This window comes from Gadus chalcogrammus, chromosome 21 (genome assembly GCF_026213295.1).
Source record: "Gadus chalcogrammus isolate NIFS_2021 chromosome 21, NIFS_Gcha_1.0, whole genome shotgun sequence".
Lineage (NCBI taxonomy): Eukaryota > Metazoa > Chordata > Actinopteri > Gadiformes > Gadidae > Gadus > Gadus chalcogrammus.
The window spans coordinates 9096392-9233891 of NC_079432.1; the positions used below are offsets into that span (position 1 = coordinate 9096392).

At 45.6% G+C, this 137500-nt stretch overlaps 1 protein-coding gene and 1 long non-coding RNA gene across 3 annotated transcripts; one reads left to right on the forward strand and one right to left on the reverse strand.

The window, feature by feature from the left end:
• The first annotated feature begins 14045 nt into the window (after positions 1-14045).
• Positions 14046-87169, forward strand: LOC130374617 (uncharacterized). The gene is made up of 4 exons (XR_008893634.1): positions 14046-14136; positions 17634-17770; positions 86411-86488; positions 87093-87169. It is a non-coding gene; the product is annotated as an uncharacterized LOC130374617 (long non-coding RNA).
• Positions 87170-127145: 39976 nt separating this feature from the next.
• Positions 127146-135215, reverse strand: flrt2 (fibronectin leucine rich transmembrane protein 2). Of its 2 annotated transcripts, XM_056581563.1 has the most exons (3): positions 135154-135215; positions 134627-134772; positions 127146-130775 (listed from the first exon to the last, which is right to left on the reverse strand). In XM_056581563.1, exon 3 carries the CDS (start codon positions 130239-130241, stop codon positions 128196-128198), a length of 2046 nt encoding a protein of 681 aa, XP_056437538.1. In that variant the 5' UTR covers positions 130242-130775; positions 134627-134772; positions 135154-135215; the 3' UTR covers positions 127146-128195. The 2 variants fall into 2 exon arrangements, with proteins under 2 accessions (XP_056437538.1, XP_056437539.1); XM_056581564.1 differs by lacking the exon at positions 134627-134772 and having other exon boundaries at positions 135154-135200.
• Positions 135216-137500: the final 2285 nt, after the last annotated feature.

Sequence of the window (137500 nt, forward strand, 5' to 3'; positions counted from 1 at the left end):
ACAAATTCTCAGACAAAGTAACATTGTGTTGTGCTCCAGCTATATATATAATTGCCAGTTCATGTTTCAGGAGATGCACCTTTGAGCTATTCCAGTACTGGTTGATCGTTGGTTGATCTAACACTTCACACATTTCCCTTCTTTAGGGAAAGTCAAGATTCACCTGGTAGCAATTGACCAATTCAGGACAGATTTAGAAAAAATAACAAAAAAAAGTCTAATGCCAGTGTATAGAAATGTATAGAAATATGCTTGACAAATTATGACAACTTGTTCAACCATTTTGCATGTAAAGACTTATGCAATGAACTTATACATAAATGTTGTGGGGGTGAGACTATTCCATAGAGACCATTACAATACGTTTTGATCAACATGACATAAGCAGTTGATAATGTAGGAAAGAGCAGAGAATTGTACATAATCATGTGCTTGGATGTACCAAAGCATTCGCAACGTGTTCAAATAAATGAGAAACTGTTTTTTTCATGTGCAAAAGGGACACACTGATGTGAAGATTGAACAGGTCGTTTTGAGAATTTCAATTCTGATCAGAGAAATGAACCAAAGCGACTGAGAAAAACTGTAATGGGAATAAAAAATAAAAAAAGTTTCGTTTGCCACCACTATGGAGCATGATGTCACTCTTTACTGATGGCGGGGCGAGGCCGTCGTACCCTGACATTACTTCTCCATCCGTCGCCCCCTCCCTCGCTATCTTAGCAGAGGAAATTAGGTTGCACCAAGTGGGGGAGGAAGACAAGGAGAGGGAGATCAAAAGATGAAGGGGGGGAGACAGCAAGAGAGCACTAGAGAGAGAGAGAGAGAGAGAGAGAGAGAGAGAGAGAGAGAGAGAGAGAGAGAGAGAGAGAGAGAGAGAGAGGGGGAGAGAGAGAGATCAAAAGATGGGGGGAAAAGAGAGAGCGAAACCCTTTGAGATAAAGCGGTGGGGAAGAAAGACAATTAGAGAGACAGAGAGAGAGAGAGGAAGAGACAATTAGACGGACAAGAGACAGTGAGATAAAGCGAGAGAGAGGAGGAGTCTATCAGACAGACAGGAGTCAGACAGGGAGAGGCCCCGAAAGGACTCACACACAGACACACAAACACACTTACACACACACTAACACACACACACACACCACACACACACACACACACACACACACACACACACACACACACACACACACACACACACACAGAGACACACACGCACATCCACACGCACGTACACACACACACACGAGCAAACACACACACACACACACACACACACACACACACACACACACACACACACACACGCACATCCACACGCACGTACACACACACACACGAGCAAACACACACACACACACACACACACACACACACACACACACACACACACACACACACACACACACACACACACACACACACACACACACACACACACACACACACACACACACACACACTTACACACACAGCAAGAAAATATATAAACAGTTTCCGAAATAATAACATTTAGTCATGGCTTGGGAAGTGTATGTGGAGTGCACATGCATGTGTGTGTGTTTGTATAAATGTGTGTCTGTATATGTGTATACGTGTGTGTGAGAGAGTGTGAGGATGTAAGGGTCGGTGTGAATATTACTGTAATGGGAGAAATAGAGAGAAAGAAACAAAGCGCAACAGAGAGCCAGAGCAAGTGAGTGAGAGAGAGGTTAGGATCAGGGGGTGTCATAAATATATGGCCTGTTGCCCCTTTTGATTTAGGGCTATACAAATACAATTGAATTGAGAGCGAGAGAGAGAGAGAGAGAGAGAGAGAGAGAGAGAGAGAGAGAGAGAGAGAGAGAGAGAGAGAGAGATGATTGTTTTCCTAGTGTATTGTCATATTACTGTTGTATCATCACTGAATTATTTTCTTTGGACTTTTGTACCACTACCTCTATTATTGTACTATTTATGTCCTGTGCTGTTTTGCTTTGGGAATTTTAAGGAATGTCTTTTTCATGCCAATAAAGCCCTTTCGACAATTTAATTGAGAGCGAGGGGAAAAAAAAATGTTTCCTCTCCAAATTAATTATGATGGTGAAAATATTGAGTAGAAGCAGAATACATCACAACTACTACCATTAAACATTTATTGACATGCAACTGTACAGTACATTGCAACAGCTCTCTAGAGAATAACTGTTACATGTATTCATGTTAACATTGGTTTATTGGAATATTACATTTTCTTTAACACGCACACTCACAGGCACACACAAACACACACACAAACACACACACACACACAAACACACACAAACACACACACAGTGTAGTGCAATGACATACCCTGCATCATTTCTCTCTCTCTCTCTCTCTCTCTCTCTCTCTCTCTCTCTCTCTCTCTCTCTCTCTCTCTCTCTCTCTCTCTCTCTCTCTCTCTCTCTCTCTCTCTCTCTCCTGCTGCTAAGGGGCACAAAACGTCCCTGCCTTTTTTTATCAACAATATCATATAGTCTTCGAGGGCTTGAATGCACGACATGACAGATGAATAGAACCTCTCCACTGTCTCCAGATCCATAGCCTCCATCGTTTGTCTTGTTTCTTTGGCTTTTGTTACTTAATCACTTGTTAAACACTTGTTTTTCCCTCTTTCTCACATCAGTTTGTTTCCATTTTGTATTGACGGGTGTCCGAGTGCTGGCGGTATATATCATCGATCGCCAGCGAGCCGCTAAAACATATTTTATTCGGCGATAATCCACTCGAGGTCGGGCCACTGTATGGCTAAGTGCTTGAGTTGTGGTGGTTGTCTTGGACGTATTGAAGGAGCAACTCTCTGTTTCATCTCTTTTCTTCTATCGAATGGAGCGTCCCCTCCTCCTTGGTAATAAAGCGTTCACCTTGAACTGTTTATATTGGTTATGGATTCACGAGGTTATCACCAGATTTATTTCACAACCTTACACGTAGCGAAGGACTGGAAGGTCTTCCAGTGGATTAATGTTTACAGGCGCTTACGCTGGCGCTCATCCGAGTACAATTAATAGAAAAATGTGTAAATTCAACTGATTAATCATAAACGGATGAGGATTAATGATAATATAATGCAGCGATACAAGGCTAAAATAAATAAGGCTCAAAGAAGTGCGTGCACACACAGGCAAATACACACACACACACATACACACAGACGCACATACACAAGGGCACAAAGACAGATGTATGCATGCACATTCACACACACATGGATGCACACGCACACACACACGTGCACACACAGACTCACATGGACACATATGGGCACATACACAGAGATATATCCATGCACACACACAAACACACACACGCACACACATTGTGCATGCTTATCACCACGTTTTGAAGGATTTTAGCGTGACTGTTGTGATCCATTCCAAGGGAAAATACAATATCTGTATAATGTGGACACACAACCACATTCACAGACGCAACCACAAGCGCACACACAACCACAGACGCACACACAAACACACGCAAAGGCTTGAGACCCACATCAAACACACACACACACACACACACACACACACACACACACACACACACACACACACACACACACACACACACACACACCCACACCGCCCCCCCCCCCCCCCCCCCCCCCCCCCACACACACACACACACACACACACACACACACACACACACACACACACACACACACACACACACACACACACACACACACACACACACACACACACACACACACACACACACGCACTAATCAGAAAGAGAGGGCCAGGAAGAAGAGGAAACAAAGATTGAATTTTCCCATTTGCTCCACACAAGGAAATCTGTGATCTGGGGGCCAAAGGGCTCCGGGGGCCCTTGTCTGATAAATCAGGAGAAAAAAATCCTTTAAAGGGTTTAAGTTTTCACGCTGCTTTAGTCAATACTGATTCTTACTGGTGCCGGAGCCTGTCTTTTTTTTTCTCTCTTCCTCTCTCATGTCCTATCAATCCCTATTTCGCTCACACTCTAGTCGCTTTTATCTCTGTCAATGTCCCCCTCTCTCTCTCTCTCTCTCTCTCTCTCTCTCTCTCTCTCTCTCTCTCTCTCTCTCTCTCTCGCTCTCTCTCTCTCTATCGCTATCTTACCCTCTCTCTCTTTCTATCCCTCTCTCTCTCTCTGGTTGGGTTTATCTCTCTCTCTCTCTCTCTCTCTCTCTCTCTCTCTCTCTCTCTCTCTCTCTCTCTCTCTCTCTCTCTCTCTCTCTCTCTCTCTCTCTCTCTCTCTCTCTTCCTGTATATTTATCTCTCTCTCCCTTGTGTTCACTCAAAGGAATTCTGTCCCTCTCTTTTCTTCTCTCACTTTCTCCGTCTGTTTATTGTTATGTCACTTCTTAGTTGTTTCCCCTTACTCCCCCCTTACTCCCCCCTTACTCCCCCCCCCCCCCCCCGGTCCGTTCACTGGCCTTTTCTAAAGGCCACCAACTCCGGTCAGAATTGAACAATTCCATCCAGATGGTGCTTGAGTGATTGTCTGTGTGTGCGTATGTGACTGTTGGTGTCTGTGTGTCTGTGTGAGCGTCTATGTCTGTGTGCGTGTCCATATGTCTGGGATTGGGTGTTTGTGTGTGTGTGTGTTTATGACTGTGTACGCGTGTGCACCTTTTGTGTGTGTGTGTGTGTTTGCGTGTGTATGCGTGTGTGTTTGTGTGTGTGTGTGTGTGTGTGTGTGTGTGTGTGTGTGTGTGTGTGTGTGTGTGTGTGTGTGTGTGTGTGTGTGTGTGTGTGTGTGTGTGTGTCTATGACCTTTGTGTGTGTGTACTGTGTGTGTGTACTATGTGTGTTTTAGAGTGAGTCTTAGAGTGAGTCTTAGACCATATGTGCGTGTGTGCACTGCGTGTGAGTGTGTGTGCTGTTTGTGTACGTGTGTAGGTGCGAAGGGTGCGGCCCTTAATCAATTGACTGTGAGATTGCCTCAGGGATCACAATTGATCTACCTTCTGCTGTTTTTCCTTTTTTTTATCTGCTGTTTACAGGTGCACGGGTGCGTGCACGGGTGCGTGCGCGCGGCGTAGAGGATGGCAGAACACCTGTACACCGCAGAGACTCTGCCCGGCTGCAGGGACGATGCCCGGCTGGCCTGCAAGTCTCTGCCAACACCTATTGTCTCTCTCCCTCTCTCCATGTCCCTCTCCCTCTCTCCATGTCCCTCTGCCTCTCTCTCGGGCTCAATTTTTTTGGGGGTGTTTATGAGTAGAAAAAGGTATTGTGACAAGCATGATGAGTTAAGTTTAAAAGCTTGAAAACTCTCTCTCTCTTTGTGTCTTTCACTCTCTCTCTCTCAATCTCTCTCTCTCTCTCTCTCTCTCTCTCTCTCTCTCTCTCTCTCTCTCTCTCTCTCTCTCTCTCTCTCTTTCACTCTCTCTCTCTCTATATATCTCCCTCTCTCACTATCTCCCTTCCCCTCTCTAGTCTATATCTCTCTGTCTCTCAATTTCTCACTGTCAATCCAGGTCATAGCTCTCTCTCTCCTTGTCTCTCTCTCTCTCTCTCTCTCTCTCTCACTCTCTCACTCTCACTCTCTCCCCCTGCCACTCCCTCCCAGCCTCTATCTCTCTCTGCCACATCCCCCCTTAAGAGTTATGTTCTACTCCTGTAACCCCTCCAAGCCATCCCAAGACGGATACCCCCCCCTCCCCGCAACTCATGGTTACCTGCTTTCACCTTCTTCTTTTGTGTGTGGGGGGGGGGGTCTACCTCATCTGTGTTCTCCCATGGTGAGGGGCTGTGTGCTGCCAAGCCTTCCACGTCTCCCTCCCTCGGGGGCCGCTAGCTGTTTATCATCATGTAGTAATTCAACAGAGGCTTTCATCCGAAGCGACTCCCAGTGACTTCAGAGGCAGGTCATTAAGGAGCAGATGGGGGCTTGGGGGCCTCTTAGAGTAAGGAAGCCTAGAGGTCAGTCTACGGACACAGGGGAACGAACCCGGTACCGTTCTAGGTTCTTTGGGCCGGGGTCAACTCTTATCTCAGCTTTAGAGACTTTAGGGGGGAAAGGGGGGGGGGGGGGGGGGGGGGATCCGGGTCGGCTTCATGGCTCAGCCCGCCATGGGGAATCCATTTCGTAGCGCCCGGGGTTTGATTCAGACCCGGTTCTGAGCCTCATATCCTCCCCCTCCCTCTCTCTTTCAACCCACTATCCTGTCTCTCTTCGTCTACCTGTCCATAAAGGCCGTAAAATGCCCATAAAGGTTTATTTTATAAACATATTCTACAGTCATATAAAAGAAAAATCACTTGAGGCTTATGAAAGACCCTGTCAAGCCGTCTGTCTCCTACGCCGTTTTCTGGGGGAGGTAAATTACCATGGCGACCAACAGAAGTGCGTCAAGAAGCCTTCACGAGTTTCCCAACGGTTCACCTCTCACTCAATACCTCATCGTGGGATGCGGCGAGAGGGGACGACGCCATACACACAGGAACGTGGGAACAAATCCACCGTCTAACTCTACAAATCCTTTAAGACCGCTTCACCTTGCGATGCGGGGAAGATGAATTTGAACGTCTTCAGGGAAAAGAGCCTGAGACCCCCCCTCTCTGAATATTTGTTCTTTTGCTGCCGTTGTCCTTTCCAGTAACATACTGAGGGCTCTCATTATGGAGAAGGAAAAAATGCTTTTAGAGAAGGCACAATGGAGAGCACTGAATGTTCCTCAGTTCCGTGCTAGATTTTTTCTTTATGTCATAGCCCTGTGACCTTTCAAATTACTCTCAAAGGCATTTGTAGCTCTGGGTCTGAGCCATTTCCCGCTCATTATCATTATGACACTTTGCATTGCCTTTTTTAAATCACGCACAAGCTATAGTCTAGGATATGACCCTCAACTTGACTATATTTCGGTCGGTTCAGGGCTAAACAATTGATCCAACAATACTTTCAGCATCTCTTTTAAATGTACGATTTAGGATCCTGGATATTGTGTGTTTGTTTGAATGCACAACACGTTAATCACCCACAGGAATATTACCTTACTTCCTTCCTAAGGAACAAAAATGACACCAAAACAAAACACACAACACGACACATGAAACACCTTCCAGTGAACCCCAGTCTGGAGGAAGGAGTGTGGAGAGTGACTGTTCCTCAAGCTCTGGCCCTGGCCTTGCCCTTCACAGCTCCCTCCAGCCACTTAAAGCCCTAATGGCTTCCCTTTCCCTTTAATGCAACACAATTTGGGGGTCTTGAGCAACAAAGTGCTCTGGTCCTCCAGGCATGGGGAGGGGGGGGGGGGGGGGGATAACAGATTGTTTCCAAAGTGGAGGAAGAGGGGTGGTGGTGGGGGTGGTGGTGATTGGGCGGATGGTGCGGTTCGCTCTTTGTGAAGATGTCTCATCAATCATCATTTAACAGCCTTTAAATTGTTGTCTGCTTCACCAAGGGCTCTGGGGATTGAACTGCCAAAAGATTATAGTTTTTTTTTTCGAAAGTTGTAACTGCAACAACTTTCTGAACTCCTTGTTTCATAGCGACGTCTGCTGAAGATATACATTTATATCCCACAGAGAGTGCGCCCCGCCAAATGAAAATGCAGAACAGGTTTTATGGCATTGTGGCGCTTGTTTGTAAATCCCTCCTTAATCCACGTTTTATTTTTGCATCGAGTGCGACGTCTTGGCTCTTGGATGGCTCTTGGAAGGAGCAGCACCTGTCTTAATGACTTCAGATAATAAATATGCCGCTAATAAAGAACTTATACAATAAATAACTTCTTCCTAAAAAATCAAGATGCATGCCAAGACGTGTTTAGAGATGTGGTGAAAACTTCAAACCCACTCAGCCAAGATAGTTTGGATGGCACTTCAAATTCATGTGAATATCAAAGTTTGGCCCATTTACGGTTCACAGCCCCTGACGAAGTACTGGATATCTTTACCAATATTTAATGATCAGTTTTTAAAACTAAATCTGATCATTTAATCAGCTGAGAGATGCTTTATTGATGTGTCCATACGTTTACTAACAAGTTCAAAATGATAACTCGTGTAACACTATGTTTCTGAGCGGTTATAGCTGCTGTTATAAGTTCTACATTTGTATCCACATCGGGGCCTGCCATGAATCCCTAAACGGGAAAGATTTACCTTTGTTTGTTTGACGTTTAGTCAGACTCCTCATTACTCACAGGGACAGAAGTCGTGAGATCTGAATGAGTTTTCTGCTTTGGGTTTGAGTATCCATAGGATCATCTCGAGGGCCTTAGGTTTGGATTAGTCTTCAATTTCTGTGTCGTACCCTGGACCAGAGGTGTCTTACAAAGATGTATTAAAGAAACAATACTCAAACCAAGCTAATGCTTGTTTTTGTACTCCGGTCTTGAAGTTCATCATGGCATGGTATTTAGTCGCTCTTTACCAAAGAAGCCTTTTCAGAATCACTCACCACGGCTTGTTTTTTGGCAACAATAAAAGCTTTTGTGTGAATTTCTGTTCTCCGTTTGATTCGCGTTGGCACCCGTGATTTTATGCTAGAACGACCACTTTTAAGTAGCTCAGAAGCAATCATTCACTCTCACATTTTCCAAATTCCTGTCCCTCCCCCCCCTTCACCACACTCACACCCACACACACACACTTACACACACACACACACACACACACACACACACACACACACACACACACACACACACACACACACACACACACACACACACACACACACACACACACACACACACACACACCTCCTTCGTAAGCGGAAATTGTAATTGCGATCTGGAACCGTGATCAAGCCATGTTTATTTCAAACATAGAGCTCCGATTGGTAATTTACAAGGAAATTAAAAACTGTTTAAAAACAGAAAATAGGCACATCTGGGGTGTGAAATATCTAATGTTTATTCACCACAGGAGATGGTTTGTGCCTCTGTCAGTCAGGCTTGAGCCTTGGGTCAGCAAATACTCCACCACAGGGGAATGGGTATTCAAATCCCTTGGAAGATATTATAATGCAGAGTTGGTAATAAAAATGGTAATATTTTAGTTTTGTATTATTTATTTCTTAATTGATACCGTGAATATATTCAATGCTTTTAATACAAGCGGCCTTAAGACCTCAGGAGCATGATGTGAGGAATCACACACCCCATACATTTAAATCTGTCATAAATATTTAATCGATATTTGTATATTTTATCGCACAGATAAAGTCAGTTAGGATGGTAGTTGCTCAGTCAAACCATAAGGCAAAAAGAGCACCTTTGGTCTTGTTCTTAAGAGTTAACTGATATGTTTGGTGTTGGTTTGTGCATGCCATAGTCTGGAAAATATGCATACAAACACAAACACAAACACACACACACACACACACACACACACACACACACACATACACATACACACACACACACACACACACACACACACACACACACACACACACACACACACACACACACACATACACACACACACACACACACACACACACACACACACATACCAGTTCGGCACAAGCCCCGCCGTGGTGTTCAGCAACCAGCTACGTGGAGGCTATAAACGTTGAAGGCGTGCCAACACTGTTATTTGCCTCATCGTGGAGCCTGCCCTGACACAAATAATGGAATGCGCCCTGGCAGCCGATACGAGATGAAGCAGGGGTTTCTGGGAAAGTGGGCCAGATCCCAACCCCGGGCGATGCAAATCCATCTGCAAGCGACTGACTTTATAAATCCAATGATCAGATTCCAAACGTAAGTGCCTTCAACCTCCTCATCCACCAGCCCCCCCTCCTAGCATCACTCCCCGGCTCCCTACTCGTCCTCTCACCTTCCTCCTCGTCCTCCTCGTCCTCCTCACCTCCCTCAACCACACACTCACCTCCCTCAACCTCCTGCTCAACCCGCTCCTCCTCCACATCAACAAATTCCTGGCATTTCCCCTCTTCTGTTTTTGCTCCTCTCCTCCCCCTCTTCTCATGGCGTGTTTTATGTCTATCTGTCTCCCTCACCCCCTCTCTCTCTCCCTCTCTCCCCCTCTCTCTCCCTCTCTCTCCCTCTCTCTCCTTCTGTCTTCCTCTCTGTTCCCGGGGCCCCGTGGCTGACAGAGCCAGCTGGTGCCGTGGATCGAGAGATGGACCGGGCTTGTGTTTAGCCGACGGTGGGAGGCTGGGGAGGGAGGGTGGTGGTGGTGGTGGTGGGGGTGGTGGTGGTGATGGTGGTGGTGGTGGGGGTGGTGGTGGTGGTGGTGGTGGGGGTGGTGGTGGGGGTGGTGGTGGTGGTGGGGGTGGGGGTGGTGGTGGTGGTGGTGGAGGTGGTGGGGGTGGTGTTGGTGGCGGCGGCGGGGACGGACGATAAGGGAGTTGGGTAAGCATGGAGGGCTGACATGATGGCTGCTGATTCCAGAACAATCTATTCTGCACCAGCGCCGCGGCCCCACCAATCTAACATGTGTTCGCAATCAAGCGGACATGAATAAATACGCCATTTGCGAGGACAGCACAACACCTAGGGGCCCAAGCTGCCTCGGAACAGACAGTCGCCCAGGGCCACAGAGACAGGTGGGTGTTAATGGCGCACCCCCCTGGAGAACTGTCCATCTACGGACCAATACGGGCCCTTTTTTCTTACCAATGCTTTTTCTTAGCAATGCTATGAAAAGTTGTGTCGCCAAAATGTTGGCTACTTATGTTGAAGAGCTCAAACTCAAATCAACATATCGATTGATGTTCCTGCATCGATGTGTCCCACGCCTTATTCGCTTTTTGAACTATAGATACTATTTAAATGCTAATTAAAAAAGCTGTTAAAGAAATGTGCTTGAAAAATTTAAATTATGTGCTAAATGCTTTTAAAAAACGGTTCAAAACGGTTCAAACAGTTGGTTTAAACACTTCCCTCGTTGGCTGTGATGTTCTGGGTGTGATCAGATGTTTGACTTCTCCCCTACTTTACTCTAATTCACCAGAGCATCATGTGTCAGCGTGGTAGGTGGTCTCATCGGAGGGACAGGTCTTTGTTTGTGTTCATCACCCCCTACCTGGCAATCCAGAGACACGGCCTCCGTCGGGTGTAGAGCTGTATCGGGTGTGGTAATGCCTTGGAGGGAGAGAGCACAGAACCATGTACTGATGTGTGCAGTGAAGAGGACGCTGCGACGCAGAGAGTTGTCTGCCTTTCTTTTTAGATTTATCTCTTCTTACATAGGATCTGACATTTAAGGACTGCTTCCGTTTTTTCTTTACCATGCTCACACATATAAAGCCGTCAGACACACCTGGTGTCGTGGTAAGAGGCGCATTCACAAACACAAAAGTGAGGTGAACACCTGAATAAACAGGACGCCTTAGAAGGCCCAATGAGAGGATAAACCCAGACGTTTCCGGGGATTTTGTGCTCTGTGTGCAAGGTGTCTAGTCGTGTCCCTGAAACAGGTTCAAAACACTATGTAGTCTTGAGACTATTTAGAATGAATAACAAATAACTGAATTCATATTCCTCGTCCACTAAAACGAGACCAGTTGTTTCTGTGGATTGAAGCCCGCTTGTCTGTCCCTCTGTCTGCTCTGGTCTGTGTGCATGGCATTAACCTGTGTGAAAGCCAGTTGTTCCCAAAACAGGTGCGCTATACAGTCCTAAACTGGCTTTTATTCCACAGTTTTGAATGCATCTATTTTAACTTCATTAATAATCCTCATTAATCATTCAAATCAGATTTAACCCAAGCGCACGCCCCATCCCCCCCCCGGGCAAAACATTTGGAAACAAAAGTAAAAAAAACAGTTTGTTGCCCTTATACCCAGGCTAAGTTAGCGTCAGCCACCATTACTGTGTGAAGTCCCTGGGCTCATTGTGGACGAGGGCTTTGGTCTCCTCCTCCACCGCGCAGAGAGACGGTTCAGAGGGCAGGAGATGTCCAGTGTTCTGGGCACCAGGACAACTTTATAATGAGCTTTTCAACAGTCCCTGCAGCAAACAGAGGTGTGTGTAGAGTGTAGTGTGTGAAGTTTGTGTGTTTGTGTGTGTGTGTGTGTCTGTTTGTGTGTGTGTGTGGGTGTGTGTGTGTGTAAGGTGTTTGTGTGTGCATGAGTGTGTACAGTGATTGTGTGTAAAGAGTGTGGGTGTGTGTGTCTCTAAGTTGTTTGTGTGTATAGAGTGTTTGTTTTTTCGTGTGTGTTTAAAGAGTTTGTGTGTGTACGCTTGTGTTTCTCTTTGTGTGTGGCCTAGCCTAACTATCATGTGTTTTCTCTACAGATAAATACAGATAAATTAATGCATCATGTGTGGGTACATTTTGTGATTGGAAAATATATCCTTTTCGTGGTGTATTTATAAATACAACTCATTTCTTGAGAATAATAGGGTTGGCTTCACATTACAACGTGCTATAGGTATGTTGTTGAAAAGAAACACAAATTTGATAAACAATTCGGGATGTTTATGTGTTTGTATGTGTGTGTGTGTGTGTGTGTGTGTGTGTGTGTGTGTGTGTGTGTGTGTGTGTGTGTGTGTGTTCCTGCGTGTTAGTCTAGGTGAGTGTGAGGCATTAAAACCACAGAGCACTTTCCATCGCAGTAGCGGATAGAAAATCCATGAACACATAAATGCGGTCCATTTACCAGGTACCATTTACTGGTGCATCAGACAACCCGACCTGGTCCGATGCTCGCCTGAGGAGACACTGAAACACATCACATCCCCACTGTGTTACCGTGGCTTTTTTTTTTTTTACACGTTATATATATATATATATATATATATATATGTTAGTCCCTTGAGATTAAAATCTATTTTCCATGCAAGACCTAGCCAAGAAGGGAAGGACACATAAAAAACATACAACACAGCAAAAATAGATAGAACAGGTATTAAATTACATAGAACCAGAGCACTAAAACTATTATTAAACTTCTGCCATGTTTTAACTTACATCCCCTGCATTTCATCATAAAACATCTACAATGTTTTGCCTAATACCGGCTTCCTTTCGTTGTACATTTCTCTTTCAATTGATTTTCCTTTATTGATCGTCTTCTAGATGTAATGTGTGTTTCATGCCTATGACGGCACTCTGAATGGCCTGCTGTGTTTGATTGCTATGGGTCCAGTTTCCCTCGTACCGTCTCAGTTATATGATACATACTCAGTGGTCCAATACCTGCATCTCATAATGCAGAACCCTGGTAATATCCAAACAGCAGGCCCCACTCTTTTAATATACCGGGGGAAAAAACACACGCTGCTCGCCCCAGGGTTTATTTTGTGTCTGCTCAGACTCAACCATATGCTCTTCAGATCCCTGGTAGGCCTACCTCTTTTGAAAATCCTCCCATGGGGGAAGTATTTTTGGAACTGTTTTCGTTGACTGTAAAGGAGGAGGATGTCTCTTGATATGGTGTGCGTGTGTTACCTGAACAGTCTTCAGCTCATTGCGTCTGAATGTACGACATTTTAACTCGTATGATTTTGGATTATTTTCTTTATTGCAAATTTGTAATTACTAATTCCTATTAATTCCTATTCACTTTCTGGCTGATCGGACACGTGATGCTGTTTCCATGTATAAGGCTTTCTTTCGTATACTGGCAACTCTTCATGAACATGCCCTTATCAATGTTGTTGACTGGTAAAGTTTTGCGATTACGTGAACCTTGAAGGTCATATTTTTCAAACATTCGTTTTTTTACCTGTCCAGACAGGCTCAGTCGTTCTCAGTCGAATCCTCTTGAAAACAATGCCGTTCTCTCAAAACAATCCTCCTATTAATTCATTCACCTTTGTCACATTCAGCCGGCATGGTGCGGATATGACCGAGAGACAACTCTGCAGTTTGAAAAGCATTTGTTGGTCGTTAATCAAGACAACATTTGCTGCAGTCCCACTCTACAACCGGGCGTGCATGTCTCAGGCACTTCCCGTATGTGTGCCCTCTGTCCCCCCCCCGCACTTTTTACAGCCATTACAACCGTTCAACTCGTGGAAACACGTTTTTCCGAGCCGCCTTTGAACGCACCATGAGCAGGCGGAGCCAGGTGGCAAACACCAGTGTCGTGTTGTAATTTCAATCACAGAGACGTTGATTTAGATCTGTTTCAAGCATGTTGAGCAAACCAGCAGCCAAGAGGCAAAAAACTTTACCTTGTTTTTTCCAAACAAACCCTGTAAGTTGAGTAATGTTGTTGCATGGTGTTTAACTAAATGATGACTGACTAATAGATGTCAATATATCAAGTTAAGCTAGTTAACAATTGTTAACTGTTAGCCTACCTATGTTAAGTCGCTTGCTAGGTGCAGAGGTGGAAGTAACTAGTGACAATTACCCTGTTACATTTTCCTTGAGTAACTTTTTGGATAAATTGTACTTTTAAGAGTTGTTTTACTGCAAAATACTTTTTTACTTGTATTATTCCAAAGTAAGCACAACAACCGTGAGAACTTGTGCTCACGGTTGTTTTGCACATATTTGTGACTAGACCATGGCTGACATGTGATAACACCATGTCTGGGGGCACCCAGTATTGCTTTCATGGAAAAACTTAATGCACCTTGCAGTCCATGCTAAGTTCGAAAAATACATATAGTCTAATAAATGAATAACAAATGTGGCCAGACGTCACCCAAGGTCCAAAGAAGGGCCACAAATGTTAACATCACAGTTATTTAACTAGAGGATAATCAACATCGAAACTTTATTACTTTTTAGTTAATATAACCATTATTTCATTTTTATTATATTATTGTTTCTACTTGGGTCTAAAAGAAATCTAGAACTGAAAATATTATTTTGTAATAAAGTTAATCAGGAGAGCCTGTAGTCTTTGATTCCCTTAGTTCAAAAGGTAAATACTGACATGGATGTTTAAATATGTAGTTTATATTTAATTTCAAAGAGACTTTCTGTTTATTATTTATTTGCAGATATTATTTGACTACTGCATTATTTGTGTTTGAAAGAAAGCAGTTATAGGTCATACCATTTGTCTTAGTCAGTGGAGCAAGTAAGTTACATATTTATTTAGTCTTTCAGCCTGTAGCATATAAACAAAATGAAGCAACTGTCCCATATTTCTAACTGCATTTGAAGTAGACATTGAGACTCACAAAGAATGGGACTATAGGACAGTGATCATGATTCGTCTCAATATCAGAATAACAACAATGGGTAAAATAGCAATGGCTGGTCGAATGGCCATAAAGTAGGTCTGTATATGCAGTGTAAGCTTGTCCAGGCCCTGCAAGTCAGGATGTAGGCTATGAATCTGAATGAATAGTAGGTAAATAGGTAGTGGCCATCCCCAAAATGCATCAGAATACAGGAAATCAAATCTATTTAATTCAAAAAAATTTAAGGGGGGGGGGGGGAACCCCAGACCCCCTGTCTATTACTGTGCCCCACCAACATTTTTGATCACCAGCCGCCACTGGTCTTAGTGTTCCCACACATGATGCTTAGTGGCAAATGTAAAATGGTGCTGTGCTGTTTGTGGTTATGTAGCCACTAAGTAGAGGTGCAACTGAATGCGAGAGGATGATGAATCACTCAATAGACCTCTGAACAATTTGTACCCCTCACTTCTGAAATGATGCTTGATGCCTTCTTTGTAGCATAAACACCTTGATCTTACAGAACTCTGGGTCATCACGTCTCGATGTAGAGTTGTATCATCCTGTGGCTCAGGCTTTCATAACAGCCAATCCACGTCTCGGCATATCAGAAATAAAGTTTGCCTTTCTAAACACTTTGCTTCCCCCTACGTCAATCAATACACCGCCGTCGCCATTGAAACACCTCAAAATGGCTCCTCGAATAATTAAATTACTCACGGTCGGACGACTCTTCTTGACACAAACCCTGCGGTCGTGTGATACGTTTTTTTAACGCAACTAGCGCTGTTGAGTGTGCGACCGGGAATGCATCGAGCTAAGTAAAAACATATTTAGAATGCAGGGGGGTTGCGGTGAAAGCGACCGACACGGCACAGACAATTACGCTGACAATCAGAGCTCAGAGTCTCGCAAATTGACACGTCGCTCTCCCCGCAACGCCGCTCTGATGAACGGCGAAGATCTAAGTGTCGGGGAAAAAACTGAATCTAAAAGCTGAACAAGGCGGGAAAGGCTCTGCTCTGCGTTCGGATTATTAGGACGCGTTTGAACAGATTTATGACTGTAATTTTGCCAGGGCATGCTTGTGTTTTCCATTTACATACGGTTTACACACCGGTGAGTTATTTAGCATAATGGCAGCGGCAAGGCGATATGCTGACGGAAGTGGAACAAGTTTTTGTTTGCAGGTGGTAGGAGAGTGTGTGTGTGTGTGTGTGTGTGTGTGTGTGTGTGTGTGTGTGTGTGTGTGTGTGTGTGTGTGTGTGTGTGTGTGTGTGTGTGTGTGTGTGTGTGTGTGTGTGTGTGTGTGTGTGTGTGTGTGTGCAATCCATCCTCTCAAACACACATAATAAATACACATGCGCATACGTAACAAACGCACATGTTCACCCATAAACAAACACATATGTATCCAAACAAACTCCCAGACATATACAAGCACACATGTACAGGTAAAAACAAGAACAGACACACACAATCAAACACTCAAACAAATACAAATGCAAACACACGCACACGCACTAATGGAAAATGAGAACTCGGAACACTTCTTTGATATGCTTCAGAAGTGTAATACTATAATAGTCTAAGGTTGATTACTCCGAAGCAATGCTTAGATATGTCATGATTTCCAGAGTCAACGTGAAACTTCATTAATGAGCAGGGACGTTAAGCCTTCGGCACAAAAAAGTTTAGAATAGCCCTGTTAAGCAAACACGCAGATTAATTCCCTTCCATTCCATTTCAGTTGAACATTTTTATTTAACACGTGCGACATAGAACCATGGGTGACCTGAACATTCAGATTAACGAAACGAAAACGAAAATGTAAATGGTCCAACAAACCATTTACAAACTTTTCAAGTTTCACAAATGTCCCTTTTGTCGTGTCTGTCCGTCAATTATGCTGCTTTAGTCTTTCGATGTGCATTGTTGGATTTAGATTTTTTGAACAATGTTGAGTGACTGCTTTGCTCTACAATGCTGTTGTGGGGATACTCAAAACGTTTGCTGGGAGCCAGGATTTGTTAATGGCATGGTTTGTAAATGAAGCCTACCAATCTGAACCGTGATTTTCTTTAAATAATTCTTGGCTTTGCCTTTTAACTTCGTTGGCAGCTCTTTTCAAATTTGTAAGTGGACTCCTGCAGTCACCCGTTTAACCCAAAATAGTCTTGCGTTAGGCAGTTTTGTCTCACACAATGTTATGTTGCAATATGTCGCCGCTGGCTCCAGCATCTGCTGTTGCCATGGTCACAGCAAGACGATGCTGTCCCCATTGAGTCCGCTGGAGTCAATGACCTTTACCCTGATCGACTAGGTCTTACTAGGTGATATGGAGGCTGAAAGGCCTGACATCCTATATTTCCTCTGTAGCGCATGAGACCTGAGTCCGTGATCTGGACCAGACCACTCTCAACCTCTACTGCACCAGTGACCTCTTCTTGACCAGTAACCTTTACTGTACCAGTGATGCCAGCCTCTACTGCACCACCAGTGACCTCTGATGCACCAGTGACCACTCCTTGACCACTAACCTTTACTTTACCAGTGATACCAGCCCCTCCTGCACCAGTGACCACTTCTGGACAATGGACCTCAACTGCACCAGTGATGCCAGCCTCTAATGCACCAGTGAACGCTCCTTGACCAGTAACCTCTACTGCAACAGTGACCTCTTCTGGACCGGTGAGCTCTAATACACCAGTGATGCAAGCCTTTACTGCACCAGTGACCTCTACTGCACCAGTGTTTTCGCCTGTGTCTAGGTGATATTTTGTAGAGTTTATATCTGTAAAGGGATAAAATTGAATAAATGGAGGCACTTTAACAGCTGAAGGTTTCTCCATTTAGTTGTTAGACTCCAGTTTTCATTTGAAGAAAGTAGGATTATTCAGGTTTTCAGCTGTTCAGATTGTCCCCGACATGAAGGTTAAGTCACTTTAACTTTGCAATTTGAACACAGGAGGATGACATCCTTCGTCAGATAAATCCCTCAACCCCAAAACTCAACATTTTCTCCAGCCTTCTTGTCATCGTTTTATTGTTGCATTGAATTATTAATAATTTTGATCGCTTTGCTAATCCCAATCTATTGCGAGCATAATATTGCAACCCGGTATCACGAGATTTCGTGCTCATGCGCATGAACGTTAATCTATTGAATCGTGTCCCAGAGCACGATTGTCCGACTTTTTTCATGCTACACAGAACGAAATGTAAACCAATGCATTTTTAATGGGAGCGTTTTTCAGACGAGAGAGAGTGTGCGCCGACAGTACAGTGCAGACTCTATTTATTTGTCAATATTTCCGATTTTTTAAGCAGACAACCCAGACAATTAAAGTGCTCCACGGAGAGAGAGAGAGAGAGAGAGAGAGAGAGAGAGAGAGAGAGAGAGAGAGAGAGAGAGAGAGAGAGAGAGAGAGAGAGAGAGAGAGAGAGAGAGAGAGAGAGAGAGAGAGAGAGAGAGAGAGAGAGAGAGAGAGAGAGAGAGAGAGAGAGAGAGAGAGAGAGACGCTCCCATTCAGAATGCATTAGTTTACATTTCGTTCTGTGTAGTGCGAAAAAAGTCGGACAATCGTGTTCTGGGCCACGATTCAATGGATTAACGTTCATGCGCATTAGCACGAAATCACGTGACACCGGGTTAAATATTGATGAGTGCGACTGGGCATTTAAATGTATTTCTGCATGCGTTTTGACATGTCCGTTGCAAACACTCCAAGCACTACCTGAATGGCCAAATTCAGTCAGCCCTTTCTTATCTTTTGAATAGGCTTTTGAAAGGTCAAAATGCTTAGCCTGGGAACAAGACGAATCTCGCAAGCTCATATTTCATCTGCTTTGCAGATAAGGTCTGGCTCCCCTCCCATACAAAAATAATTCTGCTCAGTTCGAGATAGACCAACCGATTATCTAATATGAGGCAGAGGTGTGCGGTAGAGGCATTTTCAACAACCACAAAGATGGCTGCCACTGATGTACAACAGTCTGTTGATTCCGCTGACGAGAAAGTATTAAAAAAAATGGATGGTCTATTTTCACTAAAAGAAGAACAAACGACTTAAAGCTTCGGTTGAGGAGAAAGATTAATTTTTTTCATCGCTCAGTGCTGTTTGGGTTTCGTTGCTTTCCAATGCATTGGTTTCATATTGCGCCCAGAGGCAATTTGGTCCATGCCAGTTGGTGATGCCACTTGGTGATGCCTCTTGGAAATCCAAAATGAACGCAGACGATCCAGACTAAATGCACTTTGCCATTCATCTGGGGATTCCAGGCTAGAAATTGCTGAATGTAACTCTAATTAAAAAGGTTTTCTCCATACCTTGGTTAGACCTTATTGCTACTGATCTGTGCTAAACAAAGAACTTGAAGGAAAAATAAGCATATGCTATAACCATCAGCGACTTTTACCTTTTACCTCAAGCACGTTTGCTATTGACCTTCTTTATTAATGCAACTTTGAAGCAACGTGCCAAAATTAAATGACAACCTACCTTAACTAACATCTTGACTTTATTCAATTACATATTGTGGTTTCATTTTAAATGCATGTGCTACACAACGATCTAGTCCCTGGAGCACATTTTGAGACCTGATCGATGTTGAATCCAAGCCCAGCAGGTTGCCCTCCATTTTGAATGCCGTAGCTTTAGTGGTATGCCGAGTCGAAATGCATTTTTAATAGAGCTGGACTGTTTTAATCGTCACCATCACTTAAAAGTTGGCAGCAAAGAGAAGACTCAAGTGCCTAGTTTGAGGTCCTGGCACAACACTATCCAAGTTTAAGGCTATATTTACTTTTTGGGTCATCCATTTACTGCACCAAGCAGTCAGTTATATTACAATGTACTCACTTTGACTCCCTTTTCATCGTCTCCCTCGTCTGACAAAACATTCAGATTTGTACTTTCGTAGGAAGCAATATAATTCTGAATGATCAAACTCCCCGAATGTAATTGTGACTGGGTGTCACGATTTAATTATCATTGCACTGAATTATGGTAGCAAGAAGTGCACAAGTCTATAAAAAACGTGAACATGAAGTGGCATAAGGGACTGCCATTGCTCAATTAAAAGGGCTTGCTGTCCGCCGGTAAAGTGAAGCATGCAGTCATTCAATTCTGCTAGTCATTCATGGGATTGATGAATTACCTTTCTGCTTACAGGGTAAAACATTAAACACATCCCACAATCCCTGCTTTGATAGAATCCCTATTAGTCTCTTTAGTGATGCTTCTCTCGGGTTGGAAAGAAATAAAGTATCCAGCAATTGCCTTTAGACTGAAGATCAGAAGAACAGCGCAAGCTTGATCCCTTGCATCTTTGCTCATTGATCCATTTCATTCATCTGAGCTAATGCCGTCTGGCTATTCGCAAACATCAATTTAGTTTCATTTCCGTGACCCATTTTTACTTGCCGTTGCACCACTGCCAACAAAAAAAACAGCGAGCCTAGCGTTGTGTTCGTCTGCGGCTCAGCTCCAGTGTTTTATTCAAACACTGGTGTCTAATTACGATGTCTAATCATCGTTTGGATCTTAAGGAAGCAAGAACATCTAGTGGAACACGAGGCCTCCCGAACATCAACCGCGGCCTGTTTCACGTCAGCTCTGACAGCCGCACAGCGAGATGTTCCTCTGAAGGCAGTGCTGTGGAGAACACACCACCCATCGAGTGGTTATATCCTGTCTTCGCCTCTGCCTCTCCTCCACTGTATGCCTTTCTCATCTCTCCCCTCTTCGGTCCTCTGTTCTCCTATCCTTTCATCTTTTCTCTCATGTTCCTTCTCCTCCGTCCTCTCCTCTATTCCTTATACCCTCCGTTCCTCTCATCTCCCTTCTTTTCGGCTTTCGATTCATCCCTTTCGATTTTCTCCCCGTCTCCTCTCTTTCTATCCTTTCCATTCTAATATCCTCTCCTTTTCATCGCCCCTTTTCTATCGTCTGATCTGATTTAATCCATTCCTGTCATCTCATATATTCCCCTTTCGACTTCTCTCCTCATCTCATTTCTACTTTCCTCTTCTCTCCTCATCTTCCCTACTCCCTCCCCCTCTCCTCTTCCTCCTTTCCTTTCCCCCTCCTCTCTTCTCCGTCATCCCCGTCCCCTCCTCCACCTCCTCCTAAACTCTCCTCTCCCACTCCCTTCCCCTCCCCTCTACTTGTCCTCCTCCCTCCTCCACCCTTCATTGCCTGTCCGTGATCACCCGCCTGCACCAGTGATCAGATGTGTTTCAGAGAGCGGTGGCTTGACAGCAGAGCAGGTGTGGCGACTTCAAAAGGTGCCACCGCTCGATGTAACGCCGAGGACGGGGAACCGGGTACAGGAGGGCTGGGGGCAGGCAACTGCTGGTGTGGGGGTACGCGCTCGTGTTGTGGAGGGTATTGCCACCCCCCCCCCCCCCAAACCCCTAAGAGTTTGGCCCCCAAACTGTCTGTGGTCTCTCGAGCATGCTGGGGTGGGTTAGCTCCTCGCGGCTCCGTAAGGTCGTAAAGTTTGACCCCCCCGGGGAAGGAGTGATCAGATATGACAGGCTACGAGAAAGCAATTTTTTCCTTTTAAATATAGAAACGTGTGGCTTGGGTGTTCCACCCCCAGCAGAGCAGTTCTGGGTTCAATACCAAACCACAATCTACATTTGGGAAACCTTGAGGTGGATTCCCTAAGCCCTGTTGGTAATTACCTTTGGATAAATGCATGTATTCATGATCAGTGTGACGATGCACATGCATAAATTAGGAAGCCAGACCAGCAGTTTGATATGAACATTCTCATGCATAATTGACACTGTTTGACATGTCTCTGATCTCTAGCTAATTTCATTATCAGAAAAGCAGACATGGTACACCATTTTTTGTTATATTTTCCACTTCAGTGTTTTCATTTACGTGTGTACACGTTGATACAGTTCTGCTGGTTCTGCTAATTAAACATCTGGCACAGGAAGCTTCATTTATCAACACTTGTCGTGTTTTGGAAAGTAAATAAACAGCAAGAGGTACAATTTAAAGGGATCGTCCCTGATCATGTTTCCTTACAACACACACTATACAACAATAATATCTTAATCATCAGTGCCTGCTACAATCTCCATCATTAACCTCCCCATCACTGCACCCTTGGGAGCAGCTTAACCTATTGTGGGGTTGTTGGACTCCGTGCTGTACGGTTAGAATCTTTTAACCCATACGCTCATAAATGACCCCATGTCTAAATTTGCTGTAAATTACTTCAGATGAAAGCATCTAACAAAATTACTGAAAAAGTTACCTTCTAAAGGCCGCCTCTTCTTCTTTCTAATTATTTCATCAAATAAGGCTAATCTGTCGTAGTCTATAATAAAATAAAGATGAGGCACATTGTTACTTGTATAGTAAGCAAAAGATGTAGCAAGAGAAGGAGGCTGATCTCTTAGTTAGCATCGTAGCTTCTATAGTAAACCAAACATGTAGTAGGAGAGGTAGGCTAATCTCAAGAGCATCATAGCTTCTATAGTAAACTACAGTTGTTGCCTCGTGAAGGAGGCGGTGCAGGCTAATCTGAAGAGGGAACAGTGAGGGTTGACAGTAACAATACTACGACAGGGCTATCACACCCGAGATGGCACACCCCCATGGAAGTGCTTCACAAGGGGCAATTCTCCATGTCCTCCCCCTGCTGGGATTCCTTCAGGCCCAGCGGTCAGTGTGTTTTGTTCTGGTTGTTTCTGTACAGCTCGTCAGCAGGACCCACAGAGGGAGGGTGGGAGGGGAGAGGATGGGAGTGCTCTTTGAAAAGCAGCTGTGTTGTTTCACACACATGGTTACACCGAGACATACGTACACACCCAGGAAAGTACGAACACACACAAGTACACGCAAGCACACATGTAAATACACGCAAGCCCACGCATGCAAGCCAACTATACACACATACACGCATCACACACACACACACATACGCCGGCACATGGGCATTTACACATACAAACACACACATGAAGGCACACATGCAAACACATGAAAACTTGCATAGTTAAATACACACACATTAAGTGCACATAAACATATACAATGTATACAAACACACACTCCATTTTTATCCCAGCATGATGCACAGCGTGTCGTGTGGATGTTTTGTTCCCCAATCTTAGGTCCTGAAAGGTCGCAGCTGAGAGTTGACATGAGGGCCCGGCCTCGACTCTCCATCACTTCTAGATTCTCTTTCGAGACCTCATTCGAGGTAATTTACCGTTGAACCTGGGTGCACGCAAAACGCTTAGCTTTGTCCTTCGGGAAGGTTGTGCAGACTCTGTCTGTGTCCTCAGAAACCACCAAACCATTTCTCCTCTTCATGAACCGCAAGACCCCTTAAGCTCCATCACAAACCTGACAGACCTTCAGTTGGGAGGCCTTGAATAGTTTTGAGCCATTTGTGTTGAAAACGTCTGTCTCGGTCTAAGAAGGGCTATACAGGTATAGTGCTCTTGGTGTGTGTGTGTGTGTGTTTGTGTGTGTGTGTGTTTCTGCATGTGCTTCTGTCTCTGTGTCTGTGCGAATGAGATACTTATATTCAAGGATACAAACACACTCACTCCTCAATGCCAAACAGACACGAGCAAGACAGAAAAAAACCTTACGCCTTCGTATTCTCCCAGCGTCCAAACCAATATTTGTACAGACTCGACCAGAGATCACAGCATGGCTGCCTTGTATTTTTTTGCCGTCTTGTTTAACACGACCTGTTGAACGGCGATACACAGCATACATAACATCCAAGACGGATTTTCTGAGGGGTAGCGGGTCAGCATAAAGCCTGTTCTTGGCAGGCCATCCCAGTTCTCCCCTCCAGTCTTCGTGCGTCGCTGCCGGTGAACCCAGGGCCTGGGGCAAAATGTCTGCTGCTGTGTGTTGGACCCCCTTCCTCTCTGCTCCTGTCCTTGAGTGTGTCTCTGTGAAGGATTTGTATTGGACGTCGTATATATCATTTCAGTGTGTGTTGTGTGTGTGGTTGTGGTGCCCGGTGGGAAGTGTGTGTTTGTTTGTGTGTGTGTGCGTTTGTGTGTGTGTGTGTGGGTGTTTGGTTGTTTCTGCATGTGCATGTGCTGGTTCTGTAAATGTGAGTGCTGGTTCTATAAATGTGTGTGTGGTTCTGCATGTGTGTGTGTGGTTCTGTCTGTGCTATATGGTGCTTTGTGTGTGGTTTCTGCGTGTGTGGTTCTGCACCCATGTCTTTGGGTTGTGTGTGTGTGTGTGTTCGTGTGTGTGTGTGTGTGTGTGTGTGTGTGTGTGTGTCCATCCGACCACCACTCCTTCCCTTTATTGACTTAACTCCGGATCGATTTCAATAAAAGTTGTATTGATTTGCTCTGAATGAATTTAAATAAAAGCCCTGTGGTTTAACTGAAATGTCGGACAGGATGGAGTCTAAGCGAAATATCTATGTTTAACCAGCCATCCGTCTATGAAGTTCTTTATTTATCCCGTCTGCCCAGCCATTTAATAATGTATTCATGTTTTTATTTATATCATAATTGGTTTTGTCTGTGTGTGTTCCTTACACAGCAGTCATGTCATCCTGTGTGTCCTTCCTCATCTTTATTCATAGCTACTGTTAGCATCGCCTTGCTTGCCTGCATTCAATCCATTAGCTCCTGTCTAATCTCTAATCCAGCAGTCCTACTATGTTATAGTACAATGTCTGGGCCGAGACGGAATCGAGTCCGGGTAAGGAGAACAACAACGGCATGGGGGGAGGTTGAGCCTGGTTTCCTGTTTCGTATCTACGGAAGAGAACTCATTTGTGCCAGTGGATGAAGCTTTCTGTAGGGGATCTAAAAAAAGATATTTCTTTACAGTTGGCACCATCTACACTCACTGTTCACTTGAGACCTTTACATACAGTTTTTTTTTTACCGTTTACAACTGCTGGCTGAGTTTGTATTCACAAATAACGTGACTACAGATCCCTGCCTGCGGCAGCAGGAATTGGTCTAATTAATATTAAGAGAAAGAAAGTTAAACGCCCCGTTCACCAAGGAACTGAGCTTGTCTCCCTTCAGAATTTAACTATTAATCTAAAATCTGATTTGTGCGATTAGCTCCCGCCTAGCCCTGGGCACTGCTGGCCCTAATAGCCACTGGCTAACACAGCTGTATGGATTTCATTATACATTCTTCTCCTCAATCTTGGAGAGTGACAAAAAAGGAATTTCTCTTAAACCATTCTTTTATTTGGCCGGTGAGTCTTGGCGAGGTGTGAGCATGGCTATCAGACAGCGTGAGAGAGAGGGAGCCAAAGAAAAACAGAGAAGTAAAGGGTATAGCTGTTTGTGTGTAGGTGCATGTCTCAAGGTGCATATGTATGTGTGTCGAGGCGCGTGTGTTAGTGCGTGTGTGAAGGTGCACGTGCGTGTCTGCATACAAATGTGTGAACAATGTGTGTGTGTGTGTGTGTTAGTGTATGAGTTTTATTGTGTGAGTGTTTGTGCGTGCACGTGTATGTGCATGAATGCACAAGTGTGCATGCATTAGTAGATTTGCTAAAAACATGTGTGCGCGGGTGCCTATGCATCAGTGTACTAAGTGTGTGCGTGCGTGTTGGATGCCGACGTCTCAATTACATGTCTATCTGTTTGGAGGAAATTGTTCCCCGCGACAGCGAGCGTTTCCAGGTGTCATCATCCATCAGCGAGGTCTCCCCCCAAGGTCTCGGAAGGGAGATGTTTGGCACACATCGCGCTATCGTTGATCGATATTGATTGATCGCCCTCCGCATTAACGGAATATCCGTCCCTTCTTCACACCGGCGTGTATCTTGTTAATATGGAAGACGAGCGTCGCACCGTATCCATAACTGCTTTAACCTTGCCCAAAGCCACGATCAATCCGGAACACTGCGGAGGCCGCGATGCTGTCCACCATCTTGATTTACACAAACGAGCGGGAGAAGTCGAAGGATTGTGCTGCAGGATCACGGAATGTATTTGTTCTCACCCTGGAGAACCGTATTACTCTTTCTTCTACGACAAGGTCAGACCTTTACATTGTGTTCCATGCAACAATATTCTTTGTCAGTCTTCAGAGAAAAAAACGACAGAAAATTGGCTAGGAAATTTCCCCAAAATGAAAGGGTTTCAGTGTTTTGAGGATGAGGGAAATCTGGCGGGATCTGAGTGAAGTGCTACTCTCTCTGTGGGTCTCTGCAGTAATTAGTTTGTGGAGGCAGAAGAAGGCTTTAGATCTTTTTTTAATGTATAAATAGCCTCCCGATCCAAAGCCTGGCGCTGAATGAGGTGCAGGTGGCACAAGAACATATTCCAGCACTCACAGCCGAACCAGTACTAGAAGTTCCCCGGGAAATAAGATGAAACGAAAGGTTTTGTCAAAACACATTTGGTGCATTTCATGTATGGTTTGGCATTTTGGATAAGAAACAGGATGGAAATAAGGAGCAAAGTTGATATTCAAATCGAGGAATAATAATATTCTTAAAACAAGATCCGTGATTTATTTTACATTAGGTCTGCAACTTACAATTTATTCATCTATTATTTTATTCTTATTTTAAATGATAATTATTAAATTTAAATAAAATACATAAATGTATGTTTTTCTGAAGTTACGTCCATTATTAACAAATCCTCATATTACCGATACATTTCTGTTGACCAACTAACGATGAATGGACTAAACGTTGCAGCCCTATTGCATCCGCCGTTCATTTTGTCATTGCATTTAGTTTTATGCAGCAGTTTATGGCTTATACACACTTCCAGAACGAATGTAGTGTACATACAGTAAGATCTGTTGCTGCTGCTAATACAAAAAAACAAATTAAATAATCAGCGCAAGCGAGCGAGTTTGAAAGGGAATTTAGCAAGCAGCGTTCAGAACCACGATTCAAATGTACCCGTCATTGTTATTGAGGTTGTTGAGCTGTGGATCTTCCACTTACGAATCGCTATCGCTACGCAAAAAACTGCTAACGAGGACTTGTTCATTCAAATGTGCAAAAAAGGTCTCCATGGCAACGTAATGTTGTTTTTTTATAATCGTTATGGTAATTTTCAACAGTGCAGGAGATCTATCACCGAGCAAATCCCAGTGACAAATTAAGCCCTAAAACACACACACACACACACACACACACACACACACACACACACACACACACACACACACACACACACACACACACACACACACACACACACACACACACACACACACGGGGGGGGGGGGCAATCAATGCTAAACCGATTCAAGCATTCACGGACCGTTGAGCTTGTTGTTGTTGTGGTTTATTATGAAGTTTGCTTCATCATAGCCAGTGAAACGCGTCACAATCATTTGCATTTATAGATTCAGTTTTCCTCCTCCCAGTATCGTGTGTGTGTGTGTGTGTGTGTGTGTGTGTGTGTGTGTGTGTGTGTGTGTGTCTGTGTGTTGGCAATTCTTTTGAGATAAAAAAACAGCATCTGAAATTCAGACGGCATCATGGCTGTGTAGATCCAGAGACAGAGGTCAGCGGGATGAAGAGGAGCGGCAGAGGGAGACACATTCCTCAGTGTCCAGCCCTGACGAGCCCACGGCATAGTAGGCCTACATACATGATGAACACCTGATGAATGACGCAGCCGCTGATAAGGTCGACGCGTGGAGTCCGCTGGAAAATAGACTGGGGAGAGGAGAGTTAAATGGCATAGGGCTGTTCACTACCAGCCAAAAGGGTTCCAGGTTCAGTCCCGAAATGTCCACAGCCTACCTGTTTGCACCTTTGAGCAAGGCATGGTGTTGCTCCGAGCTGTTTCCTTATGATTTGTGTCTGTATTCACTGTAAGTCGGTTTGAATAAAAGCGTTGTCTTTTTGAGTTTGAATTGTATTTAATTGATTGATTGAAGAATAGACTGGCTATATGAAAGGAGGTGATCCCAGTGGACGGGATAGTCGATTATGGGCAGGAAAGAAATCTAGGAACCTGGGAACCAGACAAATCTGCAAGCTCCTGTTTTATTTGCTCTGGCATGTGCCTCTGGCCCCCCTCTCGTTCAGACAGATTTCCAGCAGGCCTGGCCCGGGTCTGACCAATCACAAACCTTTATCTAATGGTTGGCGGGTTGATACGCTGACTTGACCGCCCTATGGGATCACTATTGGTTTGTCACACATAGGGCTGAACGATTTTAAGAAAAAATTGAAATTGCGATTTTTCTGGTAGAGATTGCGGTTTCGATTTCAACCACGATTTATTTTCTTTAAATCAAGTTTCAGTATAAATTAATATAACCAATGAATTCCATTAAGGTAATGCAATAATGAAAACTGCTGGCAACAGATTTCAAATGCAAGACTGTTTATTCAAGTACCTAAGAAACAACAACCAAAAAAGTCAAATAAAAAGGGAGCCCTCTTTCTTAAGTAAACTTGCTTCAATGGCTCATCAGCATCAAAATAATTGCACTTTTGTAAAATAAATTTAAAAAAAAAACTAAAAAAACGCAGCTTTGACAATCCCAAAAATCGTAATGCTTGAGATCGCGATTTTCGGTCAAACGATAGATCGTTCAGCCCTAGTCACACATATCGTTGCTCTGATTGGTTGTAGGTCTAGAGGTTTCCAACTAATATATATTTGTGAATTAGTGTGGGGATGTCAGGCTACAAAACTAGGCTAGGAGGAGTGGACAGAAAGAGCCTTCGGGAGATTGAATGGCACCTGCATTATACTGAATAGTAAATAGACTGATAATATGGAAGTGACAGGTATCATGAGTAATGGATCCATGAATATGTTTCATTCCACATCCTTTGTTGCTACACCGATGTCCTGTGATCCTATTTGACACTCTTATCTTCTCATACCACATCACAGATCAAGTTGCGTCATATCAAATCTTGTCATCTCGGATCTTTCCATTCATCGCAGCATCCAAACATTGCTTTTGTTCTTCAAAGGCGCATTTCAATCTTGTCAGTTCCTTCCTTCCTTCCTTCCCTCCTCCTCTTAGTCTAGTCTTCCTCCCTGTCTCCTAATCTACTCCCTAACACTCGGGTTCACCTTCATTCATTCAGCCAGTCCTTCGATCTGATCATCAGCGGAATACAAATTCAAAATCAAAAGTGGAAGGAACATCTTTTTTAAAACCGGGAACTTTTCCATTGATCAGACTTGACTAACAAGAAGGTCTCCCACATCTGCAGAGGAGGAGCTTGCGGTCGCATCCCGCAGCTTCCCAGGTGCAGATGCCACGTCTCAATGCATCGCAGTTCGGTGTAAAATGCGTAATTTCATGGCTTCCCGCATTTCCCAGCACACGTCAGCAGCAGCTGAGTGTGTCAATGAGCATCAGGATATGATGCAGTGGATGAAGAGAAAGAAAGCATCAATGCGACGCAGCCACACGCGCCCCGGTTAAAAACACTCGCTTGAAACCATTTGAAACATGTTTGACCGTGCTCTGAATGGCACGGTACTCTCTGCAATCTCACACCACTTTACAGGTAAAGGACTTGAGTGGAGGGTCTTGTGTTTTAAGGGTAAGGGTGTCTTGGAGAGCGGTGTGTTTGTGTGTGGGTGTGCATCTGAGCGTTTCGGGTACCACGTGCACACTTGTATGGCTGTGTATGTTTACCTTCTGAATATTAATGATGTTTACCTGTCTTTGTACCTGCATGTACGTGATACGTGGGGAAAAGGAGAAGCTGCCTACTCAGACGGCCCGTTCGGATCACCGTGGTGACGGCAGCGCGGTTGAACTGTTTTCTGTGTGTCGGGTCGGACAGGAGGGTCGATGCCTGTTTTTTTTTTTAAAGCGACGGTAACTGTGGCCTATATGCACGTCACTGTCGTTTAGCTCTGAAAGTCAGCACTTCTAATCCTGCCCATCCATCACGCGGCCCGCCTGCTGCCACGCTGTTTAGCGGATCCTTTTAAACCTCGCAGCGCCCGCGTTGTTCCTGGGAGTCACTTTCAGTTATGATGGAGTGCCCGTCGCTCAGGGGAGAGATGGATGAATTCGGAGGAGGCGGAGTCGATCGCTGGTGCGGAGAACTGATCAACGGATTCCAATATCGGACGCAAACGAAAATTCAATTCAAATTTCAAACGGCTTCTCGCGCATGTAACATGCCCAAGACGAGTTGTGATCCATAACTTATTTGGGGGGGGGGGGGGGGGTGTCACAAGCGTTTCAAAAACGTTTGAGTTTGACGTGCTTTATCAGTGTGGTGCCTCCCTCCTTAACAGAGGAGACGCGGTTGGTAGGGGGGGGTGGGGGGGGGCATCTTGTGAGGTGAAGGAGGGAGAGCTTGCTGTACCGTACCGAGAAGCTCTGCAACATTTAACACCTTAACATGAGAATCGCATTTGACTTGAAGAGGGGGTGTTATGTAACAGCTGTTTGCAGAAGAACACAAAGTTCCTAAATGGATGTAGGATGCTTCCGCACAAGCACCAGTTTCGGAACCTTATTTGAGTTAGTTGGCTACTCCAGGCTGCTATGTTTAACTGGGAATTCATGTTTTTCTTTTTTTTTTTTTTTCGTATTTTCTCTTAGCCAAAGGAAACCCTTTGAGAGACGCTGTCTATTGTTCAGTTGTTTACTTTGTTGTTTTTTTACTCCTTTGCCTTCCTGAGTGAGAGCACGGCATCAATGCCAAACCTCTGTGCTGGAAATAGTGTGATGCACTTCACGCAGTAGACAGCCAGGTTAGAATAAATATAGAACTACGATATCAGCCCTCAGCCTTGGTGCAACCCCATGACTTAAAGATTCGGATGCAGTTGTCATTAATGAGCGGGTAGGGGTTGGGCGTCTCGCTCAAGGAGCCTATTGATCTACATCTTGCTAACACCCACAGGTGTCAGTAAAATGTGGATCGATGTACAAGTGTGCGCTCACATCTCGTGTAGTGGTGTTCGGCTCCTTAACGCTGCTTGGGTCCATCTCCAATATATGCGGCCCACCTGTAGATAGCTTTGATACCTCGGCCCTCACCCCGCTTCCCAGTGGACCTGCTTCTTGGAGTGTCTAGCTTGGTAAATAGTATCTGGTGATGTTGCATTATGATCGGAATTTAGGCTGTTTATGGTGGCAGAGAGACGAAAGAGAATTGGAGAACACAGAAACAAGACCACATAGTGAAGCTTAGCAGAAGCTGTTCATACTGGACACCTGCTTTGAATGCACACATACTTGTAGTAGTACTTCAGTCAGTTATATAAAATAAAATATTTTGAACATGTTTCAATGAATCCTCTATTGCTCCTACACCTGGCGTACTTTCTAGTCCGAGTTTATCATTGACTTTGAAGCAATTTTCCAAATCCCTGGTGAAGCATCGCTTTAATTTTGGCAGAGTGGTAAAGGTGTTTGGTTCGGAAAATCAAACATCACGAAGGCTTCTTTGTTCGGCCTGACGTCTCTGCACAGAAAGAAAGCGCTTGACAGGCCGAAGCGGCGCCGTCGCGGTTAATGAAATACCCTTCCATCTTGTTAATTTGCTTTTCCTTTTTCCCGCCGCTCCGTGACCCGCTATGAGTCAGCGGCGGAGGCCGGGGCCGGTCGGAGGCGGTTCTCTCAGAACATGCGTGGTCGCTCTCCTTTGAGGTCGCTTCATGTCTGTGATCAGCCGGAATTAGCTTTGGTCTCTGCAGGTTTTTCCTTTTCATAGGTCGGATCAATGGGTCGGCGTGGGACTGCAGTCGGGGAGGAGGAAGGGTGGGCCGGCGCCTTCTCCTCCGCTTTCATCCTTTTTAGTTTCAGGGCGAGAGGACGGAGGTGGACCGCGGTGGGCCTACAGGACCGGGGCCCGCACGCTGATTTATGGGGTGGTATTAACAAGGCTGTCGGGTTTCATTCACACCGAGAGAGAGAGAGAGAGAGAGAGAGAGAGAGAGAGAGAGAGAGAGAGAGAGAGAGAGAGAGAGAGAGAGAGAGAGAGAGAGAGAGAGAGAGAGAGAGAGAGAGAGAGAGAGAGAGAGAGAGAGAGAGAGAGAGAGAGAGAGAGAGAGAGAGAGAGAGACGCGGGAGGAAAAAGGACTCGCTGGGCAGTTTGAGTTTCGTCTGAAACACAGGGCTGTGTATGTGTGGGCTAGTATCTATGTAGTGTGTGCGTGTGTCTGTGTGGCCATCGAGGTGTGTAAATATGTGTGTGTCTCGTTGGTGTGTGTGTGTTTATAAAGAGTGTGAGTCAGATGTGTGTTTGTAGAGTCTGTGCATGTGTCTGTAGAGTGTGTCTGCGGCCACCCAGACGCATTTATATATATATGTGTGACCCTTCATGTGTGTGTACAAGTAAGTGTGTGTGTGCGTCGTGTGTGTGTGTGTGGCAGTTTGTGTTACAAGTCACTCTCATTTACATATAGAGCACTCTGTCCTCAGCAGGTTAGTGGACTTTAGCAGTGAGATAGCGCCACTATTTATTGCTTTTCATGCTGCAGTGAATACCTGAGAGGCAAAACTCCTCAAACGTGCCTCTGGAATCCATAGACAAATGACTGCCGGCCCTAGCTATTCTCAATAACGTCTCCACACCCAGAAATAGACCAAGGCCTGGAGGGATTTTTAAGCCGTGTGGTGCTACACAAAACAGCCATATCCTGGTAGCACAACGGCCTGAGTAATGCAAAAAATAAAAATAAACTATGAGGGTAATAACAAGAAAATGACAAAAGTGTCAAGTCCCGTCCACTAAAATGTTTTTGTGTTTTTTTCGCAATTCCTTTCTTTGTCGGCAAAACTTTTTAAACCGACTTCCTCTGCTTGACAATCTATTAAAGCTCACTCCTCCCCCCACAGAGCTCGGACCAGACAGACCACCCACACAATAAGCCATGTCAATTTGTCAGCCTGTCAGGCTGTAAAAAAGTCACTTTGCATTTTTTTTTGGAGGGCGGTGATGCAATCCATCAATGTCAGTTTAATCAGAATTTGAGTTTTTTCCTGTTATTTTATGTATAAAAAAAGTAAGCGTTCCCTGTTGTCTTGCGTTGCGTAGTGCCATCGACGTTTTCATAAACCACAGTGTTATTCTAAACATAATCTTAAAGTCTGATGGTGATTTATTGTCATTTTATTTACTTGTACACCGTGGCAGGAAATGGCAGCGAAGGACAGACTAATAAGCTAACGGCTACAGTAGCGCTGATAAGGAAGCACAGCCGATGTGGGGGGGGGGGGGAGGGGGTGTTGAGGTAAACGGAGATGGCATCGTCGTTTGTGCAGATGCAGCCCTTTGAGTGACATCTTTGTTAAGACCCTGTCCGTGTTTTCTCCACTCCCACTTTCCTATGTATCACCGCACACACACACACACATATGTTGGGTTTGAATTTCCTCCTGTGCAATCTTTCTGTTGTAAAAAATAATGATATCATTAAAACACACACTTTTATCGTCAAATTTGTCTCCATTTACATTGCATTTTACCTTCATTTTTTTTTACTACTTTATTAATAACCCTCATTATCCCTTCCGCTCTAATTATTAAAATGCCCTTTCAAATAGGTAGCCCCTTTTTTTAATGATTTCCTAATTCCTTGTTAAATTCTTCCATGACGGCGGAAAATCTGCATATTTATTGAAGGTTAATACCAATTTCATAACTTCACGCCGCCCCCCCAAAAAACCTTGATAGATTACTGAAAATAATCGGCCAATAAGGACCCCTGATTGGTGGAAACGACCTGCTGCACCCTGGCTCTGTACCTTGACATGGTGAGGAGTCCCCTGGCCTATTAAAGCCCATCCTCCTGGAGAGCGGTTGGTGGTCATCGACTAAGGGGGGGTGAAGTCACTCGCCCGGATTAGCCTTTAGCCTTGGAACAGAGCGCCTTCTGAACCTTCGGGCTACTTATTGCTTCCCGCAGAACAGATCATACATCTCGGCCATCGATCGGCCTTGCCTGCTCCACGCCTCTAATTGTGGTGCAGGCCTCGCATTTCTCGGACAGTAATAGGTTACAGCGAAGAATAAAGATGCAGTCATTGCGGTATCGACCCGGGCAGGAATCCACACCTCCAGCTAAATTAACGAGACAATGCATATGGATCAATATGTTTTTCCCTCAGTTTGGCAAGTCTTTTTTCTTAGTTTCTTTTCCTCTTCTTCTCTCCTCACTCCGTCCCGCTGCCTTTAAACCCTGAATAGAAGCCATCGCTTTTCCCCTCGTTTCTTGGAAAGAGGCGTCTTGAGTGTTCATCACGTAGACGAAGCAATCACACCAGCCAGTTGGCGTAAAACCCACCAACAACAAGAATAAATAAAATAGAAAAGCTCATTATGGATTTTGGGAGCCGAAGGTAAACGCACAGCTGTGTGAGGTGTAATTGAGATGGGATCATTTCTCTCGGGTGGGCTGGAGGGGGGGTGTGTGTGTGTGGATGGGGGTGTGGGAGTTGGTGCCGGGGGGGGGGGTGTATTGCAGTGAAAATTAAGAGGTGGTGATTGGTGCGCATTTCAGCTGATCTGATCATCCGATCGCCACCGTGGACAGAGCCCCACATCCACTTCCTGTCCCGGGGCGGAGAAAAGCAGGATATAGAAATGTAATCATAGACATGACAAGGTGGCCGCCTCTCTGCTCCACCACACACCAGGGATGCATCATCCACAACAGCACAACAAAGCAGAGATTAATACATAATGATGTTTCCAGGCTCACACACGCACTGCCCCGACATTAGTGCAACAGAGAAGAATGCAGTCACGCAAGAACGACACCGACACATACAAAGATCAGGGTTACCGCAGTGATCAGAAACTCCATAATTACTGTAATCCAAAACACTGATTGGTGATGTGTGAGGGTAGCTAAGGGTCCGGTCTGCTTTGTTCCACACGGGGAGAGTGTGTGTGTGTCGGGGGAGGGGGGCTGGGGAGTCTCTTATGGTGGAAGACAACAGTAAAACAAGGCACTCGTGTAATTACTCACCCCCCACACCACTGTCTCCCCCCCCACCTCCCCCCTCCTGGGGCCGGGGCTCTTGGTTCGTGGGAGGTTCTAGAATCCAGCGTTTCGTGTTCTATTCTCTGGGTTTAGTTACACACACACATGTACATATACATATACACAGACACACATACAGGGACATACAAACACACACATGTTAACACGTGTTCATATATATAGACTAAGATATCGCCACGCACATACACGTTAACACATGTACATATACATAGACACAGAGACATGGACACACACACATGTTAACATATACATAGGCGCATAGACATGGACACATACACACGTTAACACGTATAACATATACATAGACACATAGATATGGTCACACATGTTAATACATTAACGTATACATAGACGCATAGATGTGGACACACACACATACATGTCAACACATGTACATAGACACGTAGGCATGGATACACACACATACGTTAACGCGTGTACATATCCATAGACTCCTGCAGACACAGGGCACGCAAAAACATTAAAATATACACACACAGACACAGACAGGGAGGCAAGGAAACAAACATACACACCCCATACAAAACGTGCATGCACACACATATAGTCGAAAACACACACACACACACAAACACGTACCAACACAGACCCACGCAAACCCCCCCTCTCCCCCCCCGAGTCTCTCATCTCTCTCCGTGTTGTGAGCGCTACAGTATCTCCTGGGGGGCTCCAGGCACCGAGCCAGCTCTGCTGCCGCTCCTTGCCAGCTAATTAAGGAGACCTCCAACATATTACACTTTTTATCCCGCCCTGCTTTTTCTGCGTACCAAAAGCTGCTGGCCTATCGGTTTTTGTTTAGCACGAGCCCAAACTCATTTTCATTTAGTCTTGAGGTTCTTTTCCATTCTTCCCTTTGCGTTATTTCTACGCATGGTTCCTGGCGCTACGTCACCTGCTTCTCTTGGGTTTATCCAGAGGGCCAGATGTCAGTGCTCATCACGTTCCTGTCTCCAAGTCAACTAGCGACAGCCTGCACACGAGTCACGACTGCATCCCGCCGCGATTTTAGAAGATAAAGTAGCTTGCATTCCCCCCCCCCCCCCCCCCCTGTTGTGAAGTAAATAAAGTTAGATAAAGTTTCCGAGCACCGGGGGGGTTCTTTTTTTGAGGTTGTTTTTCGAGTGGATTCTTCCTGATTTTCCTCAAGCTTGTTTTCTGTTCTAGTCTATAAAACATATGAATCCCTTTTGCTGGTAAACGCCGAAGTCCTGCTGTCTGTGCTCACTGTGCTGTATACACGCACAACAAGAACATGTACACAGGGGTAATGCTGGGGAACTCAATTGAAACATTTCATGTTGTTCAAGCAAAGCATTTCTTGGTTGCTCTCATGGAAATGGGAACAACGGCATTGTTTTGTGTCTGTCATTCACACAATGCGTAGCACTCAAACGCTATAAATACTGACAAGCATACTTGTCCCTGGATCCCAGTAGTCATTCTCTCTCTCTCTCTCTCTCTCTTGCTCTAGCTCTTTCTCTCTCTCTCTCTCTCTCTCTCTCTCTCTCTCTCTCTCTCTCTCTCTCTCTCTCTCTCTCTCTCTCTCTCTCTCTCTCTCTCTCTCTCTCTCTCTCTCTCCTCTCTCTCTCTCTCTCTCTCTCTCTCTCTCTCTCTCTCTCTCTCTCTCTCTCTCTTCCCCCCCCCCCCCCCCTCTCTTCGCCCTCTTCATGATGTGGTTGTTTTGATGTATATCTAGGTAGGGCGGAGACAGAGAAAGGGGGCCCCTAGCATCCGTTAATTAGGAGCTGGCATCGCTAAAGGGGCCCCGTAGGGAGGGCAGCGCGGGAAACTCTCTCTATTGCTACCTGCTCCCTCTGTACTTTCTCTCTCTCTCTCTCTCTCTCTCTCTCTCTCTCTCTCTCTCTCTCTCTCTCTCTCTCTCTCTCTCTCTCTCTCTCTCTCTCTATACCCCCCCCCCCCCCCCCCCTACCTGCGCTCTATCTCATCCTCCCACTGCGCCGGTGATTAATGACACTTGCCATTATCAGCGGTGTGGGGCTTGGGGGGACGGCTCTTATCAGACATGGCCGCTCCCGCCCAAACAAAGCGAAGGTGAAGGAGCTCGTGAGCTTGACTGTTGATGAAGTGGCATGGTTAGGGGGGAGGGGGGGCATGGAGACAGCCGCTATAGGGCTCAGTGTTATGTGGATGGCTCCGCTTGCGTGTATCATTCAGAGCTAGCATGTACCGTACGGCGCTATTTTGCTGGTGTGTAGAGTATGACACTTACAGGTAGCATATAGGCATAGCGTGTATTGTATAGCGCTAGCTTATGGCGTATACTGCTATCATGTAGCATATAGCGCTGTAATAACATGTAGCGTATAGGGCTAGCATGTACTGTAGAGTGCTAGTTTGTTTTGGATAGTGCTGGGATCTAGTGTATAACAAAAGGTACAACAGGTAGTATATAGAGCTAAAGCAGGGGTCAGCAACCTTTTCAACATGCAGTGCCAGTTTGACATTTTCTCGTTAATGAGTGTGCCTTAAGCAACAATATATAAAAAATTAAGCTGAATTATGACATGATATGATATGATATGAACTTTATTCGTCAGCAGTGCTGAAATTTGTCTTGCGACCCAGCAGCCGTTGCATGTATAACACACATTAACGACAGCGACCAAAAACATTTCCAGAAGACCTGGAATTGTACTATTTCCATATAGTCCACAATCATGCATCAACATTTTAAGGTTGTTATATTTGCAACATGGGCTTAAAAATTATCTTACATGTGTCCCATCTTAAAACATCATTTTCAGAAACTCATTCAAAACTCATTTTGCACTGTGAGAAAGGTAAAAAAAGAGAATTTATGAGAATGTTGGAACCATCCACATCAATATCTTTAAGACATGTACAGCTTTGAAAAACCATGTGAAGGCGATGCATACAGGCCACTTGCAACAATATTTTAAATATATCCTTCTCTATTGCTCACAACACAGGTTTAAAAACTATTAATTGGTCCCATTTCAGAACACTGCTTTCTGTAACTAATCTAAAAAATTCTGCACTGGGAGGAAATGCCCTGAACAGAATAAAGTGAAAAAAACCCTTATTTTTTTTTTTTTTAAGTGTGCCAATGATGATGCTGCCCCATGCCAGTGGTGGCACACGTGCCTAGGGTTGCTGACCCCTGAGCTAGAGTATATCGTATAGTGCCAACATATAGCCTACTGATAGCATGTAGTGTATAGCACTAGCACAAAGCGTATATTGCTAGCCTGTATCATGCAGCACAAGCATGTAGCCTATAGCGGTAGCACGCTCAAGGGATTGTCTTCGATGCCTCTCAGACTAATAATTCATTGGACAGGATGGGATCTGATGGGAATTAGATATTCACTAGAGGAAAATGATTCCCTTTAGGGGTTTGGTTTTTTCTATTTCCCTCTCCTTCGAGCCAAGCCAAGATTGTGGTACATTGGATAGGTACTGAGTTTGAAGAGTTTGCGGAGGAGAGGAGATATAAAAAAAGGTGAGGAAGAAAGAGCGGAAGAGAGAGGGGTGAGAGAATAGAGAGAGAGAGAGAGAGAGAGAGAGAGAGGAGAGATCGTATCAGGTTTTTTTTCTTTGACAATCTGCCACGAGAGACGGTATCTCGGTTTCGTCCTCAGATCGCTATCTCTGATTGGACGGCAATAGGACAGCACGTTACAGTACACTCTCTCCCACATTATCAAGATGGGGAAAGAGAAGCCTAATTTCTTACCATGCATTTAAATGGAGCATTACAAGAAACCAAGCTCTTTCTTAAGGTGGATAAGCAGCTAATATGATTCATCGGACTCTTCTATCATCCATTTCAAAGGTGCCTTTAGCAGAGGGGCCTGTAAATTCAGGGATATTTTCCCTATTTTAAGAAATTATCTTTGATGATGAACTAGCCCCACTGGTTTCCACATTAGGCCCGTGAGATTAATATAATCTCTGAACGGTTGTTAAGTAGAACAACGAAGCACATTCCCTAAAAAGCGCACAATAATCCATGGTTAAACGGCGTGGTGGATGAAATCCGTAGAGTTTACCGCATTAACACAAAAAAACGCTCTTCAAGGAGGAAACAACGTCGACACAATACGCACATTAACACGTGAACACGGTACAGGGAGACCTAAACAGCCGCGATTGGTTACGGTTGCCGCTCCTACATGCTCCAGGCAAATGTCTTGGAAAATCCTAATGCGAGTAATTAATTTCCCCAATACCGTAGCGTCTATTAACGTTTCCGTGAGCGCTGCCGGCCTCGAGTTTGTTGAGTAACTGAAAGGGTTGTTCCAGGCAAATAGAAGGCACAAATCACAAAGCAATTTTGGCCGCCGTTTATAAGAAACAGTGGCATTAATCAACGTCAGTGTGAGCGTATATTGTTGTGTGTGGTGCACATGAAATGATACATTAATAATACATAGAATTTCCTCCTTTTCTTTATTGTTCCCAGACTAAGGCTGTAAAAAGACTCGTTCTGATGTTGTACGTTGATTAACTTTCCAACAGTGAATCAATATCGTCTGGGAGCAGATTTTTCAGGGTGAACTGCGCAAGGATTACTGCCCCCGTGGAATTACAGCTAGTCTGAGAAGACTGACATCCCAAAAAACAATTGCTGCCCCCTTTCTTCTACACCCACCTTCTCCCCTCCATGTCCTCCTCTCGGAAGTTCTGCGACTCTCATTATGTGTGCGTCTGTCGCCATTTGTGCCGTAATCCCTAAAGACGCCGCTACCTCGCCACCGTGAGCCTGAGCCGTGTGCTGACGTGCTTAAAAACAAACGGGTCCGTGCAGAGCGATGTCGTCCAGGCTCCTTTTCTTTCATTAGCATTTCTCAAACATCCATATATTCCCCCACAGCCCTCCGACAGACCAGACCCTCTCCCGCATTAATTATTGACGCCCGTACTAACTGCGGCCCTCTCTCCTGCTCTCGCTCCGCAGCGTCTACTTCCTTGCTGAAAGCGGCCCTCGTGCTTTTCTTGCTCACCCACCGTCTCTTGCGCACGTCCGCGTGCACGTGCGGTCCTAGGAGTTCCCCCCCATAAAGGTTGGCTTTAATCACACACAGGCACAAGCACACATACACACGTGCACACACACAAGACACGCACTCGTGCCGAATTACGGTGAGGCCCAGGTCCACGCATACACACCCACACACACTGAGATAGATACCTATGAACACACACACACATGCACGCATGCACACACGTGCACACACTCGCATAGTCTGAGACAAGCACACATGCCGATACCCACTGTGACACAGATCCACCTACACACACACACACACACACACTGAGATAGACACATTGAGACACAGACTGAGACATACACTGAGACCCACACACACACACACACTTCACTATGAGACACACACACACACACACACATACACACTGAAACGTAATTGTGTTTGCATCCCTGTCCTCCCTATTAAAATATTGTGATGTGTCAAAGGCGCTTCTTAACCCCCCTAAACAGTGCCTGTATTCGTTCTTATCTTATTTTTTTTATTTTACGTTGAAAATTATGCAACTGCAGAATCGACTGCTAAAAATAGCACTCTGAATAATCCCCCCCCCCGGCACCAAACTCATTTAGTTGCTGATTCTCGGGGCTCAGAAACCTAAAAGCTGTGTAATCTGCTGGGGCTGAAGTGTCGTTCCATCTGTCATATAGATGCACATATATAGGTTTTACTGAGCAAAAGCCCTCTCGGCTTAACACAGTAGGTGACTAGGATGCTTAACGAGGTTTTCACCTCCAGATTGATGTCGGCGTGTTCTACGTTTTCGTGTTCGTAACCTGAATGGTTTATCGAAGGACCTTTCACATTGCGCTGTGGTGCCTCAACGCATTCTATCAGCTAAACGTCGATCCATACAATTCGTTTTGCAATTTTTTTGGGTTCGTTTTCATTTCTTTATCATTAGGTAGACATTTTCATATTTTTTAGTTTTCTTTGGGTCAATGGCTTCTTGTTGGCAGATTCCTACAATTCAACTTTGAGGTTTTGAATCTTTGGAGTAACAGCCAGACCACTGGACTCTGCTGTCATGTTTGTGTGTGTGTGTGTGTGTGTGTGTGTTTGTGTGTGTGTGCGCGTGTGTGTGCATGAGTTTTAAAGAGACACTTTAAGTGAGTGTCTTTGTGTGTGTGAGTGTATGTGAGTGTGTGTTTGTTTGTGTGCCTGTCTCTGTGTATGTGTGTGTGTGTGTGTGTGTGAGTGTACCCCCCTTCCCACCCCATCCCGTGTGTGTGTGTGTACCCCCCTTCCCACCCCATCCCGTGTGTGTGTGTGTTCCCCCCTTCCCACCCCATCCCGTGTGTGTGTGTGTGTTCCCCCCTTCCCACCCCATCCCGTGTGTGTGTGTGTGTGTGTGTGTGTGTGTGTGTGTGTGTGTGTGTGTGTGTGTGTGTGTGTGTGTGTGTGTGTGTGTGTGTGTGTGTGTGTGTGTGTGTGTGTGTGTGTGTGTGTGTGTGTGTGTTTTCTTAAAGAGACACTTTGATTAGAAAGTGACCTGTTTCATTGCAAGGGATGCTTTTCATTAGAAAGGAGGCTAAAAAAGCTTGTTCAGTTGCGAGGGCCATTTTAATGTTAGCGTTAAATTAATGCGTCTACAGGGGTTGGTAAGGGGATCATGCCATTTCTATCTACAAATGTCTGTTTTGAAGACTTTCAATATCAGCGTATGTAATCAACAGATGCTGTTATGCTGTTGTTTTGCAGCCATCAGATTTGAGAGTGAACGCATTAAATTCTGTCTCCAACAACAAAGTAATTCAAGCTCATTTAGGTCCTATTACGCAAGTAGAGTTGTGACCAAATCAATATCAATAAAAACATTTAAAAAAATTGGCGGTGTTTTCGAGCAACAGTAGTACTGGTACTACCAGTACTACTACTAATGGCAGTAGCCGGTATAATATTCTAACAACAATAACAGATTTCAATAATCAACCTGTTAATAAACCTGTTAGGTTGGGGAAATATGAACTGGAGCAAGGCTGTGCTGAGGATGACCAAGTAATGCAGCTCTCCATCTGTCCTTGAGGTCTTGTAGGTCACTCCCCCCCTCCCCCCCAGCACCTCCAGCCCCAGGGACCCCCCCCAAGATAATCCCTGGAACCATCTCTCCCCCCTCACCTCGCCACCAAGGTAATGAGCCTGGGGAATTCATCTCCATCAACTGTGTCTCGTTCAAATAAACCGGAAAAAATAAAGAAAAAGAAGAAACGAACAGAGAAACACTGGGATAAAAAAGTGGCGGTTGGCAGCATGGGGTAACGGTGTTAAAGGGTGGGGAGGGGGGTTAAATGGGGTGCTGAGGGAGGGGTCTAGCAATCTCTGTGATGTCGCTTTTCAAACGTGCGGGCGGTTTGACGGACGCCCGCCGATACGATCTCTTGACACGCTGCCGATGCGTTGTTCTCTGATGTTTACTTTGGCGTTGCACTGCTTTAGAAGGAGCATTCTATTAACTGCAACGCAAGCAGGGAACTGTGTGTGTGTGTGTGTGTGTGTGTGTGTGTGTGTGTGTGTGTGTGTGTGTGTGTGTGTGTGTGTGTGTGTGTGTGTGTGTGTGTGTGTGTGTGTGTGTGTGTGTGTGTGTGTTTCAAACTGTCAGACTGACTGCTATGGAAGCAGAAACCTACCTGATAAGAGTGTCCTATGTCAATCGTTAATATAAAAAGCGTTGATCAAGGTAAAAATATGGAGTAGTAAAGGAGTCCCAGTTCTTACACTGGAAATGAATAGATTTAGTCTCCAAAGGGAACCCTGATGTTCAATGATATGGGTCGTATCAGTCGCATTTGAATACTTTGAAGCTTCCCTCGCACACAACCAAACGCACAACATATGATATGATATGATATATTCTTTCATGTAGCATTAGTTGTAAAGCAGGTTTTCATTTTACCTGCGACAATATTGTTGCAGGTAAAATATTTTCCATCCTTTAGTTACTTATTCTGACTGTAGTAACACTGCATTCCTTTGCACTCCTTCAAAACAAAGGCGTTTAAGCCACCGATATACCGACGCATTCCTTGTGTAATATCTATCTTTAAATTATATTTTACAGCGAGGGAACATGATTGCTAGTGAATGAAGTCGTAGACGGAGCTAAATGTTTCTCATCAGCCTGAGCTTAATCTCTTTGCATCTCCGACTGCGTTGGCGTCACATATCAGACTAATGGTGTTGCAGCTGATAACGGCTCTCTTCATAAACAGCAACATCCTTTGATATGTTAATGCCTCCATTTGAGCAGAATTGATAATGAAGCGCTCATGACATTCTCGCACCCTCTTCCGTTTATTTAAATACATCCTCCTCCCATTATGTGTACACAGACTGACACAAAAACAAGCGGCTTGTGTGCACACACACAAGCATGCACGCACACATGCACACACACGCACTCGCCCGCACGAACACACAAATAAACAACACACACACACACACCACACACGCAAACACACATGTGCGCATATAAATGCATATACATACACCAATCTCACAGGCGATGACAATAAATCCAGACACACACACACACACACACACACACACACACACACACACACACACACACACACACACACACACACACACACACACACACACACACACACACACACACACACACACACAAAATCCCAACTAATCCCACCCACAGCCATATACATGAACACAGAGATGCAAACCTACACACACACCAAATACCCCCCAAAAAATGCACACACAGGCACACTGATGAATAAATGTATTCACTGTGCACTGTCAAACAGATGCAGTCGACTCACTGGCCCACATACATATGCAAAAACGGCTTCAAAATAAATGCGCCTTCATTTATCTTAAATGATAATGTTTTATCTGAAGCTGTTGGGGCTCTTTGAAGTACAAAGTTGTGGGCTAATTGGTTTTACACTCCAGCGTGTCTTGGAGGGAACGGAGTCAGTCGGCCCCTGCAACTCACAGCTAAGCCTTCAGGAGGTGTAGCCCGTGAATTCAGCCCACAAAATCGGTGCAAATCGCCAAACTATCAAACACATATCCTCTCTGCAAGTTTGCTTCCTCCACATCACGGTTGCTGCTCAGTAACCTTGTGATGCTCCATGTTTTGTTAATTGCTTCACATGGTTTCAGTCAAATAATTGCTTCATGCATTGATTGCATATATGAAACGCGGTCAAGGTACCCAAAGTGCTTTACTGTGTGTGTGTGTGTGTGTGTGTGTGTGTGTGTGTGTGTGTGTGTGTGTGTGTGTGTGTGTGTGTGTGTGTGTGTGTGTGTGTGTGTGTGTGTGTGTGTGTGTGTGTGTGTGTGTGTGTGTGTGTGTGTGTTGGGGGGGGGGGGGGGGGGGGGTGGTCTCTTGGGGTGCACTCACACTAGGCCATCTGGCCGTGGCCGTTTTCACACCTAACCGTGCTCAAATCTGCCAGTGTGAGTGTGGCCCGTTGAGAACACGTGTGAAAGTGTGAAAACGGCCAACGGCCAGGGCCAGATGGCTTAGTGTGAGTGCACCCTTGATGTCAAATGATTGTTGAATCACTAAGCAGATGCTCCTCTCCGAAAAGACTCTGAATTCAGATACAGGTCATTAAGAGGCGGGTATCTTGCTCAAGGATGCCTACAGGTGCAGTGCAGACATTGGGAATCGAACCCAAACCCTTTTCAGGTGTGCCAGTTGACACCGCAGCCACAAAATGATCCAGTAGCCTGTCTTTATGGGATTCATTTAAATTCCACATTTTCTCTCCCTGGCTGGAGTTGAGTCAAGAGTTTCTGTCATTTCACTCTCAAGTCCAACAAAACAGTCAAATTTGCAAACTAAATGTGTCAATTCTTCATATATCCTTTTCCTCCCAATGGGATCTGAATGAATTTACAGAAGAAAGGGATGGGAGATGGAAGGGTGTTGTCCCCCTCAGACACCTTTTTAAAAGGACCTGATTGGTGTCATTCAAATCGTTTGATACTGCCACAAAAAAGGAGATAAGGGAGGGGTAATTCAATTTTTTTAGAGAGGGCCAGGCTGGGCCTTAACTTCAACACGTTGACTAGGGGGACGATTTTACAGAGATGACTTTGAAAAACCGCAAAGACCCGCTTCAATACGTTTTTGTGTGAAACGACCACAGAGAGCATTGTACTTTGGATTACCAACACGTGGCGGCGATTTCCCTTGGTGAGAAAGGTGAAAATTGCTATCGTTTCTGAGACTTCTGCAGCAGAATCGGAAGAAATAGGTCACTGGCACATCTCGAAACCCATTGAAATGTTAATAAAACTCCAAATAAGATACTGTATTAGCTCTGTGACCTACTTTCATCCCGCCGTGAAACACATTCACCGAATACAAACCGCGGCTGTCCTTCAAACTCGGGCTGCCGCCAGAATACAGCCTGCAAAAACCATAATCTGACAGTTGAAGTTAAAGCGAAGCGGCCCGCCGTGTTCTGAAGCTTTGTGAGCTTTCCGCTGGTTTGCCTGGCCCCCTTTCTCCATGGATCCCTCCATCAGCGTCGACTCCATCGTCACGACGTACCTCCGACCATGTGTAACATCCCCATGCCTCTGTGAACCCTGATCCCTCACCCCCCACGCCCAGCAGGTGAGTCCGCCCTCCCTGCCAGTCCTTCTTGACATTTAGCTTGGATCTGGGAGCCATCTGTTGATGCGATGAGCTGTTTGCTTATGGCTTCTCACATGAAATACCCCCCACACCCACCCACCCACCCCCCATCCACATGCAGGGCAGTCCGCGCTCCTGAGTTGTTTACAATGCAGCTGTTCATCATTTCTCCCTTCCTGCCTGCCTGACTGCCTGGCTCTCCGTTTGGATTGGATGGACTGTTTGCTGTGATAGGAGCGTTTCCAAGCACCTTGGCTGGGGAGGACTAGGGTGTAAATCAATAGGGTCATACCGATCCAAGAACGCAATGGCTCGGGGGCAAGGCTGGCGGGGACGGGGGGAATGGGGGAGGGATAAGGGCAAGGTAGCCCTGGCAATAGACCCGACGCCCATGTGAGGGTTAGCCTGAAAAGACGCCAGAGTTTTAGATTTGATCGCTGCGTGAATGTGATTTAAAGGTCCCATCGGTCGCTCGTGACTGCAGTGGATTGTTTAGCGTTCATCGTTTTTTACTCATGTTTACCTTGAGAGTGAGCAGTCAGAGGTCAGGGTTTTCTGTCATTCGAACTGAGGATTTGAAACGGCTTTGTGTATGTCCAACCGAGAGTGAAAACTGACATACCAAGTGAGAGACAGAATAGCTTGAAAATGTATATAACATAGCATGGTTTTTTTCTTTGATAGAGTTATTGGTTTAAAACGGTATTGTGTCTTTAGGTTTCAGGTTAGAGTTGGTGTATCAATTGGGATTGCTTGCATAGAGCAAAGAATCAAGGCTTGTTGATAAGGTACTTCTGAGGTCATCTCACTTCGGTTTCAACCAACTCTATTCTACTCTGTTTTGTGTCTTTGGCCATGGAGCTCTCTTTATATAAAGCAGAGATCCCAGTCAGGAATGTTTCTCTTTAGGTTTCTAATAGAGCATATAATTGCGGTTAATATGTTGTCCTAATTTCCGGGGGCCGTATCGTTTTCAAATCTGATTAATATCCTGCCTCAGTGAAGCCATGGCACTATTTGGGCGGATTTTACAGACATTTCAGTGACCAGCTGAATACACAAAACTATTTTGAGTGGGGACACGTTTTTGCACACCGTTTAACATTACTAGTTGATTAAGGTAACTGGTTTATCCGTCATCACCTTCAAAACGACAGCTGTAGTTTTGTTCATGTAAACAGAACAATTTGAGTATTATTGTAATTACGTTGGTGTTTATAAAGCAGAACAAGCGTACGCGCGATTAGCCGTTTTGTATCCCTGCGTGTTAATGGCGAGGACAGTAGCGCAAGGTCACAGGCTGAGAAAACAGCTCTCTCGCAGCTGGCAAAACAAGACAACTAGAACCCAGACATGAACGAGAATCATTATGCAATTTGTGGGAGAATACATTGTCGGCATTGGCTAACAGGCGTAGCCAACTGTTGGAAACATCTATAATGGGGAATGTCAAGATAACTATCCAATTTAATAACTGTAATAAAAGGAATGATTAGACAGTGGAAGGCAATTCTCATGCGTTAGGATCGAGTGTTGGTTATATTTACTTTGGAATATATTGAGGTCAGGCCATAGATCCACTGTGTGTCTGTGTGTGTGTGTTGATCTCCGGTTACATCATTATTGTGTGTTGTCCAGACAGCCGGTTTGAACTATTGGAAAGGCCACTGATCAATCGGATCATATAGCATGGTGCAACAGAAACATTCGGTATGATGATTCAGTTATCTTATGAAGAAATCTTCTAAAACACCCATTAGCGAGCACTCCATCCGACGAAATAAAAGCGGAAATAAGCTTGTAAAAAAAAATACAAACAAATGATTAGGTATGAAAAATAAATGAAAACAACACCTTGAGGCTGTAGAGTATTTCATCCCATCTCAGGCATTTGATTAAATCTGCTAGGTTTACAGTATCAAACACCGGTCTCAAAGGTCTTAAAAAATGAAAATTGCACTTCCCCCCTGCTGTCAGTTGTTAAAACCATGTCATTATTTACTCTGCGGAAACCTGTCTCCTGTGCTCTGCATGGCTATGAAACCAGGCTTTTTTTTTTTTTTTTTTAAAGACATGAGTTAAAACCCTCTATGGATATGGTCTTTCTCTCTGAAACCCTCTAAATGTAGGGGCTTAGCCACGGGCCTATAGCTTTGGCCTCTACATCCAGAAGGTCAGCTCGGAGGGGATCGGGCCTTGTCTTCCTCTGAGATAGGGCAGGGATCATGGGCTGTAGGGGTCTTTGTTCGAGCTACGGGGAGCGCACCATAATGGATAAAACATCCCCGACTCACCTCTTCCAAAACTTCTCTGTAAAGAGCTGAATGGGGAGAGGATGTCATGAGAGCATGTGTTGGATTCCACGCAGGCTTTCGTTTCAGATAACCCCGACAGCCGAGACAGGTCGTAAACCCTGAAAACAAATAGATACCTCTCTCTGTTTATGGATATAATGTGGACCTGGGGGAGGGTTAAATAAAATCGGGGGTTATGCAGGTTCCAAGCAATAAAAGCCTGGAGAGAGAAGCATGGCCCTTTTAACGGCCTGCCGATATTTAAACATGGCCGCTCTCCAGCTCCAATAAAACTAGTTTTTCGTCAGTTTTCTCTTTCTTTCTTTCAATGTGGCTCCTTTTTCTCTTAAAGGTCTCGGTGGATGGCTATGAGTCAGAAAGAAAAGTCGAATGGTAGAATAGAAATGGATTAAAAACTATTAGGGCTGTCACTTTTTCCAAAAATGAAATTCGAATGAATTTCGAATGTCCATAATTAATTCGAATACATTCGAATACATTCGACCGCCCCCCCCCCCCCCCCCCCCGCCCCCCCCATAGAACACGACAACAGTCTTGATTTTTGACGTATACCTACTGAATTCATAACAGCACAGGATAAAAACACATCTTTGATAACACATTTGTAAACACAACAAGAGGAAGCTCCGACACACAAGTGCGGCTGTCTTTTACACATTAACAATAACTGCTCGGAGCGCGATATGCGGAGCGCATGTCGTCCATGCGGACACAGCCTATATAAACGAACAATCTGTGAGGCCGACCTCCAACACGGCATGCTGCTCTTTTTATTCCTTACGGAAAGAAAATTACAAGTAGTCTCGCAGCTCTCCGTTACCGTTGCCGCTGCTTCTGTCAGCCGTGCTGTATAAGTCCCCAAACAGGCTGCCCATCGCGCTCAGCGCAGCAGCGGACTTTTCTCCCTGTCGTTTGCGATCAGTGTCGGTCTCCGTTTCAGTGAGCTTGTGTGAGAGGCTTTCAGTCACGAGATGTTTCTGTGCAGGGGAAAGGTGGACTAACCGGGAGAAGCGGGGATCCATGAGGGCCGCTTTATTGAGGAGAAGCCACTCGCCGCTGTCTTCTTCATTGCGCATTTTTACAGTTCGAATGGAGAATTACACTTCGAATTCGAACTTTTCACCCCACCTTCGAACGAATATTCGAACTTCGAATAAAAAGTGACAGCCCTAAAAACTATTGATGGCAATGCTGTTTGTGAACAACAAACAGTGTCCCTTCCATCTCTGGCTATTTCTCTGATGTGAAACTTCTCGATGCGAAAATGTCAAACCTTTACCAAGGTGGCCCAATCACTTCAATGGGAGGGAGAGGGAGAGGGAGGGAGAGGGAGGGAGAGAGAGGGAGAGATGGAATTAGGAAGGGTCCCTTTACTTTTATCGGCCAATTTTATCCGTCACTCTTTGACCTAAAAAATAAGGAGCATTCTTGCGCACACACATACACTCACACACATACATTCACACACACATGCCCCTTCAAAGTTAAAGCGGGTGGCATTTCTCAATTTGGAAGATAACACTTTGGGCCATTTCAAGTAAACCGGTCCAATTTGCTGAGGTCAATATTGAGTCTTTTTATCTGATACAGCATAATGGATATGTTAGTGGGACTGGAAGGTATAGGTGGTGGATCGCCGTTTTTTGATGAAGAAATTGAAACAAACTTAAACGCGCAAAGACAAGGTGAAACGCAAAGTATTGTTTTAATGACATCGAGTCGATGTCAATACCTCAAACTCCCAGATTGTTCTGTAAAGTAAAGACAAAGTCAAAGTAAGATATATCGTTCTTTTTGGTGGAAGATGCTTTTATCTGAAGTGACTTCAATTGATTTCAGCTATTTTTTTTAAACTCTTTGTTCTTTTAAAAACACTTTTATTTGTTTGACAGTTCTTTAGCTTCCCTTTACTGCTGTTAGACCTGAATTTACATCAGAGGATGATTAAGTGATATTTCATCAAGTATGGCATCTAGCTCAAGGATGCCATACTTGAGCAGGGCAGTCTTCCGACATTTGGGTTCAAACCCACAACCTTTTAAGCTGAGATCCAAAAAACAGCCTAACCACTGAAGGACTTTCCTGGGGTAGCCTTAAAACAGGAGCTACAGTGCTAGCATGGAGCGCTAGCATTGGACTCAGCCTGTCTCAACACACTTTATGCTTGACTCGGGTAATTAATAGTTTGTCGGTTGGTGTAAAACAGCACGTCCCCATAGGAAACGCACAGGGAATGTGTCTGGATGTATTTAAAGTCAGTTCTAATTCTTCAGAGAATTTGTAACACAGTGGAAACGATGAAGCATTAAAAGGCCTTTTAATCACAGTCCAGACTTACGGCGGCGCTCGAAATGAAACAGGAAATAAAATGGATGCAAAAAAAGGAAAACTGCTCATACTGCACGACTTTAATCGCTCACTTCATTTGATGTGACACACACCCTCGCTGGGCCCTCGTCAAGGAGCAGAGACGATTATTTGTATCGGTCGCCGGCTGCGATTGATGCCCACCAAAGACCGGAGCGGGGATTCTCTTAATTAATCCACCACAGCGAGTAATAAAAAGGTGAAATAGTTTAAGAGGCCGGAAAGACTGGCCCCGCAGTTTGCTTAATTAAGCAGAGTAGACGACGTCTCCACTGGTCCAACAGATAGAGTTTCAGGTGATGTCATGATGCCGGTTAAAGCTTTCCTTAATTAGATTGTAATTAATGTGTGTGTGGGGTGGGGTGGGGGGGAGGTTTTGGGTTTGGTTTTTAATTAAGGTCTTTGCCAGACTAGTGGATTCAACAGAATTATAAATTATATCCAAAAGATTTATTCTTATTGCAGGAGTGTTATGTGTAGCATTTGGTCTTGATTTGGTAAAGGTCTCTATTCTGGCCCTAGCAATGGTGTAATAGAAACAAAGGCCTTTTGAGGTACAATCTGTCTGACACCATATTTATGTTGAATATTTACTGTATTTCACTCCTAATATTTCTGCTTTTGGTAATGTAAAAAAAGAAGAAGAAAAAAAGAATGCCATGACAGTGCAAAAGAGAAAACTCTTAACAATTTCCAAAACTCTCTTCCTCACTGTCTTCCTCAGCCCCCACTCTTTCCATCCCCCCCCCCCCCCCCCCCCCCCCCCCCCCCCCCCCCCCCCCCCTCTATTCTCTCATCCTGCAGACGTGGGAGCGAGCCAGTTCAGTTCAGGGAGGTGGAGATCAAAGTGTTGGCCAGACAGAACAGCATAGTTACAGTGGCTCAGGATTTGTGTCCATCAACCTAAACCCCCCTTCTCTCACACTCCTTTGTTCTCCCCCTTAAACCCCCCCACCTCACCCACCCCCCGCACGCACAAGACTTTCCCTCTGAAAAAAAAGATAACATGATATTTTAAAAAGTACATTTTCATTCTTCTCCATGGGAACTAAAAAGAAAATGGGGGCTACAAATACGCACCAATTGTTAAGGAAATAAAACTTGATCAAACAGGTAGAGGAACAAGCTGTACTTTTTGTCCAATTTGGTTGAGCCAAAGTGGTTTCGGTTGCTAATTGACAACACTGTGTACAATTGTTTTGTGTGCTCTCTCTTCTCTCTTCTTTAGAAGTAGGACTCCCACTGTTTGTTCTTCACTGTTATTGAGTGGAGCAGGCAAAGCCAGTGGGAGTCCGTACATCAGAGTACAGCCTTATATGATCTTGGCACACACGACAACACAACACACATGCCAAAGTGCATACACACACACCCACGTACACATAAGCTTTCTGTCCGGCCCCATTTGTGTGCATCTCATTCTTTGCCTGTAATGCACAGCATCTCCCCTGCCCTGGCCTGCATGCTGCGAGACAACAGACAGGATGACACCATCCTAAAATAAAAGTAACATGCTGCATCTTTAAGAGCCCCATCTGTGAAGTACCTTTAAAGCACAGGGTGTGAAACCCGTTCACCTGGCATGCTCTGCACTCTTGCTGATGGCGTTCATTGACCTGTTTTATTTTAAATATACAAGCTCTGTCATTGTGTGTCTGTGTGTCCCTGTGTGATGTGGGGAAAGGCTAAGCCATTTACAAGAGTGGGCATTTTCTCAAGGGGTTGAAAAAAAACAACACATACAAATAATTGGGTCTGAGTGCACATGGACGTATAGATTTACTGCGCCTTGCTTTTCTGAGATAAATTACAATATCATGGCCGTCGCTGCGGGCCGCTGCCTGGTACCAACCCCCGGGATCGTCGTCAAACTATGAACCCAGACCGGAGTACTATGCCTGGGGTGTGGGACCATGGTTCGAGGGGGTACTTGTGACAATTTTTTTTCTGCCTTGTAAGAAGAGGTAGGGATGAGCAATCTCATCTAAGGCTGTGGATATGGGGGATTGAATCCAGAGAGTGTGTGTGTGTGTGTGTGTGTGTGTGTGTGTGTGTGTGTGTGTGTGTCAGGGCCGTTTCATGCATTGCTTATACACCTGTAGGGGATGGCAGTTATTTATGTTATTTGACATATCATGCAATGGAAAAGAGCTACTCAAACAAATTACTCAAAGGCATTCAACTGACCTGAGCTCATTTGTGTCCCTTTGTCACTACCTTCCTCAGTGGCTTTATGTTTGTGTGTGTGAACACTACATTTGTTAAAGATTCTGACTGAGTTGCTCTCCGCTTCAAAGCACCCCCGCCTCTCCCTCCCCCCTCTTGGGGGGGCGGGGGGGGGGGAGAGGAAAGGGAGGTGGGCGGTATGCAGCTCATTAAAGACACACCAGGAAACACTTGAACAATCGAGCACATTTCAATCACACGCATGGAGACTCTTAAAAGAAAGCATAAACGGGATCAATCGATAACAGCCTCTGAAAGTTAACACTTAAAGTTTAACTTCAAACAAAGCTTTGTCGGCAATCTCTTGACGACGCTGAGAGTACCGTTCTGGTAGTAGAGGGTAAACCGAACGGAGCCAAGGTCTGTCTTTCTGTGGCATTAAAACGAGAGCAACAAACAACCTAATTCAATAAAGTGAACTCCAAAAATACCATGCAGCCATGGCTGAAGCAGGCTATGAGGTCAGTGAGGTCCAGACCTTGTTAACTCTTTTATAGGCAAAAAATAAGATAAGGAAACAAAAAACAACTGAATAAACAATCTGTGGTTGAGAACTTCTCCAAGATGAGTGCCTGCTTGATTCAGTTTAGACTGGTTCCTTTATATCGGGTGGTGCGAGTGCCCCCCCGCCTCCACTCAACAAAACCGACCCTCCCACCCGCAACTGAAGCCACATCGCCGCACCCCCCGAACCCCACTACTTCTCAAACCCTGGCTACGGCCCTGCATACTTAATGTAGAGCAAGTGCTTCTGTCATCCGTATAGGGTAATATATTGTGCTATTACAATGTGTTAATGTTAATGGCGCTACACAAATAAAGTTTATTAGAAAGATTTACTCATAGATGAGGACTTCCTTTTTCCCCTTTCTTCCCACTCTTAATATACCCGGGATAAGAGGAAGTTCAGGTAAAACATCTTAAACGGCCGACAGCTCCCGGCAGCAGCCTCTATATCACTGTAAATAATTCACAGATAGCGTAGCTCGCTAACACCAAGGCCAGCCCCTAGCCTCTGCCAGCATGTACTTCATCTTGCTCACCGCAAAAGTCCCTGTAGCACTACTATTGACCCAGGGCAGCCATCTTGAGGCAGCGGCAGCAGAGAACATTACTTTGGAATGTTCCAAGTTGCACTTTCTTCATTAGGTGCCAAAATTTACAAGCCGAATTCGATTTTGTGCCTTTTATCTTTATTTGCTGTAAATTTCAAACTGATGGGCGCTGTTGAAAAAATGTCTCTGTCTCTGTCTCTGTCTCTCTCTATCTCTCTCTGATCTGTGTCGAGGAAACTTGAACTTGACAAACTTTTGGCCATGACTGCTCAGACTAGTGTAGACAAATTACACTTTTATAGATTTATTGCTGGACCAGCTTTAGGAAACACATTGAAGTTGAAATGAATGATTTATATCATTTGAATCTGTGTGCTTTTCAAAAGAGCTAAATATATCCAATGATTGCCATCCATGTCCACTCTGACATAATGACATTTGTACCCTGTGGGCTGTATGCAAATCTATGTGCAAGCTCTTAAGTGACTTAATACATTTACCAAAACACAAATTTAATCAAACAGAATGCTATTGGCACATAGAACAGCAAAGGAGGCAGGAAATGAGGGAAGAGAGAACTCATACAATTCATCTGCGATGGTAACGCCACCATTTTAGCAAATCTTAATTATCAAGATGGAGGGACCTTTAAGCGCACGTTTCCCGTCATTGACGGAAATTTCCTCGCATCGTTTTAAATCAGACACTCTCTCTCTCATTTTATTAGCTTTGAGACCTGTGCTGAGTAAACACTTTTAAAATTGAAGGTGAGAAACCCCCCCCTCTTCTTTGGAGCATAAAAAATGCATCAAGCAAGCACCGTAAGTGTACACCCAGTATATCATTCTGTGGGAAACACAGGAGCTTTTATTCCAGAGCTCAGCCCTGGCCACCTCTTGGCTTCAACGCCGTTAAACAGTTCCTCTTTTGATCGTTCATCAAATTTATGGATATCTTATTTTCACATGGGCAGCAGGTTGAAGTGCCATATATGTAAATGTGGATAAGTACACACCTACATACTGTGGGTTTGCTGTGTTTTTATGGTATCACTTTACACTCACAGTTTGACAGGTGAATTGGCGTCCCTTTGCTTTATATTGGCTATTGACACCGTTACATTGCAGGTAGGAAGCATTAAGGCCCGGTCTAAACCTGGCTCTGACCCTGTTATAGAAACAGCCCCCTGCATCACAGCCATACAGCAAAGCCTACCAAACGAATAATGTCATACTGTCATCAACCTACCATTACCCTCATGCAGTGCTGTGGAGATTATTCCAAATATGCCATTGTACATCCCCAATAAAGCAAAGTCAGACGGTTGCAATTGGCCCAGATGAACAGTAAACCTCTTCTTTAATGACGTTGAAACAGCGTACTTATTTAGCTTCTATTAAACACTGCTCCTATCTCCTCTTGCTCGATCGCTGCCTGCTTCCGCTCCTCTCCGAGAAGTTATAGCGAGCAAGTAATAAGAAGGACGATGTCTGAAAGGGACTGGAACTCAGCCTTTGCTGCGCTCAGGTGAAGCGACTCTGTTCTGTCAATTTCAAGTGACGCTTTCGCTATCGACAGTGGACCTGCTCATCCGTGTAATGGCTGCCTTTCTTTAAGCGGCTGACCCAAAAACGTGACAGACCTATGGAACGCATAGGCTATCATATATTGTATAACCCCATTGGGAAAAGCAAAGTCACAATTTCACTATTTTTTCTCCCAGGGTTGGTTAAGCACTGTGCGAGTGAACGACTTCGGACTGATGGACAGCTCGCTGTCAGCTGACCCGGTCACTGCTGTCGTTACAGACCGTCTGTCACAGAGTGAAACCTCTCGGCGATGCTATAACACTTTGAATTGATGATTTTCAAAAGATTTTCCCATCAAGAAGTTACACCCAGTAAAACTGACAGGTTCAATGTGACCCGGGGCATTCCTTTTCTCTGTTAGAGACACTCGACTTTCATCACACTGAATCAAATTTAATGACGTGATATTATAATCAATACTTTTTATATGTTTCAAAGAAGCCTCAGAGGCTGGCGCTACAACTTTGAAGCAATCCATCCATCCAGGTGTTGGGACGTACAGAAAACACACCCTTCCTCTATAGTCAACAGTGTATACATCTTCTGGCCTGTCACACACCCTAATCAACCGAGACAAGGTCCGGCTCATGCTACACAGTTCCAGAGGGTTCAACAGGCCGGTGCCAAGGCTTTAGGCTCTGTATTTTTAGTCGGGCCCCCCAGGGCTCTTATTCAACCCGACATCCTCTGAGCACCTCCGGCTGATGCATGGTCCTGATAGCTGTTGGCTGTTTTGACGTGAGGGAGCGAGATTGTTTTGTGCGCGAGGGTGTGAGTGTGTGAGCGTGGGGCCCGGGCTGAGACACTGGAGATGGCAGGATTTATGGCAGCGCACGGCCCTTATTGATTTATACGAAAAACGCCGGTCAGCTTCCGCCCCAATCTCCCCGGTTCCAGTGACCTCTGTGGGCTGGGTTCCTGTGTGGTGTTAAGGTCCACGGAGGGCTTTCAATCCTTCCAACTGACATCTAGAACCCCCCCTCCCCCATACACCCACCTCCCTACCTATACCCTCTCAACCTCCCCCCCCCCCTCCCTCCCTACCACAGTTGAAAAAAACGCACAGTGAAGTTTTAACGTGAACAATCTTCCGCTCGTAAACCTTTTACGATGACACCCGTTTAATGTGTCGCCCCGCCGATAACGCGTCAGTTTTTTTTTTTTTCGACCATTGCTCATCGGCCATGTAATTGTCGTGTAATTACCGCCACCTGGGGTTTCATTACGCGCACCTGTCGTTCAGCCCGCAGATGATAGCTCGGAGGGCAACCAAAATGGATTCGCTTGGAACGTGATGTCGCTTTTATGGTCACACGCGTGTTTGTCACTGCAATTTACTTTGACTGACAATTTCTGGGACCTGAACGTGTCAATGTGTTTAACTGCTGCTTGGTTTGTCATTCAAATCCACCTCAGCGTTAACTGTAGGATGCGGTAATTGCATAAAAAGCGGGGGAACATTATGTACTGTTAAAAAATGTTAAACATTAAATACATTATAAACATAATATATTTGAAAACACTTAAGGTTAATGGTAGTGTAAGGCCAATGTTAGGATAATGTTTCCTCAATAGTTTTCCCAACGATAACCCAAAGGTTAAGGACTATCTTGCCTGGGGACCACCTTGATCAGATGACCTCTGTTTGTGTTGTTCCAACCAACAACACACCTTGATGGCATCACATATCTCGCCACACTGATTGCCTGAAGGAGTCTGTCCGTCAAAGCATGTACTCCCGACCACTGATGAACGGATCTGGGCCGCAAGAGGTCCAGACTGATCCGTGTTGCGAAACACAACGTGAGGACACGTGATGAACATGGCCTCCAGGCTAATGATGAGTTACATGTTTCAGTTTAACCGAGGTGGCGGTATAACCAGCTATGGGTGAAGCCAGCGGAACCCTCGACTCTCTGCCTAAATATAACCACAATTAGCTATAGAAACCTATAGAAACCGAATGGACAGGAAAAAACTTATCCCCCCCCCCCCGCGCATTCTCTCTGCCCCCCCGGACCTTGGACTGAGCCGAGGTTCTGACAGTTCTAGCGTACAGCCCTACCAGCCCCCCGTCTCACACCCTCCCTCCCCTCGTCTGGCAGACGTGGAGCACGGCTTCGTTAAATCACCTGTCAAAAATAATTACTCCGCTTTCCGGGGGCCGGCAGCGGGGGGTCCGCAACGGCACACAATGTCTTCTGGAAGAATTGCGAGCAGGATGGTGGTGGGGGGGGAGGAGGAGGGGTATTGCGTCTCACGAAGACACTTGCTAGGGGTCCCTACAGCGCTCGCGACGGCATCATGGCTGTAGTCCAGAAGGAAAGTTTAAAGAACATTCAGCAGCTTCATTAGCGTTAGCCCACAGGGCCACGTAGGCTCCGGTTGAGGTGGCGAGGTGAGGCTGTTTGAGGTAACAGAGAGAGAGAGAGAGAGAGAGAGAGAGACCCCTTTAATCAACTCCTCGAAGGTAGTGTGGTTGTCAAGGATACGACGGCAGAAAAAGCCAACTAAAAGACTAATGGTGTCAGTGTTTTTTTTCTTTCTTTAAGGTACTTTTCACAACATTTTATATATAATGTAAATGACAGAGTATAATTCTTATCAGTATATGCTACACATGGACCTCCTAAGATGGCACAATTTGATTGGTTCGCTATCTCTGGATATTGGGCAATATCCCATGATTGAGATCTCAAACTCGGAATATTGCGTGACGGTTGTCTCACCAGGCTCTGTGACTAATTATTCCCATTATTCCCGAATAATTGTTAAATATTGCCCTTTTACTGATTCGTTATATTATATACATGATTTACAAAAAAAAATTGAACTATATTTTTTACTAAACAGTGAAACCAATTAATTGCATGATCAACACCCATGTGAAAAGGAAATACCGAAATTAAGCTTAGAAAATACAGCTATAGGCTCAAAATAGTCAGGGCTGAAATTGGGTGAAGTAATTGTGACAGAAAGTCCTGTAAAGTGACAGAAATGCTCAGGAAGGCAAATGACAGAGGGAATGGATGCTTCACTTGATCAACAGTAGTACTACCTCATATCTAGCATGGCTTCGTGCCTGTAGGAATGTGTCTGTCTATGAAGTCATGTCTACAATTTCATCACTCCCTCCTGTGGCTTTTACTTTGAATAAAAAACACCAGAATTGAGAATCACGTGTCTGGAGATGATGTGCATTTATTTCAGACTGCCAGCTTGCCGATGAGTCATGGGGGTGACATCAGCAGATTGCGGGGTCAGGCTTTAGTCACTCTCGCTAGCCGGCATTTCAAGTTGCTCTGTTGGGCAGCATAGGACCAGACAGCGCCTACAGCACAAGCTCGGTCAGTATTGTGGTATCGTATTGTGTTATAGTATATATCTCAATACAGATACATGCACAAAAGAAAAGTTCACACACATTCACACAAATGTGGGCTGTGTTAGATTAATTTAATCATCCCACATTTAATGAGTGTGGGTATGCGTGCCTGCACCCATTTGTGTGTGTGTATGTGTGTGTGCGCCGTGAAGTTTCGGGAATTGCAATATCCGCTTAATGGCTTTCGCCTTCAAGTGCATTTAAACACACACACACACACACACACACACACACACACACACACACACACACACACACACACACACACACACACACACACACACACACAGGAAACACACAAGAAACACACAGGAAACACACCTAAAGCACTGTAGTGAAAAAACAAAATGAGTAAAATAGCAATTCTGAGTTATGAGGAAGAGCCATTTTCTGCCAAGGTTGTCTCTTAGAGGTGTATCAACATTCATTACGTTTGGTTTAATAGCCTTTGAAGAGATCTGCCCCACGTCCATTTGGTCAAGTCCTGTTAAAGTCCATATAATAATGGATGGAAATGAAACCATAAATTCAGTTGGTTCAAATGAATGTGAAATGGTTCCCATTTGCACGCTTAAAACACAGACGCACGCACTGACACACATACGCATACACACACCCACACACAGACACAAACACACGCTGGAAATACAAACAACAAACAGTGTGTGTTAAATGGTCTGACCAGCCCAAATAAATGTTTTTCTTCAGTTATTGAGTGATACAATCCGTTTTAAATTGAATTCTCTCTGGCTTTTTATTAGTTTATTGCACAGTATTTACAGAGCCACATCTACAGTATGTGAGCAGAACCCATTTCTGTTGTGATAAAGCTCGTAATTTGGCTTCCTTCGGGACCAGTTGGCTCCCATTCATCTGCTATCTTTTTTGAAGCATTTTGGAAGGGAAACGCTTGTGGGAGGAGGAAGGGCTAAAGGATGAGATGAGAGATGTAAATAATGATAATAATTGTAATAATCCCTATCCAATCCTCCCTCAGACGGGAATCTGCAGTAGCTCGGGTAGATAAAAGTGTAGCTGGGCGCCTAGACCCTTGTTTCCATGGTAATAGACATACAGGTGATTGAGTTATATTGAGGGCAAGGCCACAGCACAGGGTCTTATCGCTGTCTGTTCACTCAGTGACTGTTTACCTTGTCTGTCTTGGATCGAGGACAACGCATGAAAACGGTCGGAACCGGATAAAAGAAGAAGAAATCCGATGAAGGGATATGTGCAGTTCACACTGCTCAGATAATACATCTTTGTGTAACGTCTAGCATCGGATAAAACTCGATCAGGTTTTGGAAGCAGCTTAGAATGAGAATGAGATGCGTGGATCTTGATCAGTGTTTCACTATCCAGACCTGCCTTCTGAAATGCACCGGGCTCTTTCTCCCCGTATTCAAAAACGATTTATACTGACTAGTCCCTCACCTTTCACTGCCTCCTCTACATCTTTTTTAAGGGGTCTTGTCTGCCTCCACTTGAAGAGTAAGGCATTACTGCAACAGCAACAGGGATACAAGTTTAATTCCCGCAGGGGCAGCCCGTGGTACGCGTGGATACAAACGGTATTGTAAGTTGCTTTGTATAAAAAAATCGGTATTGGAGCCCACATATACATGCTTACATACGGATATACGCACACGCACACACACTCAGACTATGAAAGGCGAGCAGATACGTAAAATACCTCATTGTCTCAGTTACAACCAATGTGGTTTCTCCGGCAATCATGGGAGACACAAAAACTGGTCAGTCTGTCCAGGCACGTTAATCTACCTGCGCAAACACACACACACGCACACGCGTCAGCCGTCAACTGTGTTTGTGTGTCAGAGATGAGGACACACTAGCGTCTTAAGTAGGCAAACAAAAACTCTCCGTCAATGTCTTTTTCTCTTTGCATGTCTACCTAATTCTCTCTCTGTCTAAGACTCTGTCTCTCCCCGCGTCTCTCTCTCTCTCTCTCTCTCGGTCTGTCTGTCCGTCTCCATTTCTCTGAATCTGTCTCACTCTCTTCTACACCGATACACACGCCAAAACACACACACACCGACACGCACAGCGACAGCGACACACACACAAGCACGCAAAGGGGCGCAGCTGTAACAAGCAAGGACATCATCTCGGCGGATAAAAAGCTAACCTAAAAACCAATGTCAGATTGTAATTGTTCACGCCGCCTCGATCGGATCAGTTCTCCAGTGGGAAGGGTATTTGTTTGCTTCTTTGTTTAGAACTCCTTTCATGATGTCTGTAAGCCACAGGTGGCCAGAGATAGAGGGGTTTATATAAAAAAACGATAGTCTTTTATTTTGCCACTGCCTCCCGTCCCTTCCTGTCAAAAGTAATGCAATAACAACAATGTGTGAGCGAAGAAGAGCTAATTCCCAACAACTGGATGCAGAGGGAATTGTATTGTACCTTGTGTGTGTAATGGAAAGCCAATGCCCATTGATGTGCAATTGCTGAAGGCCATTTTATATGTTTAAATTATACCGTATTTTGTACAGGTCATCAATCCTCTACTGGTCCAATTGAATAAAACAACCAATACTGTTTGTACTCCGTTCCTATGAAGCTAGGTCTGAAGAATCAAATATTCTGTCGTGTTAGTTTTTTTTATTGTTGTTAAGCAGTGAAACAAAATGGAAGGATATCTAATTATTAGTAATTATTAATTATCTAGTTATTGTATTGCAGAGTGGGAGAAAAATACGTCTTGATTAAGTTGCATTATAAAACTTTTAAATTGTCTGGTAGAAAGTCATAAAGTTGCCATATAGTTACTTTTATATAATATACTTATTTACTTGCGTTTATTATGCTAGCACAGGACAGATTACGATCGAATGCAGAGCAAAGGGATTTGGTCAATTGGAACCCAATTAAGTTGCAGCTATATTTAGAGCTCACAAGGAACACACACCTAGAAATATTCTAGACACTGGTCTGGGTGATTCCAATTTTGCAAACAGAACTGTCATTGAAAATAAAATAAATCAGTTAAGTATTGTTCTTCAAGAGGTCTGCCTTTCATCCTTGTCCACGGCAGGTCTGCCAATAGTGGGCGTTGATCGTATTATATTCACACAGCGTCCTGGCTAGCCTCTCGTGTCTAGCGTTGTCTGTAGCTCTATCCAGCCGGTGCGTATGATGCTATGAGCCATGCTTCATGTGATGTCTGATTGCTGTCATCTGTCTATGTGTTTGTGTGCGTGTGCATGTTTGTGTGTGTGTGTATGCTTGCGCTTGTGTGCATGTGTGTGTGCAGGTGTCCGTGTGTGTCTGTGTCTGTGTGTGTGTGTGTAGGTGTCTGTGTGTGTGTGTGTGTGTGCGCGTGTGCACCGTTGCCGGTTGCTACAGACTATACTTGATATATTGCCTGATGTAATGTCTCTTCATCCAGCCAGTGTGCGTGTTAGTGTGGGTGTCTACGGTGCTGTCGTTGACGTTGTGCTAGTCGATGCTGGTTGATCATCTCCTATTGCCAAGGAATCAGTCATGATTTCATTAGGCAGACTCGGGCTAGCCAGAGTTTCAAGGTGCTTTGTTGGGCAGCATGAGACCGGAGAGCGGGCTGTAGCCTACTGGTGTGTTCACAAGCTTGTCGGCTGTCTTAGATCAATTGAATAATCCTATAATGATTAAGTGTGGGTACGCGTGCATGCCACCATGCGCACAGACGCACAGACACGCACAGACACACACACACTGTTAATACCAACCACTAATGTCTGTTAAATAGTCTGACCGGTGAGTGAGTGATGGTGTCTGTGGTGCTGTCGTTAACGTTATCCTAGTCGACGCCGCTTGATCGTCGTCCTATTGCGAATACATCAGTCATGAGAGGAGTCCATTTAGAGGACTTTGTGACAAGTCCTCGTGACAAGTAAACAAATGCCGGAGCACGTGGTGAGGAATACAAACCAGGTACAGGTCGAGCACCGGGGGGGGGGGGGGGTGATGTGTGTGTGATGTGTGTGTGCGTGTGTGTGTGTGTGTGTGTGTCTGTGGTGGGGGGGGGGGGGGCTTGTTGGGGGAGTAATCAGTGCAGCAGGTGCGCATCACCCCGGCTCCGTCTGCATCCTGAAATAGAAGACAGCTGCCTGCTGTGCCTCCAGCCCCAGGAGGAGCAGAGTGTCGAGCGAGTTCACGGGAGTTGAAACCTGCAACCTCCGTCGGCTTACAGAGTTATAACTCATAGACGTGTAGAGTCACTGCAGTCCGAGGTTTGTCTTCCTGTCTGTCTCACTCTCTCTTGGGAAAGAGAGCACGGATTGTGATGGGTTTAACGCTCTCTGTTCATCTGCATGTCTGTTTATCTCATTATCTGTCCGTTTATTTCACCGTCTGTATATGTGTCTGTGAGTCTGAATTATCTATTGTCTATCCCGTTATGTCTGAAAAGTGTTTTTATAGGGGAAGTCATCAGAATTATGGATGGAAACGAACCATTTAGCTTATTAAGTTTGCATGGTGTAGGTAGCAAGCGTTTTTGCAGAGGCGTAGAGGCCGAATGTGCTTCTACATTTCTGGGTGAAGGACTCAGGGGCCCTGGAGGGGATGCTGAACTTACTTCAGGTGTGACATATCAGGAGAGATGATGTAGAGCTAAACAAGTTAGGGAGAACCGTCTGGTGTTAACAACAGTAGGGGTTGTCTGGTAAACGGAAGGTTGATGGTTCGATCCCTGGCTCGACCATGCCGTCAGTGTGTGTATGTGTGTATGAACGGGTGGACGTGAGGAGCTAAGAGTGAAATGCTTGCAGTGGCCACAAGTCAGAAAAGCATGTTATAAATGCAGTCCATTGACAAGAGACATGTTCCATCAGTGATCATGTGACTATCAGACCATAGGTACTGGTCTGCATCCACAATGTTTAAAGCCTACCTGTCTGTCAAACATCCTGGTGCCTCTAGAGCACGGGTCTTCAACGTTTTCCAGGCCAAGGACCCCCAAACTGATGGAGAGATGGAGCGGGGACCCCCTACTTATATATTGTATAAAGTTGTGTTTTATATTAAACTGGTCCTATAGTGCCATGTATAAATGTACCTTGTTATTTTGCATTCAATACTAAGATATTCAAATAATACACAGGTTCATATATTCATGTTTTTATTTTAAACATGTGCAAGGTATAGTGAGTAGGGTGGCAATGCCACTGCCATTCATAAAGATAACATACCATAATAAACCGATACCTGCCAAGATCAACAATGTCTGTAAATTGCATGGAATCATGCATAAAAGCTATTCAAATGGACAATTTTAAAACATAAATGTGGAAACGAAAACTAGTGAAGTTTGTTGGTGTCTTCTTACCACTCCGCCAGTAGTCCGGTAACTTATCAACCCCAGCGTGTCCGGTTGCTAAGCGACGTCAACGCCCTATTGTGTGGACTATTTCTCTACTGATTGCTTATTTTCCCGATAATGGCCAGCCTTCTGTACATAACAGCACTCTCTCTCTCCCAACAGTCTTGGCTGCGCACACTCATCCAAACACGTATTGTCTGCGGCGGGAAGAGGGGGTAGATATAAAGACCGGACGAGAAACTGACGTCGCTGTGCTGTCCTTCTTCTTTATTGAAGGAGCAGGCAGAGAAAAGCTCTCTCCTGCTGGGCTTTCATTAAAATCAAATGCATAAAAATGTCGCAGCCAGTCCAGATGTGTCAGGTGTGCGCGAGAGTCATATGAACGTACGCTTATCACTTTTGTAAATGCCATATATATAGTAGTACTACATTTGGATCAGATGATAGGAATAGATCTATTCCCATAGAAATCGGATCAAAAGTGTTAATGTAAACGCGGCTAGTGTGTTAGATTCATGTTAATGTGTATTTAAAGACATTTCAATTTGTGGAAAAAATCGCGGGGGGAATATAAAAAAATTGTCTAATCAACCAAAGCTTTCGCGACCCCCCCTGCAGTACCTCCGCGGACCCCCTAGGGGTCGCGGAACCCCTGTTGAAGACCTCTGCTCTAGAGAGAACCCCCCTATACCTTAATGACCTGTGTCTGAACTCCCTGCCAGTCTCCGTGGATCAAATGCTCCAGATCTTCTAAGTCAATAAAAAGCAGACCTCAGCTTTCCAGTGTGGTGGCACGCATAGCATAGGCCTTCCTAAGGGTTACTTCTTTTGTGACTGCAGGAAACCGAAGCAACTTTGAACCCCAAAAAGAAGCACAGAGTTAATTACAAGTTATTCTTGCTCAACGTGCGCCCGCTCGCGATAGAGTGAGTCTGCTAGGCTCCACTTAACGTCCCGGTGATGGTCCGGGAGGCCATTGGGAGTCATCCGTCGCATCCGAGGAACGAAGCGTCGGCGCAAAATACAGCTAATTAAAAAAAGAAAAACAGCCATCTCTTGTCGTCCATCACACCTTCGCTCGCTTCCCTAATCATCCCTGAGAAGGTGCTAATGGGACGTGCGTGTGTGTGTGTTTGTATGTGAGTGAGTGTGTGTGCGACAGAGAGAGTGGTGCATGTGTATATGACGAAAGTACACGGTGCGGATGTTTGACTAGTGTTTGAGCGAAAAAACCTTTTAAGAATGAATTTGAAGTGCAAAGCAAAGCAGAGTGGCGACCGACCGCTCTCACTCGCATGCATGCTTGTTATAGCTCGCCCATTTGTCGACGCATGTGTCCGCAGCAAATCTTTCAAAGAGGGAGACGATTCATTTCTATTTCGCCCTGGAGATGAAAGGTCCCGATCTTTTCATCTTTAGACGTCCGAGCCCAGGCATCAAACGGTTGATGGCTGGAAGTCCATCTCTCACGTTCGGTTTCACCCTTAAAAACACCTCCTCTAGCCACTAGATACACATCATCACATCCGCCTCTGGCTACCTGCCTCGTTTTACATTTTTGGGTTGTTTTTTCAAAGCCATACGTAACCTGAGGACAGCTGTCAGAATGCATATCGAGCAATTCCTCGGGAGAACGGTCTCCATTGGCTCAACAAAACTGACATTTTATACTCGCCAGCATTACCAGGCGAGGCATAAGGTTAGCCAAGGACAACCCTGAATGGGAATGAAAATATATATAATATTTAAAACATATAAACAAAATGACCCAAAAAATGGGGGAGCAGATCAAGTCCTTCTTTATACTGCTCCACCACGTGCAGAGACCATGGCTAGGCTTCAACTCTTCTCGAGTGCAGTGAAAGTTTTATATTGCAACTTAATATGAAGTGGAACTGAAGTGGAATTTTGAAAGGGATACTGAATAAGGGGTGGACCAGTGTTAGCATTGGCAACCAGTGACATTCATCCACAGTGTGTGTGTGTGTGTGAAAGACCGGGACACAGAGGCCTTACTTGAACTCTCACATATATTATGCGGCTCCAACGTCACTTAGCTGGATTTTGGTTCCTGCGAGTTTACTGCGCCCGTTGATGTCTTGTGACAGCTGTTACGTTCGCAGGTAATCGCCGTGGCATTGTGAGGCTGCGATGTGCACCGTTGTGGTTCAATCTGTCTGTCTACATGGCAGAAACCGACAGTCCTTCCAGGTACACACCATTCTTCTCTATTGCCCAGAGAAAACATTATTTTCCATCATTTTCATGTAGTCGCCTTGGCTCAGAATGATCCTTCAGCGTCCAATTTGACCTCTACTGCAGCCAAGCGAAGTCCCAACTGCTCCTTTTCTTCTTAAAGTCCCCACCCCCTGGCTCGGAGAAGTCTTGAGCCCTTGTGGCCAGACGGCATCAATAAGTGTCTGACAGGGGGCCCAGAGTGGCCCCGTCCGTCCCCAGACACCAGGGGGCCGATAAAAGACAAATGAAGAATAATTGACTCTTTGCTTTCGACCGAGGGGATTAGGACGACAGGACTCTAGTGGGGATCTCTCTCGCTAACTCAAACTCTCTTCTTCTCTCTCCTCCCGTTCTCTTTCAATCCATGTCCCTCTCTCTCCCTCTTTTGCTCTCTCTCTTCTTCAATCTACGTCCATCTCTCCCTCTCTCTCTCTTTCTCTTTCAATCACTGCCTCTCGCTGTCCCCCCTCTCTCTCTGTTTCAATCTCTCTCTCTCTTGCTCACTCTTTCCCATCAGCCTCTCTCTCTCTTTCTCTCTCTCTCTCTCTCTCTCTAACTCTCCCTCTGCTTTCTTTCTAGTTCTCTCGCAGACGCCACCACCATCACTCCCCACAGAAAAAATAACACTGTCCGAAGAGAGGGAAAACGTATTAAAGCCATCAATAAATGTCATTAAAATCCAAGAGGAAACAATTGACCTAATTTTCTCGCCATCACCCTCAGAGACCACAACAAGGCAGTGCACTTGACTGACTGCAGCAGTGACTTCTTGGGTGAAAGACAACCCTGGGCATCAAAGAAGGACCAACATTCAGACAACCAAACTATAAAAGTCTCCCAAAGTAGTCGAAACAAACGAAACACCACAAATGTGCCCATAATGTAATACAATAATTTCCAAACCTTCTACAAAGTGTAGAAAGTTTGGTTGCATAACAGGAAAAGTAGACTGACAGTAAACCGCTAGTGTTTGGTTGCCAGTGTATGAATAAGGGGTAAGTGGCCAGAGTACAAAGAACATTATGGACTTGGTTAACTACAATTTGTGTAAATACAGACAACAGAGAGCGAAGATGAGACCAATATGCGGTGTTATTTGCATTTGTATTTTCGTAATATGAGCACTGCTGTTTTTTTTATGGATAACCTCGCCTCTAATGGATAGACGGCAGGAAATGGTACCTTTTGTAAACAGAAAACAGGCTGGCGAAGTATTGTTCCTTATATAGGCGGTTGCTCTTAATGTTCTTTTATCTCCGCTAACATGCCATGCTGGCAGGGCTTTGTAGAAGGCTATTAATCGGAAAAAGCTTTTACCAATCCATCCATTAATCCATCCATCCATTTACTTATCAACCGTGCATCGTTCATCCGTCACTTCATCCAAACATGAATCCATCTGTCATCCATCCATCCATCCAACATGCCATCCAGTCATCATCCATCCATCCATCTATCCCTCCATCCATCCATCCATCCAACATTCCATCCAGTCATCATCAATCCATCCATCTATCCCTCCATCCATCCATCCATCCATCCATCCAACATTCCATCCAGTCATCATCAATCCATCCATCTATCCCTCCATCCATCAATCCGCCCGTTCCTCCCTACATCCATCATCCATCATCCCTCTCCCTCCATCCATGCTCTCTACCTCGCTCCCCCCCTCCGTCCGCTCTACTGGTCTTTCTCCTGATCCCTGTTCATCCATTCTAGCGCAAACCCCTCCCGTTGTTTCCTCAGCTCCCTCACTAAGTGCTGTATGTGACCTTTCTGCTGTCCGGGAACACCCACCACCACCTCCAGCGGCCCATCGAGCTTGCCCCATCTCCCCCTAGGCCTGGGGCCCGCCGTGGGCTCTCCGCGGAGCTCCAGGGGCCCCGTAGCCGGGGCAGGGCACCAGAGCAGGGCGGCGGCATCAGGTTGCTGCCTCACATACAGGATGTTGGGGCGCAGCCCTGGCAGATCGAAGGATGGCTGGGGGTGTGTGTGTGTGTGTGTGTGTGTGTGTGTGTGTGTGTGTGTGTGTGTGTGTGTGTGTGTGTGTGTGTGTGTGTGTGTGTGTGTGTGTGTGTGTGTGTGTGTGTGTGTGTGTGTGTGTGTCTGAGTGTGTGTGTTTGTGTGTGTGTGCAAATGCGGGGGGGTGTAAAGTGAGAAGTCATTACCAGGAGTCAGCGGGCTGACAAGGTGGGAAGACCCCTTATCGCTCTTTCTCTCTCTCTCTCTCTCTCTCTTGCTCTTGCTCTTGCTCTCGCTCTCGCTCTCTCTCTCTCTCTCTCTCTCTCTCTCTCTATGGGTGTGTGTAATTGTGTATCTCAGATTAACTCTCTCTCTCTTTTTCTCTCTCTCTCTCTCTCTCTCTCTCCGTCTCTCTGTCTGTCTGTCTCTCTGTCTCTCTGTCTGTCTGTCTCTCTCCTGGGGGAGAGGCATAGGGGCGATCACTAGGGGTGGAGGATCACTAGTCGGCTAAGTGTCCGGTCGGGCTATGAGTGCAGGTCTGCCTCTGTGTGCGTGTCCAAGCCGCTATTTACCTTTGTCTCCTATTTAGTCAGGGACTCTACACTTCAGAGAGGTGTCCTGTTAGGACCAGGGAGGAGTTAGGTATCCCGAGGTACCGAGGACACTGGGGATCACACCAAGTACCTTTGGCTAGGATCCAAACCCCCTCTCCCCGACGGAGCCAGCCCATGCCTCTACAAACTGCTTGAATCAATAATAACAGTGAATCAATCGATGGCTATGAGAAACGACTGTGACTGTAATTTAAATTCCTACGTTGTGCACATTATTACACAGTTTGAGGAAAGGAATCATTGTCAATCGTATTTCGTTAGTTACGGCGCTTTCTCTGGTTGTATCATTTTTATAGACATGAAGGATAGATTTAAAATAAGTTAAAACAGGCAAGGAAAATCAGGTCCAATTACAATTCAAATAAATAGAAAATCTGAGTTTGTGTTTAGAAGAGACAAAATTAAAAACTAAGACGGACCAAAACCACAGTAAGACAAAATTGATCTCTCAATTACAAGAGATGATCGAAACAAGGTCCAATGTGCTAAGGTTTAGTTTTGCATTGTCATCTTTATGCAATGAAATCGTTAGGACTGCAGGATTAGCTTTCGAATGTGTCTGTTCTTCATTTGTTTGGTTTTATTTAGCCGCAAGGGAATCATTCTAGGATTTTATTGTTGATGAGAGATAACTTGTTCTTGTTCAGTCAATTAAATCTGAGTTTGTCTGATGAACACCATATTTGGTCTTTAACCGTAAAACCTCAGAGTATTAGAGAACTAACATCATGTCCATACTGGGACTGCTGTGGCAAACCGCAAAGCCCAGACGAACATTCGCAACCATTCAATCACTGCATTACATATTAAGAGAAATATGACTGTCATATCCTATAAGGCTGTCAAAATGTGATTTGTGTTGAAATAATTGACCATTCAAGGACATTTGCACCGTGAATATTGATTTTGTTCTGGTTATAAAATGTTACCGCCTGCATTTTGTAAGGTGTCAGAAGTTACACCAAAGAGGTGATGACAGGCGTGATGAATGAATATGAATATTATATGTGTATTATTATAATAATAGAGGATAAGTAGGAAGCAGCAGTAGTGATGTTTTTCCATGGCATTAAGAGTTTTGATGGACAATGTTATACATTTTTCCTTCCAAACCAAGAATAAGAACAACATTACATTAAAGTGATGAATGCAAGCAAAATAAATCGACATGAAATCAACATAGCTATAGAAATGTTGGGAATATAGCATAATTACATATAAACTTCTATCCATCCCAAATCCCCAAGGTCTACCAGCCTGCCTCCACGTGCACACCATCCATATTCATTCTAGTACAAAACCTCTATATTACACATCCATTAGGAACAAACAGGGAAAAAGAGATTGCATTACATGCACTGCCTTCAGGAGAGATGCACAAAAACATCTAAAAACGTGTTTGTATACAAAAACAACACTCACGCACGCACACACACACAGGGCTGTATTGATGGTTTCTAACCCATCATTAGCTGTTAGGAGTTAGAGAGGAGGTGTGGGGAGAGAGGTGTCAGAGGAAGGAGGTGAATGATACAGGGAACCATCTCGTCACTGAGTCACAGATGACCAGAAAGAGAATGTTAGCTTTTCCCAGTCCGTTCTTTGAAGCATGGGACGTCATAGGAGTCACATGCTGCTCCGTTCCTTTCTGTCAGCTGAAGCTCACGGTATGCAGGTGCCACCCCTTTGGAAGAAACCGGCAGATTCTAAAGATTTATGCTTAAGTTGAGCGACATCTGCATAATTACCCCCCCCCCCTCCCCCTGTCGGCGGAGTCGATTTTGACGAAGTGTCTCCGATGTGTTACATCTCAGCGTTTCCTACGAGCGCGTGGGAACGCGCGAGCCGTTGCATTTGAAAGTATTGGAACCCAGCCTTGTTAAAATATGAGACCGTTTTATCCTGGCTCTTTGGAAGCTTCAGAGTTATTTCCCGCTTGTTCTCTTTTTTTTTTCTATACGCTTTTTTATTACTCCGATTCGTCACGGCGCACACGGACCGGGCCGTCGTGAAACACTGTGGAGCCCTCAGCCGCCAAGCCACATGAATACTTTATAAAGGTAATCAAACACGCCTTTACGATGGCGGCAATTATGGCGAAGCACAACCTCACCCTCCACCGCAACCCCACCTCGGTATCCATCTCCGGTGCTGCAAATGAGACATTATAGGATACCATGGCAACGTGACTTTATCATCTTCCCTCGTCATCTCCTTGAAAAGGTGAAATGAATCATTCAAAGCTAGCACACATTCATGTCATATACAGTATATGCCAGATGCCCATATATGGTTTTCAATGGATTTGTAATTCTATGTAAATGTACAGAGAGAGAGTGAGTGAGACAGCAGGGGCGAGAAATGACTATAAGTAAGGGGTAAGGGGTGGAGAAGGTGAGACAGGCAGGGCTGGAGAGAGTGAGACAGGAAATTATGGAGGTAAAAGCAGCGCTTGAGAAACAAGACCGGTCAAAGTATTGAAGCAGGGTTGTGTTCCTCACTGCAGAGCATGTAATGATACCGATGCCATCATGTACACACACACACACACACACACACACACACACACACACACACACACACACACACACACACACACACACACACACACACACACACACACACACACACACACACACACACACACACACACACACACACTGCAGTACACACATTGGGAGGGGGAGCATTATGACTGTAAGGTACGGCCCATTGCTTTTTAATAACCGCCCCTAATCTCATGGCAGCCACCCTCGAGGCTGTCCACTCTGGAAACACTGCAACTTTTCACCTTCGATAAAGTGCCTCCACCGCCCCACCACCCACCTCCACCCACCTCCACCAGCACCTCCTACTCACAGCACCTCCTGTCTCGCTCCCTTATCAGCCAGAAGAATAAGAAGAAGAGGAGGTGCTGGTATGTGTGTGTGTGTGTGTGTGTGTGTGTGCCCCCCCCCCCCCCCCCCCTCTATCAAGACGATTGCACAGGGGTCGCCCCTTCTGGTCTGGCTCCGGCTGAGAAACCCATTTTTATCCTCCACCCTGTCAGCTTGAATTAAGTATACAGCGGCAACCTTTCAGCCACCGCCCGTTATTATCCTCCCCATACCGCTGGCGTCGCTTCCATTTCCCAACACGCTGCCCTGTCTCGTTCCTTCTGTCTCTCCTTCTTTCTCTCGTCTCTCCCATTCCTTCCTTCTGTCTCTCCTCCTCTCTCTCGGCACTCGCTTCGCTTCCTTCTCTCCCTCGGCACTCCCTTCCTTTCCTTCTGTCTCTCCTTTTGTCTCTCTCTCAGCTCTCGCTTCTCTTCTTTCTGTCTCTCCTTCTCTCTCTCGTCTCTCCCTTCCTTTCCTTCTGTCTCTCCTTTTGTCTCTCTCTCAGCTCTCGCTTCTCTTCTTTCTGTCTCTCCTTCTCTCTCTCGTCTCTCCCTTCCTTTCCTTCTGTCTCTCCTTTTGTCTCTCTCTCAGCTCTCGCTTCTCTTCTTTCTGTCTCTCCTTCTCTCTCTCGTCTCTCCCTTCCTTTCCTTCTGTCTCTCTTTCTCTCTCTCCTTCTGTCTCGGCTCTCCCTTCCCTTCCTTCTGTCTTTCCTTCTGGCTCTCTTTCTCTCTCTCGTCTCTCCCTTCCTTTCCTTCTGTCTCTCTTTCTCTCTCTCCTTCTGTCTCGGCTCTCCCTTCCCTTCCTTCTGTCTTAACTGCTGGCTCTCTTTCTCTCTCTAGTCTCTCCCTTCCCTTCCTTCTGTCTTTCCTTCTGGCTCTCTTTCTCTCTCTAGTCTCTCCCTTCCTTTCCTTCTGTCTCACCTTCTCCATCTCAGCTCTCCCTTTCCTTCTTTCTCCCTCTCCTTCTCTCGGCTCTCCCTTCCTTTCCTTCTGTCTCTCCTTCTCTCTCTATGCACTCCCTTCCCTTCCTTCGGTCTCTCCTTCTCTCCCGGCCTCCCATTCGTCAGTACATTACACTATCCCCAACGCTGTTTCGTTTCCATCAAAGAATCTGGCGGAGAGACGGGTCGAATCCGGGAAATGTTTGAACCCGGACAATACCCCAGTACCGCCTTCCATCTCTCCTGGGAACTTGCATTTGAATTGTGTGTGGGGGGCATTCCAATAATTTCAGCCCTTGCCAATATTTGATTGCACGCTAATGGTTTACCTGGAAGCACCCCAGCGGTGTGATATCACACCACACAGCGCCTGTCAGACCTGTCCGCTTCGTACATTTAGCCTATATGGAACCCTTTATCCCAAATCAGTGGCGAGCAGTCCGTCCGGGGCTCTGCACTTTTCATACGGCGCCGTCATCACTTCTAGTCTCATTCAAAGTAACCTGACTCTTCCCTTTCTCTCTTCCTCTTCCTGTGATACCTTGGCAGAAAAGCGTTGTATGCGTTTCCATAGAGATCCTCATGGGTTCCTTTATCACCCCCCCGTCCCCCTCCTGGAGTCAGAGGCCATTTAGGCCTTCCAACCCCCTTGATATTCTCTCTCTCTCTCTCTCTCTCTCTGTCTCTGTCTCTGTCTCTGTCTCTGTCTCTCTGTCTCTGTCTCTGTCTCTGTCTCTGTCTCTCCATCTCACCCTCTCTTTCTCTCTCTCTCTTTCTGTCTCTCCATCTCTTTCTCTCTGTCTCTCCCTGTCATTCTGTCTCTCCGTCACTTTATGTCTCCCTCTTTCTCCTCCCCTCTCTATCTCTCCCTTTCCTCTTTTTTAAAGGTTTAGTGCTGCTTTATGGAGCATATTATGAAATAAACTCCAATCCGTCTCTCCTCACTGAATAGAAATGGGGGGGGCACTCCTTTGTTTTCGGGGGTGTGGGTGGGACCGGTTATGTAATGCGGTTCTTTACAGGTTATATACTTGCCAGCCGATTCGTTGGGTATGATCTCCCAATCTATATCTTGGGTCACATGGGACTTTTATCGTTACATTATTTGTATTAATACAGAAATAGACAAAGTTGTTGTTGGATAAACATCTAAAAGTATATTTATTAGCATGTTAAAAGCAAACATTCATCTAAAACCCATTAAATTCCCTGAACCTGTGATGTGTAAAACATAAGTGCCCACTTTCCAAAAACATTGTTGAATGCATCTGTTTTTCTGTGTGAGCACCTTTTATAGTATAATCATCAAGAAGCCATTGTGGCGGTATTGAGGCATTGATGCCATCTTGGATCAGCAGTGTGTAATGCATATATCAGCTTCCATTTCATGGCCAACGAGGGACCTTTCACTGCATGCACCATATCTATGGTTTAGTGGTCATAAAGAGGCGAAAAGGTAAATAAATAAATCAATCGATAAATAACAGAACTAATAAACCTCTCGGAGCCCCCTGTGGGGAGGAAAACGTTCAAAATGCAAATTGTAAGTCGGCCACTAGCCCCTGTTGGATTAGCGAACTTATTTACATCTTAGCCACGACAACACCACATGCATACACACACACACGCACTCAGAGACACACACAAAAGAAAACACGCACAGGTATGCAGGCACACACACACACACACGCATACACAGACTCACATTAAGAAATGTGCACACACACTCAAACTAACACACAATCACTCAATAGCACACACCCCCACACACACAAATACGCACAAACACAAACACAAACACACACGCTCACCTGCTCGGCTCAAATCTTACAATCAGTAGGAAATACTGTTACTTGATGAGATCGGGGAAACCAATCTTCAAGAATCAATTTCGTTTGATTCAACTCATTACAGATAAAATAAGGCCGGCTTGTTGTTCGGGTATTCATGAATTGTTTTTCCGACAGGGCTAACCATAGTACGTTAATTAACAGCGCTTCCGTTTGGGTGTCAGCACATTGCCCATGGTGTATTTATGTGCATTTTGACAGCTCATTATACCAATTGGATACCAGTGATCACAGTTTTATGTAAATACAGACTGACAGAATGTGTGTAAATGGTACAGATTTAATGGTTTAGCCCCGGAGAGGTCCTTAAATGCAAGGATGATCTCAAAAGCGAGATAAAGATTTTGTTTTAAGAAATCTTTTTTTTATTTAAATATTAATTTGTACTTAAATATAATGTATAATTCCTATACCATCTGCAAACTAAAAGCGAATGAAGATCGGCTGCATCCAATAAATACTTTGACCCCAAGACGACCAAGCCTACACGTCCATTCCTAGCGATCAATAAAATAATTTGAAGGGATCCTCCTCTACTGTACCAAGCATAGCCTCTGACAGCGTATGAATCATTTAGCACCGGCGTTAAATCAATGTCCACAACAATCCAGCCGAGCTAGCATCTCTTAGCAGTCACTTAGCAACACCCCCCCCCATCCCCTTACTGACCTTGGCCGCCGCGTTAGCATGCATGAGCGAGCCACCGCGCGCCGCGCAACGCTTTGATGTGCCTCCGTCTCTCTCTCTCTGCCACGCTCTCTCTCTATCTCTCTGCCTCTCCTGTTCTCGAGTCTCCATCCATCCATCCATGCATGAGAGCGGTAAAGATTTCCTGCCCGGGTCAATCATATTGAACTGGGAACTGATCAACAGTGACAGGCAGCCCCTGCCTCTCCTCCCCTCCCTTCGAGTAGAGAGACAGGTTTCTCTTCCTCTCTCAGGTGCGGTCACCTTGGCCCCTGACAACAATCAACCCCCCCCCCCCCCCCCCCTCCCCCCCAGGGTGGAGTCCACTGCCTCTCCACCGTCGTCCCTCAACGCTGACAGGGACCACGAGGCGAGATCTGCATGTCGGATGATTGAACGCTGCGGGCATGCCTCCGGCGTCTCAACCCCTGCCCCCTCCACCCCTACCTCCACCCTCACCTTGCCCCCTCCTACACCCCACCAGCAGTTTGATGTCACACCATGGGACCACGGAGACACGGACCTAGGGAGACAGGGGGGGACAGTAAACTGTCAGAGCTTGAGGTGCATCAATGATCTCTCTCTCTCTCTCTCTCTCTCTCTCTCTCTCTCTCTCTCTCTCTCTCTCTCTCTCTCTCTCTCTCTCTCTCTCTCTCTCTCTCTCTCTCTCTCTCTCTCTCTCTCTCTCTCTCTCTCTCTCTCTCTCTCTCTCTTCCCCCCCCCCCCCCCCCGTAGAGGGGAGTGAGCGAGTAAAGCCAAGCCGCAAGACAGTCATTACGGAACCACCTGCTCTGTGACTCCCCCGGCTCACCCTCCCCACACACTACCTTCAAGCCGCCATCCATGAGCCGAACCCATGCATATATACACACTTACACAAACACATACACACACACACACACACAAAAAACACACACACACACACACTGTATTATAAACATATGCCTGGGGTCAGGTAATGATACACAACATATGGCTCTCAAACATCTCCTGGATGCCCGGTGGATGCGGGTTGGGATCCGTGGCAGAAGCCCTGGAGGTGTGGGGTATATATTGGCATGGGCTCTTGGTTTAGTCCCTGGCTGCTGGGCACGTGTTCAGAGCAGCTCATGCTCTCCTTCCAAAGTTTGGTTCGTTTTCGGCTCACTTTTCCAAGGGAGAACTGTGCCGCGATACAAAGTGTTGGACCAAGATTTGCCTTGCATTATTAATAAAGCGCTGGCGATAATTTTGTCTTTTCTCCTCATTATTTGCGTACCAGCTACTTGCAGAGTCTCCGACAGTTCTCAGAGTTTGAAGGACGCACGCTTTTGTGTTAAATCAAAGCAACGAAGAACTACAAGAAAATCATCTTGAAGGTCACATTGTTTCCAGAAAGCCCTTTTTTCGGTTGGGAGGCCGAACTCTTTTTTATGGACTTAAAGGCCTCATCTCTTTATCCTTATACTCATCATTCATTTATTAATTCACACTACATTACTTATATATAAGTATCGCATTCAAAAATGTGAGTTCTTCCTGAGGCATGAGGCTTCTGCTTAGAAAACACAATTCCTGTGTTGCGATGGCCAAAATCTATGGCCAAATCGATGGCCATCGATTTGGGTTAGGATTGAGATTTGACCTTTCCAAGTAAACATAAAACTGAAACATTCCTCCGAGGGATCAACGTTATCATAGTCACCAATCTTTAAAATACACTAAAACAGGCCGTGCACGTTGCCTATATTGAAGATTCTTCCTGTCTTCAACATTGGTTGATATTTGTTAATAACATTTTCCGCATTGGCCGAAAATACCATTGACCTTTTCAAAACATAGCACAAAAACTTGTGTTAATATCAGCCGTTAATATTGGTTGCCATCTACTGATATGACACATATTGGCCAAGGGTAGCAGATATATCGGTAAAGCCCTAGTCCTTAGTTTTCATTAAAATACAATGAAATAAGCCCCAGCCACTACCCTGTTGTGCCTCTACTTTTACTCCACCTTTGTAGGGAATTGAACGAGCCTCTTTTCCATCAGTTTGTGCATTCCATAAAGCAATGCAACACTCGGGGATGTAGATGGCTAAATGCAATCCACTGGAAGGAATTTACGTTGAAAGATTACGCAGATGACACCCTGGTCAACAAATATAAGCATGCATTTTAAGATATCTATTCTAATCCATAACCAACCCATGTGTATCAACGCGACTACAAACCCGTGACTCACATGCACGACCCGACCCGCCCCGCCCCGTCCATCTGCCTTTCAATGACAATGCGACCATGTGACTGTGTCTCCCGCCCTCCGACGATCAAGGGTCGCATCTGGCTCTGTCTGGAAGTGATCCCAGCGAGCTGACGGTGGCAGCAGCCAGGCTGGCCCCGCCGTCCCTGTTCAGGCTCAGCTCTCCGTGAAGAGAAAGTGAAAGTGGAAAGGAGAGAAATGGAGGGGGGCTGGGGGGGGGGGGCGTGTTGCAGAACCACGGATGCAAATCGGTGCAGATGGTTGATTGGCACTACAACATTAGTTCTCCTTTTGTGTGGGAGGGGGGGAGACTTGCTTCATTCTTATTGTTAATTTCCCAGGTTTTTCTGTTGGTTGAGAAACACCATCCTGCAGCTCCTACCTGTAGGTCAGTCTGGGGGAGAATGGGGAGTTGTGTTTGGGGATGGGTGGGTTGGTGGTGGCCCCTCATAAAATATATCTGGGGGTTTCCAGAGTCTTGTCATGAGTGAGCTGCAGCCACCCCACAGTGTACTGCAGCCCCACACTTCACTACTTAGATACCCTGTTTGACTAGAGCCCATTTTGGGCTGCCTGGTGTACACTGGGCGTGTATTTGACACCTTGACAGTTTGCCAAGAAGGGGAATGTGAACACGCCTCAGAAATACCTGCTGCCTCAGGTTTACTGGTTAGAGAAAATGTCTGCGCTGGAGCTGAAGCTGGAGCTGAGGCTGAAGGGGTGTGCATTCTGGCTGAGGCGTTCACTCTGGATGTTGTTATGAGAGGAATACAGCCCTGAGTCTCAGTCATGTAGATTCAGATGAATCTACGAGAGTGTGCATATATTGTGTAGAGAGGACACTCAAAGAAATCCTACAATGCACCAGCCTGCGCGATTCTTCATGCATTAGGGTTTACATTGTGTTTTCTACATCGGGCATGGCCCTGCGATCCTGTTATTTCTTACCACTTCATGGTAGTTCTTAAATGACAGAATAACCATTTTTAATGTGGAGTTCGAAGCGCTCAGCAGCTTCCAAATATCCCATGCATACCTGATTTTTTTGTGTGGACTTAATCACCTATACAGATGCTCGCTGATGCTCGCTGTGCGCAACCAAGCACGTAACCTCAAGGTGATTATCAGGCTTATTCTGTGGGAAAATCCATTTACAGTGCCCTTTGCAGCAGATTAGATGGTATGATTACTCTTTAGTCCATACCCCTTTAGAGAACGCACAGCATTTTCATCGCCATATCGGCAATCGATACGTCTATCAAATTCTGCTTTTTTCCTATTCTGTAGCAAACACATTCACACATATCAGACTCATTCACATTCACCCCTTCCCATGCACCCACACAATAGAAAGAAAGAAATACCAACATTCAGTTTGTTTACTGTTATGTTTTCTTTCTTTGTGGACAACATTGTTGCATTCTATCAGAAAGAAAGTTTCTGTAAGGTTCAGACATCAAGTCTATGTGTTCGGAAAATCTTTAGATAAGAGTGCCTATACCTAGTGCAGCTCTTCCATACCTAGCTGCACTAGATATAGAATTGGGAAAAGTAAATTGTGGTAAACATCTTCTAAAGGCCAGGAAAAGGATTTTTCATCCAGACATTGTATGGACCAATCAGTCTGCGTGTCATGATTCCCTTAGCCTATACCTGTATGCTTCCCAGTGCAAGACGTCTTCACTTTCTAGCTGCTTCCTCGTGGCATCTGAACCAATCCAGGTCCCTTTGGATAAAAGCGTCTGCTGAAGTTGACCAAATGAAAAAGGGGCTTTTGAAATTTTGGTCGACTCCGTCCGTCGCCATAACTGGCCTACTATACTTCAATTATTCAGTTCCAGCCCATGGGCTACAAGAGTATGAAATGGGTTCCAGCAGTAGCATTTTTACTCCACTGCACAGTGGAGAGAATGTCCTGGGTTTAAAGAGGAGGTCCACTCAGCTGTACAGACAGCCTGGAACATTGTGTTGTATGACCAGTTTGTAGGAGCAGTGTTAGTGGCAGCTGCTAGTAACACAATCACACTCGATCACCATCCACCATGTTTACCTGACCCAAGTGTTCGACCAGGTAAACATGATAATAATGTTTACGTTATATGTTCAAAGCATATTCAAGTTAGGTTCAAGTTTGTGTTTTACTGTGTTTATTAATGTTATCTATGAAACCCTTTTTATTTATACGCAAACTATTATAGTACTATTTTGTAATTTAGCAGAAACTCTGTCACAGGGACTCATCTTGATTTTGGAGCAGGTAAAGGCAAGGGCATCTCAGGCTCTTCAGTTTAGGTTAGGGACATTGGGGATCGAACCCAGTACCTTTCAGACGAGGGGCACTATGCTGGTATTCAGACCCCCATTAGGCATACAAAGATATCTGGGAATAATAAACATATCTCAATTCAACCAATGATCAGTTTGTACATACACTCATCGAACTCCCTTCAACTATAGCCCTACTATTCCCCCCCTGTGTGTGTCTAACAATGAAGTTATTATACCTGCTGACTCTGGTTTTGGCTCAGACAGGCGTGAGGGTGATGACTATTAAACCCCAAATAAAGACGGCATCCCCCCCACTTCCTCAACCCCCTGTTCCCTTGTTGCCACGGCAGCCGGCTGGCAACCCTCCAGACACCAAGCCGCTGATGAAGCTGAAACTCAAACCCACCCACCTCCCAGACCTACCTGGGGTTCACGCAACTAAATGAAATACCTCCCTCCTTCTCCGTCTGCTGCCAGTGGCCCAGAAGTCATCCCGCCTCCCTCGCTGGTACAGAAGCGCCAACACAACGCCCACGCACTGTAGCCTCCACTGATGAATATCATTCACCACGGGCCCGCGACTCCTCCCTCAGAGCCACAATGAGAGGATCCCTCATCAGCCTCTTCCTCTGATTGCCTTTCCTCTGACTCACTCAAGTTCTCTCTCTCTCTCTAGCTCCCTTTCGTCTAGCATTCTCTCCATCTCTTTCCCCCTCTCATGTTATCTCTTTATCTCTTTCTGTCACTCACTCACTCTCACACACACCTCAAACTCTCTCTCACTGTTGCACGCTCACTTTCTCACACTGTCACCTTTTGACAGTAGAAGATGCTGTGTGTGTGTGTGTGTGTGTGTGTGTGGATGTGTGTGTGTTCCCCCTCTTTGACTTTCATTCACCAGTCACTGAGCTACTGAAACCTGGTGAGGACGTGCCGATCATCAATTGCTGTCTCCGCAACCATGGCGTAAACGTCATGCGCTGTATTCATCACATTGAATGAACAGATGTCCTGGTGTTGCATTTAGGAGACGGACAAGATGAAAGAGGGTCCATTATAGGAACAGGGACATTTATTTCATTCCGTTTGTCACTAATTATCTTGGGAATTCTACTCTAGTTTTGGAGAACATTGGAAACTGTCTTTCAGAAATGGCCGCAGGTTTCTCCAAATTGTTTTGGGGCGATGCCTGCTCGGATAAATTGCTCTCCCAGTACTGCCGGCTGAAGGGTGTTTTGAGGTAAACAAGTGTACTCTTGTTTATTCAGAGACGGAACGAGTGAGGACGCAGTACAGAATGTTCCCTGTGCTTTAGCAGAATCTGTGAGGGGCTGACGTGGTGAAAGTATAGAAAGTTGAAACTGTGTGAAATATTTTTCAGGGCCTGACTTGTTATGATGCAAACAAAAGACAGAGGAGAAAAACTTAATTCACCACATGCAAGAAAAGTGCTGTCACTCCGGTATTGACTCCCTGCTGAAGGGTGCTGGGTTTGAATCCCATAGTCTGACGTCTAGCCTAATAGGCCTCCTATAGATCCAACCGAACCATTGGTGTCCCGACTAATGAGTCAACTTTTTTATTCGGCTTGAAGAAGCCGCCGAAATTATTCAGAATTAATGGAAAGTCAAACGATGTCTGGCTCCATGTAAAGGAAAAATAACTCCCAGCCTCCATCCCCGTGTTTGACTCCTAAAAGATGACATCATTCTTCGTACAGCGACAGTTTTCAATGTCCAACGTTTCGTGACGCTCCCCGAGAGTGCATGTATAGCGTTGAGGTGAGGCGGCACCGTTCAGTGGAAACCCGGCCAGAGCCTCCTCCTCAGCTCCTTAAAGCGATGCGTCAGAAATCACACGGTCGCTCTGGTTCAAAGCATCTGCTAATTGACAAAAAAAGCAGAAAATAGCAGTCCTTGTCCTCTATCTTTCTGCTAAATGTTTTGATTATTTATGAAGCAGCTTTCCCACCTTTGGCCCCTCACACTTCATGCATGATGAAGAGAGGGCCACAAATATCCCCGGGGGGGGGGGGGGAGGAAGTGAAATGTGAGGGGGTGGTGTTCTTGTAAATTTTTCATAGGTCAAATCATTCCTCATCAATTAGTCATGGAGTCACGAAAGGCGGCAAACATCTATGATTGCGCTGTCCTAATTACGCTGCAATCAAAGGGAATGCTTGATCCAGCTGTTGCGCCGTCTCACTCTGTCTCAGTGTGTTCCACTGATGTTCACGCTGGAGCTCATTATTTGTAATTAAGAGTTTCTTTAAGGCATAAACAACAACAACATTCATGAAATCAGATTTAATGTTATATATATTAGGCGTCGGCATGTTCACTGGAGTCATCATCTTTTTTGAAGTTTGAGATGTGCACCGTGAGTTCAGAGGCTGTGGAGAATGGACCGATTCAATCAAGCTTTGGGGTGACTTTGGTTATATTTTTCTACAGCAGCTAAATGTAAATATATGCAAAAAAACAAATGCAAAATATAAATAGAGAATTTCCCAGAATTCTTTGAGGCAATTACACACATCCTTGTCAAATCAATTCATTGATTGTGCGTAGAAAGTGGCTATTGTGAATCCTCTTTGATGGTATTCGATTTTTTTGTATTCCATTGTTTATTTGTCCTATTGCTTTTTTATTTACCTCTAATCAGGGTTAACATGGCACCCGTCAAAAAGGCCATGGAGGATGACGACCCACTGGGCTCTCTAGTCAAACACAATCTCTAATCTCATAATCATCAATCAGACGCTGCCAGAGACGGTTCCGACCAATAGAGATAAAGTGAACCTTTGGGGGGTGCTGGGAGAAGTGTGCGCCTTGATGTACTCGATTGCATGCTGTCGCCACTGAACGTAAAACGTCAGTAAACTCAGCACACTAGGAAATCATGACGGCTACTCCAAACCAAAAAGCTTTACACAAACCAAAGTTCCAGGGAATGCTGGCATGGCAGCACCAGCAAGATTCATTTGCCGTTCTTGTTCAACAGTCTGTGACTGCTTCAAAGCATGTATAGAGGGTTTGTCTCCCCTGCCGCTTCCATGATTACATGTGTTCCTCCCAGGAGGGATTGTCTGGTACATGGTTTAAACAGTTTAGTGTAAACCATGCTTAGTAACCCACCCTATCCCATACCCACACATCTTGGCTCCAAATGTTGACGCTGTAAATGCTGGGGAATCTTTTCAGAAATGTTTTTTAATAATTATATATTTATATATATATATATGTAATAGTATTAGTATTCTTTTTATATGCCCAGCTTGAGAGCTGTCAAGGCTTAATGGTATGGAAGACTTTAGAGGTTCTCCATGACTTCACAGCCAGGACATAGTCATATACACACACATGTATGTGCATTCATTTATACATACATTCATAAATAAATATATCTGTGTGTGGCCCGACATATACACACACAATCTCTCTCTCTCTCTCTCTCTCTCTCTCTCTCTCTCTCTCTCACACACAAACACAAAGACCGCTGTTCGTTATGCATAGCAGCAGCTCCTGCAGAGTCGAGGAGGGGTCTGAGGGTTACCAGAGTGATCTCAGCCTGGGCCAGGGGGGACGCTCAAGGTCAACAGGGTCTTCTGAGAGGGGAGCGCCACTCGGGGAGGCAGTGGGATTGGGAAAAGAGGAAGGTTACGATTAGAGCGGGAGACAGCGATAGAGAAAGGCAGCCAGACAAAGAGAGAGAGGGATTGTGGTGGAATGGTGAGAGATAAAGTTATAAAGAAAGACAGACAGAAAGACAGACAGGCAGAGAGAGAGAGAGAGAGTAGTAGCATGTAGAGAGAGAAAGTTATAAAGAAAGAGACAGACAGACGGACAGGCAGAGAGAGAGAGCGACATAAGTGGAACGACGAGACAGAGTCCGACGGAGAGACAGAGAGGGAGACGAACAGTGAGAGAGAGAAAGAGGGGAAGAGAGAGAGGGGTAGGGAGGGGAACCCAAGGAGAAGTGCTCAGAGCCCACACGTTCCCATCCATCTGGTGACAACATGTTGCGAGCCATTGTCTGTCGTTCTCAGCATGCTCTGCCAGCGCCCGGCCCACGCCGGCCAGATGAACCCTCTGGGCCAGAGGTTTTTAAAACAAGACACAACGACAATCCAGCCATTGCCGTCGCGTCTTTTATTCATTATTTACCAACGGCCGGCCCTTCGCTCGCCAAGTTTCAAACAAGCATTGTTTTCAGTTGACTCGTCGCACCGTGACTTTTTAACAATCTCTCTCCCCCCAATTGCGTTGTTTGTTTACTTGGAGTCGGGCAAGGTCAATCTACGTGTTCCGGTGTTCCAGACGCCACTATGCCAATTCGATTTGGCCGATGTTTTTTTCTTTTTTTCTTTTTTTTTCCCGAGGCCAGATGTCATGAGGACGGTTGAGGCGGGAAACGCTGGTTGTTCTTTTGTTTCTCGTTTGTTCCTGAGGCTTGAGACGCAGGCGTTATACCAAGGATAACGGATACCAAGACGTACAGGGGGGGGGGGGGGCAGATGAAAGATACTGGGTCTGATCCCCCCATGGCTGGTATATAAGTGGGGCGACATCCTTTAGCAAGAGGTCATAACCCTTAAACTAATAAAGTACAAAGTCCTATTTATTTCGAATCAATTGGGATCAAATGACTCGTACAGAAAACTTAATTTAAAACCGTAATGCCAGAGGATGTTTAGGGATGTTTTATTTTTATATCTAAATCTATACCGTGCCTCCTCCTGTGGAAGAAAACTATATAAACAAATGATAAAATGCAGAGATTGAAATGTGATGAGTTATACAGTATAAACCAGCGGTTTTCCGCTGCTACACCCGAGTGCGTTATGTAAATACCCCTGCATAAAACATCCAGTCGCTGTGTCATCTTGCCTGCATTCCTGTGGGCGGATATGGCTGATGCATACAATTAGCTCCACAACATTAATGCATAAATAATGACCCCACAGGAAGAAAACTGACAAGGCAGGTTCGTCACAAAAAATGTAAAATACATTATGTGCATCGTACTAAATCAACAGTTTTATCTCTCTCTCTCTCTCTCTCTCTCTCTCTCTCGCCCTCGCCCTCGCCCTCGCCCTCGCCCTCGCTCTCGCTCTCGCTCTCTCTAGCTCTCTCTCGCTCTCTCAGCTGTATTGCTTGATTTTGTTTATTAAAAAAAAATATGTTGGAAATATAGAAATATAACAAAGTGAGTCACAGTCACTGAGAATCACTGAATGTAACTGAATCTCAGTGTGTTTGTGTGAGGGTTTGTGTCTGATAAATATACTGTAACCGTGCAATTATAATGAAAAACACTTGGGAACTGGATGTTCTGTGTACAAAGCGTCTTGAGCAGTGGGGCAGTAATGTTGTGAAGTAGGCTGCATGTGAGTGTGTGTTCGTTTGAAAACTTTGTGTGTATTGTGAATGTGTGTGTGTGTGTGCGCGTTTGGGGTAAATCCAAACACTTAGATTCCCTTATTGATTATTTATTGTTTACGTTGCTTTTCCGATCTTCGCATGAGCAACCAGTCCCTACGATACTTAGTTTGAAGAAATCGCCTGTGAATAATGGACTGAGGAATCAAAATGAATCACACACACCTTGAATGCTTTATGATGGTGTTGTGCGTCATTGCCTACATTGCAGTAATCCATATTCCCCAATTTATTTGCCCTTGATTGATTACCCTTATGCGGCTTATATGGTTGTGTTATGTGGTTGAAAAATCCTCTTTTCTCTATTCTGTTGAATAAAATCAACTCAAATGATAGTATGACTAGCAGTTCTAATCCTGTTAGGCGTTATTCAGTTAGTTGTTAATAGTCCGACTATATAATAGAACATAACCTATAAATCTCTGTAAATAATCAGGAATCACACCAAAGATTTGAATAAACGGTCATAAATCCACCAAATCATGTTTAACACGGTGAATCAATGGGGAATCGAACAAGCAACTTAAATGGTATCCAATCAGAGGCCAGGAAGTCCATGATGGACACGAGACCCTTTCGGATTTATGACACGCTCCTTAGCAACCTCGGCTTGTTTCCTGGCAACAACCGTACTGGCCAATCTTCAATTTCCCTGTGAAAACATGCTTTTAAGGGGTGGGTCTGCTGGACCCCGACAGATGTGTCAGGGAATACCTCATCCTTACGAGTCATCCCAGCACCTGCGCCGTTTAACGACACATTCGCCTGTTCACATTCTACATCCCGTTAAACTTGCAGGTGCATCTAAAGTCTACAGAGCCGTCTGAAAGATAAAACCCTTTTTCATCAGTCCTCCTGAAAGGTTTCCTGTGATCCTGATAGCCGGTCGTTATCGTTAGGGCTTGGGCTGAGCGGACCCAAAGCGCATCTAGCTTTTAAATATCCAAGCAGTTGGATGCAGTCGAAGGGTTTTATTATTATGATTGTTATGATTATGATTATGATAATGAGCATGATTATCAGTATGATCATGATGATGATTATTTTTATACTCTTGCATCCTTTCAAATAACTTTGAAAAAGGCTCAGTGAAGTGGGGGTCATTGTACAAAGTTCACAGTTACTGTAGTTATAATGTGAGAGCTATGATTGAGGTTCATTTTTTAGAAACGCAATAGCCATCCATTATGATTGGTGAGTCAAACGGGCTATTAGAATATAATGGAGTGTATGAACCAACATAGATTTTTGACCATTTATGACTGTTCAGGGCATCTCTTCCTTGATCTGTTTGGGTTAACCATCTTTTTCTTTCACAATAGCAACAGCGGCAGCGACCCGCCCACAAAGCTACTTCCGTTTTGGGCACTTCACACAAGGACCTCGGGGACAAAGACATGGTAAGGAGGTCCTTGCAGTGCTCGGGCCCTGTCTTCATATGACCATTTTGCTGATTATATACTGTAGAGAAAATGACAATGGGGAATTTGTTGTTTGGTATGTGTAGAGTGTTTGCAGACATATCAACTAAACTGCACACACTTCAGATGAATGCAAACCCGCACACACGCAAACACACACATAAAGACAGTGTTACGGTTATATATAACATGTTTTATGTTCTCGAATGTTTGCAGGCGCAGGCATACACCTACACACACACCTACACACATAAACACACACACTAAACACATAACCGTCTACACACCTACAAACATCACACATAACCACATACACTTACACACATAAACACACACATTAAACGCATAACCACCCACACACCTACAAACAACACACATAACCACATACATCTACACACACACACACACACACACACACACACACACACACACACACACACACACACACACACACACACACACACACACACACACACACACACACACACACACACACACACACACACACACACACACACCCATGCTGTTCTCTGACCCGACATTTCCCGTTCCACCTTTCCTCTCCCTGAACTCTACGAAGCAGGGTTCTTGAAGCAGCCACAGAAGACCATCTTGCCTTCAAGCGGTTTTCAGAAGCCATCGAGATGGAAACAGTGGAGGTGAGAAAAGGCTCAATGAAATAACCACATCAATAATTAAAAGATGTGATCCATTGTCGAATCAAATGCGCCTTCCTCATCGGGTGTTAGCCTACATAGGAAACGACTTGGGCAGCTCAGAAAGGTCATTCACCTGGTGGGAAATGTCACTGCCTGGCACTACAGAGCCAGGTAATTGGTTGAATTATCTGGGATCTTCATGGTGGTAACGGGCCTTACATTACAGCCAGCTATGGCCTTGCTCCTAATTAGCATGCGAACACCTCATCTCTTTGAAGCTGCTCTGATCTATAAAGTCTCTGCATTTACCATCAGTTTTACCAACGATTTAAGGCTTTAAAGATACCGTGCGTTTTGCTGGAAGTTTCAGGAAAAATATGTTTCCGGGCAAAAGTGGGTTCTGCCCATTTCCCGGAATAACTACATTTCCCATGAGCGCCGGTAACGTACAGTTTGTTGTGATCTTGCTGATGCCTGCGTTTGCTCTAAGTAGTGAACAGCTGTCGGCAGGGTAAATTTAGCAGTGAAACGTCAAATGGTCATAACAGTCTGACGCATTAAAATATGATTTGACACTGATAGCTAAAGAGCTAGGAAAACGTGTGATAATGGACCACTTGATTAACACTTAAATTGTATCTTAATTGTGAATTTACATTTAATGCATTTCAATCTTTCAGTAGTCAATGGACGTGAACACTTTACATTTACTGATAACAATTTAGCGCTGCTCAATTAAAGGTTATAATATTTGACTTTAAAAACGTAACGCCTGTGAATTAAACACATGTTAACTGTGTGACTACATTCAATGTCTAAAATTAGAATTAACAATCTGTTCTAGTCTTCTTCCACTATGAAATGAGGTCAGTCCACGCAGAAATAACTTCCATCCTCTGCGTTTAGATTCAGGTAAAGAAAGGTATGTTTAGGTTGAACTCACTACAAAATGTAAAGAAAATAATATATTGAGCATGCTGCTGTACTGTGTGCCACTAAGTCCCTAATGAACTTGGCCGAAACACATTGCGAATAGGCTGGTGCTGGAACAATCTTACAGTTTTTATTGCCAATATTACCATTTATTCCCTCACCGTCTGCTTGTTAAAAAGTTCAACGTCAAGGGACATTTAATAATTCATTTGGAAATTAGCTTCAGCTGTTGCAACCAAACATAAAGCCTCAATATGGTTTCTTGTCTGGAATTAGGTCCCTTTTAGCACAAGATCACCTTCGTAAAACAGCAGGAGGTTAAGCTGTACATTCTGAGGCCGTATAAATTAATTTCTCAGAGGGCGTAATTCCCATTAGTTAAGAATTAAGACCTTAGCTTTGGAAAACCAATGTCTTACCTTTTACATAAAAAATAAATGTTGAAACAAAAGTTTGATGTTTAAAATTATAATTAATGTTGTTGTTTTATGCAAATGATAAGTGGTTTTATCTGTTACTTGTGTTGTTTGTCTGTTTGTTGGAAGAGGGCTCTCTAATACATTAATTGCAGGTTGGATCTGCCTGTGATATAAAATGGCTGCTACTCTTGCAGTGATTCAAGTGGTGTTCTTTTCAGGACACATTTATGAGCGTATGAAAGAAGATATTGTTCAGGGGGTAGAGTGTGTTAGCTATCAGGCGTGTAGGAATGGGATGTTGAAGACAGGTTAACATCCTACATTGTGAGGAACTGTCTTTATCTCACACTTTATGTGTTTGTGTTATATTGGGAGGAAATGTGTTTATTTAACATTTTGGGAACACATATTTCACATTGTTCTTGACATTCATAAATTTTGAGGACATATGTTTTGTATTACATAGTGGACATTTCCATATCACATTCAATTGTGGGGACCTATGTGTATATGAGCTTACATCGTGAGGTCCTAAACATTGTACAATGTGAAGGACACAAACATTGCACATTGTGGGGACACATTGGGGACCAATTCTCATTACATAGCGGGGAACCTTGTTCATTGTCTACTTTGATGACCCTTTGGCCATTCCTTGACCCTTGTCGCCGTCTCGTTGACTTGTAACATGCTTTGACGGAACGCTGCTGTCTGGAGGAAGCCTTGTGAGAGCGAAGTCTCTCGTTTGATGTATTGCTGAAGTCAATCGATACTCACTTTCTTTTTGTATTACTCTGTTATTTTCCCCGTCTTTCATTTGTCGACTTCAAAGCCTCACCTTGGCCTCTTTTATGATGTGTTTCTTTCTAGTTTCGTGTTTTGATTATCTCAGAATAATGTTTTCGCACTATTTGTCAAGCAAGAAAATAATGTGGGGTTAAATTCACAGTTTTAGCTTTGTGCTTCTAATTCGTGAGCGTGAAGATAATTAATTGCTCATCTCTCAAGGATTCTTCTCATGTTCTATTTATTTACATTCTATTATGATGTTATGTTAACTTTTATTTAACACTTTTAACAAAACAAAGATCTCCGCTTGTTCAATGCCAGCACATCGCCCTCGCACATGAGTGGAGGAATTATGGTGAATGTTTGACCAAGATGTGGGTTTCTACCCCACAAGAGGTGCATTGAGAGATCTGCCAGGTGATGTTGGTATTTTCTATGCTAAATGGAACATTAGATTCATGGCAGTACATTAAGGTTGACGCTGCCCTATTATTATGCGTCGTACACCCATCAAATGTGTGAGGAAAAATAAACAGCCTTTGTGTGTGTCATAAACAAATACAAACGAAAAAACACAAAGGAACCTATCTACGGGAGAGGAATGAAACCAATGCATGCACATACACGCACACATACAACAAGCACACAAATTGGCCAGTATTCTGCCATGTACACGCACACACGTGCACACCCACACACACATAAATTGGGACAGGATACAGACTCCCAAACACACAACCAACACACTCATCAACACACACACACACACACACACACACACACACACACACACACACACTCATCAACACACACACACACACACACACACACACACACACACACACACACACACACACACACACACACACACACACACACACACACACACACACACACACACAGAGACACACAGACAGTAGGTTAGCAGATCCAAATGGAATCTCTAATTGACTTTTAGGGTCCTTGGTGCGGGAGGTGATATGATCAGCAGGAGGTGTTATGACACCGCAGGGCCCTCGGGGGCCCGGCCCCAGGAATTGGACTGGACTGATCTGCTGCCCACAGGACGGCTGCTATCGGCTCATCTCTGCTGAGAATGAGATCCCTCAACCGACCTTCACCAGATCCCTATCTCTGTGCTCCAGAGGACTGCACCCAGGTGTGTGTGTGTGTGTGTGTGTGTGTGTGTGTGTGTGTGTGTGTGTGTGTGTGTGTGTGTGTGTGTGTGTGTGTGTGTGTGTGTGTGTGTGTGATGGGGGGGGGGATTGTGTGTTCTGTGTAGTGATTGTGTGCGTGTGTGTGTGGTTTATTTCTGAGTGTAATGCTTGCACTGTATAATGTGTTTGTGTATTTTCTATGTGTTTGTGTGTGCGTGTGTGTAGTTTAGTGTGTTTGTCTGAAAAGACGGTGTGTGTTCATGCGTGTGTGTGAGTGTGTGTATCTGCGGTGTGTGTGAGTGTGTGTATCTGCGGTGTGTGTCGTTGAGTTTGTTTGTCTGCAGTGTGTGTGTATCTGCAATGTCAGTGTGTGTGCGTGTTTTTGCCTGCAGTGTGTGTTTGCATCCACAGCGTGTGCGTGCGTTCGTGTGTTTGTCTGTGTGTGTTCCCCTGCAGTGTGTGTGTATCTGCGTGCGTCTATCTGTGCGCGTTCCCCTGCAGTGTGTGTGTGTATCCGCAATGTCTGCGTGTGTGTGTGCGCGTGCGTTTGTCTCTGTGTGTTCCCCTGCAGTGTGTGTGTGTATCCCCAATGTGTGCCTGTCTGCGTGAGTGCGTCTGTGTGTGTTTGCCTGCAGTGTGTGTAGTTAAGTGTGTCTGCGGGAGGAGAGTAAAGCCTGATCTCTGCCGGGCTCTGCAGGCATCAGACCGTACGCGGGTCTATCTCCAGTGGACATCACTCCTCCCCGGGGACCCCTTCTGATGGGAAGATCTGGTTCCACACCAGCACTAAACCCCGGCCCCCAGGAAGCTTCTGGCTCCCTCTTGATTGAAAACCGCCCGGAGAGGTATCGGCATATGCAAACACATCGTCTCATCTGTTTCAATTGTGGAATGATTCATCACATCCTTGTGTGGCAAGAGTCCCACACTGTGGCGAATAACACATTCCATTGCTCATCCCTCTTTTCGGTTGTGTTAAGTTTTACAGCATCGTAACGTGGAAAACATACTACAATGGGGTTGATAATACGTTGTCTTGCTCATCCCTTCCCTGCTGCGTTTGTTTTACAACATCATAATGTGGAAATAATACATTGGGCAAATAATATGTTGTTTTGCACGGTCTTGTCACAATGTGGCAATAATCCGAAAATGGGCTGGAAAGACATTCCTCCGCTAATCTGTTTCAATCATGGTCTTTGTTGTGACAACACAAGGTCTGTGTGTTTCCTCTGAATGTATCGGGTTCCTTTTTTAGTGTAGAGCCATTCTTTATGACATCACAGGGAGAAACGCGGCACATTTCATCATACAACTCTGCAGTCGTTTTCAGTGCATCTTGAACCACAACATCACTGAATCATATAAAATCGAAAGAAATGTGGGTCTGCATTGGTATGTGTGTGTGTGTGTGTGTGTATGCGTGTGTCTCTGTGGTCATATGTTTGTCTGTATGTCTGTTTGTGGGTTCACCTGTGTTTTTGAGTGTGTGTGGGTGGGTGTGTGTTAGGGCTGTCAACGAATATTCGAAGTTCGAATATTCGTTCGAAATGTATCCAAAAACGCGAATTCGAACGTGAAAATTAATATTCGAATGTGAAAAAACACTCCCGCGGTACAAGCGCCTCTATCTGCTATGTGAATGAGCCTCTGTCTGTTCGCGATGTCCCTCATAATATTAAAATGTGAAAAAACACTCCTGCGGTACAAGTGTAACAGACTAGTATTGTGAAGAGCGAATGTATTTTATCCCCTCGGGGTTTCCGTACTTGGATATAGGTATTCCAGCTCGGCTATGCCATTCAATAAGCATCCGAAGTAGAGCTCAGGGAGCTAGTAGTCTGGCTGGTGAAAGCTGCTATAACGCAATGTTCTCGGCAAAGTCCGAGACAGCTTTTTTTTCATGAATCCGAACGGTGCGTAGTGCTGGCCCTTTCGCTGGCATGGTGGAAGACGTAGGCGACATGCATTTTTTTCTTTATCGATTTTAATAGGCCTTCTCTATAAATGGTAAGCAAAGCAAGGAACATTACCACTACCATACTTTGTAACATTCAGAAGCGGGCGTCTTCTTCAGATTACTATAGTTTGCGTGCTTGCAGGTGTGGTGGTGAAATGCAAGCGATGCAAAGTTGTGGCTTTTCATGATTAGGCCTCCACGTTACTGGGCTGTTTATAGGATATATATATATCCCACTAATTTGAACCATGGTTTTGTCGCATTATTGACATATTGACGGCAACTGCCTAAAAATAGGCAACCAGATATTCGAATAGTTCGAATTCGTGATTTTTTTCCAAACGAACATTCGAATGTCATTTTTGAGCAATTTTGACCGCCCTAGTGTGTGTGTGCACACAGACTTGTGTGCTTGCATATGTGCATGTGCACATGTGCGCCGGCGTGTGAGCTGTGTGTACGCGTTTGTGTGTGTGTGCACAAGTGCGTGCACGTGCCCGTGTCTTTCCCTGCATATGTACATGTACACGTGTGTGTGCCTGCGTGCGTGTGGGAGTGTGATCGCCCCGTCGGTTGCATTGAATAACCCGGCCCGGTGGACAGTCCAGGCGCCGCCACGAGCCATCTGACTCCATGAAATAGTAATGAGGAGCTGTCAGAGAGCCCCAATCAGAGCCACTTTACCACGCGGCCCGTGAAGGATTCACTCCACCGCTGCCAAAATGCCAGACCCAGAACCCTAAGACCCGCCACCGCGTCCAACACCAATTATGACCTCTTCGCCCCCGTGGTCTTCAAGCTGTCCTTGTTACCAGCTCGTGGCCGTTTCCATATTGGGAGACGAAGCAGTGCTTCTCTCATGACACACAAGGCAGTGATCCGTTTTCTGTTGACTTGTAATGAGCACAACGCTCACAACACAATGTTAACGGGGGTTCACATGTCGGGATGACACAATACTTATGTCATGACGTCACAACGCTAACGCATCCTCATGTTGCGCCCGCGGGGTCATAACCATTACGCTCGCCGCGATCGAGTCCCCAACATCCCGATGATTATTCCTTCGGGTGCCAAGACAGCTCAATGTTCCTCATCAGCGTCATACCCTTTTGCTTTTCTCATGTCGTGACATGTGATGACGCGATGAGAGGGGGCCGTAATGGAGAAATAACGCACCGCATCACTCGGGGAATGCAGTCTAGCTGAGTGACACAGGAATGTATGGCTGGACGCGCAGTGCCACGGGGACTGCTGTCACAGTAGCGAAGCTTGTGGATTTGGTAACAATCGAAGCAGCAGATGGGTTTATGGAAATGACCGCGGAACAGAGATGGGCACAGGTGGGGAGCTTTGTTTTGCAGCCGAATTTACATGAGTTTGATGAGAGCTCAGCGTATATTGAAACGATCTGTGTGTGTGTGTGTGTGTGTGTGTGTGTGTGTGTGTGTGTGTGTGTGTGTGTGTGTGTGTGTGTGTGTGTGTGTGTGTGTGTGTGTGTGTGTGTGTGTGTGTGTTTCTGTTTGTGTGTTTGTATGTATGTGTGACTGTGTGACTGTGTGACTGTGTGTTTGTATCTGTGTGTGTGTGGGTGGGGGGATTTCACTGTGTGCCTCAGTCAGCGTGCACATGTGTGCGTGTGTTTGTCAGCGTGTAGATTTGTGTGTGTCGTTGTGTGGATATTTGTTAGTAGCAGCTTGAGCTTCTGTCAGTGTGTGTGTGTGTAGTTGTGTTTGTTTCAGTGTGTGCTTGTGTCACTGTGAGAATGTGTGTGTGTGTGTGTGTTTGTGTGTATGCGTAGGTATGTGTTTGTGTGTTTGTGTACGTGTGTGTGTGGCTATGTGTATGTGTCAGCCTGTCTGTGTGTGTTGGTGGGGAGATTTCAGTGTGTGCCTCAGTCAGCGTGTGTGTGTGTGTGTCTGTTTTTCAGCGTGTAGTGTGTGTCTGTGTATATGTGTTTCTATCGGTGTGGATTTGAGTGGGGGTATGTCAGTTTGTGAATGTGCTTGTGTTTGTGTGCATGTGTGTCAATGTGTTTCTGTGTGTGTGTGAGTCTGTGTGCGTGCACAGGTAGTAGCTGCAGCCGGGGACTTAGGAGATTGAAGTGTTAATCAGCTGCTCAACTGTTTAATTGTAAAGGCGGGCGATAAAGCCAATTTACGGGCCTTTCCCCCATCTCTTCCCCTGTGTCTGCTGAGGCTCAGTCAACAATTTTTTTGTGCCTGCAACCGCCACTCCTTTTGTGCTTTGAATCCGAAACAACAAACGGCACAGATCAGACACCTCCGCTGGTGAGAGTAGGAACAATTTGCAACCCTCGGAGACCGCTGATTGCGTTTGCTATATCGTCACAGTGCGGATTACCGGCAACTCGCCGGGCAAATTTCTCTTTGTTTTAGCATGACCTTTTAATGTCTTCTATTCACAAAAGGAATAAATTGCAATTCGACTGTAATGTGCCGGGGAAGACAATATGTGAAATAAATGGGGTGATTTAGTTGCGGCCTAGCGGGTGGGGAGAGAAAAAGTTGACCCAGTGTTTCAAATCATTGCTTAGTATCCTCTTTTGTATTTGTGGATCTGCAAATGGGAATCCATCCTCAATCGATAAAAAGACAAAGGAGCTCTAGAACGTGGTATTTGTTTGGTCTGTGAGGTAAACATAACACAACAGCTGTTCCCTGTGATACACACTTTTATTTTGTCCCAGTGAGTGCTTAGGTAATCCGTGGTCCAGCTTCCTTTCAGAGAGGGAAGTCTCCTATCTCTGCAGTGTCAGATTGCTGCTGTACGTCTAATAATTGTTCACATGGCATGTCGAGAGCCAATCCCAGTTTAATTACAGACCGTGTATAACATAGAGTTCGTAACTCTACGAGTGGAGTGGTTTGTGGTCTCAAGTGTGTGTTTTTTGCCAACTGTTAGGAAAGTGTCGGTTGTCAGAAGGCGAAAAAATAGCGATGGGATTGTTTTATCTGACAGGTTTGACCTGCCTAGAAAGAAATATGTTGTTTAAAAGTCATCCATTCAGAACAATAATATGCTACTAGCTACACCCACTTTAACGTGACACTACAGACTTTGAGGACAGACAAATAAAAGCAAAACTGCCCCGTCTTCGATTTACAGCGATCGTTGCCCAGAACTGTACGTTTCCACCTACCTCCTCCTACCAGGGTCGCCTGGAAGAAGTCTGGCGACCGGAAGGGTCTCTAGTTCCAATACCCTGGTCGTCTTGGGATTAAAGATGTAATAAATGCTCCACTGCTGACTTCTGTGTCAATTGTTGTGGTGATGGTGGGGCGTAAACGCTAAAGACCGACAACGCTGTTTCCTTTAGATTTACTGTTACAGAGACCCCAGATCCTTTCTTCCTAACCCTGATTGGACAGGAATAACCATGAAAGAGAATGATTCAAACCTTACAGGACAAAGGCTAGATGTTGTCAGTGTGTCTGATGCGTACCGTCTGTCTCCGCTGTGCCCCCCCCCCAACCCCACCCCATCGCCAAAGATAACGTACGTACGTGCTATCCCACAATTCGACTAACTAATTGATTTACCTCATTGACGCAGCAACAGATGTTGATATCTACGACTTAACTGCATTGATTAGCCATGCTCTCTTACCGTTATCCCACAATAGAGGAGGATGACAGTTCAAAGAAACCATCCAAAAGGCCTACGGAGTTGTTTATAATTCATTTTGGTTGCGCTCTCTGTGAAAGCTCCGGACTTGTTGACACTTTTTCGGCGGGATTCTTTTGAGTCGTTCGCCGAAACCCTTTAGGCGTGTCATTCACCTGCGAACGCTTTGTCTCTTTCCCCGGGGCGGAGGAAATCGGCAGCGAGATGTCGTTGAACGGATCCCAACAGGGTCTCAACCTGCGCACGTTTACAGCCTAATTATGCTTATCACCACCGGAACGGCATTTCAAATGTCGGTTTCCTCGCTACGGCTGGAAGCTTTGCATAAATATGCAAACCCTGCGCTCTTGTAGTTTGTATATCGTACACTACTGAAACACACACACACACACACACACACACACACAGACACAGACGCACACTCTAACACGAACATGAAATAAAATCACACACGCAGACACGCACAGCCCAAAGCGAGAGGTGTGTGATGCTCTCGTTCCTCGTCAGATAAACAATGCGAGTCAGCATGCTAATCTCGGCGTATCACCACGGCGTCTCTCTCTCTTCCTTTCGCCCGAGTATAAATAGCGTAATTAGGAACAGGGGGGCGGGGGGAGAGGGGAGGGAGGGTGGGTAGTGTGTAGAGCACAAACACAAGCACTTATCACACCGAGAGACTTACGTACACTCTGTTCTGTTTCACAACCCACTCCTCCGCCCTCCTTCCTCTCTCTGCGCACATCATTTCCTCTCTCCCATCAGGCCCCTACCAGAGACACGCTATAACCTTCAGCACACGTTCCTTATCCACCACCACCCCCACCACCACCGCCCAGCGGAGGGAATACAGTGACGGATGAGGAGATGCGGGGAGAAATCCCAATTTACATGGAGTTAATATTCCCTTTCATCCCCCTCTGAGCTTCTAAGGGGCAGTGGGGTTCAGGGGGGCGAGATGGGGTGGGGGGGGGGGGGGGGGAAGAGAGAGAGAGAGAGAGAGAGAGAGAGAGAGAGAGAGAGAGAGAGAGAGAGAGAGAGAGAGAGAGAGAGAGAGAGAGAGAGAGAGAGAGAGAGAGAGAGAGAGAGAGAGAGAGAGAGAGAGAGAGAGAGAGAGAGAGAGATGGGTTAAGGAGAACAGAGAGGGTGGGAGACGGGTTAAGGAGAACAGAGAGGGTGGGAGACGGGTTGAGAGCTGCAAGGGAGAGCTTGTGAGAGAAAGACATACGAAAGAGAGGGAGAGACGGCGAGAGGATGATAGGAGGAGAAGACAGGGAGGGGAGAGGATGGAAGGGAAGGAGAGAGGGAGAGGATGAAAGGAGGGTGATTAATGGTGATAACACAGAGAGGGAGGATGAGGAAGATAGAGGAAAGAAAAGGAGGATGACAGAGAGAGAGCTTGAATCCCTGGTGAGACACACACACACACACACACACACACACACACACACACACACACACACACACACACACACACACACACACACACACACACACACACACGGATACACAAAGTAATGAAATCAGACACATGTCCCACCCACACAAAAAATAAACGAAGACGAAGTCATAGGGCACAACCAGGCATATGCAGAGACAAACACACACACACACACACACACACACACATACACACACAGACGCACACCTCACAAATGTTCTCAAACGAACATGAAGTGAGTCTCTGATCTTCAGCAAAAGTTGTGTAGCACACAGATTAACATTCATAACATTCATAATAAGGCACCACAATAGCAGCGATAAAGGTCATATTCATAAATACAACCAGGTGCATGATAAGTCACCCCCCAACGAAGTAGTTATTACACCCCAGATTTATAGCAATCATAATTTTGATGTATATGCTCAATGTGTGAACATTAAAATGTCTTCCATAAAGGATCTATAAAACGCATGAAAAACAGAGCCTATAAAACTACCACTTTACTAAGTATGACTGCTACTGCTACAACTATTGATACCACTTCAACTACCACTACTACTACCAATATGATATGAATAATAACTATTAAATATAATTATTTTTCTTATCGTGAATACAAGTGGGCCTTATTTCGGGTGCTCATTTGTATTAATAAAACAAAACAGCCACACACACACACACACGCGTGCATGCTTTCTTTCGAGCGGTTTCCGCCCAGTATTCGGTGGATCCATATTTAATTTTGTGTCCGGGCTGGTGAGTCCACGCCTCTCTCTCTTTTCCCAGTGGTCTGCAGATTGTCAAGCTGACAGATCTCAGAGGCCTCAGAAGGAGAAGCAATCCTTCCAGACACACACATTTCATTCTGTCTCCGTCACTCACTATGTCCTGCCGTCTCCGTCTTCAGGTATCACTTCACACGCCGGATGCACGAACAGAGTGACGAACAGACGTAGCCGTAACACCTCGCGACGGAATATGTTGTTTCATTTATGTGTGTTTATTCTTCGCCGTTTCATTTTGTACAGTATCCAGATATTGTCTGGATAGGTTTGATTTTTATTGTTATTTAATTCCTTTTGCGGCCTTTGTACTTTATGCTGCTACACCCACATTTCCCGCCTCGGAATAATGAATAAATTACATCTTGTGTGAACTTAAATATCATGGGTATTAGTTATTAGTGGATTTTGATGCTTCCACTGGCGGAATTTAGGAAATTTGTGGGTTTAAGACTTCAGAAATGCAATATCATACACTTATCATGACGCTTTTGACTTCTGTTGTGTCAAACCGAAAACCCTAGTGAAATCATTGTAGCCGCAGGCAGCAACAGAAACATTCTCATAAAGTGTGAAGACCAAGACTTTTATTGATTTTATTTCTAGAGATTTATTCATTTCAGCTTCATAATAAACTTGGTTTATTTCAGGCCCACAACATTTGGATATGATTGGACTCAAATCCATGTGAAAAAACGACAACATTAGCGTAAGTAAGCATTAGCAAGTGTATTGGATATTGAATTTGGCAATTTTTTTGACATCGTTTTAAAGATGTACTGCTAGCTTAATATAGTTAAATATCAATGATAACTTCAATTAAATCCAATACGACAAAAGTGTATATGCTATTTGAGTTCCCAAGTGATGGGAACATTTGAGATTTAATAACTTGACATTTTCCCAGACAGATGCTTTGTGTTCGATATAAATGACAACTTATATGAAATCCATTAAAAATAAGTCTGCATAAGTGATATTTGATTCCCCAAGTGTCTCCGCATATAGCGATTGGAAACGTTTGACATTTGGTAATTTCACATCTTTTTTTTGAGCTGGGAAAGAATTGTGGCCTCATGCATTAATACCGTTTCTTGGCGGACTCTCCCTGGGAGGTGTCTGGTCTGCGGCTCACCGGGACCATCTTCTCCAGACGATCTGCACCGCTGGAACAGAAGAGCCTGGTATATATTTCATGAGAGTACGACCGCGGCGATCAGAGATGTCTTTTCTCCCATTGAATAAGTAACGAGGGGAAAGTGGTTGGTTTGGTATACAGCAACGAGTTTGCACCGATAATGAATACAGATGTATACACTGCCAACGTTTAGACAGCCCTTTGTGTTTTTAGGATGAGCACGCTGGCGTCTAAATCCCTTGACTGAGGGGCCGACGCAAGGCGATGGCATGATACTGGGGTTCACCTAACATTAAACGTGGACATGCATGGGAAATGAAGGAGAATAATGAATGGAAGATTTTTCCCTGAAAGAGATTAATTAGTGTCTGTGCAAATGTGTTGGGGTGTGTGTGTCTGCAGCTTATGCATATGAGTATTTGTGTGTGTGTGTGTGTTTGTGCAAGTGAGAGAATGTCTGATTGTGTGTGATTGCCGCTGTTTGTGTACCTTATGCGTGTGTGCATGTGCCTTCATACCTAATGCTTTCGCAGTGCTCCTGTATCCCATTACATAAAATATGGATCGCCATGGAGACAGCTTGAATGCCAACAGGGAGATGTAGTAATTAAGTTGTGGTGGAGAGCAGAATGAGAGCTGTCTGATAGTCTCTCTCTGCTACATGACATCACATTCAGCCAATTACAATCTCCATGACATCACAGTCAGCCAATTACATTCTTTGTCACTCAGTGATTTATTGCACCACGGCCATAAAGTAGATCTAACCTGACTGACAGTTAGACATCTGTGTGTGTGTGCACGTGTTCAAGTGTCTTTGTGTGTGCATGTGTGTATGTTTGTGTGTGTTGTGATCAAATTCTATGTTTATGAATTAGTCCCTATCGTTGTTTGCAGGGTCAGAATAGCAAGACAAAATCATGCAGCATCTGTACACTAGACGCACATATTCAGCCATAAACAGCACACAGATGGACTGAATAAATGCACACACACACACACACAGTGTTGGAAATTCCTATGTCAACCCATTTCAATTGAATCGGGCCCAACCGACAGAGGCCTTGAACCAAATTAATTTTATCATCCAGGCATCCATTAGTGCAACAATGAAAGCACAGAGGGCTTGGTCATTCATAGAAACCTCAACAGCACCGCTTTTCATGGCGCTGAAAAAGCATGCCGTTTAACTGCAATGAGTTTCCCACGCATTTGACACATTTGTCCAAATTGGATACACACACACACACACACACACACACACACACACACACACACACACACACACACACACACACACACACACACACAGAGACAAACACACACACTCACACACACAATGACACGCCAGTATAGTTGCATTGCATCAACCCCAAATAGAGTTTTATAGTTTCTGGTTGGGTTTTAGCTCATTAAGAACACCAGAGCGGTTTATAGCGGCTCATGGAATAAAAGCTTATTTCTTATCGGTTTTTAAACGCCCACTTGCTGAATAATGCGGCGGTATCATACTGATTGTTAACTGAAAGTCATATGGGCTGGGTTCCTCATTCCATATGTTGGGGGTAGTTTTTCTAATCCTTTGACGGTATAGGGACGTCTGCAAATGCGTGATCTTATCATCCTATTAATCGTGGTAAGAATTGCCATCATAAACTGAACTTTGTGAAACCGTGGTGCATTATCCAAACGATGGTTGTGAGACATGCATGCCAAGAGAGAGTTAATGTGTTTTGTTTGGCTGACAAGAAAGACATTGCTGTCATTTAAGGAATAAGGAAGGGGAAAATAAATACAGAGATGGAGGGAGGGAGAGAGGGAGAGAGAAAGAATGCAAGAGGGTCAAAAGATTCCACAGATTTTTTTAATTGATTGCTGAATTTAACATTCTGTTTATAGTAGATTCATGTCAATATTTTTTTTGTTAATTAGGTTAATATCAATCACTCTCTATTGTTACATTAAGTTTGGCAAGCAAGACCATACCTCTCGTCTTCTCCATAATAACAGAATTCCCAAATCCAATAACCCTTCTGTTGTCATGTAATGTGTCAACATTCATGATTAGACCGTATATCAAGAGACAATTCAAACAAGTATTGCACCATTACCGCAAAATTAGGGTTTGCAGAACTTTTCTAATTTACATCCCGAAGGCACCTGACGCATCAGCTCAACACATTTGTATTTCCTCTGTGTGTATTTCAACGGCGGCTCTTATTCAATTGGTTGTTATTATGTTATATAATATATTAGATTTAGTGATAGGCAGTGCTGGGAAACAATAAAAGAATGCAGCCCTGGTTGAATTAAACAAAAGTGCAAAATGTAGACAGGGAGAACCAGACACAGATTGGAAATGACTTATGTTATATATATATTTTTAGAATTTTTTTGAGCCGGTGAAAACATTGCTTATGAAAAACCTGTGACTGCCTCACACACACACACACACGCACACGCACACATATAGCCGTCATCAACTGGCCTTCAACTACAAGGAAAGGTGAATCGTAATCTGATTGGCCAGATTACAGCCACAAATATTTTTTCAGATCCTTGTCGTTCCTGTTGGAACAGAGAAAGGTGTTGCAGGACGGACAAACACACACACACACACACACACACACACACACACACACACACACACCACCTATTCGAACGTTGACGTCAGCTGTCCTTTCTCTTTCATTACCTTTTTCCCTGTATTCAGCGACACACCTTCTGCTTGCTGGCTCTTCGATGAAATAAGGTCAAATGTGTGTGTGTGTGTGTGTGTTTGTTGAGTATTAGCCAAGGCTACCTGCTTTGACTTGCTGCTTTCTTCTGAGTCTAAGCAGGGCTGCCCTGATCCATCCAAAGATGGACCAGGAGGTGTTGGAGGGCAAATATGGGGCTGCTCATCCCTCTTGCAAACATAAAACCCCCAACATCCCCGTTACAGAGACGGGAGACTCTGTCCCAGCACAGACTATCTTTCTGATGAGACGTTAAACCGTGGTCTCCCTGTGGTCACTCAAGATCCTGGGACACTTGTCCCAAGAGTAGGGGTAACTAACCCGGTGTCCAGGCCAAACTGCCAACTCTAGTACCAACATGGCCCTCGTATCCTGGTCTCTTATTGGGTAGTTTCACTCTCCACCTCTCCACTGTGCAAGCGAGCGTTAGGGGAGTGTTGTTTTACGCGCCGGCTGCCAGTGTGCATCACCCAGGTGGATGTTACACCCTGGTAAGGGCATGAGGATGGGTTCTCCCCCCCATCAGACGCACCCACTCTCACTGTGTAAAGCACTTTGAGTGCCATGCAGAAGTGCACTATATAACTGCAATGAATTACTATTATTATAGGAACCATGATAAGATTCAAAAACGTATCATCTGCAGTCTTGGAAACATGGCTCCTAAAAGCAGGCAGTGTGCTATACATGGTGTAGGCTATTAACTGTGCAGTATACTATAAATCAATAAACATAGAGTGGGGGTCAATAGGCACTAACCCACGAAGACATGGGATATTGGTCTGGTGGTTTCGAAAAAGATAAATATATAAACAATACTTTCGATTCACACATGGTTTACAATTTTCTTGCGGGGTAGCCATAATTGCGAACTGACAAGTACGATTGATGATGTCACCATGTGAGAAATGTAAAGACCCGCTCAAAGCGAAATGAACCCTCTCACAGCTAATACTGCTAACCCAAGCTAAACGCTAATCGCTGTCAAGGGCCGACCCCCAGTTTTTACCCATCACCTGTTTTTGCAACTGTGGCCGGAGTGCGACTGAAAGCCTTCCCTGATGAGATTCTCATTGATTACGAGTGGCCAAAGCCCCCCCCCACCAAACGGCCGTAACCCACCCCTCAGTCCCCGATGAAGTGATTTATGTGCTTTCCACGGATGTTTATCTTTGCTTTAATGCCTCTTTGTTCAGCCCGCCATTGGTGTTTCTGTCAGCGTTGAAATCTATGGTGCAATATCAGCGTCTGGGAGCCCACTGCTGGGAACGTCAACTCCTGTAGATCTATGTTCCAATATGTTGGAGAGAAAAGGAGAGGGGAGGCGAGAGAATTGGGTGGGGGGGGGGGGAAGCGATGAGGGGAGGGTCAATAGGAGTGTGGGCAGTGGAATCATAAATGTGTTCACCATTCTGATTGGTGCACAGTTTAGACGTCACGTGTGTGTGTGTGTGTGTGTGTGTGTGTGTGTGTGTGTGTGTGTGTGTGTGTGTGTGTGTGTGTGTGTGTGTGTGTGTGTGTGTGTGTGTGTGTGTGTGTGTGTGTGTGTGTGTGGAAAGGGTAGGGGTAGATGCATCTTAAACCAGACGAACATTGTACAAAATGTTCGCTCCTTGCTACCAGGGACTGTCTGGTCAGGTGACTTGTACACCAGCTTAGAGACGTTCTCTTTGGGGAAGGGTATCACTTAAGCCCCTGTGGTTGCGTAAGGACGAGTCTCACATGCTGTCTCACACAGAAGATTAACCCAGAACTAGTCTCACAAATCAGACTTGGGATTAACTTCTCAAGTCTGATGGCAGACTGGCTCAAATCTGGGTGTAGGCTGCCTGCTGGGATCTGTAGCCCCTCTTTACAGGGAATGGGTCTCTACTGGATGCAACCTGACCGACAGAACCACAACGTGATAGCGCTGAACAGTAATCTCAGATACAGAAGAGTACTGATAACTAAAACGATAGCATCATCGTCCCATTGCTGGTATCCCTCCTCGGCTTGCAATCCATTTTAAACTCCACTGTGTAGGAGACTGAACTGAGAAAAATACATTTGTTAAAAATGATATATATATATATATATCATTTTTTTCTTCGTGTGTGACAAATCATGAACACATATTTCATTGTTAAGATCGTCCTCTGAAAACTCTATCCTACAAATAAACGAGTGCAAGATGGACTTGTTTATCTCCGGGAAAATATCTTCGTATGCTCCACCCCTCACACCATGGTTTACGGCCCAGGCGCCATTCAGGCTGTAGAATTGTCGAACTCCTGGATACGACATTACCCCAGAATAGACTGCTAGGTTAGAGGAGGGGAGTTCAAGGGCTGGAACTGGGTCGCTTCTGACATGAGAGAGACAAACAGGACAGACAGACAGAGGGACAGACGGACCATCAATGCTTGCACTTGCAAACAAACATACTACACAGAGAGTTTGCTCATGCACGCATACAAACGGAGAGAAAGACAGACATTCGAAGGACATACTGTGCATCCACACTGGACACTGTAATTCGTTGTGAAAGCCAAGGGGGAGCTCAGAGGAACATTCTCCAATCTCGGCAGCTTTTTCTCCCTACTTTGAAATGAAATACGTCACTACGCATTGCTTCAAAGTAAAAATAAAACCAGACACATCTCGGAGACCCTGCTATTTCAATAAGCGTCTGAATAGCCGTAACTCGGCCAGGGAAAATACGGACGTCAGCCATGCTAGCAAACCACCGGCTCAAAGGAGCGACATTTGACCCCAGGCGAGCGAGTCCATGCGATCCCTGGCTGAATGGAGGGACGACGGGTCCTCATCGCACATCCTCCGGCCGACTGGAAGCCACAATTGCCAACTGGAGGGGGGATTGGTGGAGCAGGAGGCCAGACAATGCCTGTCCTTTTGAAAGGGTATCAGAGATTGGCAGAGCCACCCGTTCCTTTCTTCTTCTGCTCCTTTGTGATCCTCCAGAGGTGCCGGGGTGGGTCGCAGATAGAGTCTCTCTCTCTCTCTCTCTCTCTCTCTCTCTCTCTCTCTCTCTCTCTCTCTCTCTCTCTCTCTCTCTCTCTCGTTAGCCTCTAGCTGTGACCACCAGACCCCGATGTTTCTTCTGCTACTGCTGAAAGTGGGGTTTATTCTTTTTTTAATTGGCAGCAAGTCCATTTGGAAGATGGGACTGTACGTCTCTCTCTCTCTCTCTCTCTCTCTCTCTCTCTCTCTCTCTCTCTCTCTCTCTCTCTCTCTCTGCCCCCTACTGTGCGCATGTTCATGCCCCCACCCATCAATAAAAGTACACCCAGACACAACCAGATCCTCCTCCCCTCCAAACACTCAAACACACTCACACAACCAGACACACACCTTACCACCCACACACACACACGCACACTTCAGGGGAGAGCAGACGACCTCAGAGTTCATTAGCGTTTAATTAGTACTGCAGGGTCCAGACTTCTGGTGAACTATTTGTGGGCTGCTCACCAGTTCATGTTTCAACTGGTTGAGTGTAATAAGAATGTGCTTCTCCTCCCTTTCAACGGACTCCGCCCGCGCGTGTGTGTGTGTGTGTGTGTGTGTGTGTGTGTGTGTGTGTGTGTGTTTGTGTGTGTGTGGCCCTTTCTCATGCCTGAAGCATTGACAGTGCAGACACACAGGGGCCACAGCTTGAGAACCCTGCTGGGAGATCCTATTATAGCCAGGCAAGGGACGAGGTGTTCCTCTTGGCCGACGGAGACGGAATTCCTGTCCAGACTCTAGCTTGAGAAGCTTGCGTTATGAAGTTTCCCGCTCCTATTTGACGGGGATTAGTCTCGCCGTGCTACATATTCTATGATTTCAATCAACGTGATTTTAATCTCTAAAGCTCTCAAGAGACCTCATGTTGTGGTTGTGCTGTAGTCGCAGAGTTTGAGTTACCAGCCCTCCACTCCTTAGGATTAAACATGCACAGTGTCACTTTTCTACTGCCGCTATTTCTACATTCAAATATCCCTATAACCCTGACTGGAATGCTTCTTGAAACATTCAACTTTCATAAAAATTGTTTTAGATGGCCTTTACTGGGCTCCTCCATAACCAGGACACAGGGTGAAGATGTTGGAAACCGGTTCATTGCAGAGGAAAAGGGAACATACAGATCCATGGTTTCTCTCCGAATCTCATACTTTTTATTTGTTCTTGTAGTACACACTGCAGCTTCCCTTACAAAGCATGTACCGTTGCACACAGTATGCATACAATTGGAACATTCTACAGATAATTTCACTGATTCGCACACCTGCAGTGCAACCCATCGACTTTGGCGGGCTCCGTCGAAGTGACCCATCTTCTGGTGCGTAGAGGACTGTGGGGCAGAATAGCTCCAAGAACATGCTGGCCTGCATACTGCAAGACACGACTGGATGTAGTACAACATCCGGATATTTCTGGCATACTGCATTTCCCATACTATGTATTGGGAGAGCCTAAATATTTTTCTTGCATTCTTAATAGTATGGAAGTATGGGTATTGGAACCCAGGGTCGGTGATGGTAGGAGGGTGAAGGCTGGTTGAACGTGTGCACAGTGATTGTTCAATGCACGATAGGGGGGCAGGCAGCCTCACCCAGCCCCAGAGACTAATCAGTCTGACTCGGGCCAGGTGAGGTTGCTTGAACAGACCATCACCCACGCACACACACACACACTCACATACAGTGTATGGATAGTGTTTGCTGTGCTGTCTTGTTAATTTCAGTGCATGAATAGACATGCAATTGTAATATAAGTTTATAGTGCTTCTGCCATGAGCAAAAAGATAATCCTATTCATCCTTGGATGTGTAGCTAGAGAAATAAGCTACTTAGCGCTGCACTCTACTCCAAAGAGCTAGCCAAGGCTGACTGCATTCAGGCGCAAGCTCACCATTCTCTGTCACTTACTTGCATTAGTTACCTGCATGAAAGGAAATGAACAAATAGGGGCAAGGCATTAAAGGGACGTTCAACCAATTTTTTCTTTGTATTGCTCTAAAGCAGGGGTCTTCAACGTTTTCCAGGCCAAGGACCCCCAAACTGATGGAGAGATGGAGCGGGGACCCCTACTTATATATTGTATAAAATGGTGTTTTACATTAAACTGGTCCTATAGTGCCATCATAGATAGTATATAAAATGGATGTAACATCCGGGCAGACCTCAGTTATTCCAACTGCATCCAGTTCTCTTGGTTTATGCGCGTCGCCATCTTAGTTTGACTCTTCATAGTTTGACTCCACCTCATTTCCTTTAACCAAAAAAGGGCATTGATCTCCCGCCCACCATTGATGGGGGTGGGAGATAGGCCCATCGAGGTGAGAACTAGCCTCCGAGTCGAGGTGAGAGTCAGCGGCTAGCTGTCACTCAAGAGGTCACGCCCCTAATTATTCATACATTTTAACCTCAAATAAAATAAAAACTAGCCTACTAAAAAAACCCCCCCCCCCCCTCAGTGTTGTCATGGAGATATGAACTAAACATACTGACTAGAATTTTTTGGACCAGGCTGTAAATAGGTTTAATAAGACTGTGAAAACAGTCAACGAAGAATTGCTCCCTTTTGGTACCACCTCGTAGTGGCCACCCGGTGCTACTGCAATGTTTGTCACTTCCGCATTGGATGCTGGTATATCTCGCTGTGGTTGGGGCTTGAGTGCCATGCATAAATGTACCTTATTTTGCATTCAATACTAAGATATTCAAATAATACACAGGTTATATTCATGTTTTTATTTTAAATATAAAGACCAGACGAGAAGCTGACGTCGCTGTGCTGTCCTTCTTCTTAATTGAAGGAGCAGGCAGAGAAAAGCTCAAATGCATAAAAATGTCGCAGCCAGTCCAGATGTGTTAGGTGTGCGCGAGAGACATATGAACTTACGCTTACCACTTTTGTAAATGCCATGTATATTGTACACTCGGATCGCATGATAGGAATAGATCTATTCCGATTAGAAATCGGATCAAAAGTGTCCATGTATACGTGGCTAGTGTGTTGGATTCATGTTAATGTGTATTGAAAGACATTTCAATTTGTGGAAAAAATGCGGGGGGACTATAAAATAAATCTCTAATCAACCAAAACTTTCACGACCCCCCCTGCAGTACCTCTGCGGACCCCCTAGGGGTCCCCCCCTGTTGAAGACCTCTGCTCTAAAGGTTGCCAAACAACCGCCTACAATGTATAAGACAACATGGAAATGCTTTCAGTGGATAGACTACAAACCTCCCTCAATACCATAATGCACAAGGACTTGTGTTCTTGGGGAGAAGTTTTTGCTAGTCGTTCTTGGAAGAATGACCTTGCATGGCCACATTTTCGAATCTGCATCAAATTTTGTAGAAATTATTGAATTCAGTGATGAAATTGCATTATTATTTTTTTCTACATGTCGTTGTTGGTCTGCCCTGCTGCGCCCAGCTCCTCGCTTGAATGCCGAAATGAATGCTGAAATATCTGCTACCAAGTTCACGCACGTAAACACCAATGAGCATGTCAAGAACATCTCCTGCAATTCTTACCAATCTTTGCGAAATGCAAACTTGTGCAAATTTGGGACAGTACTTGGTCCGCAAAATATCGCATTTCACAAGTACTTACTCAAGGATTGAGTAAGGCTCTGTGGCTTTTTGCACAACAACCGGGAAAATGTTATTTTTTCTCTTGACAATTCGTTTATATTTGCGTTGACATGGTAACCACTGCTGTGAAAAACTATTGTGTAGTGCTGCAAAGCTTCAAAATTAACTTCTATCTGTTACTTATATCAGTCCCTTATATCTGTTACTTCTATCTGCCTCACTTACCTGGCTTTAAACAGGTCCCTGTGAGGTCTGTCCTGACTCACGTTTGCGTGCAAAGCCCCGTGGAAGATAAAGTCAATTGACAATATAGACGACTCGTGTCTGGAGTTAGTTTTTTTCTTTGGGTTTTCTGGTTTATTTTGACAGCTTGGGACACTGTGAAGATGATCACTATGATCACGCTATGGAGACACAATGAGTTAATGAAAACATGGCTGAATCGATGGGACATCCCTTGATGACAACGTTTTTATCACTTAAAGGGGACATATTCCACCACCAGGTGTGAGTGTGATTAGCCTTACAAGCCGTTTTGAATATCTGCCCAATGTGACATCAATGGGGGGCGTGTCCACCTAGCTCTGTGCTGCCTATATGAGCAAGGTTTACTTCAGTCCACTGGGTAGGCTGGTAGACTGATCTATCCAGCACCGATCTAGGTGGACACGCCCACTAGTGATGTCATATGGTGCAGATTTACGAAACGGCTTGTAAGGCTATTCACACTCACACATGGTGGTATAATATGTCTCCTTTAATGCTTAAAACATATGACTATGTAGAGACAGCCATCCAATGCTTACAGATATGTAGATACAGTGGGGAATGAAACAAGAGCCTTTTGGCTCGGAGTCAGAGACCCTAACCACAGGGCCACATTCTGACCCCCCCCCCCCCCCCCACACACACACACACGCACCACACACACACGCACACACGCACACAGACGCACACGCCTTAAATACTAAAGGTATACGTAATCCAACAAATGCACAGGGTTTCATCTTAGTCACCTTATCGATAATATGCAGAGAATTGGTGACAGACACTCCTGGTTGGGGACGAACAACGTCACTAAAGACAACGTTAAAGAACCTGGAGTTGTCTGTAAATGTGTACTGAAGGCAACATCTGACTTTTAATTAAACTATATGCTATTGCGCTGTTTAAGGGAGACACTCGGATCAATAAGAGTCAATGCAATGCATCATTTGTTTTTTGCAACTTCAGCACTGAGGCAAGCAATCAGTCATACTGATAGGAAGTGACCTCTGAACCTGAAACAAAACTTGCTTAAGTAGGCAGTGCTCTTGCTCTCTCCCTGCACTTATTTCTGCATACACATTTGTTGTTTTTTCAAACAGACAAAAGGGCCTTTTAAACGGCATGGAGCCACCACCAACACTTTCACTTTGACTTGGGTGCTCTCAACGCATGTAATTCAGTCAAATAAACACCGATCACCATAGGACAATTCTGATTGCTTGAAGTTTTCGTGAGTGCCTGAAGAATTGTACTTGACGAAAAGACAAGCACTCTGAAAGGCTTGAAATTACTTATTGGGAAACGTTTTACCAGCAGGTGAGCAAGTCGCTATCCTGCTTGAATGGACTATTTACAGCAATGTGCTCCCCATCTATTCTCCCCCATCAACTAAGCTTAGAATTGATGGTAAAATACTGCTGAACCTTAAATATAACTCCCTGGCCAGGCTTAAAGGTGCTGCAGGTAAGATTCAAGAGTTGTAAAAAGAAGAAGAGGGTACGATTTGGAAACTAAACCCCAAAAATGCCCCCTCCCTCTCTACTACCGCCCTCTCTCTCAATATTTCTCCATCTTTGGGAAGTGTTGCGTTTCAAACACCTGTGATTGACGGGCAAGATGGATTCCGTGAACCAATCATGGAAGAGAGGCCCGAATTTTAAAAAAATTGACTGATATGGCTCATACAGATATGAGGCAAGCGCAGTCAACTCAAAATGGATATTCCCACTATACATTTCACTCATAAAAAGCAGATGGATTATTTCTAAAAAATAACAATAGAATAATAGATCACAAAAATCGAACCTACAGCCCTTTTTAGTCTGTATACCCTTTATCACTTTCTACCTGAGGCAGGTTGTTTAGTGTGCGTACTCCGGTATTCATACCAACTCACAGTTCCTTCTTGTATTTCTTTTGGCTCTCCGATATGATCGACCATGTTTATCACTCTGTCATCTAAAGGGTGGCTTCCAAACTGTGGGTCACAACCTTTAAGTGGGTCACAGCAAGATGCCAAAGGATCGCAAGATGGCAATAATATATATTGCAAACATTGGTTTCAAAATGTACACACGTATTTTATAAGTATTTAAATCATATATCAAGGCTGAAAAGGGGACTAGTCGATTGAGGTGCAATGTTTATGCAGAAATTTGAATTCACACTTTGTAACAAGATAATCATGATGTGTTCAAATGCACAACATACCATCCATTCATCTCCATCATGCCATCTAAGGGCCATCGAAGTAGTACAATGTGAGTTTATCAACGCTTAGTGTTATTTCAGCTGGTATAACAGCTGGTGTTTGGACCGGCGATGGGGCCGATGACCAGCGTGGCTGGGGGCTGAAATACAGACGAGGCCCCAGTGACATGATGGGCAATGTTTTATGGCTGGGAATCAGATGGATGAATGATAGGAGAGGTGAGGACATTTAATTTGTCAGCCCCAGATGTGATATGAGGATGATCTCTCTCTCTGTCTCTCCCACACACACACACACACACACACACACACACACACACACACACACACACACACACACACACACACACACACACACACACACACACACACACAGAGACAGACAGACAGACAGACAGACAGACAGACAGACAGACAGACAGACAGACAGACAGACTGCTCTAAATTCAGCCCAGACCCAACATTTTAGTCTAGCGTCACAATAGCTTTACCTAAAATGGTTAGTCTAGCGTCACAATAGCTTTACCTAAAATGGCTACAACCTGGATTAAAATCAGGCTTTAAATTAGCTCTGAGTTACTCGATTAAAGGCTAATGAACACTAGCCTTTACCCTAGCAATGACCTAGCATTACCCTAGCTTTTTTGCCTCGCATCACCTTAGCTCAAACCTTGTGTTACCCTAGCTTTAACTAACAGTAACATTCCCCATTGCTCGATGGATCTCTACTACAGCAAAAACCTCTTTCTTTTTAGTTGAACTCAAACTGCCTTGATACATTTCTCCTTCTCCTCGTGTCATCACTACTGTGTGAAACCATCTCTTTGGCTCTCCTCCCGTCTCTCTTCCTAGAGAGCATTCCTTTTTCCTTAAAGAACATGAAAGGAGAAATGTCCTTCGTGCCACAGGACACAAAGACTAGGAAGCGGGAGAAAGAGAGATAAAAGATATACTGCCCCGGTTTGCACATTGTATTTACCACCAGTGTTGAAGCTGGTCCTATCGATTGTGCTTCTATAATAAAACATACGTAGGCCTGGCCGTAGGCGTCGAGGCGTCTCCATCTTTATTCATTTGCTGCGCGGCTTTGCCCAGCGACATCCCCAACACACCTTCTGTCATCGGATACTCCCTCATTACACACACAAACACACAATTCCTGCTTGATTTACACATCTGCAACCTCCCAGCCAAACAAACAAGTACACAACACACACATCCCTCCTTCCCTCCACTCTCCAATCCTGTTTACCGCAAATGGGCGCACAGTGTCCAGGTTTGCGTGACAAAGAGTGTTCGATAGCAATCCAATGAATCAGTATAAGTGCAGAGGCTTGCCTATCTATTTATCAGCACCCGCCCCCTCTGCTCTGTCCGTACAGGAGCTGAGAATGCATATTGAGCTGCCGTTCTCCCTCTATTTCATGCTCGACCGGCTCAGGGGCTAATGAGTGGAGTTAGCGTCTCAGCGTAACGCTAGGCAGCGGTGTGATCGAAGAACCACTAATTCCTTTAAGATTAGTACTGGAACCGCATTACCGGGAAAAGCCGGCTAATGGTGTTGTTTGAAAAAGATTAAATACGATTAAATGAATTGAAAATAGATGAATGCAATGTGTTTGAGCCGTGGCTACTATTGCCACTATTACTGCTACTGCTAAAATAATTGGAAAAAACGATCATTGTTTTGTAAAACATCAGTGTTAATACGATGTATCTGTACCACAAAAACAGGGCAGAATAATTAGTAGCATTTTATAAAAAGTTTGAAGATTAAAATCCCAAAATACCAAGTATATGAATCAAATGTGATTAAGACTAATATCATATCATCTCTTTTTAGTGAAAACATTCATAGAAAGTCTGGTCGTATTATGGCTAATGAACGCTAAAAACATTTCAGAAATATAATTGGACGTAACACGGTTTAACCCCACTAAACCAGCATAAGCCAGGTTCAATTTGTTATCATTTGATTAAATCATGGTTTTCTCACAGTAATATCAAACCCATACACACTTTCCCAGCTGCTAAGCAAAGCCACCACACCAGGCAATTAGACGACCCCCACTTCAATGAAAAAAAACACATGAAATCCAATCAAGTTAGCGTGTTTCTCCATGGGTTTCTCATCATTACACGCCACATACAGACTCATATCTGCCATAGACAATGCTGCCCATTCAAGAGCCCAGATCCAGGGCCCTCGGTCAATTATCCCAGACATATCCTGCGTGCACCGCGACGCGTCGATCATGACTTTCATAAATGGGAAATTGCACCAGCATCCCAGTGCCGTACATGACGTTAATAGGGCGACACCCATTTCGGCTCCCTCTTGCTGGCTTCTTAGATGCATGTTGCGTGTGTGGGACCAGATGTGGCGAGAGACGATTCCCCCGATGCGCTTTATAATTTCTTTCTTGTGTTTGTGCGGGAGGAAGCCATCTGCTCAGTGTAATTTCCGACGAGAACGTACAGGGGAATAATGCAGAGTGAGGTAGCAATCCCCGTTGGAACGTGGCCTGTGCTGTGTCTGTGTTTGTGAGCGTGCTCTGTTCTGTTTCTGCCGCGACGCCACAGAAATCAGCAGAGCACTTTGATGACAAATACAAACACGGCTCACATCCACAGAGTCACAGCCGGGGTCTGTGTTTACCGTTCAGACATTTAGCAGACGCTTGTATGCAGAGCCCTTTTTTAATGGCCGTCTCAGATGCACGCCATTAATGCACATTTAGGTTAATGCTGAACACGCATCGTGGTTAGCCTACCAGTGGGCCTGCAGGTAGGATGCGAAAATTGGGCTTCTAATCCAGGACCTTTTGGCTAGGAGTCAAACATCCACTAGACTTTCCTGATGATGATGATGATGATGATTAAGATGATTAGACCCATGAGGCTTTGCATGTGAAGTTGCTGTACGTTACGAAAGAGGGGAGGGACTTTAAAATCAACCAGGTCCCTGTCAGGATTATAACGCGTTGATTCATCGCCACGGCAACCCAAGAAGAAGAATGTAAAGTTTATGGGGGTTGGGGGGAGTGGGGGGGAGATGCTTGTGTGTGTGTGTGTGTGTGTGTGTGTGTGTGTGTGTGTGTGTGTGTGTGTGTGTGTGTGTGTGTGTGTGTGTGTGTGTGTGTGTGTGTGTGTGTGTGTGTGGTGTGGGGGTGGTGACGGCGGGAGAGTGGGTGGGTGTGTGGACAGGGATTGTGGGGGCGGAGAGGCGATGTGTGTGTGTGTGTGTTGTATGTCTTTGTATGAATAACTGGGTGTATGATGTCTGCCAGAGTGTGTGTGTGTCAACGTGTGTGTGTGTGTGTGTGTGTTTGACTTGCCGGCGTGCGCCCGCTCCTCAGAAGGATGACAGCGGCGCCTTGGGCCGCAGAAGGTCCGGCGCTGCATTCCAACACTCGGTTAATCGAGTATCTGCCCGTCATGGCCGCCATGATTGATGACATAATTACAGAAGGGCCGTTTGATGGAGGGAGATGCCTGCCCATCCCCAGCCCCTGCACAGCCCCCCCCCCCCGCCCCCAGCCCCGCCGTCTGGCTGGCCTTTGAGGGGACATGCGGACGGGGCTCCCAGGGGCTCTGGTCTGTCACGAAGCCATCGTCTAGGCGACAACGATGAGCGTGTGTGCACGTGTGTGTCCGTGTGTCTGCAGATGATGGTGAGAGTGAGTGTGTGTGACGGCATGAGTAGGTGGGGGCACGGGTGTTGGCATGTGCCTGTGTGTGTGTGTGTGTGTGTGTGTGTGTGTGTATGTGTGTTTGTGTGAGGGGTTCTTGTTTGCATAATTGTATTCCTCTCTCTATTCTCTCTGTGTGCGCACCCACCCATGCCAGTTTTGTAAATGTGTAGAAGGAGCACACAGACATTTACGTTGGTGTGTGTGTGTGTGTGTGTGTGTCTGTCTGTGTGTGTGTTTAGTTCCATGGTTTCTTAACAATGAGCACAGCTCCACGCTCGGGGGAAACTGATTAAATTAAAGTGGCTCGCAGGCCATCGTGCCAAGGTCAGAGAGATGCCGTGCAAACGACTCTTGGCACCGAGTTTAGGAGCGAGCGTGGGGCCCACGACCGGCAGATGTGTGCGGTTTAGGGAGCGGGGGAAGCGGCGCGGCGTGGAACGGGGAAAATTGACTTGTCAGTGTTGATTCTGCCGCCGGTGACTCTGGGAGAAAATGAACTTTCAACAATGGAACAATATGAGAGCCAGCGCTAACTTCCGCTCTGTGTAACGGCTAAAGGATTGCACAGAGTGCGTTCTGTTCAAGGTTAGGTCACTGAAACATTCTGGAAATAATAATAGAACATTACTTTAAATATGCATGCATGTATGTTCAATAATAATAAAATATATATCTATAATATATAAAAAAAATCTCCCACTCAAGGTCGCTTCACAGATTCATGAACACACTAGGAGAAAGACAGCACAACGAGAAGTACAACGCAAATAAAATCAATAAATAATATATACAGAGGGTCTATGCAGTGGTTGAAGAGGAGAAGTGTTCTTGAAACAGAAGCTCTTGAGATGATCTTTAAAGAGAGGGAAGGAGGGACAGTCACGGAGGGAATGATGAAGGGAATTCCTCAATCCAAAGGGAGTTTGGGGGCCGGGGCTGGTTTCTACATGCATAATGTCAAATGAATAACTTTAATAGTATCTAACCCTAGTATAATTTTTTAACATAATAGTAATATAAGCAGTAATGGAAGCCAAATTTTGTAACATGTCAAGTAGCTCGTAGATTAAAATGACCTGGATTTATCTGTATTCAATGTTGATCGCTCGTGATTTCAGTAATGTTATCAATAAAGTCCCATCCTATAACTGCTGGCCAGCCTGTACCTCTTTCTTTGTTTACAAGAATCGTACTATCGACAACCCCTTACCCCTCCCACTCAGGTAACCCAGCCAGCAGAGCTATGCTAGGTCGTATCACACAGTTGCTGAGCCAGTTAGTATCACATATTTTTTACATCTCAGGTATTCTACTGTTCTTTGTAACCATTTCAATAATCTCTGAATCCATTGATTCATTGAAACCATGGATTAAATGAAACCATATATTAAATGAAACCATTGATTAAGGCTTTGCCCAAAGAGCACCACTCCACCTTTAAACCTTCATAGGCTCACCGGTGGATCCATTCACAACCACACCAGACAGTGAGTCACAGGAGAGCAGGGGAGGCTGTCGGGGAAGGTGTGTACGACAAAACTACCAGGGGTGGGATCCCGTCACCCTCCATCCAGCCTCTGTGTTCTCTGGCGTTCTCCACCGGGGACCTCGTTGGCTGTCATCCGTCCTCCGCGTTGGATCTCTTCCATGTCCCCCCCCCCCCCCCCGGAGGAAAAGGAGGAGGAGGAGGAGTAGCTCCGACCTCAGATCTGGCGGGCCGGGCCTGAGTGCCGTCAGATGCCCTCATCTGTAGCTCCGGTGGCGGCGGCGGCGGCATATGCTTAATTGGCAGTTTGAGCCCGGGTTCCGCTGTCCGCGTTCCAACTCATTAACGTGTAATGTGCGCCGTGCTCCTGGGGCCCCGGAGGGCCGTCCTCGCCCCGTCCAAAACATTTGGAGCAGTCATGAGCCATGCCTTCCCCAGCTGTGAGCCGGGAGAGGCGGGGATTAGCCCCGAGTCGCTAGTCAGCGCGTCCGTGATCGCGCTGCTATTCCCCGGCCTCTGATCTCGGGTTTAATCGCTGCTTCCTGTTTTGAGAGTGTGAGAGGGACTTCGGGAGGAAGAGGCAGCAGAGAGCAGAGAGAGAGAGAGAGAGAGAGAGAGGGAGATGGGGAAGGGATTATGCTGCTGCCTTGAATAGCCATTGAAGGCACGACGGGGGTCTGTGTGTCACCTGCGAAGGCCCACACACCTCTGCAGAAATGTCATTAGAGGTAGTTGGCGTAGTGGGCGTACGCCCCCGCTCCGTCACCACCGCTGCCTTTTCCTCTTGATTCATGACAGAGGTTCGCATACGTATGCGTGTCCATTCGACCAACTGCCAGTGTAATAAACCTCTGTGTACCTACGCCCGGCATTCAATGATGAAGTCTAGTTTGTCCTTAGGGAGGAGTGAGAGGGCCGAGAGGAATAGTGATAGTGCTGAGAATGACCGTAAGCGAGAGAGTGAGGGTAGGTTGAGAGGGTGTGAGTGCTGAGAGTGCATGAGAGTGTGGAGAGAGTGAGACAGGCGAGAGGGTGGCACTGAGTGGTCAGAGGGACAGTGGTCGGAGAGAGTGACAGTGAGAGAACAGTGAGAGAGTTAAAAGGGAGAGAGTGAGAGAGTTAAAAGGGAGAGAGTGAGAGTGCTACAGGAGGGAGAGTCTAAGGCCCAATCCCATTTCTACCCCTTACCCCTTCCCCTTACCCCTTCAAAACAAGGGGGAGGGGTAAGGGGTAGAAATTGGACTGGGCCTAAGAGTGAGAGTTGTGAGGGTGAGAGCAAGCGATTGAGGGATTGAGAGTGGTTAGAGTGAGAATCCCTGAGAGAGAATGACAGCTGTGAGAGTGAGAGAAAGCGATTGAGAGATTGAGAGTGGGAACAGCTTGTTTGACGGGTCTGGTTAATTCAGGGACACTCACTCACACACCCCACTGTACATCTCTAATGCATCATTCATCTCCTCTAATGCCTCCGCACTCTGCTTTTATGGTCTGGAAATAGAGAAATCAATTCATAACGTCTGACTTTGCCTGCACTCTGGGGGGAAAAGTAGGCTCTCTAATGAGCTCAGAGTCTGAGTTGTCTGAGTTGTTTGTTTTGGTCGGCGAGGATTTGTTCCCTCTAATACGAATCAGAGCTTTACCAGACATCAAAATGGAGGAACGGGCACCGGCTCTTTTCATGTGTTTCAAGCATAATTTGTTCTTTCCGTTGTTTGTTTGACAGTCAAAGCGAGCAGTGAATATTTATATTGGTTACTGATGCTCGGGTTTCCGCAGTGAACTCTGTGGCCTCTGTAAAAATCGCCAAAACAAATAAACTCGTAAATAAATAAATAAAGGGTATAATTGTAGTATAATTGTCCCGTCTCAACAGAGCTGAATCGATGTGAATGCCTTGCAGTGCTTTAGCTTCTGGTTGCTACGGTGATTACACGTATATCCTTAAGTATGCTGTTGTCCACTGATAGAATACGATAAGCGTGGCAGCACCAATACTTTTCATTAGTGGAATGCTGATTGTGTTTAGTACTTCTGGAGGAGTGCGGCGAGTGAAATCAACAGTGACAATGCTGGAATCAATTGAAAATATCCAATTAAAATCTATAAAAAAAAAAAAGAATGATACAAGTAGGCTCTCTCGGTGGGAATTGATGCGTGGTGACATTGTCTCGTAGATATGTCGAGCATAAACCAGGCGGTAGGTTTTTTGGTGCTGTGTTCTTCATCCAAACCTTCCTATGTTTCCTATGACATGTAAACTTATATATGCTGGAGAAAAACCTAGGCTGCAATATTGTTTTATATAAGGTTTCCCCTCCTACTGAAGCTGTACATTGAAAGGAATGTATCTCCCAATGGGCTTGAACGCCCCCCCCCTCCCCCCCATACAGGAATGGCAACACACACACACACAAAAACACATCTTCCTACGTTCTGTGTATTGCTGGGACATAGCGACCCACAAGGGAGGTCACACCATGCATTATATCCGTGGTGAACACATACTCGGCTTGACATTTAATACACAGAACACATTTTTGTATTTCCTTCCTCATTTTTCTCTCCCTCTCCCTTTTCAAAGTGCGTCTCAATGTGTGTGTGTGTCCGTCGTGTGTGTCTGTGTGGGTGTTTGTGTCGGCGACCTTTGCTATCCATCAGCGCCTTCATGCGTTACCGTGCCACACCAGATGGGGACAGACCTCTTTTTTGTAGTCAAGGTTACAGCTGCTCCTTCCCACCTGCTTCTGTGAACCCCACGACCCCATGACCCCCCCCCCCCCCCCCACATATGGAGTGCTTTCCCCCCCCCTCCCCTCCTCCTCCTCCAGGGGAGACCACAGTTAAAGTGAAATCTTTCCCGGTCTTTTGCAGGTTACTTTTCCCTTCATACAGGTGGCGGGCACATTTGTTAAAGTCGAGGGTGGGGGGGGGGGGGGCTTACATGAAGTCTAGCCATGCGTGACGTTTTCATTAGCGACAACTTTAGTTTACAGGCTGAACCTGTAAACGAACACACACACACAAACACGCACGCACACGCAAGCAAATGCTACACCGCAGGTTGTTATTGCTTTTTTGCATCCATAAACATCCTGCTTAATTTAAAAGTGACGCAGGTCTTCACGGAACAGCGGGCCGGATGTATGTCGCTGTGTAGAGTTTTTAACACCACCTCTGGGATGATTCCCCCTATAGTGCTGCCGCATAGTGTGGGGCGGAACAACTCTGCCGTGATCACACCCTTATTAAAACCTAATTAAACCCAGAAATACAAGAAAGACAAAAAAGCCAACTAACTATTCGGAGTACTAAGCTATATTCCCTACAGACCCTCTCTCTCTCTCTCTCTCTCTCTCTCTCTCTCTCTCTCTCTCTCTCTCTCTCTCTCTCTCTCTCTCTCTCTCTCTCCCCCCCTCGGATAAAAGTATGTATATATATATAGAGGAAAATGTGGGCCTCAGTTTATATTCCTTGTACTCGTATGCTCATTAACTGCTTGAAACTGCTCTTTTTAATTGGATCTATAAAGTGTTTTATCAAAGAACTGAACGCGCGAGCGCTCCTGAATCCCAACCCTGGTTAAATCGAACAGCGCTTACTAATCATAGTCGGTAATTTCTACAAAAATGTTTTCATGTTTTATTTCACTCCTCTTTACCATCTTTAAAATAAAACAAAAATGGTAAAAAAAAAAAAAAGTAGAAGAATGAGCGAAAAATGAACTAGACTTAACGACTCGATTGCTGGCTGGTAAATCATGAATAACCTGTAAAAAGAAACAAGTGAAGATTTACCTAGTGATGTGTAAAACAGGATGTCCTGGACATGAAAAGAGATGGACGGGCCGGCAGGGGATTATCCAGGCTGGATTGGACTCCGCTAAGAGAAAGGAACAGGCCTCTGGGCTGTAATGGTAAATTACTTTCTCTTGCCTTGAAGTCCTCAAGCCTCCTGCGACCCTCCAGGGTGCGCTCACTTTATTTACCAGGGCGCGGTTTAGAAGACAAAACTAGTCCAGAGGAGTCTACAACCAGAGCTCAAAGGGGTTTGAGGGACAGATGTTTGTCTAACATTGTGAAAATGCGTCTATTGATGTCCATATGCGTGCCTGGAGTTCTTTATGTTGTTTAAAGAACTCCAGCCAATCATACTCAATAACTGAGCGACGCTCTTGCTCTCTTAGTTTTCACCGAACCCTGCTGGAAGCAAAAACACGCCTCCTCCTCTACTGGAGCCTTCCCTGCACATTCTGTTCTACCCCGCTTAAAAAGCAGTTTCCGTCGATTTCTACATTCTAAAATTATGCTGACTGCGGCATTGCCTCCCCCTCCTTCTGATTGGTCCTTTTCATTTCTGGGAGAGACTTCCAACGGCCTCGAGGCAAGAACTGATCCGCAGAGAGAGAGAAACAGAGTGTGAACTCGCAAGATCAGGCTGGTCTCCAGGGCCATTTGATCTCCCTGGGGGGGTGACGGAACGACCGCGGCTGTGGACAGGTTCCGCCCGCAGGTTTCATGTACACAATGCAAGGTGTCATCAGCATAGCGGCCATGCCCCGGTACGGTCTGCGCCATAATCCTGCCCGAGGGGAGCACTTGGAGGGGGGCTCTTACTCGGTGTGCTGGGCATCAGTGGAGGGGAGGGCGCAGCAATTGCTTTGCATTTGTGAGCGCTCACGTCGCTCTGGTTCTGGACTGGAGCTACTTCAGTAACGGTCCGGCTGCCCTCTTCCTGCGATTGAGGTTGTTCCTCTATCTTTTGTGCGTGTGTGAGCGTGTGTGCGTTTGCATGAGTATGTTTGTGGCTTAGGGTGCAGGGTAGTCTGGGGGTTAGGGTCCGTCACTGTAGTCTCCGGTCCGCGAGCCTAGTTCTCATCGGGGACCCGAGACGTCCCGCCTCACCCGACGTGCTTCCGGAACATCTTTATAGTGTTTCCAGTATGAGCCGCAGCCTGCTTTGCATAAAGATGTCTCCTAAATCATGAAGACGTAACTTCTCGCCACGTGTTAGGTTCATGCTGTCAGTTTTCCCTAACATGAAACCATGTTAGCAGCCTCTAACCCCCTGATCAGCGTCAGCGTGAGCCGTCAGACCCACTACTCATTTGCACCGTGCTCGCTCTCATATTAAATTCATTGTCAAGATCACAGCACATCACGCACTTGCATACTTCCTTTTCCTAGTAAGACGTGCATAGTTAAGACAGGCAGGCCCGCTAATATATGAATGAACTGCTAGACAGACAGATGGGTGGAGATTGGTAGATGCGTGCGTACCCAACCCTGTTTACTTAACTTAATACATCCAACGGAAGGGATATTTAAACTTAAAAGGAAACCACTAGAAACGGAAGGACAGCCTGGACTTCACTCTCTTCCCCCTTTTCCTTGAAAAACTATTTTACCCTTGAACTATAATTTTCACTCACTCTGCAGCTCCCAGAACCAGCCTGTTTCCAGAATGTTCCTCTTAAGGCGTCCATTTGAGTACACGCTAGCCCGGTGGGCGCGAGAGCGCCGTAATGACCTTAATTGATTTGGCCTCTCTCTCTACCTTGTGCTCCACCACTCGGTGCCCGGGGAGGAAGGGCAGACGCATCAAACGGCACCGCCGCCGCCGTTCACATTAGTTCGGAAGTGGTGTGAAAGGCAAAAGGCACGGCGCTTCATTCATATTCATCGCTCTGTTAAACGTGCGAGGAAGACGTCCAGGAAAAACTGGGAAAAGGACCAAATCGAAAGCTTTCCGATTGGTTGGTTCATTATGTTTTCACAAAGGTCGCAGTCCGAAAAATCGTACATATATATATATATATATATATATATATATAAATATTAAAGACATAAACTCCTTGGCTTGAGAGTCCTGGCGTCCTCTGTCCTCGGCGTGGACAGAGGAGACTCTGGAGTTCGAAGGGGGGGATGAGAAGGGTTTAACGAAGTGTTACAAAGTAGATTTGATGGCCCTCAATTGGACCAAGCCTGGTCCTCAAAAAAGCTACAAAACCGGTCCGAAGTCCGCTGCGACTAAAAAGCGATTAACCTTGTAAAAGTAGATGGTCTTTACACATTACGATACGTTGCCTGAACTTATCAGGCGATAATTGCAGGGTTATGGTCGGAACATTAAGCCGAGCAAACGGTCACTTTGTTTTCCCCGGGGAGAGGAGAGAGCAAACTAAACAGCGCCTGCAGCAGTGATATATTTAGTCCTCTCCCACGTCTGAGAGGATACCACGATGAACAGCCCTTAAATAACACATCACATTAATACATTCGGAGATCGTTAAGAAGAATACATCTGGTGGTATGGGAGGTTGAATGGTTTGGTTGATGGTCAGAGTTAATTAGCATTAGCCAAATGTGCTTTCTGACCGGTCAGGGGTTCAGGAAATCTCTGTAGGGATGTGGCTGTGAGAATCAAAAGTATTTAAAAAAAAAAAAGAGGATTTGGGAAAGAGCGCTGGGATTCATTTGTGCCAGACACGTAGAATTTGAAGAAACACTGGACTTTCTCCAGCCTCCTGCTATGCAGTGTATACTTTATGTCAAGCTTTCCGTTGACGGCGCTCACATAAAAACATAAGAGGATATGTTGGCACAAATGTACGTAACGGCACAAATCTTTGACCTAGAATTAACAAGCGTCTGACCCAAAACGGATTTAGCCCCGGCCAAAGTTGATCTCATCCCATACCAAGAAATACTGATCCTTTGACAGTTTAAATACAAACAGGCCAGCAGGAAAACAAGAAAACCATGAAAATTGGCAGATGCGTACACACACCCACATGCACGCATGCGCAAACACACACACACACACACACACACACACACACACACACACACACACACACACACACACACACACACACACACACACACACACACACACACACACACACACACACACACACACACACATATACACAAACAAACACACACTCAACAACCAGTTCTCAGAGGCTTCATAAAATGCATGTCTGAAAAACACTAATATGGGCCATTTTAAATCCCATGGCTCTTTTATTTGCAAAAAGCTTCACTTAAGTATTTACATTTTGTGCAAAAACATTTAAAGGTTTTCAAGGACTTTACATTGTAAGTTCAACCTCAAGGCACATACATGGAACAACACCAATATTTCTTTATGAGAACAAAAAAAAGTTACTTTGGCGCCTTGGAAAAACTCCTCTGAATAGTTACCGCAATACGCAGATGTCTTAATAATATTCCAGGATGATTTATCACCCCAAACACTACCACATTTCATGCAACCTCTGTCTGTGGGTCTGACTGCTTCTTTTCATGTCTTGGACATTGTTCCTGTTTGATTGACTGATTATATTTTGGCCGTGTATGCCGATTGTTGGAGGTAAAAGGGTAGAATGCGTTGCTCGACTCGGGGGAATGCATAACCTTTATTTGAATTGGCCAGTTATCAAAATCCTGCTTACCTACCGCTCACCAGAAACAAGGTCAAGAAAAAGGAAATAACATGCGAAAATCGTTGAATAAAAGCTGATCACTAGCGGCCTATGCAATGGATGGTTTTTGCCTTAAGAAAAAGTTAAACATGAGCGAGTCTGCTTTAAAAAAAAAGATGACTTTAAACGTCTTACATTTCGTCCACGTGAACACTTTATCTAAGTTGACCTCTCAGTCATTAAACATAATTATTTAAAACGTGAATCAATGAGCTATAAGGGGGAAGGATTAGTTCTCGGGCACCCTGATAAAAGTAATAAACGGCCTGTCTCAGATGGGAATACGTTTTGTGTAATTCCATTGGTCACGGCACCACAACCATGTTCTCTCACCGCACAGAGTGGAAATGAAGAGTAATGTTTCCTGTGAAAGAAGCCGCCGAGCTATTCCTCAGACCGCCCCAATCGTTAGCCTCACACCGCTCTGAGAGCACCAACAGTCAGTTAGGGCCGATCCTACTCTCTTTCTGTGGACTTTTTGCTTTTTTTCATCGCTGCTAATACTGTTATTGTGGATGACGTCGGCGCAGCTTATCTCCAACCGAATACATGTGCTTTCTATCAGTTAAGTTGGTTGATTTCTTCCCTGCCCGTCTATATTTCTGCTTTTTTTTTGTTGGTTTACCACTATGAAGTCCTTGAAATAAATGCAGCTGCTTTTTCAATACTGCATAAAGTGTAAGGCAATTTCCTGTCTCCCTCCATCCCTCCCTCCCTCCCCCACCCCAAGAAAACAACAAAAATAAACATTCACTGATTGGTGAGATACATTGTAATAGTCTGAACTGACATGTTTGGTCTGATTCAATTATCCAAAACACAAAGTGATTATTAAAAACAAAAATAAAAAAAACAACCACAACAGAAATTAAAGCTAAAGAAACAAAACGAAGAGTAAAGCTTCAGGTTTTTTCTGTTTTGGGATTATGGAAATGTGGTGATACGTTCCAAACGACACGCAACAGGAAGCGGTTATTATCGGATGCATAACCGGTCAGAACCTTGGTTTGTCAACGGGGCAACAGAGCAGTCGGTCATACCTCTGGTCGAAGCAGGTCAAGGTCAAGGAGAGGTCAGGCTAGGGTTGGGACGGACAGTACTGCATGGTGAAATCGACATTGGAAACCCAGACAGCGGAAAAATAATATTTAGACTCTATGCTGTGACCACAGGAGATGTGACTTGGCATGTGTTGATCGGGAAGTCAAATAGAGAAAAACCTATGCATACAGATTAGTCTGGATCGGAAATATTGCTCACATTCAAAACAGCTTATACGCAATACCCTCCAACAAGGTTGAGAACGACACAGCTTGGCACAAATCACGTTCCGGCACTGATAAGCGCCACATTGCCACACCTACCATCGCAGTCTGGTTTGTTCTTCGATGAACTTCATGTATATTTAAAATAAAATATATATTTTTAAATGCAGTTTGAGTACAATATTTGTGTCCGTCTCTCTCTCTCTCCCAAACTTTCTTCCTTCTCTCTCCTTCCCTCTCTCTTTTCCCTGCTCCCTCTTACTCACTCTCTCTCTCTCTCTCTCGCTCCCTACTGTCATCTCCAAGCATGACATTGATTCGGCCTGGTGGAAATAGGGGCTGCATATTTCCCTCCCTTTTTTGGATGAGGATTATGAAGCGGGATGATTGGAGTTGGTGTGTGTATGTGTGTGTTGGGGGGACTGGTGGTGGGGACGGCGGGCGGTGGTGTTTGGTGGGAAAACTTTAAGCCCAAATAAAATCTTGTCAAAGCAAATAAAAGTATTTTCTTTTAAGGGGCGCATAATGAGGACCTTTCAGGGGACGGCCAATACCCGGGCGCCCAGGGGCCTGGGAGTCAGACGGTGGTTTAATTGAACTCATGCTGGGACCAGAGGTGAGGAGACAGGCCGAGAGACAGAGGGAGAGACACTGGCAGTGACAGGCCTTGAGACAGAGATAGACGGAGAGAGAGACGGGGAGAGCAAGAGTGACACACACACAATGAGAGCCAGGCAGCCCCGGAGAAAGTACACTGATAAAATCCCGGCAGAGCGAGATCCAATCTGTCTATTTTTCTCATATCCGTTATCTTTCCACAGAATAGTGTATAACCTTCCACCACTTCACTGATCCGGCTTTCTCCACATTTATTGCGCCATTTGAATTCGCCGTTAATCCCACCGTATTTACGCTTTCCACAAGGCTTCCATCAAGCAGTCTCTCATTGTCCTCAAGGGGGACGCTTTCATTATTTTAAATTCCTCTTTACGTCCAATTAAACGAACGGCATGAGCTGGAGCCGGAGGTGGAGAGCGCCCTAAACGGAGGGGACGGCGCCCCATCCAGAGACAATGGGAGGCGATAACGATGAAGGGCCGGATGAAGAACAAGAGCACAGCGCCGACGAAGGATAGAGAGCACAGGAGGGACGCGCTGCTTCTGTCGCCGTTTGATTATAGATGGGCGGATAAGAGAAAGCGCTTTGAATCCATCTGAGGCAACGAACGAACGACGGGCCGTGGGCCAAAGCCATCCAGAGATGAGGGGGTGCGTAATTAGCGACACCACTGGGGTTTCCAAAAAGGCCAAAGCCATCGCGCCCGTCCCTCCAATTCTTAATTTCTCTTTCTTTTTTCGGCCAATGAAAAACCCCACTTAGGAGAAGATGAGGAAAGGAAAGGCGAGAGTTGATTTATGATTGATAAAAAGGGGGGGATGATGAGATGAGGAGGAAGCAGAAGAAGATGAGGAAAAATCTATATCATTTAGCCGCTTAGCGTAGAATACACTGTTGGTTTTAAATGATTCCACATCATTAAGTAGCTCGATGAGCATTAATATGCCAAACACCGGCGTTTGAGCATGAGTAATGTGGCCCGGGCCAATGGTTCTCCAGGGGGAAGGATCGAGGTAAAGTGATCTCAGCAACTCGTTTGTCTTTCTCTCTGCCTTTCTTTCCCTCTCTGTCTTTCTCTCCCTCTGCCTTTCTTTCTCTCTCGGTTTCTCTCTCTCCTTCTGGCTGTATCTGCCTCTGCTGCTGCCCTGCAAGCCCCACTTTCAGAATACGCCCTCTTGTGGACACACCAGCCACTGCACCCTGGAGGCAGTGAACACATCGGCTACCCCTATCACTTTTGGGACACTGGTTTGAAAAATAACAAATAACTAATTACCGGTACTACACTGGGCACTTTGTTTTCCTGTGCTACCACGCGCAAATACAAATTTGGAACGCTGTTAGCTTTTTCAAAAAAAAAAAGAATTTCTGAAAATATTATCTCATTACTGTTAAAGGAAAAGCCTGCCTTTGTTCTGTTGTTAACCCGTCAAACTGGGAGTTCTGGGTATGGTGCTATTTGCTTTATGCTAGGCTCAGTGTCCATCAGAACCCAATGTCGTTCTCCTCTTGAAACCCCATTAATAATAGTTAATGGGTACCCCATTTAGACCCTTAAAGGGCTAAGACGTGTCAAAGAGTGTGCCCTATTCACTCCCCTGCTAACTCAACCAAAGCTAATTTCCTGAAGTGCTGGTTATACGCTCAGGGTTTCATTAATTCCAAAAGAAAAGTGCACTTCTGCTCCATTTATTTTCCCCCACTCTGGTTCTCACCACGAGTCAGCCCAGCCCTCCCTCACGTTGTAATCAGCGAGGTGGGAGCTTCTGAGAGTCTACACTGCTGCTCTGGATAGGGAGGGGGTGGCCGGTGGTGTCTTTTTTTAAAACCCAAAGGTCATGTCTGGTTCCCGTGGTCAGCAGAGAGTCTCGAGGGGCCCCCACTTCAAAGCGCTGTGTCGTGTCTTATCAGAGACGGACGTTCGCTGTGTGCGTCAGAGTCCACACCTCACTCATGTCTGATTCGGATTGAACTCTCGTTTTTCACGTGCAGCCCAGGCCATGGGGGCCTCAGGTTTCCCAACATGTTAACCTTGCTGGTTACAAAAACAAAGAAACAAAAGCTGTATCTCTTCTTCTAATAATTATAATAATAATAATAATAATAATAGAGAACATAGCGAGAATCCCACATTATAATCCACAGTATAAATTACATTGTAGACAGAACTTGGAAATATATATAGTACAGTTATAGTTCACTAGATTTCTTCAAAGTCTTTTTTGTCTTGGTGCCTACACAATCGGCTAGTTTGCGTGGGTATGGGTGTGTGTCCATGTGGTTTCCTGTCGTTTCTCGGCAGGAAAGTGCCCGTGTGTGTGTGTTCGGTGGGTTGCGGACGTTTTTGCATGTCTGCGTGTGTGTGTCTGGCAATGCCTCAACGCATTATTAACCAGTTTTGCATCACGTGTGGCAGAACTCTGTACTGGGCACGTTGCTGCTCTTGCAGTACGCTAGACTGTTGTTACTGAGGTGGCAGTCTCTGAAGCCGATGCCCCCGTTGGGCGTGTATATTGGCTGAATGCGGAAATCCCCCTTCAGCAGCTGCTCATTGTTCAGCGACACTATCTGGAAACTGGTCTCGGTCATCTCCAGAATGGAGGTGTCCTTCTTTGTGCCCGCCTCGCAGTAGTCGTCTTTTCTCCGGCCCCGGTTGTATTTCCAGTTGGCCGAGGCCGAGCGGCTCTTCTTGTGCATGTGCCAGCAGAACAGGCTGAGCAGCGTTACCAGGACGATGAGCACCGCCCCGCCTATGATCCCGGCCAACAGCAGCGTTGAGGTGAGGTCCTGCTGGGCGGCCTGCTCGGGCCCCGCCGGCTTGGTGCCCGGGGCGGGCTTGGTCCTGGTCTCCAGGCACATGGTGTCCTCGCCGGGCCGGTAGGAGTTGAGGGTGTCCAGCACGTACACGCAGATGCGGTACACGGAGCGCGGCTCCAGCTCGGTGAGGCTGAGCTGCCGGCGGTTGCCACTCACCGTCTGCTCGCGGGTCACGTCGCCCATCAGGTTGTGGCCCATCTTCACCCAGGTCACCTTGTAGGCGGTGACGTTGAAGTAGGACGCCCAGCTCACCTGGATGCAGGTGGAGTTGACCCCGTGGAAGAAGATCTGCAGCGGGTCCTCGTAAGGCGGCAGCGGCCCCGACGGGTGGTGCGGCGGCGGCGGGAGGGGGGAGGGGGGCGGGTCGAAGAAGTTGGGGAAGGAGGGGTCTGCCGGGGCGGAGCTGTCGCCAAAACCGTCGCCAAAGCCGCCCCCGCCGGCGACGGTGGCGGTGGTGGTGGCGGGGGGAGGGTCGCCGATGGTGGTCGGCGGCGGAGGGGGCGTGGTGCGCAGGGTGGGCCACGGGGACTTCTCGGCGCCGGAGTCGGTCGGGCAGTGGATGTTCTCCAGCGTGAGCTCCCGGACCGCCATGCCGCGCACCTTGTCCGGACTCTGGCACACGAAGCCCCGGGCGTTGAGGGACGGTGGCAGCGACTTGAGCCACACCACCACCCACTTGACGGCGCAGTCGCAGCGCCAGGGGTTGTTCCTCACGGTGATCTGCCTGAGGTTCATCAGCCCATCGAACACGCCCTGGGTGAGGATCTGGAGCTGGTTGTTGGACACGTCCAGCTTCTCCAGCCGGTGGAAGCCGGCAAAGGCCGTCACGGGGATCAGGTTGATCTGGTTCTCCTGCAGGCTGAGCTTCAGCAGGGACTGGCTGGGCAGCAGCGGGGGCGGGAAGGTCAGGGAGTTCCGGGACAGCGCCAGCTCCCGGAGGTTGGCCAGGTCCTGGAAGGTTCCGGGCGCGATGCCCTCGTCCGTCAGCAGGTTCCCGTCCAGCAGGAGGCGCTGCAGGCGGGTCACGTTCTGGAAGGCCTCCTCGGCGATGATGGCGATGCGGTTCTCGTCCAGCCGCAGCTCCTGCAGGTCCTCGGGCAGGCCGATGGGCACACTGCTCAGGTGGTTCTTGGTGAGGAAGAGCAGCTTCAGGCTCAGCGCCTCGCGGAAGGCGCCCTCCTCCACGCCGACCGTGGAGATGGAGTTGTCGTCCAGGTGGAGCTCCTCCAGCTGGGTGAGCTGGGCGAGCGCCGCCCGGGAGATGGTCTGGATGTTGTTCTCCTGGAGATGCAGGACCCGCGTGTTCTTGGGCAGGTTGATGGGGAACTCGTCCAGCTGGTTGCCGTACAGATAGACGGTTTCCACCGAGGCCACGTTGTGGAGCTCCAGGGGGAAGCCGGCGTTGTTGATCTGGTTGTTGTGGAGGTAGAGGATCTTGTAGCCCTCTTGCACCCCCAGGGGCACCGAGGTCAGGGCGCGCTCGTTGCAGTACACAAACGTCTTGTCGCAGCGGCACTCCACCGGGCAGGGCGCCGCCGGACTGAACTGCAGCTGCAGGCTAAGGAGAACCGTCAGCCAGAACTGCAGAAACGAAGGCCAATCCTTATTCCAGGGTCCGCAAGGAAACTCCATAGTGGAGGGAAAACACCAACCGCCAAGCAAATGGAGAAAGAAGAACTAAAAAGATTTAAAAATGAACAAAGGATCGATGTGTAGCAATAAAAAAGAATGAGAAAATCTCGAAGGAAACGTATTATATATCCAGCATTGGTAGGAAAAGGAGAAAATAGTCCCCCCCACTCCAAAAAAAGTAAGGAGAGTTCGGTAAGGGTGTAGTGTTCAGAGTAGGATCATGTCCGCGCCACTCCAGTAAACGGTAGTCCTTAGCAGCAGCAGCAGAGACAGAAGAGGGGGACGAGAAATGCTCTCATTAGTGGTGGCTGGTCCTCGTTGGCCCGACTCCACGCATGCTGAGTTATCAGACTATGGCAGCAGCGGCAGCAGCGGCAGCAGCATTCACTGGGGGCCTCACGCGGGGCCCAGCCGGGGCCAAATTGAAGCCACGCAGCAGAGAGCCACCGCAGGCTCCGGTCGGCCTGTCCGTCACACACTGCTGGTGCCCGGCGGGGGCAGGCTCCGAGGGGGATGACATTTGGATGTGGAGACCTGTGGGGAAAATAAAGAGATGCTAGATTAGGACTTTCAGGGGTGGTGGCCCAAGGGGGGTGGGGGGGGGGTGATGGGTGAGGGGTGGGGGGCCTCTTTCTTCTTCTTCTTCCCTTCGTCTCCCATGCACTCTTTCTTTCTCTGTCTCTCCTTTGATGGCAACCCCGTGCACGCACAGCACACCACACACACGCATACATTGAGCCTTTTTTTTGCCACACCTTCAAACACACACACAAAGAAACACACATATACAGACCCTTTCAAACACACACACACACAAACACATACCCTTTCCTGAACGTATTGCTTGTCTGCACGTTCACATGCACATACACACAAACACATGCACACACACGCACTGGCTGATACTCACATGTATGCAAGCACGCACGCACGCACGCACACACACACACACACACACACACACACACACACACACACACACACACACACACACACACACACACACACACACACACACACACACACACACACACACATTCAACACACACACACACATATTCAACACACACGCACACACATATGCAGCACACCGTACACATGCACATATCCACACACATCAACACACACACAGGCACAAATACACTAACACACACACACAGACATACACAGTCTTTCCCCCCCTACACACACACACAAACACCCTCAGTCATTCTTTCTTGCACACAGAGCGCTGGTCATGAGACATAGAGTTCACGGCTCGTCTGAAATTATGCACCAAAAAAGGCCAAAGCATCTGATAAATATTCAGAACAGCTTCTTTCCCATCCGGTTTCGGAGACATAAAGAAGGCCTTTATCCCTTTTTTCTGCTCTCTTAGCGGAGAGGAGAGGACTGCATCGAACCAGCTAGTCCCTTAGCAGAGCTGCTAAAGGACACAACATGCGTCGTCGCCATCTCCATAAAACTATCACCAAAACACCAGCTCAACACAGTTTGACTTCAATCATAAGGTCACTGAACAATGAACAGAAAAATATCAACGTACACTCCCGAAAATGAAAAAGAAAAAATATATGATAACGGAACAAACCGTGTACGTTTAGCTTTTGCCTGAATTTAAACACAGAAGAGGAAAAGCAAGTAAACACGCCACTGCTTACAGTCAACGAAGGCAATGTTTTTCTCTCAAAAATAAAAAGAGGGGGAGGGCTGTTACATTACATGTAGGTCAAGGGATGCTTTTGCTCCCCTTTAAGACTCACAACCCTATGGAAAGGTGAGAGAGAGAGACAGAGAGACAGAGAGAGAGAGACAGAGAGAGAGAGAGAGATTGAGAGAGAGAGAGAAAAAACATTCTATGACCTAGTCCCAGGAAATAGTTTGATTAGATCCACCATGCCCCAACCAGTGTATTTTAGAATATATATTTTTTGCGCTATAATCGCTTTGTTTCGAAATGCATACTGTATATTGTATCACTTTTGTGCTTTCGCTCCATAAATGCATGTTTTCCACGTCAATAAAGGCCTTTGAATGTTGATTCTTGATGTAACGATAGAGAGAGTGAGCGAGAGAGAGAGAAAGACGGAGGAGAGTCTGAGAAAGAGAGATATAGAGAGCGAGAGAACGAGAGAGAGAGAGAATGAAAGAGGAGGGGGTACGGACAACTCGAGTGGCGCCCCTTCATGCCCCGTCCGTCTTACGTTGACATACACGGCCTGTCAAAGGGAATGGGATTGGAAAATAATTTAGCTCCGTGGTCGGGCATACATGATCGATAACAGGCCATTTTTCAACACGAGTGTGTTGCGAGGCGTTACAAGGCCACGGCAGCACATAACATCCAAGGCACGAGAGCGAAAGACCCATATCTTGTTCCACAGTTGTTGTTCTCTCCCCCCTATATGATTGGTAGAAACCACTACCGCTTGCACACGCTGTTGTCGTGGTCGTCTTTGGAACTCAAACGGCACACACAACATTGCCCACACCGGGGGTCAATACTGGCGGAGATCACATGCTGTTGAACACACATGTGGGAAAGGCGAGGGTTAAACGTTAACCAACGGCCAAGGATCCTATTTGTCCTTGGCCAACTGTTTGTCCTCGGGCAGGTCAGGGTAGGCAGAGGGAATGCCCAGTAAGCTAAACTACAGCTGGAGGCCCTAATGTTGTTTGTAAGCTAAACGAAAAAGCTGTAATGTCGTTTCAGGGAGGATGGCTTATATTGTTTGTCGGTTGGAAAACAATAAATATGCCTATACGGTTTTCTGAACATTCTAATATGCCAGGAATTTGGTTCGACGTAATAATGTAGCACCCAAGGATATTCACTGGGGTGTAGACCTAATCCAATATATGGTAATTACATGTGCAATATGTCAAATGTTGTTCAACTTATAATACTAATATACCTAATAGCTAATAATACCATAGCTTAAGTAGGCTATAAACGGCTCAGTCTTGCCTGTTGTTAACTTATTGCAAGATAATAACCTGCAATTAGGCCTATTATTTTAATTATTCATTATATTGATGCCTCTTGAATAAACAATAACTTGAAGTATATAGTGTGTGCGTGCGCGTGTGTGTGTTTGTGCTTGTGTGTGCATGTGTGTGCCTGTGCGTGTGTGAGAGTGTGTGCGTGTGCGTGTGTGTGTGTGTGTGTGTGTGTGTGTGTGTTGGGAACAGAAGGGAGGGGAGATGAAGAAACACTGATTGGGACATTAGGCTATACATGTTTGAGATACTTTTATTAATGGAGCAAGCTTTGTGTAAAGAGCTTAAGGGGTCAATATGCAGTAGAGAGTGTGTGTGTGTGTGTGTGTGTGTGTCTGTGTGTGTGTGTGTGTGTGTGTGTGCGGTGTGTGCTGTGTGTGTGTGCGCGTGTGTCTGCATTTGTTAGCATATGTGTATGTGCGTGTGTGTGTCTCTGTGTGTGCGTGTGTTAGCGTTTGTGCGGATGTGTGTGTATTGGTACCACAGCAGCAGCTCAACCGACAGCAGAAAGCAGTAGCACCGACATGATCATCATGACTGCATAAGTGACGTACAACGAAAAGACCAAATCCGATGTAAAAAAAAAAGATGAGGCGTCTAGCCTAAACAAAGTATGTTGCCTCTTTTCTCGGCGGACACCCAGCCTACTATCTGGCAAGAGGTGGGGTTATCCGTCGAGACAGCTCGGATTGAAAATACTTCAAACCAGGGGTGTTGTTTTTTCAACAACATAAAATTGTGTCTCATTCGAGCGCAGTGCTCACGGCCCGATGAACAACAATGCCATCGCACCACCAAGACAATCCGATTAGATGTGGATTTAGGGACGGAGGGGGGTGAAAGCAATTACATGTTTTAAAACGGATAGGGTGTTTAAAAGGCGATCGAGGGCGGATCAGGTGTAGGCTATGGTAGGCCTACTTCAAAGCATGCCCCGTGTGCACTGTTCAATTGAATGAATTATTACAAGAGGGGGGAGATTGAGAACCGTGCAGTGCATTGAGAGTGAAAGCCAGCAACAAAAAAAGAGAAAAGTCTGGCGTGGTCGGGGGTGTAAAATGCGGCGCGGTTCGCTTTGTAGTACGACGATCTTTGACACGATGTAAAATCTAATTAAGCCACGGTTCAATTATTCAGCCGTTCAATGAATTCGGAATCCGCAGGGTGCCCAGTGTTTATTGTCTGAAGACGATCGATAATTTACTTTTGTGCAGGAGAAATGTGGGGATTTAGAACCAACCAAGTAGAGTATTTTACAAAAAATATATGTCAAGTCAAATAAAATATAATGAAAAAAAGTAACTGAACTCCCATTTGGTGACTAAACGCTTTTGCTTCTTCCAACACAGATAACCCAACGCGTAAAAAACCGCCTATGACTGTACCTGAGTCGAGCCTTTATCCTTTAGATCCATTTAGAGTACACCCCATGTATCGCCTTCAACTTTGTCCCTCTCTCTCCTCACCGCGCGGCGGTCCTCCTCTCAGCGCCCCGCGCGTAAAGCTCCGACTGCGCTCGCTCCAAAGGTTTCTGCAACAAAACGCTCAAAATCACGCGCCGCTCGAAACCTGCGACTCCACCACGGAACATCATAGTGTCTATAGGTCCCCCTGGGAAGCCTCTTTCCTCAGCGCTGTTTGTCTGCACCCTTCTCCTCTCCCCCCTCCGATACGGCAGGAGCGGCTCCGCGCTTCACACTCAATACCCTCCGCAGTGCAGAGCGACCGAAGCGGCGAGACGCAGATCACAGCAGCGCCCAATCCTGCCGCTCGGCTCTCCCGACACAGAAGGGACTCGGTCGTAAAGGTATCCACCGCCACGTCCGCGTACTGCCATCAGGGCTCGCGTCCGAGTTGTGAGAAAGGAGCAATATAATAATAAGAAAAAAAACTTGTTGGGTTGAAAACTTACGCCTTTGAGCCTCGTGTTGGCACGGCGCGCTCCTCCGAAGATGTGCTCTGAGATGATTTCGGTTGATAATGCTCTGTTTGCTCCGGTCGCCCTCGCTCCCTCCCTCTTTCTCCCTCCCTCCCTCCTCTCTCTCTCTCTCTCTCTCTCTCTCTCATCTCTCTCTCTCTCTCCTCTCGTCAGTCTCCTCTCTCTCTCTCTCTCTCGCTCACCCACAGACGCGCACACGCTCCCTCCCTTCCTCTCTCTTTCTCTCTCCCCCCCGTTCTCCTCTCAGTCCCTCCTACCTCAGAACCAGGAATGTTTTAGATCGAGGGATGGCTTCATGCCACCCAGCTCCGGTCTCTCACCGCTACTGCAGACTTAAAGCTCATGTTGTTTAAATGCTGCTGGCCTGAGTTCCGACTTATTATCCTGAATCCTGATCATCATAGTCTTTTTACAAGTCTGCGATTTCAAAACCGTGCGGGCAGGATTGTGTCGATCTCTGTCCAAGCGAAGTTATTTGTACGGACAGATTTGTCAGTATTGAGTAATTATCTCATGATTCATAGCGTTCAGACACACCTTGACAGCCACACTAATTCAATTTGACGTATTTCGCTTTCGCGCTAAATAGAGCCTCTGATTGAGCGTTGAGTCCTCGCCAATTGTCGGCCGGTCCTGGTCGTTTGGGCACGCACGCACGTGCATATACGCAAGTGGGCTACATGCGCATACACGTACAGACCGCAGGGAACACGTAAACATTTGCCCATAGTTAATTATCGCTTTATTTCTATCATCACTCCATTAACCCTCCCCTTCTCTCTCTCTCTCTCTCTCTCTCTCTCTCGCTCTCGCTCTCGCTCTCTCTCACAGCACACACTCTGTCACACACTATGTCAGTCACTCTCTCTCCTCTCTCTCTCAAATGTACACCAACACCTTCTTAGTCGGACATAAAAATCCCTCGATCCTATCTTACAAATGAATCATATATATATATATATATATATATATATATTTATACCACTTTCAGATTCTCACGTCTAAAGGCGGACATGATTAAGTCACGTGCATCTTAAAGGTCGGCAGGTGCATTTTTCCCCTATGATCTTTGGCTCGAGCTGCCAAACTTTATTTAATTTAAACCCCTGACATTTGCTGGCGAACATCCAAGAAATAATACAGAAAAAACGGTTCAGAAATGTGAAAATGAAACACGTTGACCACTGCTCCAATTCCAACACACACACACCGATCCCTTCTCCTCTTTTTGGATCCAAACGGTAAACTGTGATATTTATGGACGGTGTGTGAACCCCTCTAATGAGAGAATTTATCCGTGGTTGTAATTATTTCGTGTGGTACTCTGTGTTGTCGCCCCGTGGCGGGAGACAAACGGCGGTCTGCGTCCACAGCGCTTCATTCCTCCATATATCAGGCCAACTGCAGCGCAGCGGGACCTGCACCATTTGATACGTCCAACGGAAACAGCATAATGTTATTTCCTCCCCCCCGTCCAAACCCACAATTTTGCGATGTAATTCCAGGTTGCAGTGGTATTGGAGACGTAAAAACAAACCCTTTCTTCCCACGCAAGGACGTCACGTTTATCTCAGTCCAAATACCAGCCTGCGCTCCCGTTTCTTTTCCCTTCATGCAGTTGAAATTGTAGCATTGCACTTAAGCTCGACGTACAAGCGTTTCTCTCCAAAGTATTTGTTTGGTCTACGGTTGTTAGTTTTAAAGACGCGGCTTGAGAGGAAAAAGGGTTTGCGAGATTCATGGCCTTGACTGTAAGGAGACAGTACAGTGAACGTCTTTCTGTTTGGCTTTTTGTTCTTGAAAGCCTGTAGGCAAGCAGTGGGGAGCTAGGGGAATGATCTGGCTTCATAGTGTTTCTCTCATTCCCTGGTAACATTTACCACCATGGAAGGTCACTCGAATACGACAGAAAGATTTCTATCTTGAACATCACCTCACTCTGAAGGAGGAAACCACACTGTAAACACTGTCTCTCCCTCCCTCTTTTTCCCCCTCTCCTACCTCTTTCACTCTTCCTCTCTCTTAGCCCTCTCCCTCTGTTTCTGTATGTCTCCCCAGCGGTTTCCTTTCTCCTACCCCGCTCTTTTGATCTCCTATTCCTCGTTCTATGTCCCTCTCATTTCACTCTCTCCCCTGTCTGTCTCTCTCCTACTCCTCTCTCTCTCTCTCTCTCTCCCTCTCTCTCTCTCTCTCTCTCTCTCTCTCTCTCTCTCTCTCTCTCTCTCTCTCTGCTCTCCGTCTGTCTCTTATCCACACAGAAGCAAGCCACCCCAAAGTCGTGTGTTATGTTTAGACTGCATGCTTCTTTACATCGATAACA

Excerpts from the sequence above, each read along its gene's own strand:
- flrt2 (XM_056581563.1), bottom strand. The coding sequence starts at position 130,241 with ATGGAGTTTCCTTGCGGACCCTGGAATAAGGATTGGCCTTCGTTTCTG.